Source organism: Pungitius pungitius, chromosome 12 (genome assembly GCF_949316345.1).
Source record: "Pungitius pungitius chromosome 12, fPunPun2.1, whole genome shotgun sequence".
Lineage (NCBI taxonomy): Eukaryota > Metazoa > Chordata > Actinopteri > Perciformes > Gasterosteidae > Pungitius > Pungitius pungitius.
Window position 1 is genome coordinate 7,002,159 of NC_084911.1, and position 114,056 is coordinate 7,116,214.

At 43.1% G+C, this 114,056-nt stretch overlaps 5 protein-coding genes and 1 gene segment (V, D, J or C); 3 read left to right on the plus strand and 3 right to left on the minus strand.

Annotated features, from left to right (window-relative positions):
* Positions 1-4,026: 4,026 nt before the first annotated feature.
* LOC119221094 (protein tweety homolog 2-like) lies at positions 4,027-25,457 on the plus strand. Its single transcript, XM_037477530.2, has 14 exons — positions 4,027-4,416; positions 7,439-7,611; positions 10,345-10,456; positions 13,506-13,726; positions 16,294-16,389; positions 17,647-17,719; positions 19,698-19,767; positions 19,879-19,934; positions 21,102-21,194; positions 21,283-21,375; positions 21,950-22,092; positions 22,226-22,411; positions 22,501-22,579; positions 23,776-25,457. Exons 1-14 carry the CDS (start codon positions 4,288-4,290, stop codon positions 23,854-23,856), a joined length of 1,605 nt encoding a protein of 534 aa, XP_037333427.2. The 5' UTR covers positions 4,027-4,287; the 3' UTR covers positions 23,857-25,457.
* A 264-nt stretch (positions 25,458-25,721) lies between these two features.
* LOC119220443 (charged multivesicular body protein 6-like) lies at positions 25,722-29,733 on the plus strand. The gene is made up of 8 exons (XM_037476482.2): positions 25,722-26,016; positions 26,405-26,514; positions 26,791-26,878; positions 27,119-27,205; positions 27,530-27,595; positions 27,950-28,030; positions 28,573-28,648; positions 28,766-29,733. The coding sequence occupies exons 1-8, from the start codon at positions 25,951-25,953 to the stop codon at positions 28,813-28,815; spliced, it is 624 nt and encodes a 207-aa protein (XP_037332379.1). The 5' UTR covers positions 25,722-25,950; the 3' UTR covers positions 28,816-29,733.
* A 697-nt stretch (positions 29,734-30,430) lies between these two features.
* On the plus strand, positions 30,431-71,674 carry baiap2a (BAR/IMD domain containing adaptor protein 2a). 8 transcript variants are annotated; one of them, XM_062566177.1, is made up of 16 exons: positions 30,431-30,657; positions 41,932-42,007; positions 44,348-44,434; positions 52,341-52,358; positions 52,556-52,617; positions 53,617-53,688; positions 55,914-56,051; positions 60,958-61,110; positions 63,823-64,065; positions 64,183-64,408; positions 64,694-64,895; positions 65,009-65,077; positions 65,181-65,334; positions 65,554-65,591; positions 69,683-69,725; positions 70,238-71,674. In XM_062566177.1, exons 1-15 carry the CDS (start codon positions 30,586-30,588, stop codon positions 69,708-69,710), a joined length of 1,638 nt encoding a protein of 545 aa, XP_062422161.1. In that variant the 5' UTR covers positions 30,431-30,585; the 3' UTR covers positions 69,711-69,725; positions 70,238-71,674. The 8 variants fall into 8 exon arrangements, with proteins under 8 accessions (XP_062422161.1, XP_062422158.1, XP_062422156.1 ...); XM_062566174.1 differs by lacking the exon at positions 69,683-69,725; XM_062566172.1 differs by lacking the exons at positions 69,683-69,725; positions 70,238-71,674 and adding an exon at positions 67,397-67,771.
* A 93-nt stretch (positions 71,675-71,767) lies between these two features.
* aatka (apoptosis-associated tyrosine kinase a) lies at positions 71,768-96,326 on the minus strand. Of its 5 annotated transcripts, none has more exons than XM_062566170.1 (15): positions 96,061-96,326; positions 95,686-95,799; positions 86,264-86,397; positions 82,882-83,023; positions 80,189-80,268; positions 79,679-79,797; positions 79,444-79,531; positions 79,214-79,347; positions 78,678-78,762; positions 78,458-78,579; positions 78,068-78,217; positions 74,056-77,431; positions 73,789-73,957; positions 73,479-73,682; positions 71,768-73,080 (listed from the first exon to the last, which is right to left on the minus strand). In XM_062566170.1, the coding sequence occupies exons 2-15, from the start codon at positions 95,765-95,767 to the stop codon at positions 73,052-73,054; spliced, it is 4,914 nt and encodes a 1,637-aa protein (XP_062422154.1). In that variant the 5' UTR covers positions 95,768-95,799; positions 96,061-96,326; the 3' UTR covers positions 71,768-73,051. The 5 variants fall into 5 exon arrangements, with proteins under 5 accessions (XP_062422154.1, XP_062422153.1, XP_037332820.2 ...); XM_062566169.1 differs by having other exon boundaries at positions 96,057-96,326; XM_037476923.2 differs by having other exon boundaries at positions 95,908-96,326.
* Positions 96,327-100,016: 3,690 nt separating this feature from the next.
* On the minus strand, positions 100,017-103,604 carry LOC119220903 (immunoglobulin lambda-1 light chain-like). Its single transcript, XM_062566314.1, has 4 exons — positions 103,523-103,604; positions 103,107-103,430; positions 101,270-101,299; positions 100,017-100,541 (listed from the first exon to the last, which is right to left on the minus strand). Exons 1-4 carry the CDS (start codon positions 103,560-103,562, stop codon positions 100,213-100,215), a joined length of 723 nt encoding a protein of 240 aa, XP_062422298.1. The 5' UTR covers positions 103,563-103,604; the 3' UTR covers positions 100,017-100,212.
* Positions 101,284-102,179, minus strand: LOC134133025 (probable non-functional immunoglobulin kappa variable 6D-41). The segment is given in 2 exon segments: positions 101,284-101,920; positions 102,003-102,179. Coding segments are annotated over 2 exon segments (390 nt in total).
* Positions 103,605-114,056: the final 10,452 nt, after the last annotated feature.

Consider the following 114,056-nt stretch of genomic DNA (forward strand, 5'->3'; position numbering starts at 1 on the left):
GTCAAGCAGAGACACATCAGCTATGCAGAAGATAATTATGAACTTAAGCATATTAAACCCACCAAATGTGTAGCCTGGAGCAGGGAGAAATTAAATATTGTGTAGCATTGATAAGCAGCAGATGATCATTAGTTTATTACAAGGTTACGCGTTTCATATAGTGTGGAAGGTTTCTGTGCCTGGGGGGGTGAGAGTTTGTTGTCGGGCTGTTCATATTCCTCTACTTTAGAGGGTGACTTCTCCTTTTCCTTATAGCTTCTTGGTCTGTTTCCAGTTCATGGACCCAGTATCCATACACAGCTTTTGCAATTATCACCTTTAGCAACCATTTGGAATGATTGGATTTGCTACGAGGGCAAAAAAAAAAAAAAATAGACTAAGGCTGTATCATATGGTTGACTTTGCACAGCTGTGAATCTGTAATTGGATAACTTGCATGCTAGCAATTGTGCCAATACCAATTTATTTAGTTCCCCTCACAAAAATCCTTATTGCATGTAAGTGCTCAGGACAGCAGCACTGGGCAGCTGAATGAATGAATTCATCATGACATAGAACCTTGTTGTTTCACATGCAGCGGCTCTGATTGCCGAGATTCTCATTTCAAATGACTAACCGCGCAGAGTTTGGAAAAAGCAAGCCGAGTAGTCAACGCGTGGGGCGATATCTCTGGGGACCGAGCTGAATGCTTTGAACTGTAAAGGTTTCATTGGGGCCCCGAGCATATGCACACAACAGAGTTTTACCACAGTGAAAAACAAACGGCAGACAAAGGTCTGAGGCAGTCGTCTTGTCAGAAATAAATGAACTGTTCGGTTAATTATAAAGTTTATGTGTTGTCCACAGACTGGCAAAGAACAGCTTGCAGCACAAAGGTGTAACACTACTTCTAAAGAAGATACTTGCTTGCTCTTTTAACAACTTTTTCTAACATGTTGAGGGCAGAGATGTTTTACAATGGTTGAAATTCAGCTCTAGTAGAGCACCTTTATGCAGAGTGCTTACTGAGCCTTTCGTAACGAGGAAGCTCTTTAGGAAAACAAATTATTCTTAATTTTCTGCACAGACCAAGGCAGATTGTAACGTTATTCCCTTTGCTTTTATTTGTTTATTTTCAGGTCTCCCGTGCTGCTTTGACTTTTTTTTCTTTTTTCTCTCCACCCAATCATTGATAAAAATAAATGAAACATGGTCGGCGACTTTTGATTCATTTACCAAAGCAATCCTCTGAATGAAACATTACCTAAATAGATAAATAATTTCCCCCGATCATAACATGCGGCTGCAGCATGGGAAGGACACCGTCTGTTTCAAAGTGGCAATATCCTTTGAATGGCTGCATTGATATTACATTTTAATGCAATCCCAGGAGCCACACAGCCGCCCAGTTTGATTGGATAATGTCCGACCGTTTGAGCTCTCTGGCATAAATCTTCATTCCTATGTATAAATCACTCAAAATAGAGCAGGGGTGTTTGAGTCACAAATCCCAAAAAAGCAATAACCATGGGAGGAGGAAAAGTACAATGCAACACATTTCCACAGGCTAGCTGGGCAGTGACTGTCATGGCGTGGAAGGAGCCCACCAGTAAAGGCTCTAGACGACGATGCTCTTGTAAAAAACACTTTTAAATGAACCAATCATCCCTGTAATTGTTATGGAGACAGTCAATCACGAGGTAAATCCAGCGCTTGTCGAGGACACTTAAGCACATGATGATGAGGCAGAAGCAACAACTGCAGTTTATAGCATTGACTGTGAAGACTGTTGTTTTTTTTTTCTCTCTTTTTTTTTCTCCATTAAAATCTGCCAAACCACTGCACACATTCAAGAAGTGTCCGTGTCAAGGCATCTCTTACATTTCTTATTCAACACATTATGAAAGCTGGTTTAATGGAATGTCCACTTTTCTGTAATTCCAGTCAGAGGCGTGACATTATTCTCGAGGCGGTTGCGAGGCAGCTCTGGGTGAAATTTGGCTTCCCACAGAAATCAAGGTCAGAGTGTCACCTGCTCCCGAAGGAATGGTTTGGCTCTCAATTTAATATTCTGCGAGTTTATTTATTTTTGCCTTCTGTAAAACATTCCAACAGAGGTGTTGGCGCACTACTGACCTTGAGACCCGTCACTCCCTGTATCATCCATCTTCACTGCCCGCTTTGAGGTTACTCCACTTCAAAGTCCTCTTTGATACACCTTTTCTGTAGCATCAACGCTCAAACTGCTGACCCCAGAGATTTTCTTCATGAGCTTAGTGGATCTGATCTATACATCAGAGTTCGTTATCATTTAGATCTCACTTTGTGGGCAGCGTCATGCAAACAAGTTCTGTCCAACGATGGGTGGAGACGCCCGACCGGAGACGCCACTGGACAGTGAACAACTAGAAGGTCTCTGCATTGCAGAAGAGTGCTGGGCTGCCACCTAATGGTCCGGCCTCATTGTCTGTCTGTGAATAAATAGCGCATGAACATTTTAGCCGGTTCCCACTCGCTGGAGGCTTTCACCCAAAGCCCTTTAATCCACCGCAACTGCGCACATTCCTGTGCAATCCTTTACCAAAACCCTGAAGTTTGACAGAATATTTTGAACATGGGTTTGATTGGACTCAGAATTGGACTCAGGATTTTATTTTGATATGACAAAAATGTATTAAGAAATAAGCCTGAAGTATAGGGTTTTGGGCTTAACGAGGTACACCCTTGTGATGCAGCAATGTGATTCATGGGTCTGACAGTTTTTGGTCTGCAACCGAGATAACAAGAATAAATGAACAGCAGGGAGAAGGTGCTTGATACACCCGGCTTGAATTAAAGAGACACAGACAGAGGTGCTTGTATTCATGCCATTCCCTTTTTTCACGTTGTTCCCCCCGCAGTGATTGGCACCGCAATCCCCCGAGAGTTCCCCCGACACCATATCCAACTGTTTGTGAAGGCAGAGCAGAGTCAAGAATTCATATTCATTCAGTGTCTTTCAAGCATCACCCACTCAGAGTATTCAGACTCAGGGCACACTCTCTTGGTGCTCTGGCCGTGGAGGTGCATCAAAGAATCCAAATAACTGCAGCGGGAGCCAGTGCTTGAAAACGCTCCGTGTCTTCCTTGGGGCAAAAATGTAAATTACATTCTCTTCTCTTGTTCCTACCATTGGAAGCTTTTCTGCAAATGGACTGTCATTATATGTTAACATACAGTCAATCTCTTGTATATCAACGCAATATTCTAAATCGCAATGTGGCCCATTCAATTTGGATATGCTGAAGCCACTTCTAGAGGTATCAGACACTTTCTTCTTCTCATCGAAGAAACAGGAAAATAAAGAGAATTGCCACGTCAGCCACAGGCAGACGTCATCACACAAAAGTCCTGATTACCAATACATAACTTTCGATTCTCCATCACCCAGTCTGTTGTAACACAAAACACTCGCCCATGCGACTCACTGCTCTTTCATGGATACGTTTTTTACAAATGTTTTCACAAAAAGCGTTGCTATCCAGTACCAGTCAGGAGCCAGCATATGAGTTGGAATGTGTTTCTGGCACAAATTAAGGTCATGCACATTTAATGCAGTTAGTTTGACGAGTCTCATACACTGTTCAGCTTTAGGGAAGAAAAGCACCTGGCTATCTATAAAAGCATGGTTGGCCAACATACTGAACCAATGTGTGCATCCCCTCATCAGCGTGATCACACTGTTAACCTCAGTGTGCCTCATTGTCCACAAGAGGTCAGACATTAACAGCAGAAGTCACAAACAGTGTTACCCAACCCCACTGCCTCCTAATGCATTTTTTACACTGTAACCAGCATTTTAATTTTCCACAGGGAGAAGTTGGCGCAGGCCATTGATATCCAAACGCAGTCCGTCTAATCCCTGTTTGTTCATGTCTTCATTTCATTCCTTCACTTGTCATAGTTTTGTTAAGCACGCCGTGGCCGGGCCTACATGGCTGCCAAGGGTTTGTCCCGCCTTCTTCGGAGGAGGCAGGTTCATCGCGTCACTCCATCCCGTGCCGCGGAAACACGTGTTTGACCCGCACTTTAGTAGTTGCGGGACTGAAGAACAGTTCTGAAGAACCATGGGGACCGGAGCGAGGAGTAGTGACAGTCTGTGCGGGTATGCAGGTGTAATGGCAAAGGAAGAACTTGCTCTATAATGCTCTGTGGTGATTATATCCTATGATAAAGTCGCGTTTATTTTTTATTTTTTTTCTACAAAACCTGGGAATATTTGGTAGTTAAAGTCTCGAGAGAAAGCGTGGGCTGTCTTTTCAAGCAAGAATGGCCAATGCAAGACTTGATTACGTTGCTCCGTGGTGGACATACTGGCTGCACAATTTCCCCCACTTCAATTTCTCTTTCCAGTCGGTCGACAACAATTTCAAGCCGGAGGAGACGAGCTATCAGCAGGTTGGTAAATGCACTTGCGCGTAAAGGCGCACGTAGTTCCAAAAGAATCCCATCAGAGAAATCACAGCCCTTGTGGATCACTGAAAGTGGCAAACAACATGTTTAGATCTAGATTCCAACACAAAGTCGTTTTAGACAAACTGTGTTGAACTGTTTATTTTCTTGTTTTTTGTCGCATCACCGTAGCGCCCCCACATGCATATTGTGGTTCTCTCATGACGACACGTGACCTGTATTAACTGGAGTGTATCATATGTGTACGCGAGTTTGCACACTTTGCATATGGAGACGCAACTAATCCTGTTTTTTAACTAAAGACTCTCTACTACTTTTAAACACAGCTCTGACATGTATAATAGCCCAACTATTTGATCTACTATACTACTGTATTGATACACACTGGATGACTGTCAACACTACAAACAACCAGCTCTCTGTCAGAGAGAGATGTGTTCTGGTCTTTCCCTCAATCTTTTCCTTGGTTGTTTTATTTTATGCAATATATTTTTCACTGTCTAAAAATATTATTTTGAAAATTAAGTATTGCCATTTCCCCTACATTTACGTACATTTACGGCTGTTTGAGACAATCATGTTTAGCAATGGGGGACTGACCGTGTACTGCAGGATCAGAGTCATTATAGATAAAAAGCATTTTGCCTTTTCATGCTCATTTGTTGCCATTGTTTCCCATCTGCAGTCAATCCCTTCATTATCAGTATCCTTCAAGGACTTTATTTTCTTTACTTCTTGTCTGTTTGACTCCGTGTATATATATATATATATATATGTATATATATATATATGAAGTGCCTGCCTGTATAATTGGATCCACATATATATACTATATGTACATATATGAGTATGTTTGTTCATGTTTGTTGACAGATAATGCTGTTTCCAAATCAAATGTAAAAATTTGACGAGGTTAATATTACATACGGATTCCATTTCCAACTTGGAGCAACTCGCGACAGCCATTGCTGTCTGGTCTTTACAACAAAACATACAACCAAGAAGTATGAATTATTTGTTTGTGTGTGTCCGAGTCGAACACTACTTCGCTCCCTTCATTTGCCAAGGAGCCGTTACCAGGGATCTCTGGCATTCCTCCTGTGATGTGCCTCACTTTTTCCTGTGCCAAGGTCCACGTGGGTCATTGGATCCCAGCGGTGTCCCGCGGACACGGCCAGTAACGCAAGTCGGCGAGGAGTGAGGAGTGCCACGTGTCGCGCTGTTGGCGGTCAATAGGGCTCGCCGAGCCCCTCGAGCCTGCAGAGAAAAATTGATCCTCTTCGTTTCGACATGCTCATCTGCTGTCTTTTGAGAGAAGCAGTGGAGGGAAGCAAACTGTTTAATGAAATTAGACAGGCATGCATGCTTAATGCTTCTTTATACAAACATCCTTTTGGGAAGAGAAAAGATCAATGGCTCGGTGGTCAATTATCGCAGACACTGTAGTTGTTTTCCATCGTCCTCCCTCACAGGCATCCTTTCACTCGTTGTGGCATTGCAGCTTGCGGATATTGAAGTGCCTGCCTGTATAATTGAAAAACAATGGGGTGGAAAATTAGAGAAGAGAGTGGAACTAGCATAATAAAGGGCCTGAAAATGATTTATAGTGACAGAAAATCTAACCAGGGGTTGAAACCACTGTATATTTTACACACTCGGCTCATCAAAGATGTCCCCAAAATCCAATGATTGTTGAATTATTATATAGCTTTGGCAAGAATGTCAGTTAAAGATGCGCCTTGTCGGTGTTGACCTACTTCCTTTAAAACGCAATCAATCGTAGGTCATTGGCTCAACTGATTTCTTTTCCTGTGCACTTTTCTTTTTTAGGCCGTCATTTTTCTTGGTTTGTAAAGCAATGCTCATCACACCCCGGCGATATAGTATTTATTAATGTATGCTTGTTCACTCACACTGAGCACTGTTTTTGTAAATCTCAGGGCAAATACGCCTCAGCACGACATAACTGGAAGCAGAATTTGAATAATGAAGGACTATGCGAAGGAAATGCAAAATAATATCATTTAAATTCAGCCACAGTGTCAATGTAATTTATGTGGAATAATTAGTCACAGACATCGTACTCAAGGAAGAGCAGTGCCTATAACAGGACCACACTTTCTGAACTTGCGGCCTCAACAACCGGCGGAAAAGCTATTATACGTAAAAGCAATTTCATGCCTTTCTCTTCTCTTTTCACTAACTAAGAGCTCCAATGTTGTCAATTTGAGTCAACTAAATGTAAGTCCCCCTGGTGATGATCTCTTCCAGTCCAGTTGAGACTTTTAGTTTCCAGAATGTCAGCCAAAACAAAAAAACAATGTTTTGCAGCAGGCAGATGTAAAGTCAAACATATCAATTGGTCCTTTTAGATGCCATATGCGTTGAGAAATAAGCTACTGACAGTTATGTATTATTCTGTATCTCTCATGTATGTAACCGCTTTACACAGAGAATGATCCCTGGGGATTCATAATGAAATATTCAATGTTTCATGCACATATGCAGTATTTCCAGCTTCTCTCCATCGTTCAGGCTGCGACTATTTTCTGCGCTCAGAAATCACAAGACCGAATGAAAGCCAGCGTGTCACATGATTCTCCCCTCCCACGGCCTCGGATAACTTCTTTTTCCCTCATAGCTATTAACATTCCCTGTTAGTTTTTTTTTCCACCCCAAGAGCTTAGACTTCTGTGTTTCTGTTTCTGTCCCCCTTTGCAGCAGCCAGCACTGATGACGACCCCCTTTGAATGAGGTAGCTTCACGCTAACCTCAACCACACCGTTACCCATGATACTAGCAGGGTTGTCTTCACTCACGGGGGGGGAGGGGAGGGGAGGGGTCAACCTTTTCGGGTGGCGGGCTCACGCGGCCTGACCTCACAAGAACAGCTCCCTGACTCTTAAGAGATATTTTTGGATTGTAACCTGCTAAAAAGTTCTCAGCCTCAACCTCCACTGATGGAACGTGTTGCCCTCCCTTCTCTCTTCGCCTTCCCCCCCCGTAGTCTCTGATGTTTCTGGCGTGTGCGGCTGCCATGGGCCTGGGTCTGAGCCTGCTGGTCGTGGCCGTGTGCCTGGTCTGCGCGTGTTGCGGCCGCAGAGACGTAGACGAAGACACCAAAAGGCCCGCGACCTGCTGTCTCACCTGGTCCGCCGTGGTCACAGGTCTCATCATCTGGTGAGTCCCGGGGGGGTTCACATGTCAAAACAGCACACATTTCACTCTATTTGATTCCATACAAAGTTGTTGTTGGTAGAGTTCTGATGTACCTGCTTGTAAGCCAAGTACAAATAAGCAGAGTTCTGGCAGGCATCGTGAGCAGGGCCCCTCATCAGCTGACGACTGCTAAATCCCTCAGCTGACTGTTCAGCTGACCTCCCCCCCGCTAAAACCTCGTCTGCTCAGTGCTTGTTCCTCCAAATGCTCTTCTAAACCTTTACGATGCGGCCTGATCTTCTACGAGATGATCGTGTACTTTGTCCGATGTCGAAACATCTGATATTTTCACGTGCATCTTGTAAGGGATCCTCCAAAAACCTTCTTGCTAACCGACAAGATTGTAGTTTTTGATATTACACTTTGATAATAATCCCTCCAGGTGACAGTCTCCCTAACAAGTCACCAAAAAAAGCTGGAGTGGGTGTGCGTACTCGTGCGCTCCAACTTGTGACATTTATGTGTCGGACCTTAACTTTGTTAAAATTCTGTGTGGATGCCGAGCCGCTACAGCACACAAGAGCTTTTGTGTCGTTAAGTGACTGAGCGTGATGCTGTTTAGCAAAGAGGCTCGGGTCTGTGCTCTCTGAGGAAACTTGTTCCAAGGGACATTAGTAGCAGTTCTTCATCTCGACAATTCATATGTTTTATCATTTACGGATGCAGCATCGGATTCATATACTTTTTCCAGCTTTTATTCTCCATGATACTACAAAAAGAATCGCCCCACACACTTTAAGAGCTGCTGCACCTCTGTTCCTGACCATGGGGGAATGAATGGGGACAAATTGAGGTTAACAATAGCATGCAAATCTAATATTCTAAAAATCCTCTCTGTCTGTGTCGTTTTCTGTTTACCCCAGTTTCAATTTATTATAGCAGCAATTCACTGGTCTCCACTGAATCAAAGCATTTATCTGTTATTACTTGTTCATCCAGCTGGCCGGCTTGTTCTGCTCCCAACATGTTTGGAATACTAACGTGCAATTGTCCAGTCATCACACAGTCTGTGAAGTGGTCCATCCTTGCAGGAACAAAGGCACTGGATATCCTGGAGTGCACATAAGCTCTAGTGCTAGTGCTTATTGTGTTGCTCTCCTTTTGCAGCTGCACACAGCCCCAAACCGAGCCCCAATACTGATATATGATATATAATAAACGCATCATTTCCTGTGTCATTACCGTGTTGTTAGTGGGTCTTTCTTATGGCTGACGTGTCATTAGGTTCGCTGCAGGCTCGATGAAGAGCTCATTGTTCAGCTTGACACAGAACAAAAATGTCTTTAATAAAGAGGTCTTTAACCAACTGAATAATGCAATTTTTTTTAAACCACAAAAGTGCATTTTTGCTTATAAAGAATAATCTAATTGTATATACTTTTTGCTCAGACTTTTTTGTGCAGAGAAAAAGCCTAATGGCTCCAATCATAACCTGAGGGAATGAGTTTTAAAGAAGATACACATTCACGGCTATTCATTATGCTTATGGAGACATGGTGCTAATGGACACAAGAAAAACACACATCGATGCACATAAGCACTCTTACTGACTCATCAAACACATCCTGACAGGATGTATTCAATGCTAAAAAAAAACATTTCTATGAACTTGCTTCATTATCTTGGTCTGACTGTGGAGGATGATCTCATCAACAGGATGTGTGTCTACCTCACTACTGGCAACCGTATGTGTGGTTTTGCAGCATTTTGAAAGCAAACTAGACATAAACTTTGTTTCTTTTTTATTGTGTTTGTCCGTACGTGTGGTATCACAAAAGAAACAATTCTCCTCTGACTTCCTTTTATCTAAAGTTTGATTGATGAGCTCTTTCCTCCCGCTGAGGAAAATGCCCCTAAATGCAGTTGAAAGCGTTACTAACCTCAGACCTTTGTGTTGGATGACCTTACCGCAGTAAAGCATGATGAAATTTTGTCATCGCTCATGTCACTGGGGACTGCCGGCATAGGGGCACACTGACTCAGGGGGTTAGGGCGTTAATCTTCCACATAACACAGGCTGCGGAAATCTCAGCCTGCAGGACAGTGGAAAAATATGGACCTTGCGTATTACACTCTGATACCTTTAGCCATGAATGGGATAACAAGTTACTGCTGAAAGTAAACCGTTTGATTTTTTCTTAGCTCAGAATGTATGTGTGTGTAATAAAAAAGTGAAAAAAGTAGCAAAGGACATAGTTTGTTCTAAATGTTAGAAGAGAAAGTCAAATAGCATGCTTTAATAAACGAATGTTCAATAAAAGTCCAATGGCATGAAGAAGATAATGGAAAAACAATATTGAGGCCATAGTGGGTTTACTTGTTCAAAAGACCTGGAGTTTGATTGCCGTAGTCTGTGTCGATGAGTCTTTGGGCAGCTATAGCTTGTGCACTCTGCATACAGAGCGTCTGAGCGTTAGTTAGTGGAACTTTGCATGGAAGCCCCGGCCAACGCGAGGATGCTATGTATTTTTGGATGGCTCTTTTGTTGCTATAAAAGTGCATATTCCATGATACATATCTCCACTAAAGCATCGATGTTCCCCTTTTGGGAGTTGTGAATAACTTGGATCCGTCTAACTTGTCCTCTAATAACTGCATGGGTTATTATATCAAGAGGTTCAATGCTAAAAAAAAACTGAGAATGAATTATCTTTCCTTTTCTCATTAAATTTGAATTTCTCCTATTCCCCCTAGTTCGGCTGTGGGAGTGGGGTTCTATGGTAACAGTGAGACCAACGACGGGGTGTACCGGCTGACCTACTCGCTCTACAATGCTGATCACACATTGAGCGGCATCAACGACATGGTGAGAGAAGCATGCCACTCATATCAGATGTTGTCATTGAAGTGGACGTGTGTCAGTGTTGAAAATGTGTCGTTTGTCTGTGACTGCGAATTATCCCGTGATCTGTTTATTTGGGCTTTTTTTTTGTTTCCAATGAAATCACAATTTTATTCTAAAAAAGGGATTCACAGACACCAGAACCCCTCCTCAACTATTGGGGTGTCAAACTGTCTCAAAGCTAGCTCCTCACTGTGGGGGGGGGGGTCTGCATCCGCTTTTTGCCACAGTCAAGGAATTGAGGTGACTGCTGCCTCGGGATTTGGAAATATGGGATTCTTGCTATGCAACTGCTGACCTGCATTTTGGGGGGCTTAGAGGGTAGGAGGGATAGGGAAGAGGAAGGAGAGTAAGGGGAGTCAGAGCGAGGCCCTGCCAGAAGCAATAATCTCATAGAGGAAGAAGAGGATTAACTGCATCTGCACAACATTAATGGATGTAAAGCCTCTCCTCTTTGCATCTCTCAGTAGTATTATCTATACTGTGTGTGAGTGCTTATCATCAACTTAAAGGCCTCATACACACACATATTGTTTTAATGTATCGACCCAAACAGCTGTGTGTGCACTCTTTATATTGGGTTTTCTTTAGATTGAAATGTAATTTTTTGTAGCTCACCCATTGATTTGTGTGATGTGACAATTTGTGACAATTTGGGTGATGATGGACAACAGGGATCATTCTAAAATCTACTCGGCAGTTTATTATTGCAGTTTATTATTATTATTAAGTTGAATCAGGTACGTATACAATATACCTCCTTAAAGCACTTCCAGTGGTTTTGTGCTTAGCAGTATGACAAATAATCTGGAAAAGGGCTTTAGTTTGCAGGACAATACTTTCTTTGTGCTGTAGGAGGAAAATGGGATTCAGCTCTGAGGATTTCACTTCATTGCTGCTGACTTTTTCTGCAGTACCTTAGTATTGATTTGATACTGTAGCATGATGCGCACCAGGGCAGCATGAGAAACACATATGTTCCCGAGGGAAACAAAGGCTTTCTCACTTGCAGGATCATAGCCGGATGTAATGTACTCCACTTACAGAGCTGATGAGCTGGCCGGCTGTCGGTTCGATAAAACCAAAGCTGCTTTATTCCGTGCTTAGTCTTGTGATTAGTTGAGAGAGTTATTTCTTCACTGATATTTATTGGTCCGCAAAATCCTTTGTTGGCTTAGTTTGTTCAAAATGTAAAAAAATTCTCAAAACAGTACTTTTGTCACCCAAGTATTTTTTAATTGCGAGGCTCCTGGGAGGTTAGTGATTTACACTGGAAGCTGTTTGGCGCTTCTGATAGCTTATTGAGGCTCTTCTTGTCACACATTATGCACTCTAACACACTGCGAGGGCCACATTTTGGAAAAATTTGTTTCGGAGGGACTGTCTCTCACTATTGAAGTTTTTTGTTTGTTTGTTTGTTTGCAAGCGTCCTTTAATTAGCGCTTCATTTCCTGTGTTCCGCTGCCCAGAAACGTCAAAATATCTGCTCATTCAATTTGAGACCGGTTACAGTTTTTTATTCAGCTCTTCCTCTTTGAAAACAAAAACTGTCAAGTGATTCCTACTTTCTTCACTATACATCAGTTGCTCTGAATGCCTCTATTCACTATTAACTAAGCTTGACTTGAACTGTTTTGATTATACACACACACACACACACACTACTGTGAGTGTGCATTTATATCACGTTTTATTGTCACAGTTAATACAGTAAATCTCAGATGCATTAAATCGCTCGAGGCAGAGCGATTCGGTGGCATGGGAATTGGCACTCAGAGTGCTGCTGCTGTGAGCCCTAAATCAGTGAGTTTCATTTAACAGGCATGTCCAATATGGAGCAGCCTCCTTTTGACCAGCTTTCAGTAAAAGTGAGCTTCAATCCATTTTCGGAGAAGACGGGACGGTCCAGATTAGGGAAATGTAGATCACCCGAAGCAGCTAGCCGATGGATCCCATTTCTTACACTCAGGCATACAGGCCTGCGGATAAGATTCGGGGCATTGTGGCAGGAGCTGTGAGGGATGATGAACATGGAGGTGGGGACTGAGAGCAGTTTACTGGCAATCACGTATCACCCCTGGGAGTTGGCGAGTGGAGGATGGGCCTGTTTCTCTGGCTCGTCTCCACTTGGACACTCTTTGTTGCTTGCAAATCATTATCATTCTCGACTCCCTAGAATTTAATCAAGTGTTTGAAATGTTACAGTGTCAGGGAGACTGACAGGTATACGTTTTTTTTTTTTATTTTCATCTTCATCGTGGTAGGCTCCCGTAGCGTGGGAATTAGTTCTTAGAGTTCTTGCTTGTGTTATTAAAAAAGTACTTGGTGTATTAGAGAAAAGGTGAAAGATAAACAAAGCCAGTGTGCCTATATCCTACACTGTTTTCCTGATATTATCTTCCTGCAAGCTACATACTCATGTTTTCAAAAATATTAAATTCATATCTATAACGTAAGATTTAATTGCTTTGTGTTTTGCAGTGGATTCCACCTTTAAATGCACTTTTGTAAAAAAAAATCGGTGTGCGACTAAGTGGGTCTTGTGTCTATAGCGGAGGAACTATTTCCCCCTGTCGGCATCGGGCTCAAATTGACCTGTTTCTTACTCCAATGAGCAGAGCAGGCATTCATTGCGCACACATTGTTTTTGGTTCAAACAGAAAAGTCGAATGTGTTTACCCTTCTCCGCCTTTCCATTCTGACAAATCAAAGAGCCCTGTGATAAGTAGTCCCCCAGTTATTGTTATCAGTATTCCGCTCTAACACTGTTTACCTGAATGGAACACACGGTTTAGAAGAAAAGTTAATATTTCCCTCAAGGGAGTGCTCTTTTAGGGTTATTTCCCCTTTCTCTATATTTCCAATCTTCTTTTTATTAATATATGTGTTTATGAATGCATTCTGTGTTGTGTTTTTCTTTCTGACTCCGCTTCACCTGCCTCTCTCTGATCTTCTGTTACTACGATTTTCCTCTCATTTCTTCCTGTTCTCTCATCTTTGTTTTACTCTCTAGGTCTCAGGGTCTCTGGGTAATGCTCAAACCGTGCTCAAAACGCACCTGGACCGCCTGGATGAAATATTTTCGACGAGGCCCGACTACGTCCAAGCTCTTCGCTTCATGACGCTGATGGTCAACAACGTAATCCGTGAGATGACCACCCTGCCGGATATAAACAAAGCCAACGTTGATTTGTCAGCCATCGCCGACCAGACAGCCTCCATTGAGTATTACAGGTCGGTGAAGCCTGCGGTGATCGTCGCCGTCTAATGCAGTTTGTTATTGGCTGAACTAAACATGCCCGTCAGAATGGGACTATAAGTGATCCGCGCCAGACAGCAGATGGGACTTTATTGATCTTCCCTTTGAAACACAGACCGGGAAAAGCTATTTTCTCTTTACTGCTAAATACATGAAAGGAGAAATTGAGTTTATTGCCCAATGTGCAGTTTGGGATGAAATGCTTATGTTTTAACAGAATGTTGTGCATGGCAGAGTGGCTATTACACCACAAATGATCTCCTTACCCGCAGACAACTGCTCACCTTGATTGCAATTATTACTGTCATGTGGTTTTCTCTTTAGAACTTTCTTTTCAAGGCATTGAGACATTTTAAAAGACAAAAAAAAAAAAAATCGACAACAAAGTAGTCCAAATTAATAAAATATCCAGCATTCATTTAGCAGACTGATGGTAATTTATGAGACTCCAACGGCTGCTGCTCCAAACTGTGAGTGAAATGTTACAGCATTGGTGGCTTGTTTTATTCCTCGGCACGTAAAACTTAATAGTGTTGTTATGCTGTGAAGTCTCACATTTGCAACCTGTTCATTTGCAGCACCGTAGGAGTGTTTTGGACTGAATTGGAATGGGAGTCTCACGGGAGAAAGATTTAGGATAGTGTGGTGCTTCTGCAAAAGCATTTGTTCAATGTACGTTATAGACACAGGACTTATTTGGACGCGTGTGAGCGAACCTGAAGTTGATTTCTATCTAATCGCATTCATCCCTTAACTGCTGTCCTTCCCAGTGGGGTAGAGATTGAGTAGAACTAAATTGCAGTGTAAAGCAGTCCTTCTGAAACACACTACACACTGAAGTGCTACTTCTTCAACCTCGTTTAACCTTGATTTATTTGATTCAACTTATGTTGAGTCATATTTGTCACCACGCTTTATTGCTAAAGTGAGATCTGCATTCTACAGTACACACAGATGAATTTGAACCCATGCCCTCTCTCTCTTACTTATGTTACTGTGTGCAGCACACTGAAGTGCTTTGTCTCATTTGAATGAGGTTCATCTCCTTGTGTCCATGGACAGTGTCGCTTACATAGCCCCATGTTATATATGAGCAGTATTAGACAACCTCCACTGCAGCTACACATGTTTTGTGTATTTTTGCTTGGTATCAATGCATGTGTCAATGACTTTAGTTACCTACATTTTTTAGATTACATACGGAATGTGAGGGACTTCGACACTTATCGTAGTTTAAAAAATGCAAAGAGGGAATGGTCGAAAAGATTGTTAAAAAATACTATCTAAGAAAGCAGATGACTCTGGATTTATGACCTCAAGACTAGTCGCCTCGTAAACCTGTATTTAGCGTGTGTTTACATTAGACTAAGTAGACAAAAGACTAAAAACCTCTGCATTACTCTGCAGTCAAGGTTTTATTCACATGGTAAAATGAACTATAAAGCCCAATTTCAACCAGGAAATAAGACTTTATTTGATTTGTAATCAAAGTATTTAACTATTACAATTCCACAAAAAATAGTATTTCTAGTAGCCATATTTTCTTTGCTACGCATCAATGCAGCTTTAGTGGTAGCAATTGCCTCTTTGACATGTCAAATTCAGATGTTCTGCAGTTCTGCAGACATATTTATGTTGCATGCATATTCCCATATGTGTGTATGTTCTATCCTGTCATGACAGCAGATCTTCTCTTGGACAACAGTAGCTACTTTGTGCATTACGACACAAATCTCACGGGCTTTGATTGAATTTCATGCAGCAATTGAGCTACGCTTCTTCGGCTGGGCTTTATTGATGAACCACAAATCTCTGGACCATCCCGGTGTTACTCGAATAAAGGGAAGAAGTGGGACCATTCTCCAATACCACACCCTCCCTTCCCTATTCTGTTTCTGTATTCCTCCCCGTCCCTGAGCGCAGTCAAACTGCAGTTTTGTTTACGCAGATAATACGACCCGCCGCCTCTTTTAGTGATTATCCCCGACCGCGTTCCCTCCTCGGCGCGCGGCCTGTTTTCAACGTCTACTAGTGAACTTCTAGATCTCTTCACATAGCTCGACGGAATCCATACTCTCAAGTGACCTTGGCGCACAGATTTACCACAATGCTTCGCAGCCGTTGAAGTCTTCTTAATTCCCCCCTCCCTTCGACGTCAGTGTAATTTACTCGGTCATTGCTAAAAGATTCATAGCGCCAAGCGGGGCTCGTGGAGCTGAGAATGAGTCACGAGCATTCCCACGTGTTTGGTTGGTCAGAGGAACCAAACACGTGGTCAAGGCTGTGAAGGACATTTGCAGAGCTTGAAAAATTAATGCACATGGATTTGTGGTGTTGAATTATTTAGCCAACAGGCGGAAAATGTACCTGGAACAGATGGGCTCTAAGTAGGAGACAAGAATGCTGATGTACAGCACACAGATCTCACACTTTCGGTCCCGAAACATATGTTGGGCCAGCACTTCCGAGGCCTGTTTGTAGAATCACTTCAAGGGAAAGCGATCGTATCGATCTGTTGTGCTAATGCCTGCATGTCTCGTAGATGGCTGACATATCTGCTGCTGCTCATCCTGGATCTGGTCATATGCTTGGCCCTGTGCTTGGGGATGGCCAAGCAGTCTCGATGGCTGCTCTTCACGTAGGTACCCCCCCCCCCCCCCCCCTCCCCAGTGTGAATGTGTACGTATTTATTTGACAGTGAGGCCTCTCTTGCGGCCCATCATTGTTCACTTTGTCCTCTGCCTGGATCACAGACCGCCGGTCGGCCTCTCTGGCTCCTCCACGTCGGCCCCTCCATTGAGAGCCCCGGCGTTGGCAATACATCTTTAAATAGCACAGATAATAGCAAGAGCGTACCCGTCTTCTCGGCGAGTTTCATTTCATTTCCACGAGGCAAATCTGTGAAGATTCACGCTCCATCAAACCGACTGATCGGTTTTGCTAAATGTAAATTCCATATTTCATATCAAAATTGATCGAAAACCACAGTAGTTTCTCCTGTTAACAATAGAAAAGTAAGAAATGGAAAGATTAGGAATTGGAATGTCTTTTTTTTTTAAATAAAATTGCAACCATTCATTTAAATCAATGTCTCACAAGCATACGGACAGTCGGTCCTCCAATTCCATTTGCCCAATTTAGTGCAGCCTACGTGTGGGTGTTAGCAGATGATGCCCGGGATCCGTCTTCACATCTCTCTCTGCTGGACCTGGCTAATGCCTATTGATCGCACAAGCAGGATGAGTCCGCTCGCTCAACTGATTGTTAAGTGCTCTCAGGCTACTTTATGGGTGCTTTCAAGAAGGTCTGAGAAGTGAGTTGAGAACATGAAGCCCTCTGTAAGCTTTTCACATCCATCAGGGTGCCATTCTTTCTCTTTTTCCTGGTTTATCCCCCTAAAATAACATTGCTTTTTCTTGTTTTTGACAGTGATCACGAAGAAATTGTGGTTAATAGCGGGGAGTTTTTATTTAATTTAATAAAACCAAGACCGCCAAGGCAGCCAAATAAGACGCTGCTACTGGAATCCAACAGAACAGAAATGACCAAAGGCAGAAATCAAAAGGCCCCTGACTTCAATCAGTATTATCATGTTGCTCCCATCACACATATCTGAACAGAATTCAGCTTTCTTTAGAGCTAAAGAGTCATTTCTGGATGGAGTCATGAGTTAATTTACCTTCATATCACCCTCGTAATAAAAAATAATTCCCCCCCTCTCGTCTGGTCCACAGTGTGCCAGTTAAAGTACGATTGGATGTCTGTCTTCAGGCATAAAGGAGACGCGGAAAAGAATAAATCAAATTACCTGTGAAAAAGAGCGGAACGTCATTGTTACAAAGACCAGCTTGATTCATCATTCATCTTTCTCTCGCGTGTGTGTGTTTTCCTCCAGGATCATGGCGTTTGGATTGCTGTCTATGATCCTGAGCTGGGCCTCGCTGGGAGCTGGCACTGCTACAGCTGTGGTAAGAAGACGCTGTGTATTTCTTTTGAATATTAACTGACTTGCTTCTCCCGTATTTATTGATTCAGGATTTACATTTGTGTTGGTGTAAGGCGGTGGTTCTTGTATTCAGCTTCCTCTTGCACATCTTTCCTGTATCTGTTTGTTTAGTCAACAGTGGGTACGTTTCTAGGGTCAGTCATGCAGTGAAGCGGATTACAAGTCCCAAGCGTTTCAGGTTTATCAAACCCTTAGCCCTAACGCTGTAAATAAAGCTGTTTCTCCCATTAATTGCTTGTCCTGCTTTCTTGAGAATCTCTTCTTTTGTTTGTTGTGCTCAGCTTCATCCGTCTGCCGGTCCTCCTTATGCCTGACAGATTGCTCTGTCTTACATCTGGGCTTAGTGTGTTTAATGAGCTCATATTAGGGGCACTGTCTGGGGAGTACAAAGAGTAACCCCTTACTTCCAGCGTTCCTCCATTCCCACTGTCTCCTCCCCTCTCCCCTTATTCTCTCTGTGGATTATCCCCTAGGAATTTACATCTGGACAGCTGTTTAAGTGAGGCAAGGGGAGGCGAGAATGAAGCTGAAGAGGGGTTGATAGCTGGTTTTAACCTCAGATTAAATACACAGGCGTAAAATACAGACTCTCCGTGAATGCAGAGCATCTCTGCAGGTGTAAAACCCAATTACAAATATTTTAGAACAGCTGTGGCCGTGGCTTCGTTCGGCAGGTTATAGAAGGGCATGAACGCATATTTAAACCAATTGAGCCCAGATTTTCTCCAGAATGCATAACTTTTTCAGACCGTTGTCAAAACTAAAGTCAGCTATCAGGACTTTGGGAGCTGAGGTAAACTTTGTTGGAAGAATACCTGCCTTATAAATGGGTAAAGTCCTTCACACAGAAGCGGTTTATAAAAGACCACAGTTTTCAGTCAAATCATTTGCATATAGGACTGTATGAAAAAGTACTTCTTGCACCTGCACGTCTTTACTCCAACAAATGCACGGTGCCAAAATATTATGTCTTGAAAGGAAGGTAGATCGTGGCGGTGGTGGCCTAGAAAATGCTCATAAATTCATACATATTTGATGAGACGAAGCATAAACAAAACGTCCCTGCTTGTATAATGAGATAGTGATGACAGGTAACATCCTAAAAGTACAGTTTTTGTTGAGAATAAATGCCATGTGAACGAGGTCCAGTGTGGAGATGTTGCAAATCCTAAATGGGGTTACAATGAGTCTACATGGAATTCCAAGGTTATTTGGACCTATTATGAGGTGTGTCTTGCTATACAGTTGTTTTTCCGTGCGTGTTTTTCAGTTGCAGCCTTGGTTTTCATAGACCATTTGCTTTGTAAAGGCCTTTTTAGCTGTACTTTAAAACGAGAGACTGAACAACAATACTTTTAATTAGTCCTTACATGAAATACAGTGGACTTAGGAATTAAATTAAAAGTAAAAGGAATTAAGCATCGACGTTTCATTCTGCGTCAAAGCAGATTTCCTGCAACAGCAGCCTGTTATTTTCCCCAACTATCAACCATGCATGTCTATGAGAAAATATCATCAGTCTTTTTTGTTTGCATGTTCTAGGGAGGAATTGCAGAGAGACCGTGTGACCTCCTAATTATGAATGCACGTCTTTTAGCAGATCTTCATGCATGTTTTTAAGAGCATGAAGGTATGTGGTAGATTTCATCCAAGGTCATCACAGAACTAATGCGCTACATGGTCTACAAGCATGAGGCCAGTCCCTACATACCACACATTCTTCTCCGCGTTCCAGTTTAAAGCGTGCACGTGTGGCGATACCTTCGTTTCACAGGCTTCGTCTCTGCCCAATTAAATGGTGGCAAATAAAAGGATTTACAATAACTGACCAGTGCAAACCCGGTTTCCAGCACAATAAATTGGATCTAGCATCGTAGCTCGTCTTTGTTTTTGGTCTATACCTCGCAATATTACATGATGATGTTGTTGTTTTCCTACAGGGCACCAGTGACTTCTGTGTGTCTCCAGACAAGTTTATTGTTAACCAAACCAAGGATTTCCTAAGTGCAGGTGATTCATCTCAACAAACAGAATTACACCGGCACCACCTCTCTGTCATTGAATCTTAAGACACAGTGATAATCTCTGTCTCCCTGTCTCCCTGTTTCTCTCACCCTCCAGATGTTGCCCACTATTATTTGTTCTGCAGCCCGAATCTACCAAACCCTTTCCAGCAGGTATTGACAAAATGCTCTCAGCTGTCTGCTTACACATTCATTTTACACACGCATTTCTATTTTTAGTTTTTTCCTTGTTAGATGGGCATGATCATCATCAGGCCCTAATCGCATAAGCTCTGAAAAATGAACACCCCCCCACTACTAATTTAATTACCGAAAGTGATAAACTTTGATCAAAGAATTTTCCTTTTTCTTAATCCGTTCTCCAAAGATTAGCTGTATCTTTTCCCTGTTGGTAATCTCTGCCTTGGGGTACTCTCACAAGACACGTTTCTGAGTTATTTATTCGATTTACTGTATATCGTTCATCCAACCACTGTTCAGAGCCGTCTTAAAAAACCTTAGGAAGGAGAATGAGGAATTCATCTCATTTATTTCTGTGCCAGTCCATCACTCCTTAACTTGGGTTTTGTCTTAAAGAAAGATTTAAGACAAAACCCATTTTTAGGATACTTTTTTTAATTATATCATATTGTTTGATAACATTGCCTTTAATCATTAATGTAAAACTATAGTTGTCTTTCATTGTATTTTTTAACCAGAAATGATTTATGATTTACACAGAAATTTTGGAGCTGTGTTGGCAGTGAAATATCATTTTGTAAGAGGTGTACAAGATGAGGGTTTCAAATCCATGGATCAGGACGACACGGTCGCCTCACCTGTCACTCAACCCGGTGTAATGTCATGGGGCACGCGGAGAGTGAATGAGAACAGACAAACAACAAGGGTTGCTTTTTTTTGGAGTAATGCTCCACTCTACGATATTTAATTTAGAATCTGCATGCTTTGTTATAATCACAGTGTAGGGATTAAAATGATGCCTGTTAAGTGGGGAAAGATAATCTTCTCCTACGATGGCCTACTTGATATAAATATTGCTCTTTTGTTGTTGTTTTGTTGTGTGTGTGTGAGATTGAGTTTGGGGGGGAGGGGTGCGGTGACTGGTGGGTGAGACGGTTGGTGGCTAATCTGGGTCCTATCTGTCTGGAAAGAAATGTGTCCTAAGCGCATTAGAAATCCTCTTTTAACACCAATTTGTAGACATTCTGCAACCAAACAATGCCTTTACTTAATATAATCCTCTCTTTGTTTGTGGTGTGGCCGTCTGTGCATGTGATGTCTGTGGGCCATTATGTTGTTTTTTTTGTTTGTTTTTTTCAGTCTTTCACAATCTGTCAGCGTTCTCTGACCACCATGCAAATCCAGATCCAGGGCTTGCTGCAGTTGTCTGTGCCCGTCTTTCCCACTGCTGAGGTGGGTGGCCCGGCCTGACGGTCTGTTCGACCACGTCACAGAAAATGTGTAACATTCCCTCATCTCGTTTACGCTTCTTTTCATGCAGAGAGACCTTTTGGGGATCCAGCGACTGCTGAACTCTACCGAGTTCAGTCTGCATCAGCTTACAGCCTTGCTGGACTGCCGCGGGCTACACAAGGTGAGGTCAGACTCCTACCAGGACACTTACTAATAGGCCGTTTAGTAGCATAGCTCAAAGCCATTAGAGGAGCAAACCAGACTGATTTTTAAACATAGGCCGACCTGTTTTTAGTGTCAGCGCACTCTGCATCTGCTACCGCGGCTCTACTCACCAACCCCAATCTTTCCCACTTTAAAGTTAACATTTACAGCTTCCTGATTGTGTAAGAGTGTTTTCTGTGAAGGAAGTAGGACACCTCGGTGCCTAAAAGGTGTGCAAGTTGTCCACATGCATTCCAGTAAAATATGCTCTTTGCATTCAAATTTAGAATGCTCTAATAGACTTAGAGATAACAACACACTCCAAGAAGCAAACGTCGAGGGTGTTCATAGAGCTTGTTAGTCAAAACAAGTGTAGAGTGTATTTGTTATCCGCGTGTCATCAGAGTAACATAAGTGTCTCACTATAGAAAAACACTGCGTTGTGTCTCTGCCTTTAAAGTGCATTTCACGTTATCTGAGAAAGGCTGTTTTTTTATCGGCTACTCTTTGAAAAAAAAACTGTCTGCACCACATGTTTTCCATTCTTCTAGGACTACCTGGATGCCCTAATGGGTGTGTGCTACGATGGGGTGGAAGGGCTCCTCTACCTCTCTCTCTTTTCCCTGCTGGCTGCCTGCACACTCTCCGCAATGCTGTGCGTGATTTTTAGAGTATGGACGCTAATGGACAGCAGGTCAGAACCACGGGACCCCCTTATCCCATTACCCGCTGCAGACAATGCAAATAGTGTTAACGCCTGCACTCTCTGTTTCTGTGTGTGTGCGTGTGTGGGTGTGGGTGTGTCGTGTGTGTCCCGTTCCATCCAGAGACAAAGTGTTTGATGACATAGATGAGGAGGATCCATTCAACCCCGAAGCTCGGCGGATGTCCTACAACCCCAGGCGGTCCAACATCCACAGTTTTTGTAGTTTCACCAGCAGCCTCGGCAGCCAGGCCAGCCTGCATCCACCTCCACAATCCGCCTCTAATGTCATGCCACCCCCTGAATACATGTGAGATCAATACAGGATGACGATGAATGACTATTTGTCTGTTTCATGTCTTACATTACTTGACTTTTCTATTTTCCTCTCCGTCACAGGAATCAGTCCATGCTTTTTGGAGGGAGTCCTCGCTATGAGAATGTGCCGCTGATAGGGAAAGGATCCCCACCTCCCTCGGTGCGTTGGCCCTACGAGGCGCTAGTGTCCCTAGTGTGATGACGATGAGGACACCGCTGACCTCAGCGCGGCTGCAAGCATGCAAAAAAAACCCCGCCATGAACACAACAACGCATGTGCACTGTAAAGAACATTACACGTTCAACAGTTAGTGAGGGGAGTTTGCAAGTGATGGAGGACTGCTCTCTGCTGGCCGGATACTGAAGTGCTTACACTTCTAGCTCAGCGCCATCTCTGTATGCAGACATACACTCTCACCACTAACCTCTGAGCATGTGTTCATGTTTGATTCACCACTGCCTTGGATTGCATTTCCTAATATTACAAAGTGATGGTTTGCTAAGGCTAATGCATACATTATATATGGGTGGAATAACCATGTTTTTTTGGTGAGTAAAGGCAGTGCAGGCACCTAGTTTTATTGTTAGAACTCACAGTCTAGAAGCTTGCAGCGTGCCTCCAGAGATGATGCTAGACTTTCTGTTTGGGTGGAGCATACCAAAAACCCTTATGATGAAAAGTGAGAGCAAGAATGTGGAATGGGCCATTCATTTCATTTTAGTGTGCCATTTTAAGACACATTTTCAATTATTCCTTTATTCCTTTTTTTGTTTTTTGTTGTAAAATACGTTTCTATGTTTTTTTTTTGTGTGTCAGCTGCATTTTTCTCATGCTTTTATTTAGACTCGTTCTTAAAACTTAAAACTATTGACCACTGTTTTTTGTATCTAACCCTTTTACTGTTTCATTTTTCATTCAGACATTTAAAAACCGTAAGTTTTTATCCTTGCTTAACTTCTTACCTGCTTTTTATTATTTCATTTTCATTCCACTACTCAAAACGCATTGTGGGCTTACCTGTGTGGTCATGCCTGCTCTGCAGAATGTTTTAACCTAAAACCCCAACGCCGTCTTAACGCCCCCGTACAGTATCTAGGGTGTGTGACCATTGACGTTGCGGTATTGTTTTACCCACCCCCCCATTAATTCCCTCTGTCCACTCTTCACCTGCTTTTTAAGCTCCCCTGCTGAATTAAAGTGACAGATTCCACACAACCTGTAAATTAAAGAGCAGCTCATATCAAAAAGACAACCAAACGTGGACCAGTTTACACTATTTGTCTATTTTGATTATAAAATGATGTTGTTTGAAGGCAGATGTTTTCAATTTTGTTTTTCAATCATTTCTCTTGCAGTACTCGCCCAGTATGAGGACCACCTATCTATCTATGACTGAGGCGCAGATCAGACACTTTGGGACTGACTTCCAGGTGTAGCCTGCTACCTACTGAATCCTTTTTAGAGAGGCACTTTCTGAGACTCTGGGTTCTTACCGAGGAGGTTGTCTTCACAGCAAAATCTCGTTTACAGGATCTGCAGCCCGCTGTCCCAATCTGAGACACGAAAGCCGACATGAGAGAGATTCCGATGAAATGCTCTGCATATAGTTTTGAACTGAGATTTCCCTAAAAAGTCATCTCAAGACTGTTTATGATGTTTGGAAATACTGTCCTCCGATGTAAGAATATCTTGTGGGCCAAATCAAGAACATCCAAGAAGATTGTTTCTAACATTTTGTTTGCTTCTTCCTGTTGTCCTGTGTCCAGCATGGATATGATCATTGACACCAACATTATTTTAATATGAAATGGGATGACTGAATATGACCCCTGGACCTTCGGTCGTGTCATTTAGACTTTTAAAAACCACTTACTCGCTGACAGTAAATTCATTTTCTTATTGGCCTTTATCTAGTCTTTAATGGTGGTACCTTATTTGAAATGAAACACCACTATTTCAACCTGTCAAAACCATAATAACAAATGAAAACCATTCTAAATGTTGTTTCGTCGTGAAGCCAAAGTTATTATTTGCCATCAATTTACATGTTTTCTTTCTCATTGGGCTGTATCTCATGTATCACCTGCTGATCAGCTACCAATGAAATGGTTGCTGAAGGGTTTATTATGATGTCGCTATATTCACAGACCCCCAGCAGTTGCTTTTGGCTAAATTACCCTGGATTAATTGACCACAACATAATGGGATTTGATTGACTACCAGACATGCAACACCTGCAAATTTTGTAAATGTTTAACTTTTTCTCAAATATCCATATGCTCAGTACTTTGTGAATGACAAATTGTTCTCTTCAGTGTACAAGAAATCTCTATGCCTATCTCTGTGTCGGGTAATACATCAAACTAAATTCATGTTGACCATAAATTATGTATTTAATTGTATAATACCATGTCTCCTCTCACAACTTCTGAATAATATTAGCAAAGACTGAATAATAGCAACGCTGACTTGACATCAGGCTAAATATCATTGTCCTATGGGAAGTTGATCTACTTGAGGTCTTGGAAAAAACAAGATTTTCAACGTGTAACCCTACAGCACCAAACACATTATATTATTTTTTTGTACATTCAAATAACCTTTTCCCAGAAATGTTCATATTTTACAAATGTGGATTAAAGCAAAGGACCTCTAGAGAAAATGGAAAATAATTGCTGATGTTTGAATATGCTAATGAGGCATTTACTCATCAAATGTGTTTTGTTTGCATACATCATTCCCAGAAGAGAAAGTGTTCATTGGATGCAGCCAGGTTAAACATTCTGTGTTTCATTTTGTTGACATAAACGTTGAACGTTTTTACACAGAGAATTTTGAAGTTAACTTTTAACAGAAAAAGTCCACCATGATTTGTATGACCCTGTTGTATAGAACAGACTATGAATGGTATTAACCAGCTTCCCTGTAAAAATATGCAGTATATCGATGGGAAATAAAGCAACCGGTTTGTTGTAAGGAATCGCTTCCTGCTCATTTATTGTGGATTTAAATTACAACGAGACAAATTATTGTACAATAAACAACTAAATGTGCACGTTTGATGATTTATTTCCATTGGTCCAGTTAAACCGGATAAAATCTAACAATTTCACCAGTGCATGAACAACAAAACAAACAGTTCGCCCGGGGTGACGTCATTGTGACGTGTTGCTGTCCGAGGTGCTGACCTGCAACCCCGCCGGGTTTTCCATCGTACCTGACCCTTAACGTAATGCTGCTATATGTGATGCTACGTGCTGGTAATGTTAAATAACACGTGTTATATGGCTGCTCCATTAGAATAAGGACAAACAGCAATGTTAGTCAGAGTTCCAGATACTATAATCGGTCTCGTAATTGTCCTGCCTCTCCTGCCGTAGGAATCGCGGACACACCGTTGACATGGTGGTAATGCTAGTCGGTTGCCCTGCTAGCCGTCTTTGACTGTTTATTATCAAGGTAGAACGGGCGATAATATGTAATTATTTGTCCGTTGATGAAGGAGGATGTGGAGGGGATGTGGCTGAATAATGGGCAACGTCTTCGGGAGAAGAAGTCAACCCACGCGTGTAACGGAACAAGACAAAGCGGTTTTGGTAAGCTGAAATCGGTCCTAGCAGCAGCAGCTTAGTCCCGTTAGGTGACCACAGCGCCGTGGCTGCTAGGCAACACGGATGAATGTTAGCCGACATGCTAACGAGATTTGTGTAGCGCTGAGTGGAAATGATAACTACTGTACATCACCATAGTAAAAACAAAACACGTTATTACTTTAAATAGCAGATATGTGGTAATCCAGTTATATGCATATAGTGTTTGTATTCATTTTGACTAGGTTCATGCTGGTTGTTGATATAAAGACTATAAATCCTGAGTTTCGCTACTCAGGGTGAATAAAGCTGTCTAACGTTGTTTAGGATACAGGCCATTTTGTATATTAATTACTTAAAAGTGCATCTGACTTTGTGTTCTGCTTTTTCCCAGCAAATGAAGCAGCAGAGAGATAAGCTGAAGCAGTACCAGAAGAGGATCACCCTGCAACTGGAGAAAGAGAGACTTCTGGCAAAGCAGTTGCTTCAAGATGGAAAGAAAGAGTGAGCAGACAAAAGAGGAGTAGTCAGATGTCCTTATCGTTTAAACGTATTTTACCATGTTAGTCAGAAACATGTAATGGCATCAGCATCATTGTAGGTTTGGATTTAAAAACAACACTGCCTTCATTACATGCAGAACTTTCCACAGGCACAATAGAAATCTCCTGCGGTGCAGATCTCACCATGTTTGCAATGTTTTGCATACATGGTCTATGGCTATCCTAGAAAAAATGATCTTCACTGTTTTATGTTTTTTGTTTTTATCTATTTGTGCAGAAAAGCACTGCTACTTCTTAAGAAAAAACGATATCAGGATCAGCTGCTAGACAAGACTCAACATCAGATATCAAATCTAGAGCAGATGGTAAGTTTTGTGCGTTTAAAAAAATCAATCTTCCAAAGTCTGTCTACTCATGTTCTGCTTTCGGATTTTCTGCAAGTTGCCACCTGAGCTGGAAAATGTGCAGAGAATTAGTAATTACTATTAGCATTAGTAATAAGCTTGTTCTTTACAGTATGTAGCTGTGTATATATATTTTCTGTACTCTATGTCTGTCTGTATTCCTGCATCTTTCATGTTTTACATGCTAATATTTGTCAAAAGGTCCAAGACATTGAGTTCATGCAAATTGAGATGGAAGTCATCGAGGGACTTAAGGTTGGAAATCATTGTCTGAAGACTATGCACGAGGTAGATATCCTGTCTTTTGAGTTTAAAAACATGCTTTTTATTACTTCAATAATGTAACTTTATTCAAAGTGATCCTTTGGCAAAGGACTGAGCAGTGGCAAAAACCTGTGATTTGGGTTAGCATAGCTGGTGGACATTCTTTGAAGATTATGGGATTAAAAAGCAAAGCCTTGACTACAGTACTATTTCTGCACCACATCCTTGGATACAGTGTACAGATTTTGCCCTGGAAATTCACAAGACGGCTGGAATGTGAGGAAAACACTTTTCATCCAAAAAATCTTTCTTCTCTGAAAAGTGCTTCCTTTTTCTTGTTTGTGACAGATCATGCGTATTGAAGACGTGGAGAGAATCCTGGATGAGACCCAAGAATCAATTGAATATCAAAGGGTAATAAATATCTGCTTGGTGTCACAAATGTCAAATTGCACTCAAGGTTGAACAAAAAACATAACTCAAGAATGCATGTGCAAATTAGGACGTTTTAATGCCAATGTCTAATTGAAAAGAATACTGAAGTGATGGCATTTTGGGATGACCTTCATATAAACTGCAACATCACTCGCTGGCCGAGGCATTCAACTGCATTGATTCTAGTTGATTCAATTTGAATAATGCTAGTATTGTATTAGAGCAGTTACTTTAATATCTTGTTACAATATCTCTAACTAATATAATATGGATGCAGACCCCTCAGCTGTCAGTCACAGTGCTGTCAGCTAACCCATTCTTTTACTCCTGCAGCAAATAGATGAAATTCTGGCTGGAGCCCTGACGGAGGAGGACCAGGAGGCTGTTTTAGCAGAGCTGGAAGCTATCATTCAGGTGGGTGTTGCGCTGCATGTTGTTACCCACCGAGAAAGTTTGGTGACCGGTGTGTGATCTTTTTCTCTCTTGAGACTCATTGTTACACACAGTGTGTAACTATGAGCAGTTCTGTTGTTAAATCGGTGGTTTAATCCAAGTGAGGATTTCATACCCAAATTGCATGCTGGTAGTTTGATCAGATTTGTACATTATCTGTCTCTCGGGAAGAAGGAATGCGTGTAGTAAAGTTAGAGGCCCAAAAATCATAATGTGTATGTAATTGAAACCGTTGTTGTTATGAATTTGGTTAATAGCTAATATTTTAAACCTCATCAGATTTTTCCTCTTTTGTAATCTAATCTAATCTGCTTTCGGTATTCACAAATGTCACTTCAAATAGAACATGACAGAGTATCTTGCTTAGTTGCATCCAGGACATTAAGGGATGCCTTTAGTAAAGGATTCAGATTCCTGAAACTTGCATCTGCAAAATATGACATTTTGGTTGGTCAATGTGACCTTTATTAATTCAATGTTTTTTGGTCCCACTCCTCTAACAGGGAGACGATGTAGAACTTCCAGAAGTACCTACTGAGCCAATACCAGAGGTACCAGAGGCAGCTAAAGCAGAACCAGGTACAATTGTTTTTCTTGTTTGTTGTATCATGAAGCATTCCTCATACACCTGTTTTATTTATACAGCAATTGATGCCAGATTGATCTTATTTGCTTTACTTTGATCATCCTTTCTAGAGAGGAGTGAAGCAAAGGACACGCCACACAGAGAGATGTTAACAGCCTAGAACAGAGTCAAGTTGCGGTTGGGAGCAGGTTTTCTTTGTACCGGTGGGCACTCTGTTGATTCCACTCTTTCATCCTCAATTGTTAATAGATAAAGGTGGGACCTGCACTCATCAGTGCTCCCCTGAAGTATCTACATAAAGGATTTGTATTAGCAAAGCAATGTCACATTGTATTGTTTGGTTATGGTGAAACACAACGAATGGACACATTTTTAGATGCTTTACACATTCATTTTAGTTGTTTTCCATATTAAATTGAGCTTTGGTCACAATATTTTTTCCTTTGCCTTGATATGTTGTGTATCATGCTTTCTCCAGAAGGTGGCACTCCTTGTTAGTTTCCTTTCGACTCAACAGTTTAAAAAGTAGGTGTGTGTGTGTGTGTGTGTGTGTCTGTGCTTGTGTTCATTAACATCCCATCAGTAGTGTGCGTGGTTTTCGGCACAAAGTAGAAAGCCCATGTTGACGGTACGTGGGAAGATGTTTGACAAGAAAGCCAGTATAGTATTTACAATCCCACACCAAGTTGGCACTTAGACTCTAATTGGCATGTACAATGAAACTAACGCAAAGTATCCGCTGTGAGGAAAATATCACCTACGGTAGCAGGGAAAACAGTCAAAGTATGACTCACTTTGACTTTGCAGTGCAGTTGTATACATGAAGTTATCTTTTGTAAACATACAGGAGAGACGCTTCATGGGGACCACTGCCGTTTTGTAGGTTGCTCAGAGGACAGCAACACTGTGCACAAAGGCTTTAAAGGGACGAGGCAGCCAAAAACAAATGACACCATACTGATGTAAATTCTAGTTCTGTCTTTTATGTCTCCTTTTTTTGGGGCTGGGTTGGTTTGATTAGGAGCAGCCACTCTTTGTCAGTTTAATGTGTGAGGGTTTTTCTCTGAGGATAACTTGAAAAGGTCTCTCCTAATGTGTTAAATAACCTCGTATCTGGTTTGCCCTGTGGGCTAAATGTAATGGAATAAACAACATTTTAGAGATCTGTGTATTTCAAGCGCATTATAACAATATAAAAATATATTTTAAATCGATAGGTAATTACTTAAACTTTTGTTTTATAGAATTGTATTTCAATATTCTAATTTGGAAGCAAATTATTTACCTCTGAATATTATCGAGTGGTGGAGCTCAATTGGTATAAAAATATGGGGGCGTGTACCAAACGTGAACTTCGTAAAATGGTGCATTCTGATGCTGTTGGAAATATTGTCATTATGGTGTAAACGAGATGTACGTATGTTCTAGATCCCTCGTGGAATACACTTGCATGTCATACAACTCATTTAAAATATTTAATGCAAGGTTTAAAAAAAATCAGATCACAATGCGATTTATACATTCTTGTCAAATTTAGCAACCAATTTTATGACATTCCTGAAAATCTTACACTAGGAGAACGTCTTGGTATTGCTGCATTTTACATGACATTGTGTAAAATGTAACTTTTTCCTATATTTTTGACTTTTTATTTCTGTACGCTTCGTCTGCGCAACAGAGCAGCGGAAAATACGACGCAGTTGCATGGACCGTGAAGGCAGCAGCGGGCTGTCAGCTGAGGGGAGAGAAGGTGTGTTTAGTTGGAGTGAGCTTTCGGGAGCGCAGTACCATCTCCCTCTCACGGGCACGTTGCCTTTCCTATTGTTTGGTCAAACTCGTGTGTTATTCAGTCAGCCCCCCCCCCCCCCGGCCCCCTCCTCACACCTCCCTTTTTTTTACGCGGATACACGTTTGAAGGAAAGAACCGTTTATGGTCCTGGATGAAGATATGACGATGTCTCGCACCGACGAGGTTCACAGAATGACGGAAAATGTCTATAAGGTAAGATTCAACTACTGAGTAAAGTTTTAAGGTCCACATGTTAATACGATTCCAGCTGGCACACACCCTTTTAACTCCAGAATTATTCCGATCTATTTATTTACCGTGACAGACTCATTCAGAGCCTTGTCGGTTGTTTAAACCATAATCTCTCTAGGGAGAGGCCCCGTAGCTCATAAATGTATTTGTCTTGACTTGTTTTTCACCCCCCACGCATTTTTTTTTAAACCAGGTGTGATAATTAAGGCCATACCCCCCCCCCCCCCCCCCACCCCCTCGGCTAAAAAGGCCACCATGCTTAAAACAATCCAACATAGTCGTTCATTCATTCTTTTCCTAAATGCTGACCTATTGTGTCCCTATAATCCAGCTAGCGTTACAGCTCTGATTATAGGCCATTAGTACAATCCCAGTGGGTTTCTATAGCCAAGCCCTCGTGCCGAAATGGGGACATTGCATTCCAGAAGGCAGTTTTTGACGGGCGGAGAAGGTTGGGCTGATTTGTTGCAACAAGTAAACATTGGCCCGATGGGAGTTTCAACGTTCAAACCTGTTCTGCCTAGAAACCAGCGTGAACTCATTATACAACAGTAGACCTCAACAACTGGAAAGCAGATTCCCAGCAGAGAAATGGTGTGAAGAAGTAATGGCATCGATTGATTGACCGGAGCAGTTTTTTTATCCTACAAGATCCACAAATGATTCCCTTTGCATTGACATCAAATAAAACAAGCAAATCCTCTAATGTGGATATGTGTAATTATCTTGATGCATGAACGTTGAACTGAGCGTGGAAATGGTTGCTGATAAACTGTTTTTGAGAAACCTCCGATCCATTAATTGACTATTTGCTTCAGCAAAAGCTTCCCTGTATAATTCCAAGTCCATGTTCATGCTTCAGCGTTTAGGTTACGAGGTTCTCCGCACCTCAGTGTCCTGTGATCATGTCTGATTTTTGGAGTTTCCATTTAAACTCACTGATGGTGGCGAAGTCTCTTTTTTTTCAATATATTCTTATTCACACCCTAACGCATCAAATGGTACCATGCCCCAATCCAGCTGAGCTGACAGAAGGCCAAGGGTGGGTAGAGGGTAGCTGTTGGTCCCACTGGGAACCTACTTACACCAGTAAGGAGGTCGGATGAGCCGAGAGCTTCTTTTAGAGCCAACAAGGGAAGCAAATGTTTCAGGGGTCTAATTCGGTCCTGAATTGCTCACACAACCTACAGTTTGTCATTTTGCATCACTGTGGATCGTGTGCCTCGCTCTGTCGGGTTTTTATCCAAGTATTTAAACCTCCTAATGAGGGCTAATCAACGTTGACACGCGCTGTAGGTGTCTAGATCCCGGAACCCTCTGGCAGGAGGGGGGGGGGGGGGAGGTTAGAGGGGGGTGGAGACTAGATATTGTTGCTCATTCAAGCACATGCCGAGCAGTGGGGCTCTTTTTCTTGGGGGGGGGGGAGCACCCTGTCAGGGTCCTGACAGCCACGGACGCTGACAGGCGGCACAGTAAATGCCGACCTTCCCTCCACACTGGGGATCTGAACCCGTGGCACAAGCCGTGAATCTATCAATGCTTTGTTGGCTTTCCTCACCAATTCATTCACTCATTCATTCTAAAAGCAAGTTCACGCAGTGTGTAGATTTTACCCAAATAACAAATGTTTTAACACTTCTTAACGTGTACGCTTAATATTGATGCCCTCCACACCCCTCCGCCCAAAGTTATGTTGCAGTGTTATACAGTTGCAAAGGGGCGGTACATTTCCGCAAGGTCTCCGGAAACTTTCCATGGGAAGTTAAGCTCAGGAATTTTCGTAAATATTGCCCTCTTTTTTTTTTTTTTTGCCAACTTTTTTTTGAAGAGGCAATAAGAGGAAATTTGAGATGAGACTTTGCAAGCCGAGCTCAGCCAGTTGGGAACATTGTCCGACAGAAACACAAACAGCAAACATTCTATTACCAAGCATATTAAATACTGATTGGTCAACTTTTACTACCACGGTTGGTTTTAGGCTAGCTGTTTACAGCAGTGAGAGTAGGATGTGTGTATGTCCACATTAAACTACCTCGATTACTTATGGCTGTTGGGGCAGCAAGAGATGTGGCGACTTATCATAAATAAAAGTAGCTACTGCAAATTAAAGGTAATTCAAAACTATATTTGAAACATGTGTTGAATGCAGGACACGCTGTGTTTCTTTTCAAAGGATGCAGCTTCCTCTCAACCCGACATTGACGTGGACCTAAGAATAAGAATACAGGGGAAAGCACTAAAATCAGAGGCTTCAGAAGTTGATTCGTTTTACATTTAGAAGTGGACTTTTTTTGGTGATGATTATTCAATATTCATGTTTTTATTGATCAATGAAAGAAGAATAAAGTTCTACTTACAAATGGATTATGTGAACCATGTCATTTAAAAAAATGTTATTAGAAATGTTTGCATATCTGCTTAGGACAAAAGAAAATGTTCTCTTGTATATGTCAAGGTAATTGCAGTTCAATTATCCCAACATTACTAGTTAAAGTTTCCAACTTTGAATATTCCGGGAATTTTGAATATTCCGGGAATTTTGAAACCCTATCTTTGACCATTCGTGGCTTTTAATATTTGTAATGCATTTTGCTGATTGAATGCAGTGATGCTCAAACACAGAGAGCTGTGCACCTCCAGCTGTTGGATAAACTCTTACCAGCCCGTTGGCTTTGGGGCTGGACAAAACACGACTTCCTCGTCCTCTTATACCACCGATTTCACTCCACGCTATGAGTTTGAAAGGCCCAGAGGACAGTAATTGGGGTTGTGTGATTCGCATGCATACAGACCTCTCCTCGGGGGGGGAAGAGACCTGAAAACCTACGGCAGCTGTTAAGTCACTCCAGCCAGCAGCTGGGCAGATACTGAGTAATCGCAGAGGAGGAGAGGTGGGGTGGGGGTGGGGTAGCAGCACCGCTGTGACTCATGGTAGCCCAGTGAGTGTGTGTGTGTGTTTTTTTAACAGGCTGGGACTGTATGCATGCTGAGGTTGAGACTGGAGATCTAGCATCTCCCTGCAAGTGTTGTTCCTCAAGGCCAGAGGCCCTCCCTGTTCTGTTTTGTGTGAGTTGACTTTATGGCGATCAACAGGGGAGTCAACCCTGTGAAAGCCAGCAATCCAAGAGTGATCGCCTGTGACTCACTACAATTCTCCTCCCTCACGTTGATTGTTCCCGACGTGGCGAATGGCATCTCGTCATTCCCGCGCTGACGGGGTGAGACCGATACTTAAGACTGACACTCTGTGCTTGCGGCTATGTGTGCGTGTGTGTGTGTGTGTGTGCGCGCGCCCCACAGCCAAGATAAGAATGGGACTGTGGGTTTAGCCGGTCTATATGAAACCTTTATCACAGCATGATTTTAACCCTCAAGTTGGCACGGAAGCGAGCCGATTGAATGAACCCCATAGCTTGATTACTTTTTACCCGTAGTTTATTCTCTTTGTCACGGCAGTTTTGTGTGTGTTGCAGGTTTTGAACACACCCTGGCAGGTAAGGGAATAGAAGGGTGCGTCTCATCTCCTGTAGCCCTCAGGAGAACACTCATTTTCCCATGCAGCGGCACTCCCTGAATGTCAACACAGCCTGGAAAACAGTGGTTGCCATCTTTTTAAATTGCTGACATGCGCAAGGCAAAATAGTAGTTTGGCGCGAAACGGGTAAAGCGTCATACTTAAAACTCTGTTTTTAGGATCATCGTTGTGTCATGGGTTTGCTCCCTGCGCACTAGGCTGCTTGATTAAACACCCCAGAGCAGAACCCAAGGTTTTCTACCTACAAGACACGCCGTTGTACAGTCGGTTCCTCGACGCGTTCAAACATTGTTGTGGCATTCGCTGCACCGGATTGAATGATATTCTGATCATGGTCAGAGGACTAACGGTTCCACCACAATCTCATGAGGCAGATCCGAACAGGTGGTCTCTTAGCAACAACGTGCCATTATTCTTGTGTGCTTCTGTCCTATCATTGTGCTAAAAGACTTGCCGTAAGTGAAGGGGCTGGCGAAGGTGAGTAAGAGGGAGGAAGAGCAGAGCATTTTGTTTCAGAGATAAAGGAGAGATGTTGAAGCTCTTGTAATTGGTGGGAAATGCTTAGTAAAAGGCCCGTAAGGGGTTCGGTTTAAAGCAGCCGTGTCTGCTGTATATATGGTGCCATGTGCTCTTGTATTAAGAAGCTATCTCAAAGCACTGAAGATGATGCTATCCATCGCGTTACCTCTTTTTTTTTTCTTCTCGCAGTATATCACATCAGGCACCACTTCCCTTTTTATAATATGCAATTTAATGGAGTTTTAAATGACTCCACCTCCTGAACATCTGCCTCCAGAATATAGTGTTTCAACAAGTTTATGCCTGCTGCTACCCTGAGAAGATTGCATTATGCACCGCAGGAGATACCCGAACATTCATTGCCAGTGGAACACCGGATTTATTCACTGTGCCTTTGACTGCGATGCAGAGAAAGGACTATTGCTCCACACACCCACCTTCTCCTCGCGTCCGGGGGTGGATGGTTTAGAGACATTCTCTCTTTTCTCTCAGTCATCACCACTTCCTCAAGGACTGAGACTGGAGATGTTCAGTGCTGAATCCAAGGCTGCACTGCATCGACGGGAAAAAGCGCTTCACAGCCGTTACTGACGGAACCGGTTCATTAAAAGACAATACAATGTTGAGAACATGAGAACCTCAGGGAGCCTTCTGTTAATCTGCCGATAGACCGAAATATTACTTCTCCATTACAAAAAAACAAGTTTAAATTTAAATTTATCTTTGCTTTATAGAGTGCATTAAAATGCTCATCGTGGCAGTAGAAGGGGAGGCTGAGATGAAGAGAAAGAAACCTAGATGGAGAGATTCCAGTTCCTTGTTGAAATAGGCCTCTAATTACTGTGGATGGTTGAGCTGTAATTATACAGACGAAAAGAGACGCGCTGAACATATCAGTAAGTGCTCTGGCAGTGGACAAATGCCTTACGTGCATGGGTCATGCGCTATAGTTGACATGCTTGTGGCTAGTGTGAAATGTATGTCATGTCTCTGCGGCGGAAGCTACTGCTTTCAGCCTCTGTCCACCGGGCGACCACGGCGTCTCTGTTCTGTGAGACCTTTTGTACACAAAGCAAGCTGGGCCTTTACCCACAATGAAACCTTCCCATTGGAATGTGAAGTGACCAATTCAACAGACGCTCATTGTTACTGCATTCCCTGCATTGCTTCTTATATTTGTTAAGATTATGAGCATCTCCTATTTTGATAATGTCCTTGTGTTTCCCTCTGGCACACTTAATCAGGGAACAGCACCAGATACACAGTGTCCTTTCCATATTGGGCCATAACAGCCCTCCTGTAAGCCCTGAAACTGCCATGCAAAGTATGAACCTGAGGATATCCTCTTCGTCTAACCGGAGAAACAAAAACCTCTGGGCCTCTGAGTTTCTCACAGTTCATTAGAAGAACATTGTTTTTAGGGCTTTCAGAGTAATGCATTCACCTCCTCCACCAAAATGAATAAGTGTTTGGCTGGTCAAAGAACAAAAGCTAGCAAATACGTCTGGGTCTCGGTTGCTGTGGTAACTAGTGCCTGTGTTGGGTTAGGGGATTGGCTGAACCTGGGCTCAGTAGAGAGATGGCGGGGGGTGGGGGGGGGCACTCTGGCTTCAGATGACAGCAAAGCAAACAAACACGGTAAATAGTTGCTCTGGCGAGCAAATGATTTGTTGTGCACTGGCAGGAAGCCCTGCGAGGTCAAAGGTTGGGCCAGCGCAAAGAACCACCTGACGTGGTTTTTGACTTCTCCACCTAATAGAGAGGCCTTTTGGGGTCATTATGCATCGTGTCTGAAATAATCTGGAATGTTTGTGAAAAACATCAAACCAAGGTTTCATTTATTATGAAGGCGGGGGTCAATCTGACTGAGCATTTTACTGCAACATGACTAAGCAGTGATGCGTTGTCCTACATGACGTGTTACAGTGGACACTTTTTATTTAAAGATGATTGAAAATGCATGGTCAGAGATAAATCCTTCACATGCTCCCAGCCAAGCTCTGTTCTGACAACATGACAGGATGGACGGGACCTCTTTTTACTGTTTAACATGTTCACATTTTCAAATACAATTAGGCTGATCGAAGTAGCATAGCAACACAGTTGCAAACTTAAACTAAGTGGGGTTCTTGAATACTTTTCTCTGTTCTCATCAAGCTTCTGCCGGGTCACGGGTGATGTATCCCATTATTGGATAATTGCTCGTCAGCTTAACGTTGCTTACTCGAGCCGGGCAACAAGATCACAAGGGGTCGGCTTTTTATTTTTACTCTCAAAAGTCCAGAAAAATCCGTCTTTGTTACTTCTTCAAGTTGGAAGAGACACAACTTTCAATCAGATCATTGTTTTTAACGTAAGAATCTTGCTGGAGTTTTTGCAGCATCCACAAACAAAGCCTCGCTTGGCACTTGGTGAAGTTAGAAGAACGCGAGTTTGTGTTTGACAAGACTGATGTGCAATAATGTACTCTGCATTCGTCAACAAAAGAACACAAGAGCTGCTGTTAAACAGCACAGTTTTCTGCCGGCCCACAAAGAAGTTGAAAAGTTAGCCCTCCTCAATACATCTGGGAAGGGACACGCATATTTCTGTGGTATTGTTGGACGTCATTCTGAAAGCACATGGTGTGACTCCTGCAGTATTCGTAAGGCTTTAGCTATGCAGGAAGGACAAAGGTCTTCTTGCTCTCTATTCAACATCGTGTACCTTCAACACAAACATAATGATGTCACGGTCTGAGTTTTTTCTCTAACAAGAAGTTTAGGTTAAAAAGTTGACCCCCCCCCCCCCTTTTCTTTTAGCGGTACCAAGGGGAGATCGGACAGGAGACAAATAAAACCAATAAATTGTCAGTCTTCCGGTACAATATGATTTGTTTGGAATGCAACCACTTACAAGCGGCTGTTGTCTCTGTAATAACAGCAGGAGGAACATTTTTTTTTTTCATTTCATTTCATTGAATTATTTTCTACTGATGCTGGATGTGCAAGTATTATCTTACAAATTACCCAAACATGCCACAAATTGGTTTCTTCATCAATAAAGTTAATCGTCTGGATCATAGCATGTATACGAAGTGATAGGTATACCTCATTGTTTGAGAACAGTTTTCAGTACATAACAAACGGTTTTCAACACAGCGACCTGACTATTCTCTCTTGGTCATCGATACGGTTACCCTGCAGCTAATTGAGACCCATCATCCACCCTCACCGGCTACTTGTTAGGACGGTGCACATACACGCCTGTCATTGAGTCCATCCTCTGCTCCTCCATCACCGTCTGGTACGCTGCAGCCAGAGCCAAGGAAGAGGACAAGGGCAGGCTGCAGAGCATCGTTTGCTCTGCAGAGAGGGTGATCGGCTGCAATCTGCCTCAAGACTCGTTTGCCTCCAGGACTCTGAGGCGGGCAAGAAGGCGTAAGGCCGCCCCCCTTTCACCCCGAACGCGTACTTTTCGAGTCCAGTCCATCTGGCAGGAGGCTGCGGTCCATCAGGACCAAGACCTCTTGCCACAGAAACAGCTTCTTGCCGTCATCAGTTGGTCTCTTGATCCAAGTCCAGGTCCACCATTGACCCAATACTCCATCCCAGAAACATTTTGCACAGTGGTTTATCTTGCCATGGAAACATGCATATATATACATACGTGTTTTAACATATTAATCTTATCTGTTTGTATTGTTTTAATTTTTTTCTTTATCTTATTTCATTCTGATATTGCACCGTTTCAAAAGTAAAATTCCTTGATATGTAACATGTGGCAATAAATAGCCTCGGATTCTGAAAGAAAACACTTTTGGGGGGTTCTCATAAATACTTAGATTCCTCTGGATTACATCGTTAGGCCTGACTGCCTGTCAACACACGACGGGCCCCTGCGGTTAGTAGGTGGCGGCGGTGCATAGCTGATCCAGGGCACTTTCAGGTCGCTGTCTGTTTGCCGTGTTGAAGACGGGCTGAGGAGGAAACGGCGAGGGGAAGGCGTGAAGGAACAGATGATGATGGCGTCCTGGTTTCTGATTGCGTGTGATTTTTTTTCTTTCTTTCCCCTGATTCTGATCTGGTGTTGCTTTGAAATCACCCCCCTTGTGCATGTTGTTACTGCGTTTGTGTGACAGAATAAGCAGATATGGATGAATATTCCATAGTTTGGCCTTGTTTGCTTCTTCCACACAGAGGCGAAATTCATATTTAACATTTATCTTCTGTTGTTTGCCGTCTTTAAGCTTGTGCTCAATTTTCTTCCTGCTCACCTCACAGCACAAATTGGTGTCAAACTGATTTCATTAATCATGTAGGAGACAATTCTCTGCCCTCATTTTAATTGTCTGTGTTGTAATTTTTGGCCCTAGTGCTGATAATGAATTAATTCAGCCCTTGTGTTGCCAGTTTTTATTTCATTACTTCTCCAAGTGGAAGATGATACGGCTGAGTGTTTCAATGGGAAGGGATGAAAATTATATTATATTACGTTTTCTCGTTCGATTTGAAATATTCCATCCTCGCCATTTTCTATCGCTCTCTCTCACTGTCACACAACGACAAGTGCCTCCTGGCCCCATTTCCCAATTAACCACCTCAATTAGGGTAACAATGTAGTACAAGAGAACTGGGATGACAAATTTAGCCACAATGGGAAGATGCTGAAGAAGGCCCTGCCTCACTGTATTTAATTTTTTTGTCTTCACTTTCTCTTAGCTGGATGTGATTTGTCTTTATATCCGTGGCTAATTTTCTAATGCTGTGTGTGTGTGTGTGTGTGTGTGTGTGTGTGTGTGCGCGTGTGCGCGCAAAAGGTGGCCAGGCTGGTTTCCTCTTCCTTCGTCCTCCTCAGTGGGAGAGTGTGCCGTAATGATGCTGCACAGGGCTTTGCTTTGTTATGTAACCCTCCCACAAGTTTGAAACACCACCACTCTTTATTATAAAGCCTTGTGTTTGTGTAGGTGTTTGCACGAGTGTGCGCCGATTTCGAGAATGATGTGTGTGTGTGTAATTAGCACACTCTTCACGTGACCTTTTATCGTCACTTACGAGATGTGCTCCACATCAGAATGAGGCTGAGTGAAGAATTATTTGGGGATTAACATTTCTTTTTTGCGGGATGTTTCCGTCTTTTATCTTCCCAGAGGCAGCGAGATACCTTTTTTAACTGTGTGTGTGTGTCGAAGAACGGGATTCTCCCCCAATTATGTCTCTATTCTTCTAGTATATTAGACTAACAAAGCCAGATGTTAAATACAGGGAGCTGATTTAAGTAGTAGTTGCTATTAGAGCAGCTTATGAAGCTTGTTCCACCGTCGCTTGGTGGTAACTGGGGGATGAGTTTATGCAAAATAACGGGATGACACTGTGGCCTTTTGTATATAAAAAAGAAAAAATGTAATCCGCTATGTATTCAGGAGTTCGTCATTTTAAGACTGCAGATTTTTTTTAGGACATTTTTTCCTTCAGGAACAAAGAAGTTTCTTTCAAGAATCCCACGGTGGTGAGAGCAGCTGAGCCGGTGCACCAGCCGTCGACTCCATTTTGCCTGAGGCCTAGAGCCATTTAACAGGAGGGAGTTTGAAAGGCAGCTAAAGCAATCCATATCCATGGGAACCTGAAGTGCACCCATCTTTTTGCGTAGGTTAGGTTACTTTTTTTTTTTATAAAGGAAGATACCAAACTTTTTGGGGGGATTTTAATGTTAAAACTAAAACAAGCTGCCGACACAGCACATTTGAGAGTTAATTTGAGTCTAAGCTGTTGTTTGTATTGTCCCAATCTTGTCAGTGTTAAATCAACACTCAACGAAGTGTTAACAATTTAACTCTGAATAAGTGTCAAAAATAAATCTGCTCAGTGTTGAATACGACGTCATTTAGCTGATGCTTTTATGCAGTGTGATTTCAACTCTGCACTTCAACACTTTTGCCCAACACTGGAAAATTAACTCAAAGAGTTTTGCTGTGTAAGACTTGGTAGACAACATTTTTGATCAGGTAAATTGTGCCAACAATTGCGGGATTAACGCTGAAAATAGCGTTCAGAAGAGAAAATCACGCATGATCAGCAAAAGTTAACCAATTTATTTAATACAGTTTATAATAGATAACAGCTGTTATTGGTGGTAAGGTTTTTTTTTTTTTTTCTTCATTGCAATCAAGTCCACTTTTGGCTGGACCAAAGCACAGTTATGCAGAGGCGTTGTAAAATAGTTACTGTTGGTAACAACAGTATCAGTGGTTTGTGTGTGACTCATTTGTATTTCTACTGTAGGTGGGTCGTTCTGCACTTGAGCCTCTTGAACATAAACTCCTGACTCGATACGGACCACAGCGAGCGAGTAGATAATTGAATCTTCCCCTGCAGTTTTGATGGCTTGTGTGAGGACTGCTGCTCCAGCAATATTGTGGTTGTCTCTCTGTCCCCTGGCTGTTCCTGAAAGGCTGACAGGGGACTGGCTAATTGGAGGAAGCCCTGGAGGAGGCTCAGGAGGAGGAGGAGGAGGAGGAGGAAGGAGAGATGGAGAAAGTGATGATGGTGGGAAGATGCCAGGCATCATGCATTCTCTGCAAATGCACCAACTCTGCCCTCGTTTTCGTATGCTGCCCTACAGTAAAGGGTTACTGGTGCCATGACAAATAAAATCTGCTTGGTTTAATGGCAATAAAAAATGTATATAAAATGTTGTATAATCTGACTTGCACTAGGTGCTCAGTCATTGTAGCCTTCAGTCTAGAATACGCACCGCTCTGTTCTCTAGCAACCACAATGACCCTCTGTGTCATCTCATGCCGCAAGGTAACAACATGCATCACAGTCACGTTTTAGTCTACGAGCATCCATCCCACTCCTCCGCCACCATCATCAACCCCCAGCCGCTACCGTCTCATCCCACCTGGACTTTCTCACTGTAAGAGGTTAGGACGTGGGTGGAGGAAGCCGTTCCCGCCCTCGTCAACATTCAAGATAACCACTTAGTGTGTCCAGAGATTCTGCCGGCTGCTGTGTGCTCCGTGCAGGGCGGATGCTGTGTAGCCGAGGGAGGTTTGTGGATGTCAGAGAGAGCAAGAGCGAGGCAGGCAGTGCGATAGTGAATGAGAGGACACAAAGGTGCGAGGCTTCCTTCTCTGCCCTTGACCCCGCTGTGTTAAGTGAGACCTCTACCGCCCATTCATCTCTTGTTTTCTCTTTCAGACCATCATGGAGCAGTTCAATCCCTGCTTGCGGAACTTCGTTGCCATGGGGAAGAACTACGAGAAGGCCCTTGCCAGTAAGTCCTTTTTTTTTTCTTCTTTTTTTCGTCTTTCTCATTTATTTTCTCCATGCTCAGTGTCTCGCTGCAGGTTTGGGCAGATGGCCAAGCTAGCGGTCTCTCTGTCCCTTTCTCACATATCTATCTACCCTTCTGTGTTTGTGTATTCTGACAAATACAAGAGGCCTCTAATCGGATGCAGAAGTGCGGGTATCTCACGTTCAGTAATCAAATTCACAAAATAAATTGGGTCTGTTTGTCGCTCGTAACGCTTAGCACGACGCTTCGCGCCTTTTTGGGATTCGTAATTTCTCTGGCTTTGTAACAAAGTCCCAACACTTTTCCCCAAAATGTCCTTCAACCTCAACAAGGGTCTGAACTCCCTCAGTCCAACTAATCCAGCAATTTGTGCGTGCCCATCCTTCTTTCGCCTGACACACACTGTTACTAATCCCAGTCCTTGGTATAGGTAGACAGACTGGCTGAGCCAGTAAAGACACACTTTGCAGAATTGGCTCAACCCGAGGGACTAAGAGGCTCTGTTTTGCGGGGGCAGGGGGATGGGAGGGCACACTTCAACCCATATGGTGCAATCACTGAAATTATTCAGCACAATAAATGCCAAAAGGGCTCAACGGGTAGGCTTGTTGGATCTGGATATGGAGACGTTCCAGGTTTTCTAACAGCAGTGAGTCGCTAGTTCTAACAGTGTTTGGTAAGTGTAAAAGCAACAGATGCATACAACTGAGTGGCTCCAAACTGCCGAAACGCAGCCTGGAAGTGGATTTACCACTCCTGCCAACAGCATGGTGAGGACGATGCAAGTCCGGAAAATGAATAATGTCCTCATTTAAGGATGCGCTTCGTCCACCAGCTCGCTAGAGTGAAGTGTGAATGATGGATCCCCCACCAAGTGCCTGTCTGCCTCGCAATCAGGGAACCAGTAATCCTCTCCGCCTGTCTCTGTGCGCGCCTCGCAACCCATTTCATTAGACCGGAGTAGAGTATCCGTACATATCCAGCTTATCTACTCAGGCGCCCTTCAGCTACACAGACCCCTGGACGCGCACTCTTGCCCACTTGTTGCAGCGGCATTGGGCAAGAAGAAAGTCTGCTGCTTGGAGGATCTCTATTGAAAAATCTGCTGCAACTCTCACAATCCTGTTCTCCCAACCCACTGCTCACCGCACACACACACACACACACACACACACACACACACTCTCATGGAACGCTTTTCACATTGAGGCAAGCGGCAGGGTCTGTATGGCACAATGGAGAGAAATCAGTCGTGATGCTCTGGAGGCTCTGCTCTCGGCGCCAAGGTGTTCCCCCGGCGAGGAGAGAAAGGAGGAGCCGCACGGCGCCTTCTGCCGTTGACTCAGCTGTAATTAGGATTAGCATTAACATGCGTGCCTCAGCCCAGGAGCCGAGCTTGCGAGGGTTCCAGCTTGTGAGACTTCATCCATCGCAGCGCGGCATTCGTCTGCTAGAATTAGCCTGCCACTGCCGGGCTATTGTTACAAATGTGTCTCTCACCTGGCAGCTGTCTGCAGCCACAGGGCCCATCTGTCACCTGGACCGCGGTTGAATTCACCTCTAAAACCAGCGTCCATTATTCACAGACGATGGGCCCGTTGGCAGACGAAAGTCACCAAGGTGCAGTGTGACCCGTTTAATGGAAGGCACAGCGGCAGCTGGAATAATAGGAACTAGAGTGGGTATTGATCTGGACAAGCAGGAGTACTCTTGATCTTTATTTAGACAGCGGGAAGAAGATAGAGGAGATATGGCTGCTTGATTAGGTTAAATGTATCCTCACTGATTGTTTTTGGGAATCCTGAACATAAAGAGCAAAGGTCAAGAATCGTGTGTGTGTTATCAAGGCAATTACTACTTTTTTTGGGTGGTGTTCCAGTGCACTGTTATGTATAGGGTGAATATACTTACTGCCAAAAAAAGCCCTCAAAACATTAAAATGATTTTACTGCACTAAGCTGCTGACATATTGTTATGCTGGTGTGGTTTCTCCAATCAAGCACAGATTATCATTCAGAAAATAATTTCCTCTCTGCAATCAAGCGTGCAGATTGTCAACAAGATGATGTTGCGTAATCAGTGCTGCTCATCCTTCCGCTGGTGACAAGCTGGGATTCGCTATTTCAAAGAACATCCGAGGAGAACCAGCGGTAGAAGGAACGAGTGTTTAAGGCCAGATTGCTGACAAGTTTATTTACTCAAAGCTAAGATCTATTACAGCTGGTCTTTTCCCCGCGGAAGAGACACTGCACTGTTACTCCTAACTTCGACTTTTAACTCACACTGCCTTTTCTTTTTTTTTTTTTGCTTTGTCTTTAGATGTGACATTTGCCGCCAAAGGATACTTTGATGCTCTGGTTAGAATGGGTGAACTGGCCAGTGAAAGTCAAGGATCCAAAGATTTAGGTAAGTTCACCTGATGACCTGTTGACGGTTTCACAGACACACACACAGACACACACACACACACCAGCTCTCTGTGTGGAATAAAATGACTGGGGAAGGTAATTTGCATTCAATATTATTTTGTGTTTTTGAGTGATAAAGGTGTTTTGTTGTTTGATTCGTTGTACCATGAGTGGGCTGGTAGCTGAACATTTATTTACAACAGCATAAAGAGTTTTTTTTGGAAAGTTGTGAAATGTCTGATTAGTAGTTTGTATTGATTGTCTGAAAAAATGTATCCGTAAAGATGTTTGACGCCTTTTTATGAGCGTGTGTGTGTCATATCAATTAGGTGTGTGTGTGTGTGTGTGTGTTATAGTTAGAAAGATAGAGGTCCCTCTCCTCTCCCAGTGACTTGTTTCCTTGGTGATCGCCGTCTCCAGCCCGTGGGAAATCTGCTCCTGTTTGAAGAGATTGCCTTTGCAGAGATTTGGCTCTTGACTGCTTGATCTGCGCGTAAGTTGCGGTTGATTCGACGGACTCTTTGTTCCAGTCGAGCGGAGATCTAGTTTGGCTTCCCTTCAGCCCAGGCAACAGGGACGGACATGAAAGTGCCAAAGGGATGTTTTATTCAGTAAGCGTCCCTCTATCTCTGTATATCTGCGAGGTTTTCCATTGATACGGCAGCGGTGTCTTTGTGTGGAGCTCAGCCTCTCTCACGGTAGCGGGGTCCTCCAAGCCATACATCGTTGGCTGAACTTGTCGAAATGGAGAACAACGTAGAGCTGATGTTATCTCTTCCCTTCTCACTGAAAGGGATCATCATTAGAAAAAAAAAAAAAATAGGTCAGAAACTGTCAGATCTGTGTTGACCCTCCTGTGTGCGTTCGTCGACTCGCCTTCACTGTCTGAAATTGCGCATATGTGTGCGCGTCAAATTGCTCACCTCATTCGTCACATGTTTAGAAGCCCCTGTCTAGAGGAAGAGCTCGTCAATGTAGAAAGATTCGTCCTTGCATCCGGACCTTTTTGTTCTGTGTCCTTCGACTGAGATAATGGCGTTTGTTGTTCTTTGTCGGTGTCCCTCTGCACAATGCGCCCGACTCCCTACCGCGTGTTCCCCAGGGAGGAATCGGTGTGGTTTTAGCTTCCGGCCACCTGCTATCGTGTCCTGAGGTCGCCGTCGGTGCTTTGACCTCCTGTCAGACCGCGTGCAGGAACGAGTCCCGAAACTCGTGGTTTCCTGTTTGACCGGTACTAGAGCGCAGAAATAGCTGCAGATTGGAGCTGGAGGTTAGCCAAACAAAAGACAACTTCTGACAGTGACGAAGACGTCAATGATGACTCGATTCAAGGGTTATCTAAATTAAATGTAATATCGCCCCAAACTTTTCTTTCACATGTTGCAATGTAAAGTGCTTTAATTGCTTGTTTTCCCTAGAGTGAAGTTGTCTTTGTAGCTAATTTCACCTGTTTGTAATGTGTGTATTCATTCATGACTTGTTGAAATTACACCAGCAGAATATTAGGTCTTGGAAAGAAGTAAAATATTCAGGGTTTCTAAGGCATGATATTTGTTGCTTGTTGTTTTAATTTGAACAACACTTCCATCATCTAGATTTAAATGGTTTTCCCCTGTAATTGATGAACAGGCACGAGTGGGAACTCCGGCTTTAAAGTACCCAGTTGGGTATCTGATGTGAAGATCTTCCACATTGATGACAGTCACATGATCGTTGTGCATAATGCTAACGTTGGTTTGAATACTTATCACCTCATTGTCATAAGCTCATTGTTTCCGAAAAATATACGAAATCCTTGCTTTTTTTCCTATAGCCTGTTTGATCACGCTCATTTCTTCATATTCATGCAAGAGTTTAAACTCTTGTTACACAAGCCTGTTAATTTCAATAGAAGCTCAGTAGGAGATGGCCTGCAAATGGTCCCACCTACACACCTAAGAGTCAGCAGCCGCTCCCCGTCTCTCCCTCCCGCCGTCCCTCTCTTCCCTATACAACAAGGATTTAAATACCTTGTGAAATAATGCCCGCTGTTAGTGTTTTTATTATCAACAGTTTACATGTACTCAACTTGAATCCTACTTTGTTCCTTCAGAAGACAGGATGTTCCCACAGGAAACCCCCCCCCCCCCCCCCCCATGTGTGTTTGTGTTCTTTATGTGCATGCTATTATACTTAGGTGGTTGTACGCATTTTCTGTTCATCTCTTGTCATTTATGGGTGTTTATACAGTGCAAGTGCTCTTTTAATCCACTTGTGTATATCTCTGCCCAAAGAGTCTCTCTCTATGTCTCGCTCTTTCCTCCTCCTCCACCTCCCACACACTCCCGCCCACATACCCTCCGCTGGTTGGGCTAATCATCGCCTGTCACTTTTGCCATGCACACACATGCGCTTACACATGCACACACCTGCTCTCGCTCCCTCCCTTTCCCTTCTCTCCCTCTGTCATTCTCCTCCTCCTTTTAACCCTCTTCGTGAGGACGGAGAAAGCACTTAATACCTCAGTGACATCTCTGCCTCCCTGGGAAAGGCAGTAAAATATATTTACGACTGTCTTCTACGACCAGCACTGCTTCACTGTGTTTATATTCCTGAACTAAGACGCTTGTTATTTTCCACCCCCCCCCGATAGCTGAATTGTCCTAAAATACCTAGTTTTTTGGTTTATGGTCATTCCAAGAGCTCTTTTATCTTTGTTGAAATCCAACCAGTCAAGTCACCGTCTGACTCAAAAGGAGTTTGAAAATTGTACATTTGTTCTTTCTCGGCTAAAATGTACTAACTCAGAAAAAAAACTCTTATCTTCCATCACATTTTCCACTTAACTCATAAGATTTCTCTCTTGTTTGCTCAATTTGTGTTAGCAAATACAGTACCGGGAGTCTAGTTATCCGTTGCGTGCCATGCTACCTCATATGTTGACACTACGTTTCAGGTCCACCTCCCACTGGAGTAGAAGATGCGTACTGCGACGTTGTAAGGGGGACGTATCATGAAAAACTCACTCTTTCAGTTCCAATACACATAAGTGCTGCCAACAAGCAATTCAGATTTCCATTTTCCTGTGTCACTTGGAGGCTTTTTTAGAATGAACCACCCGTAAGGACGGGTTCATTCCAATTGAATGTGTTTTATTTGCTGCACTGACAGAATACCAAAGAGATTATGTTCCATGTTCTGAAGGAAATGGGGTTTCTGTTTACTACTCTCTAGCATAGTCGGCCTATTGTTTTAACTTTCCCGAAAGAAGTAATGGATGAGATCTGCTGATTCTAGTAAATGTCTGTCAAACATGCATGTATTGAATTTTTATGATGCTTTCCCTCATCATCCAATACTCTGGTTAACAATTAAAACTCCCTGGCGGGCCCTTTTGAATGATTGGTGTGCTTTGAGAAATCGGGAAAGGAATGTGAAGTGCTTACAGTTCAGCCTCTGAGCCAGAGGAAACCAAATACCTCTCTCCCCTCTTATCAACTGCGATAGCCTTGCTAATTGCCACGTTTTTAATAACACACACACACACACACACGTATGACTCAGCACAAAGACGTGTCTTTTGGGAAATTACATGCATTGGAGAAAGGAATGGGGTTACACGGTTGACGCTGGGGAGAGGGCCCACAATGCAACCAGCCCTTCCCTCCCTTTAGTTATTAATGAAGAAAATAGTAGGATCACACAGGCGGCAAACCAATGCATCGTATTTCTTCTAAGTTAATATATCAAGGACATATGCTTTTGGATTTGTTCTGCAAAAGGGGAGACGCCTCAAAGAGCAGAGGTTAGCGGTGGCGGGTGACGCGTTAATTCTGACATAATTTGAATAAGCACCCACTAGTACAAATACTATTTGCACACTGTGTCCCTCCATGGCTCTTCATTATTACCCATCTCCTCCACCTGCACCTGTCCCTGTTTAAATGAGAGCAGAGGAGCTCTTTTCTTAGCCCTGTCCCAACATCCCAGGGGTCCCTGCCTTCTCCTGCTCTATTTCTGAGATACGCACTGCATGATGGGAAACCAGTTGCCCCCACGCTCTCCATCTACATTCATTCACATTGCCCTTCATTTGTTCATGGAAGGAATATGTGGATGCAGTTGTGATGAATATGGATAAACTCTCTGTTTCCTTTACACATTGATTTACCCTGCGGTAGACACTTAGTGTGCACTGGTTACACTGGCGTGCAACACCATAAAGCACCACGGTGTGTGCCATGTCACGGCCCTGAGTGCGGCCACACTTTGACTGTTTTTGTTACGTGTGCAAACTCGTATCTTTTTATTTCTGTCAGGATTTTTGCAGGGTGTCCTTAAATGTTTGTCATTTTTAATTATATCAGACACATACAGTACATGCATCGAAGTGTGTCTGGACCGGAACTAGAGCAATGGCAGGTAGAGGCAGCAGCAATTATTTTTGAAAATTTTTTTCAATGCTGCAATTTTAGTGAGTTAGAATAACATGGCAACCATTGTTTGTCCTCACTAGTGTAGTCGGGCTGTGTTCAGAGTCCTTTTATAACCTATTTCTGTCTGAAATCCACATACAGGTAGATGCACGACTGTTCTTCCGGCTCTGCTACAGTGGTATTGTGAAAGTTTTAAAACGAGTTCAAGGACTTTTTTCTCTACCATCTTTCTGTTCTGTTTAAACCATCTTCCCTTTACATTTAATATTTAATTTTGAGAGGACTTTGTCACAGAGTAACTGCTCATGATTTTAAATCTGCAACATTTTGCGACTGACTGATTTTAGCCTTCTCATTTTTGCCTCCTTTCACGCTGTACGGTTCACCTGAGATTGTCAAATCAAAGCAGACATTAAGCTCTTAAGATATCTTGCGTGGTTTAGGCTGAGGGGAAGAACACCTTATAAAGAGGCCAATATTTTGACACTGTTAAGCAGATGGTTTGGATTTGCCACATAAAGTCTTAGCCAGACAATGCACAACAACCTACTTCAGACCTTACTAAAATGTATGCAGACTACTTGAAAAAGCCCACTTCTCTCTGACCAGTCTTGACACGTGTGCCGATTAAGCTTTTATTATGGCCTAAATGCATGGCACCATTGCTGGACAAACTTGGATTGGGTTAGTAGGTTGAACAGCTGTGACGGCGACGCTTCCAATTTTAGTTGTAAACTGTTTATCTGTGTTGTCTCTTGTAACGACCCAAGCATTATGCTGCTTCCATGACAACCCGTAGTGAATCTGACTTGACCTTCACCAGTGATTCAGTTCCTCTCCACCACCTCCAAGCTCTCCCTGCCTCCATCTCTGTCTTGTTCTCTCTCTTCAACGTTTACGACTTGCATTTATTTTTCCGATCCCCACTTTGTCTTTTTTCTGTGTTTTTTTTGTACCCATGTCTTTGTATCATGCTTCTGTTAGAGAAGACGCCCATAGATCTAAACAAGCTGATCCTACGCCTGTTCATACGCACCCAGGCCAATGCTTCACTCTGTGACTCAGTAGTTTAAGCTATTGAGCATGTGGCTGCTTGTCGCAGAGCTGCAGGTGCAGATAAACCCAAGCTCACCTCCCCACAGAGCAACTATTGTTCCCTCTCAGCCAGGGACACGGGCCGAGGTCAAGGCAAACGGGGAAATAACGACCAGAAATGTGGAGCTTACTGGCTGGTTTCTGTGGTTGTGTTTCTTGTGCTGAATTGTTATGTCTCTGCAGCGTTTACCCGTTTTTTCACGAGCTTTTGACCTGCCTGTCATGCTGCTCCTAGCTGGTATGCGGATATCCTTGTTACCTCGGGCAGCTGAGCTTGTACACTTAGTCTTGAGGGGTTTTGTTATGCCTGCCAGACGCTTTATGCACCAAAACAATAATGTTGCACAGTACACCCACATTTTTCCACATTATGCCTCTTTATTGGTTCCTCATTGATTTATCTGCTGTTAACTTCCCTTGGTGGTTGCAGTCCAACTGTCTGTGTTGTTATGTGGTATGATATCAAAGTTGCCATGGTAACTGTTTGCATCTCCAAAGTGTTGGTACATTTTTTTTTTTTCTTCTTCAATGCTGTGGCAGCAAACCCAGTAATGAAACTGCAGATGACAAGAGAGCTCTCACAGATTCATTCATTTTTTTTTTTTTTACCTTTCTGGCAACACGCTGTCCTGCCAGTTTACTTGATGCGTGCGTGCGTTCTCAATGGAGAGAGCAAGTCCGACACGGAGAGAGACCCACGGCCTGCGGCACAGCGTTTGCTGCTCATTTGTTAATTGATCAAGCCAGTTGAGTCGGCCAACAGAATGCCAGGGTCTCCTAAGCCTGACGATCAGGGATGAGTGTCTGTAAGCGGCTTAGCCGACCTGCTGGGAACTGACGGGACGCTTTTCTTCTCCGCTCCTGTGAGGTCTGAAAATCGGCAGGTTTCACTGTGGGCAGGAGGCCCGGCTCACTTGGGTGTGCACGAGTGGTGGGGACGGTGCTTGCAGTTAATTAAGAGTTCCCTCTTGTAAACGCCATTCATTAGTAAAACGTCAGGGACATGTTTCTGCATGAACAGGTAAACAAGATGGTTGAAATAGTATTGGACTTGGAATAGTAGGTCATTAGTTATACAGGAGTTAAATCCCTGGTCACGATTGTGCAGAATGTTTAAAGATTTCAACATATCTCCTAAATTGAAGTCATCCTTTTTTAGCATTAGGGGCAACAAGGCACACCTGTAATAAAACCCATTCCTATTCACCTGTTAGCAGACGCAAGTGTTAACCAATCAGCTGCATCGCTTCCTTCATTGTAGTGTACATTCTTTAAAAACACAAGCTGATATTATATTCCAAGTACACACAGCATGTTGTAAACGATGTATTTAATGTGTATGTACCAACCACTGCCAACTTGACAACATAAATGAAGATGAGCTGTAAATCCTTTTATGCAGAACTTGGATCACGTGTTGAGTTCTTCTGTCCCTCCACAGTCCAACGCTTCGACCTGCTTCCCTGTCTGTCTGTAGCTATTTGCATTCTACGTGCTGTCTGTTGAGATGGAGACGACTCCAAAGCCCTTTGGTGAAGACCAACGTTTTTACTGAAACCTCTTCAGCACGAGTTCTGGTTTTCCTTATGAAGCTTTTTATTTTCAGTTTAGATGTACTCGTTCAGGTCCGCTTACAAAGCAGCGTGAGAGACGATGATGAACAAGTATTTTAACGCAGTTCCGTCTTGTCTTTTGATAGTTTTTGCCAAAATGTGCTCGAGCCAGCAGTATTGATATTTTTGTAGCACACCATTTACTGAATTAATTTATAGATAATGGCAGATGTTTCTTTAATAGATTTAACCTAGAACTAGTGGTAGCTGATGCCACAAGTTTTATTTTTATATATATATAAATAATCCATATGTAATCTGTCAGAGCTAAAGCTAAGGGGCTTTGGACCTGTTGGTCATGGAAATGTATGTTTCTCATTTTTCTGTACATGCAGATCTCACTCCGTCTTTCCACCAGGTCTCTAGATGTATCTGTCTTTTGCTCAATTTAGCTCTTCCTTCCTTTTCCTGACAATGCACTGCATATTCAGAAGTGGCAGCCTGTAGGTATATGAAAATAAAACCCTCTCACTAGCTGCATGACCCACCTTATCTCTTCCCTTCTGTTCATTTTGTTGTGTGGAGACCTTAACCTTTCTTTGAGGTGTTTTTATTTCATTTTTTTTAGTATGAAATGACAATGCCTGATAAGATCAACCAAAGAAAGAGGGGCAAATGTTTAAACTCCACAAGACATCAGCACTTAAACGCTTTAACAACCAGAATTTAATTTTAAGCATTTTGTCCCCCCCCCCCCTTCACCCCACACACATTTTTTGTACTTGTCACTCGTTATCGTTTCACTTGCTTTAAAACTCCACCATGTTCTCTGTTGTCCCAGTAACAAGTCACGTGTCCTGTATGTTTGAGTATCTCGTATTGCTGCATGAGCTTTGCACGCTGGCGTCTCTGTATCTCTCTCTCTCTCTCTCGCTTTTTCTGGTCTCCTCCTTTCTCCCCCTTCAGCTTCCCTCCTCTCTCCTCTCTGCTTTAGGAATGGTTGTGCTGTTGAGTGTTGTTCACGTGTTCGCTGTCTCCCCCTTTCTCTCTGTGCAGGGGATGTGCTGTTCCAGATGGCTGAGGTCCACAGACAGATCCAAGTGCAGCTAGAGGAGATGGTTGGTATTCTAAGCTCAAAGGGCTTGTAGCCGCGCGGCTCAACGCAAGCTCTGGCCGTGCAAAAGGTCTCATGATGTTGTAATGATAGTTCTCAGACCACTTTGGGCAGTACATGGATACGGGTTAATTAAATGGACATAAACTGGTATTGAATGAACATGCGTGCAGAGTTCATATCAATCCAGGCTGCTAATACATAAGACGGCCTAAGTGGAGGGATTTAATTAAGCAGTTCGGCATTCCTGGTAATACGCGTGTGTGGTGAGTTTTCCATCGCTAGTCAATATTACGTTAATTAGTTGGTGTTCCGTATAGAAGTCGAGCAAGCTGCTCTTTTATGTCTAGCTGTGCCTGTACTGACCCCATACGCATGTAATCCTCCCTCCTCTCAGACCTCATTCTGCCAAAAAGCTTCCACACACACACACACACACACACTTACACACACACACTTAAGTGAATTAGCTAATTCAAAAGATTAAACTCCCCAAATCTGATCTTGTTTTCATTCTAGGGCATCCAGTTCTGTTCATTAAGCTGCATAAAGTAAAATGTAGGACGGATCATAAACTGTGGAAACCAGACTTTTCGTTCGGTTCAGCCGAAGATCTCTGAGTTGGAAATATGTAAATGTGAACTTTTGTGCAATCATTAGTTGGTAAAGACTAATGAGCAACGATTGAACATGTATTGTGACGTGTTTGCCGGTTCTTCAGGCAGGTCAGTTTACAATCTACTAACTAAATACGGTGTCCGACAGCACTGAATCCGTGACAGTGATTTGCAAACTGAGTGAGGCTTCACAAGCAGGGCCTCTGTTGATTTATTCAGTGACTGAGTAAATGAAGATAACACATGTATTTGTTTATTGCATAAAACTTAATGTGGATAACTTTGACCTCGATATCCACATACAGGTCGGGCTCCGTAATTAATTTTGTCACTTCATTTCATTAAGCTAATTTCTTTTGCCCCCCCCCCCCTCCTCCTCCCTCCAGTTGAAATCCTTCCACAACGAGCTGCTCTCTGAGCTGGAGAAGAAGGTGGACCTGGATTCGCGTTATCTGACTGTGAGTATCTGATTGGCTCAAGCAGCCTCAATCAAATACGTGCCCTCCGTATTGCACTACATAACATCTTTTACTGCTTTATGTTGTGTTACCTCAAATGATCCCGATTCAACCAAACCAACAGCAGAGATGGAGGTGTGTTTTAGCATCAGGAAGGATTCCAGTCGGTCTCTGTGCCAATTAGAAAATGTTTTTTTTTTTTAAAGAGATGATTTGAAAAAAAGATTCATGTCTGCTCACCCGTCAAGTGGAGGCTGATTACAATAAGCCCCTCCTGAGTGTGTGTGTGTGTGTGTGTGTGTGTGTGTGTGTGTGCGTGTGCGTGTGTGTGTGCGCGTGCGTGTGCGCACGCGCACGGGGGAGCTGGTCTGCATGAGATATCTTTAGAATGAGTGGGTTGCAGCCTGAGTGTAAAGCAGCACTGCTGCGTTGTTTTGGGGGATGGGACATTGTTCGCCATTATTGTATTGTACGATTGGAACGAGCACGTTACTTGCTGCTTACATGCACCGACTCACTTACGCACAGCTAGAAAATTAAATGGGGGGGGGGAAAAAGGCTTGTTTGTAGGCTTTTGGCCTTGTGACTTAAGGAGGTTCATTTTGAGTTCAAATTGTTCTTGATCCATCATTTCATTTTACTGCGATATATCCTCAGGCTGTCTTGGTACAAATCTGCCAAATTATTTTCTGCAGTTTAGTTATATGGAAAAAGATATGAAAACTATTCATGTTTTTTTTTTAAATTAGTTCAGATGCATCAATTACTTTGGACATTCCTATAGTGACATATGAGGTTCTAACATCATTAATCCTAATGAATATTGCCGAATGAATAAGGCTGATAAAAGCAGCCATTTTGCTTCAGACTTTGTGAATTAATCATCTAAAATTTTGACTTCAAAAGACATGGGGGGGAGGGGGGGGCGCACTGTTTTCCAAGGCTTGAAGTGTGTGTTCGTGCGTACGCTGTTCCCAGCGGTGAATCTCTCTTTGTTCTTCCTCTCTCTTTTTCTTGTTAAGACTTGTCGATGCCTTACGCAGGATTTTACAACACTGAGGTCAGAATTTGGGCATTCAGTCGACATAAAATAGAGAAGAAGAAAAAACGCCCATAGATTACCAATGAAGGGGGATTCCTTCTGGCAGATGGGCTGCAAAAGGCAAGGGTCAGATTCTTAAGGTTTACCGAAGTTCATCTGCCGTCCACCGTGATTCTAATCACACTGATAATCCGTCCGCAGTAGCAGCCAGCGGTGGAGAGTTGTGGGAACTGGGGCTTCAAACAAAAGTCAACAAGCTTTTGATTTGTCAATTAGAAGGAAAATCCCGGCTCAAATGAGGCACATGCTATTGAGGTATTATCTTGTTTACCCAATTGTGTCTTCCCAGCCATCATTAAACTGTGTAATCTATGCAGGGGGAGGGGGGCAGAGGGGGGGGGATTCCACTGGGAAGCTCAGGCCTCGGGGAGTTAGAGGTATGAATAGCAAAGCAACCCATTTTGGTTGTAAGCTCAAAGACCAGGACAGACTGAGAGGATCTTTCATGTTTATTTGATTTCAAAGATAACACCAGGGCAAATGCATTTTCGGCTCAGACCCACACAGCTAATTCCACCCACTGCCTGTGTCAAACTGCTAGTCATCCAGTGACAACAACGGCTTCTTTTTAGCTTCCTTTTCAGCCAAAAGATACCTGAAGCGTCCTTAGGTCCTCGGGTGTCCTGCGGTACGCAAATGCGGGTGTCGAACCCTCGTGCACGAGCTCTCCTCCGCCAGTGATGCCTCGTACAGAAACCACATAAGCCTTGTCACACCAGCCACGGTTACTATAGCAACAGAGCTGGTTCAGCTTGGAAAGAAAGTTGTTATTCTCAATAAATAAATAATTATACAAGCAAATAAAATTAAAAAAAAAAAACTGGTTGTAAAAGGACTAGGCCAAATCATGCAGGAGGTTTGTCTTTGCGTGCTGCCTCTGATTTATTTTAATCTTCTCCTCTCTTAGAAAATAGACTTGTGCTGGAGACGGGTAATCTCCTGCAGTGGACATTTTTTTAAGAGACACAATCAAGAGCTTTGAGGTTTTCAAATCGCACTGGGAAAACAAAATAACAGCAAGCATGGCCGTGCTAAACACGTTGTGAACTAGCCCGTTTGATTTGTGGTCCTGATTTTGTGTTGACGCTCTGCCCCCCCCCCCCCCCCCCCCACCACCACATAGGCTGCTCTGAAGAAATACCAGGTGGAGCACAAGAGCAAAGGGGAAAGTCTGGAGAAGTGCCAGGCGGAGCTGAAGAAGCTGCGCAGGAAGAGCCAAGGCAGCAAGAACCCCTCCAAGTACGGAGAGAAGGAAATGCAGGTGAGCCCGAGGAGTAAACAACTAGGATGAAGGGCTCTCGCCAATGAGACGCTTTTCTTTGTGTACGCCGGCTTTTTAAGTCGATCCGTCTTGTTCAGTTTGGAGTGGGTTCGTGTCCCCGCTGTACTTTTAGCAGTTTGTGTGCATGTGGGTGACTGTTGGATTGGGTTTGTGCAAAGTCTTGGTGCAGAATTCCAACATTATGGTTCATGAAGTAAGAAGAATTCACAAAACGGCAAGGATGGGGGAGGAGGCAGTGGCGAACGAGGTGTCCTGAGTGGGAAGGCAAACAGTGGAGGTTTGATTATGAATTTTCTGCCCTTGCCAATTTGTTGCACATCCGTACGCATACAGCAGAGAAACGGATACAAATGCTAGATATGCAACTTAAATCAACGACTTAAATCAACGCGAGTTAAAGCACAGACTGCATACGCACCACAAAAGTAGACCTCAGATGATTTAGCTCAAGCAGACGTTTCAAGATGCAAGCTTAGAGCAGAGCTCTATTTACTAAGATGTTTAATCTCTTTGGTTTTGTAACATTGTAAATGAGGAACGTGTAGCTCTGTGTTATTACTTATTGTACAGCGTTCTTCCGTGAATTCAAATTGTCTATTTTATCCCTGTGTTTTGTTTGAAAAGAGTCAATGGGGACACTGAAGACAGTCATGTGAAACATATTCGGTAAAGGTGTTTAGGTGACGTGAAACTCGCGCTTCCTTGTGTAACTGCTACAGTGCGTATGGATAAAAGGCTCAAACATTTCTATAAAAATCACTTTTCGCAACAATGCTTGTTTTTAGCATTACCTGGCCGATCATCACAACTTGGAAAAATGGATACACACCAAACTGAAGCAGTCGCAAAATCCGTTGACTTAACACAGCGTAATTTGTTTTGGGTGTCATCATTTGAGTAATTATTTCTAAAGGATAAGCAACAACGAACCGAGCAGCTCCGGTCAAATTCATTTTGATGAGTTGAAATGAACCCTGTGTGTGAGACATGATTTAATTAATCGTCCGTCTCATTTAGTTTTCCATCACTTGAGCGCCTATTTGACAGGGGAGGTAATGTCCTTTGTCCACATAGACACGCACATACCATCTCTGTAAGGGACCCAATTATAGGGCTTTACTGCGTGGTTGTTTAAATGTCATATGTGGTTTAAGTCCTGTAACCCAATTTAACGGGGGTAAAAAAAAAAAAAGTATCCTGCAGCAGGAGAATGGAAATAAAGGGACACCAGTTCCTTTCTTAAAGAAGCTGGAGGTCTGACTGCCTGAAGGGGTGGAAACATAAATCTCCCAAACAGGTCGGGACTTGCAGCGTAATACCTCTCGCTGGGATGCGTGGCCACCCAAGATGGATCCTGATCAATAGCTGGACTAAAATCAGGACTCTACAAACGCCCATGCTGAAAATGTTTCAATGACAAAATAGGTTATTTGTTGGTTGATGTGACCGCTGTGTCACCATGAGTTTGTTCCACTGGGGTCGGGAATCCGACGAGATTTTGTGTCAAAGCGTGCAGCAGTCCAGTTCCACGGGGATGTAGAAGGTGCAGCAAGCCAGTAAATTTAGCCGCACGGAGAACCAACAGAAGGGCACGTTTTTTACATTTAACTTACTGCCTCATGTGTTGCATACCAGGGCTTCTGTAAAAATTGAAATAATAAAGTTTTAGACTACAGCTTTGCATTTCTTTTAGAGCCTTAGTGTTTAAACTTTCAAATTAAACATAATAATGCTAATTTCAAATTGAATAAATAAGGCCACAAGGACATATTGTGTGCAATGTTTAAAATCCTAACCGTTTGACATTTGACAGAGATCAAAGGTTCACAAAAACAGTGAGGATTTGTCGGCGGGTGCCCTGGTGCCATCTTCCGCTGCCACTGGTGCGTACTGTATGATACTTTATCTGTCCACCGATCCAAGTAGATGCAGACTGGACTGAGCGCAGTACTCTAACCGGGTCCATGACTGATCAATTGTGCCCATCTGCAAAGAGGAGCAAGATCATCAGGCTCTGGACTCATAACGTCAGCAGAAGAAAAAAGAAAGAAAATGAATCTCCTTTATTCATTTTCAGTCCGCTCCCTTCCAATGATCATATCGCTGCTGAAGGCGTGTGTGAGAGAACTCGATTTTGCCAGAGTCCCCCGGGGGGAGGAAGACACACACACACACACACACTGAAGGAGAGAGAGAGACTTGCACTCCTTTTTAAGACCCTTCACAATTGTATCCACCTAGAAAGGCTTACATGGAGACCAATGGTGGGTCATTTCAAGCGATATGAGGCCGCGGAGACGGTACAAGTAAATGTCGGCAAGGCAAGATCAACATTTTGCCCTCTTCCGCCACATCTTTGTTATCCTAGCGGATGAGAAGCACACAAGTCTCCTTTTCATTGCTCCTCTCCTTTCATTTAGAAAAGTAATGTAGTTCCGAGCGCCGTCTCATTGGTTTCACCCTCCCCCGTACTCGTCGCCGTTGTCTTCCCCCAAATCTCGGTCAGTCTCTTTGTCCGTCTCTCCTGCTCCCCGGTCTTCAGACACTTCCACCGGGCCATCTTATCAACGGGTAAAGCCCCCGCCGAAATGCTAATCAGCTCGTTCAGTAGTCGAGTGGAGTGGACCAAAGTAGAAGAAGCAAGGGGGGTTCCATCTAGATGAATGTTAATAAAAGCTCAGACGGAGTTCGGGATTTAGAATGAGAGCGTTTCCAGATGTTCATAAGCTCTGGGTTTCTTCAGGTCGGAGACATGGATTCACATGTCTGGAGTAAAAAGGGTGCTGTTTACGTGGAGGAACGGTGGATAAGCACTGACAGGCCCTGCTGTTTTAAAGTGGGCACTGTAGGTGTAGGTGTTTTCTGTTGTGCGCCCTGGAGTGTAACAACACAACTCTTGTGAATACTGAATGAGTGCTGATGAGGACGGAAATGAAGAGCCAACCCAAGCAGCTCTCGGGTGTGCAGGAAAACGTGCTTTTGAATCGCGGAAGCAAAGAAAATGAGCATCAAAGGTGTTTACTTCATGCATTGTCTGAATGCTTCACTTTGTGAAGGGTGTGAAACCCTCCCCTGTCAGTGATTTGTAACAGCTAGAAGCTGTATTATTCATTCAGTGCAGTAGAGTGCACATGCCCTATTTTGCCCTAAATACGTCAGGGCAAGCAACGCGATCTTTTGCATAATAATTGCATGGAAGAAACTGCAATGAAGTGTTGCAGGTTCGATTTGCTAAACAAGTCATTCCAGCTATGAGGTAACCCGATGCGTAGTGGCTGGTGTCTGCCTGGGCCTTTCCCACAGTAGCCGTTGTCTTTGGTTGCTTTGGTGACCTTTTTGAATCGGGAAATAGGGCCATGTGGATTTGACAAGACCTTCTGCTTTTATTTTCAACGCAACACACTGCCTGTGAAGAACTAAAGCGACTAACTAAACCAGTTTTTTTTGCATTTAATTTGAGCAAAAGGTGAACACAAAGAACAGAATAAGGTCAGGCTGTTCTCAGGAGGAGAGCGTTTTCGTTATCCTTTCATCCCTTGCTTGATTTGACAACTTGTCCCTGTGGATTTGTGTAAGGGTTCGGGTGGATTTCTAGCGTTGCTTGCGCCAAAAAAAAAGCCCTTCCTAAAAATGTAAGCATAATTTACGCACCTAAAATTTTCCCCAATGAAGTAACTTGTTGCTTTTGGCAGTGGGGAAGTAGTGTGCTCTGGTGGTCGCTAAATGAGCTACATCTACACCGTGGGGTGGCGTCTTGTGTGCAACGACTCCAATTTAACAGACTTCATTAGTCTTTTTTTTTATTTTTCATCTTTGAGATTTAATTTAAAACGTTTCTCAATTCTAGTGCTTTAAAAATACTTAGCCTGACAAACTATGACCATTCTTCTGTCTTGCCGCTAAGAGGGAAAGGTAATATCCACAGACCTTGAGAAAGTTTATCCATTTCCTTATATGAAAGTTATTGGACGACACGGCAGCTTGATTTCTGTACCAAAATGTCGTGTACCTGTTTCCAGTTGTGTACGAATACCTTTTGTCATATCAAACTTCAGCCTGTGTCCCAAAGCAAAGGAAGTACATGTCAAATCATTACAAACAAAATTAGGTTCGGTTTACATTGGTTTGTACCCGTAGGAAGATTTGCTTTGCAATAGAGAGTGAGGCAATAATCTCAACAGACATTACAATCAAGACAGACAACAAGATAAACCCAAGGCCTCTCTTCACTCAGCACATGTTACAGGATTAATGGCAACCTTCAAGTGCCACTTCCTCCTCAAAATAAAACACTTGTAGCTTCTCCTCGTCGACGCTGCTCATTTTCTGCGTGTTCCATGGTTTATTTTATAGAGCTTATGTTAAAAACGACAGGTCTCCCTCCTTTTCTATCTTTAGTTACTCACACTTGGTATTGGTGGGATGGTATTATTTGTTGTTGATCTCCCCCCCCCCCCCCCCCCACGCTGCAGGGTCATAAGTGCATCGCCTCAGTGGCACTCGGGAGGGAATATTGACCCCGAGTAAGTTACCGAGTAAGGTCAGGTCCTTGCACAACTATTGCACTTAAACCCAAATTGCTCCAGTGGAGCTCTGTGATGATTGTCGGTGAAGGACTGACCTGGATTGAAGAGCTCTGAGGGTGGATGGGTGTAATTGCGTGAATGTGAAAAAGCATTTTATTGAAAATAAGAGCACTAGCTTCTGTGACCCCCCCCCCCTTCCTTGCCAGACCTTCTGTCTGTTTGGCGTAATGCAGTGAAGGAACACCAGAAACCATAATTCACCGTCTCTGATGCAAAACCTAATAAAGATACTTTTTACATATTCTAAATCCCGTGCTCATGTGTCATTGTGTGTCCCCTCCCCCCCCCCCCACACCCAGTTTGTGGAGACCATCAGCAGTAAGCAGACGGAGCTGGACACCTTCATCGCCGAGGGATACAAGACGGCCCTTTCAGAGGAGCGTCGCAGGTACTGCTTCCTGGTGGACCGCCAGTGTGCCGTGGCCAAGAACAGCAGCGCCTACCATGGAAAGGTGAGCTTCCATCGGCTGACTGTATCGCCTCTGCTTTTACAAGGATGGAAAGACCCGGAGGGGCACAAACGCTGTTGAATTACAATAGACAATAATGCATTTCAGTTGGGGTTAGGCTTTAAGCGATTTGGTTTCAAATCGCACGTCTTTATTTTTATTTTTTACATCCATGTCTAAATAAGCAAAACATCGAGTTAGATATTGAGATTAAGAGTTTTGATTGAAATTCTCCAATCTGCATCAGCAGGACTGCGAGAGTGTGTTTTGATCACAATTGATGAGCAAACAACCCCTTAGTATCATCCGATTTAAACATTGCAGCAAATGTGGGAAACGTCCCATTTGAAGAGCAAACATGCTCCTAGGCATTGTTCCCAGTAATTATGAGGGCTTTAACCTGTTAGTATTGTGGTCCTGAGAACGCAACGCAACGCACATTCACAACACAAGCAAGTTACCTTTTGAGGACACATGTAAAGCATTTTAAAAAAACAAGATAATCTCAACTGGAACTGGTTCCAGAGGCAACTAAAAAGTGATGCACATGACCGTGTGTTTGGCGTATAGGAAGTTATCAACGTGCGTCAACTGTTCTGGGATTTACCCCCCGCTGTAAAATGTAAATTTCTGAAATTTGCAATCTGTGGATTCAGAATTTTTTGCAAATATCTGCTGTTAAAAAATGCAGCATGTGTTGGCAAATCGCTGAGCAAGTAGCTTCATTTGTTTGTGTTGTGTCTATTTGCATGTGTTTTTCTTTTTTTTTCTTTCCTTTTTCCTGTTTCTCTCGATATTATTGTAGTTTTCAGTTCTTTTGATCGTCCACTAAACACATTTTCCTCCAAGAAGGACTACATTACATGTTATTTAGCTGACGCTTTTACCCAAAGCAACTTGCATTGCTTGGCTTACATTTTGCCTGGGGAGCAATTAGGGGTTAGGTGTCTTGCTCGGGGACACTTGGACACATGGGGCAGACGGGATTCAATCCGTCAACCTTGCGGCTCCCAGCATATCCCACTATTCCATGCGCCACCATTGCCGCCGCGTTAAGTGCACAGCCTGTTGCCTCCATTTATTAAACTGAATTTGTTGTGTTGATTCTAGCAAGCTCCCCCCCCCCTCTCCTTTACTCCCCTCCTTTAACCGAGAGGACAGGAGATATATAATTCAAAGTCGCATTACCTTTGACCGCTCACAGGGGCCTCTTGATTTTTAAAAATGTATTAAGACTGTAGACCATCCCCAGCTGACCAGCATATCTGAAACTGTAATCCATCAATGCACCTCCGAGTGGCCGGCCAACGTGTCGTGTAGAGAGGCGCCGGGCGTGTTTGGTTCATGCGAGACGGCATCAACGCAGAGAAAAACGGACTGGTTTCAAAAGAGGTGCAAACACTTTCTCACCCGTTTTGTTCACAGCAGTCCGTGGAGGATTGTATTCCACCCGCTTGTTGTTTTCCCCGACGCTGCTGACATTTAAAGCAAAGAACCTTTTCTAGATCCAAACGGACCTGTATCACACACTCGAAGGCAACGCCGCGGTGTTAAGGATTTAGTTTGTTATGCTGATTGTGTGTCTGCGTGGATGAATGTATGCGTATCCAGTATCCAAGAATTTGATATTCTTGGATAATGAAGTAGATCAGTCTCCTGGGATTACTGGTGGGTGTCAACAAGCAGCCTGAAGTGTGTGTGTGTGTGTGTGTGCGTGTGTTGCTGATTATTTTTCAACATGGAGTCTAGCTATTAATCAGGATGGGGTTGTGCGTGGGAAGACTTCAGAACCCTCTCCCTGAGAGCTACGGAGAGACACAACTCTGTGTTTGTTTGTGTAGGTGTGCGTGTCCATGCGTGTTTTACAGTTCTGAAGAGTTTTAAACGAATGTGTGGATTTGTGTCCTCCGTTTCGATGGATGCGGATAGAACGTCTGTGTCCACAGGCTGTGAGCTGCTACAGTTAGCGGCGTGGTTGTGTGCTCGTCTGTCCCGCAGCATCACCCACGCAGCACATTACCATGTGCAAAGGGCGGTGGTCAAGGGCACGGAACGAGGAAAAACCTTTTGAGAAATCCGAATATATTTTTCAGAGTGATTATTACTATAGCAGGTGTGGCTGAGCATTGAAACGTACCATCTTCCACGCCGGCGTCTTCCCTCCACTTGTCACACTCCTGTGAGCCCAATATAGCTGACTAGGAAATTTCTCCAAACGTCCCATGGGATAAACTGACATAACAATGAATAATTGTGACTTCCCAACCAATGTATTTGGCCCTTGGGACTAAATATGAAAAAAATGTCTGATCAAATTAAAAAAGAAAATCATCAAATTCCATGTTACTGTTTTTCTTCTATTCCATGACTGTTTTGGACATTCAATGACATCTTATATATTTTTTTGCAATACAATATAACGTTTTTATGTGCTGTTTATGTGTTGTTACAGTGCTGAGTCATGCACACAACATTAAACAGGTTTAAAGTATTACTTACAAGGCTACAATTTAAATGGTTACTTGACTACATGAGCCGTGTTGTTATTCTCTGTATACGGCTGAATAATACATCAATATTTAATATTGCCGCCGCAAAAGGACTGTGTGACGGAGCTATCTCCTTTCCTTTCGTAAAGGATGGTCCAGAATTCAAACGGCTCTCATCGCGGCGGCCGTTTTATATCATTTTTCAATATCTGCTTCCTTCTTCCAGGGTAAAGACCTTCTGACTCAGAAGATCCCAGTTTGGCAGCAGGCGTGCTCGGACCCCAACAAGCTGCCGGAGAGGGCCGTGCTCCTGGCCCAGCAGATGGGCTCAGCTGCCCTCGGCGGCACAAGCCCCCTGCACACCTCCAAATCCAACCTGGTCATCTCGGACCCTATCCCTGGAGCCCAGCCTCTTCCTGTGCCCCCAGAGCTGGCTGTTTTCATGGGCAGTGGCCTGGGACACCCAGCGGTGAGTTACGGGAGTTAAAAAAAAAAAAAACAGAACTCTAAGCCCGAGCAAATACATTTTTAGGAAGTTCATTTCACAATTGTGCTTATTGATCCGTCTAACTTCTGTTCATTTTAGAGGCTGATAGGCCCCGATGGTATTTCCATGGTAAATGGAACAACAGGAGCCCATGGGGAGGAGTATTGGACAGAGGGCGGGACCATATCCTTGCCCCAAGTCAGGCCTTCGTCCCCTCAGGCGCAGGGTCAGTCCCAGCCTCAGCCACAGAGACAGGTCAGCGACGTCTACTCCAACACCCTTCCTGTCCGCAGGCCCGCGCCCGCCAAGAACAAGAACCCCGTGGGTAAGATATCCAAACGCTGCTAAAATTCAATGAGCACCATTAGCGCCGCAGCAAGACAACGAGCAGCCGAGTATTTGACTGAGCAACACGCCCATTCCAATCATTTTACCTGAAGGTACGCTGAGGAGTATTTAAACATCTCATGAATCCCAAATCGTTTAAATCCTAATGAGATTATTACCTTCCATCGTTGAATATGTTAAAGTACCATGGTGGCCATTGGGATGAGAACCGCTGCTCTTAAGTGTCTTCACTGACTGAGGTCTCCACCTTCAACCATTACAGGAGAGACACGAACCCTTCCCAGGTCCAGTTCCATGGCAGCGGGCCTAGAAAAGAACGGGCGCGCTCGTGTCCAAGCCATCTTCTCCCATGCTGCAGGTGACAACGGCACCCTGCTCAGCTTCTCCGAGGGGGATGTGATCACCCTGCTGGTGCCCGAGGCCCGCGACGGCTGGCACTATGGGGAGAACGAGAAGAACAAGATGTAAGTGACCCGTGCTCGTTTGTTCCACTTCCACACTGGGAGATTGGAGATCTCACGTGTTGGTACAGTTAATGTGGAGTACGTAGGATTAACCAAGTGCACACGTTCCTCAGGCGTGGCTGGTTCCCATTCTCCTACACGCGTGTGCTGCCTGAAAGCGACAGCGAGAAGCTCAAAGTGAAGTATGGAGCATTTTTTTTTTTTTTCATGAACTGTCTATTTTAAGGAGCCCCGAATGAACCCAAGTCTGAGGCCTTTTTTGTGTTTTCTTGCCCTCCACCCCAGTCTAAACCATGGGAAAAGTAGCAGCACGGGGAATTTGTTGGAGAGTGATGCATCCGTGCCCACACCTGACTACGGACTGACTGCCCGACTGCTGGCTCAGAGCCTAGCACAGACCCGCCCGCGGCCCTACAGCATGGCAGGCTTTGGCACACAGGTAGGTGCAATTTAGCGTGTTTAGTAGCCGTTAGCAACGGGCAAACACTTCTTTCTATTGCTCACTCGTATTCGTAGCCCTCATCTGGTGTAGTCTTGAAGCTTTGCATGAATCAATGAGAGATCCTGCAGCGGCAACTTTTGCTGGGTTTCTGCTGCCGTCTAGTGTTTGTGTGCGAGCACAGCAGCTGAAGTGTTTTTTGTTTTTTGTTTTTTTCAGCCTGCTATTGAGGATTATGACGCCCGCTTTGCCACAAGGTAAGTGCCTGTTCTGCCCTGTCTTCTAAGTTTTGACTAATGAGTGCTGCTGCCATCTGAATTTTTTTACTTGGATAGTTTGGAAGTAGTTACTTATTAGCGAGAGACACAAGGAACAAACGCCTCAGCTGATTGGCGTTTCACCTAAATTATTTCATGCTGGAATATTCGAGAGACCGCAAGGCAACTGCTCAATATAAGCGGTGCCCAAATTCGATGCTACTTACGCGTTCTAATTGGCTATAGAGTATGCTTTGTAGTGGACAAAATGTGGTAAATGCTTCCATACATTGTTCTCGAGTCACTGGGATTTCTAAAAAGTACCTGCTATTTTTTTTTCAGTGTGTAAGTGTTGTAAACCATTGTCACATAATACAATGACCAGTTGCAAAACATGATGGAATAGTAGGTAGTAGTGAGATCAGCAGTCTTTATGAACTACTTTTCTTCTCGGACTGACAGACTAGAACCCAAATATACAGTATATGATTATTTACTTCACAAATAATTATTATTTAGGCCTAGTAGATTTTTTGCTTGGTAGGAAATGAATGAATAATATAATTGGGTCCAAGCAAATATATTTTGCAGTAACAGTAAAACACTGACCTCATGAGATGTATGATATTTGTTACTGTGTCTTTTTTTGTCTTTTGTCCATTTAAAAAGAAAAATAGCTCTTTAGAGTAATGAATGCAGTCTAGCGGGTTCAGAGTCTCGAGTTTATAGTCAGAGCACTCTTCCTGGCGCAGTATATTTACACTGCAATCAGTTCTCAGTCCTCACATCCTTGCTGACTCAGAAGGGTTGTGAGAGTTCAGGCTCAGAAATGATGCCGTGTTTCTGTCCAATCAGAGAGTGCATATTTGTGTGTGTGTGTGTGTGTGTGTGTGTGTGTGTGTGTGTGTGTGTGTGTGAGGAGTGGTCTCTGGTATTGGTGTTTGGTGGAGTACGTGTTGTGACAGTAGACATCATGCTGACCTCATCTCAGTCATCACTGCTTGTCAATCTGGGTTTTTTTTTTTGGGTACTGGTGTCGAGCTGTTTCACATACTCCTGTCTGCTGTGAATGTGATATTTCTGTATCCGTATGTTGAGACAACACTGTGCTGCAGGGTGTATTCACCCCAACAGACTCATCTAACGCCACACCCCGCCAGCTGAGGAGATGGCTTGATTTTCTCATCAACCTTCGCCTTTTCGAGTTTGTTTACATTTCTAGTGACCGACGGGTAACCACTAAAAGCCCTTAATATGGGCGGTAATATCAAACTGGCAAACGTATTTGTATTTTTAAAGAAATGTTGATGAGGGAATTGGAAGTCCGATCTTCCCGATCGCGGCAGGTGTGTTTGGAGGTGTAGGTGGGGCATCGCGTGTTTCACGACCCCATCTACACTTCTCAAAAAAAAAAATCAAAAAAAAAATCTAGTCTGCCTCCTTGTGCCTGTCTTGTCTTTCTCCATTTCTCTCTGAGTGTGTCCGACCTGGCAAGCTTCCTTCTCTCTTTGTTCCACAGTGACAGTCCTGATGGCAAATTGATTTCGACTGTGTGAGAACAGACATAAAGACAGACACAGACAGCTGCGGATAGCACAGGGGCCTCTTCCTCCCCACCCTCCCCTCCTCTTAGCCTCCCTCCTGTCCACTTATGTCCACCTCTCCTCTGCCTCCACACACACCCCTTCTCCGAGTGGAAGAGGCCAGTTTCATCCCTCCTTTCTGTCCTCTCTTCCTCCTCGGGTGCCTCCTTTCCCACATCCGTCCATCCCGGGTGCTGCTGCCGGTGGTGTCGATGTGGACAGTAGCGGTTGGTGGGTGGAAGATTGCGTTGAGCGAGAGAGCCAGAGCGGGGCCTACCTGCTCGGCATGCAGCGATACGGACTCTGAATGCTCTTATCTCTGATCACAGTCCACCATCACGGACTGATCTCTCCAGAGACCGCCTTGGCTACCGCTTGTCTTTCACGCATGTACATGGTTCTGTCATTTTGTCAAACTAAAAGGACATGTTCATGTACTTGAAAAGACTTGAATGTCGTTGTACCCAAAGCCACTGGCTGAGCGGCCTCTTTAAGCACACGTGGGCCCAGTATTATTGAGTTCCCACCAAACACACATATGCTAAAAAAAATTGATTTAAAAAAAAAAAAAAGCTTTGTCTAAAGTAAGGCTGTGCAGCAGATGACTGTTTCTGTTCCAAGAGATCCTGTAGGTCGCGTCGTGCTTCCTTGTGTCAGTGCTAGACTTGAATTTCCGTCCAGAAGGTGTATGTCATATTTGCCTTGCTTTGCTTTTTTTTCCCTTTTTTTCTAGTGAACACGTACTTTGCAATGAAGCAAATTTTCAAATCCAGCTTCTAAAATGTGCAATATATATATATATATATATATATATATATATATATATATATATATATATATATATATATATATATATATATATATATATATATATATATATATATATATCTACAAATATAGAATATTTTCCTTCGGTCAACCAAATTACACTGTATTACTATCATTGCAAAACGAGTTTTAATATAAATGAACAATTAAATTTTCCACTCTCATCCCCGACTTACTGCCATATTTGTTCATAATAATTAGCTATTGCTATCAAATTTGAAGGGTCTTCTATTGAATATTCTCAATAGCAGCTGTGATTTAGTTTTTAGTTTAAATGACAACCACAGCTTCTGCAGCTCTGAGTGTTATTTATGATTGTATTCCCTGAGTGGCTATGTAGTTTTTTGGTCCTTTTTTTTCTTTTCTTTTTCTTATTGTCCTTGTAAAAAAAAAAAAAAAAAAGACAAAAACTTAATATTTCCAGAAAACAATGAGAAATTCCTGATTAGTTGAAGTGTTTATCTTATGCATGCTGTGGAGGGAAACCAGAAAATGTGATACTAAAATTGACTTTGAATGTATGGTGACTTTTTACAAAGGTATTCTAAATAAAACATATCTCTATATATTAATAAACAGTCTTGTTTGACGAGAAATCTTTTGACGCAGTCAGTGATGAAGACACTTTTTGTTCAGTTCTTTTTCTTTATTTTTAACTTGTTTTAAAATAATGGCTCTTAACTTATTGTATTTTTGTCCCTGATAAATGTTAATAAAAAGTAAGTAAGTATAAAAAGTGAAAAACAGCAAATGTTCATCTAAAAATAAAGTGCCAGAACATGTTGGCTTTTTTCTTTTCACAATTTGCTTGACAAATAACAATTTTCAACTTATTGGCCATTTATTTTAACTTTTTGATCGACCATTAATATTAATGTTGATCTGATTAGGAATATTTTTGCTTATTTTTGCTTTGAATATTTTTTACTGTCTTTTTTTTGTCCCTCTTTGTTTGCTGTCGCTTACTCGACTTCTAAAAAAACCCAAAGCTTTTTAAAGTAATGAATTGCAGTCCAGGGAACTTTTTTTTTTTTTTCCTTCTCTTGTTTAAAAGTTCTCTTAACTGTTTTTCTTTTTTTCCCCACTGAAATGTTTAATTCATTCAAAGTCCGAATCATCTCCGGCCTGGGCTGTGTTTCAGCCATGCGGTCTCATCCTTGCTCCTCCCCCGTAACCCCCATTGTGTCCGTGGTGCTCTTTGTTAAAAAAAACGTATTGGACAGAGAGTCTTCCAGGTTGTGTGGTGGTCTTGTGTGTACAGTATGTGTTGTTGTGAGTAGCTCTGCTTGCCCGATTATCTTCTTCTTTCATGTCGTACTTTAGCTTGTGTTTGAACTGTATTTGGTCGCCGGGCAAATAATGTGCACATTTTGAGCCGACACACCTGCCCGCTGATTGCATTGCATCGCATTTGCAGCTAAATGTATCTCCATTACGTTGAGCTGCTGACACAATTCCCTCACGTGGTTTAGGGATTTTAAAAGGAGCATGCGGGGTATGGCACGTTGCGCATGAAGTGTGTACTTCAGTTTTACATCCTTCATTGCGTTTACAGTTATTATCGACCCACGGTATGTTCATATTGCACCACACTAACCAGCCGTGTTGTTTACGAAATGTGACCCATGCATGATCTGAGCAAAGAGCCATTCAAACCCAAAGGTTCTCTTTACCTTCCAGTTTGGGTCCAGAATTGTCCCGCTTCTGAGGGAACAGGACCTGCGTAAGTCACGAGCCTCCATCGCCTCTCAGCCAATCCCTTTACCACTTCTCTCTGTTACCACCTGGTTCTCTCTCTCTCTCTCTCTCTCTCTCTCTCTGCTCTCATTGGCTGTCGGGCTGCAGTAGGACGCTGGCCAATTACTGTTCTTTTCTGTCCTTTGGCCTCCGTGGATGTGACTGCATTTGGTTCTGTCCGTCCAGCAGGCTCTGGGTTGTAAAAGAACTACACGCGTGTTTTTTATGTGTGTTCATCACAAGAGAAGAGTAACCCTGCATGCAGACCTATAGTGAGCTGTTTTTTATTCCGTTTCCTCTCATATCTTACCTGGGCTTTCTCATTACATGCTTGCTCCCACTCAAAGTAGATACTGTAACCATTGGCTCAACTACTATTTTAAGAAACAACGCTATGGGAAGGCAGATTTCTTTGGGTGCAGTTACTTGGCCATGTATCTCTCTAAAGCTAATGTTAAATCCTAACTGTCCTCCTCTCACCCCCTCCTCTTCCCACAGTGACCGCTCCATGGAGGTTTACCTCCGGCCCACCTTCGCTGATGACCGATATGCTCCCATCTTCTACTAGAGGCCTGCTGCCCCTTTTTGTCCACTGACGGGCCCTTTTGGAGAAAATTGCCACTATTGACATATTTCAGTTGTATGATGTCATCTTAAGAGGGCCCTGTAGTGTGTTACACTACTAAGAATTAAGTTAATTGGTTGTGGAAATTCACTCTTGACAGTTTCTGGTTAATGCTCGTGATATTTTTGCAAATGCCTCCATAAACATTCAATATTGTGACCTGAGCATCCAACTGCATTCAGGTGTGAATGTACATCCTATTAGTTATAGTTATAGTTGGATTACACTACTTATGGAAAACGTATGGCTAGTAGGTTTTTATTAGTTATGCAGTCACATTATAATGGGATTTATTTTGTTCAACACTATACACTGTACATTTTATTTGAGGATTATTTTCATTAGAGCAGTGAAGGAAAGCATAGATGGTTTTAATGCGACTTGAGGGTGAATAAGATTGTCGACAACAGTTCAGTGCATCACTGTAATATGCACAGTATGGTTAATGGATACGGCAACAAATGGCTAGAACTGGTTGGTAAGTGAGTAAACTAGGATTCATGCATTGTAAAATGATATAACAGTGATATATTTACTAGTCGTGATACAGTATACCCAGAATTTCAATGTGGGAGCTGTGCCTTCTATTTTCTTTTCTTTTTTTTGTATCTATGCTTCATGCAGCAATGACCCAATCATGTCAACTGGTTTGAGGGCTTGTGCTTTTTTTCTTTCTTTCTTTAATAAGAGGAATTATTTCCATTTTTGTTTTGCTTGTAATGTCAGGATTTATTTTTGCTTAGAAAGATCTTGCACGGTGCAATTACACTGAAATACAAGAATATTTTTGCTATTCTTTTCTTAAATTCCACTAATGTCTAAGCTGCCAGATATTAAAGTGATCGAATACAGTGCATACCTAATAGCTCTTTAAAGAAAATATATATTTAGCATTAAGGGAGTGGTAGCTTTTGGTACAGTATTATTATAACTTTTGATTGTTCATTCTCAGTATTATACACTCATCTGGGAGAAAAACTTTGATCCAAGTCCTTTATCGAGAGTACAAAATGTGGGGATGAAATGGAGCTGTATGCAATTATAAGAAATCCTCTGCATTTAATCAAGTCCCATCATAAAAACTCAATTTTCCATGGATGAGTCCCTAACACTGAGTCATATGATCAGGCTTTTATTACACAAGGGCATCAAGTTTGAAATCATTTTTTTTCTTTTATTTTTTTTTTACTTTTATATAGCTTTCATTGTCCATTTCTCACTTTTGTCCCTGTTTGTATTATATCTGTGCTGTACAGAAAGTGCATCTAAATTATCCTGTCCAAAATAAATCAAGATGGGCAGAAACTTCATACTTTTATGTGTTGTGTTTTCAATGTGGTCTTGTTTTGTACAACATTGTACCTCTTCAACATCAATCAAGATATCCGTATGTACAGTCACACCAAGGGAAAAAAAGTATTTGGATTTATTTGTTTGGGACAGCACAATAGCAATGAGTGATGAGGAAATGGAAACATCAAGGATGTTACTACCGATGGACAGAGCAACCCACCTCACCGTCTCCAAAGGTGTCTGCCTCTTTAGCCAATAGGCCTCGTAATGTCCCTGCCAAATTTTAGACCATCATCCTGGATTGCATCTTTTTCAAATCGTACAAAAATACTAGCAACGTTTTCTCTTGCAGTAATTAAAAGGCAAGGTGAGAGGAAATTGAATTGGCACTTTGAGCTACAGCCGGATAGAGAAGGGAAGGGAGCCGACAAAACAGCAGTAGTAATTCAGGTCAAGCTACCTGCTACATGTTGATAAAACATTCATACATTGTGTGAGGTCTTTTTTTTTTTTTTTTTACACCTCCAAATCTGAGCAATCTGCAAAAGTCTAATAGAATACACCATGTATGACACTATGGACAATACGTAGATGCAGAACATAGGCATGGTTTACATTCAACATAAATGGCATATTTGCATGACACCGCTCAGTAGTGTTGAAACGCCTCTCTCTTTGGGGTCACGATTGCAGATGAAACGTCACATAGACAAAGTGACTATGCCACAAATAAAGTGAAACTGTAGCTGGCACTGAGGACAAAAATAAAGAAACTCACATGTTTAGATATTTTCATTCTAGGATTGGGGAGGGGCAACGGAGCCACAACTTGTACAATGAAAGACCCATTTTGGCTATACAAAGTGCTTCAGACAGATATGTTCTCTTTAGACACATACTGAAGGTTATCATTAACCAGAGTGAGTGTTGTTGATAATTAATTGTGTGACAACTTCATTTCCTTCATCCTATTCCCACAAACGTAGCATCGCAAATACACCATCGATATGATTTCAATTAAGGGACTAAATAAGTTCCAGCACATCTATCTCCAAACACCATCACCACCACCACCACCCACAGCTGTGAAAAAGTCTGGTTTTGCGTTTGGAAATCAACGATAGATTCTTATCCAACAATTCTCAGGCATTGTTATTTGTGTCCACTGGCTCGGTTCTCTCACTCAGATTAACCGCACCAGCAGCTGTCACTTTAAGCCTCGAAACAAAACAAGAAAAAAGTGCAATTAATTGAGGGTTTTCTCAACCGGTCACAAGGGCCGGATGCTCCAAATGTTGATAAAAAATAAAACTCTGTAAAACATTTAAATATATTATATGTTGCTTTATTGAGAAGGACCTGGAATCGTCCTCATCCAGTCATCGTGGGGGCGGTCAGTCTTTAGGGCTATCTCCTCTGTTACCTGTTGGAAATCATAGACATTATATACTATGACTAAAGATATACTTTAATATTATAATATGACATAAAATTATGACTTGATCCATGAAAAGAAATATTAGTAGTATGCCACAAAAATAATGTCAAAGATACTCGTTTTTGATTGTAAATTAGAATTCAAAGGATCATTTTTTTGACAAAATGAACTATTACTTTTTCTATGACGACATTCTATGCTATGGCAATTTATCTTGGCATTTTGAGGAAATGACACTCTTGACTACTTTTTTTTATGCAATTTCTGCACATATCATGAAGTGCATACATGTATGCTGCAAATATTACTATAATAAATGAGTGTAAACTTAAAAGAGGATTTCAACATTATACAACCGTCCCTAACTAACAGATAATACAGACCTGTTGCTGAGCCAACATGGTGGTCGGAGACATGTGTGATAGAGAATCGTGACACCATAAAACGGTTAAGTGCTACGGCTGCAGGTTTTGGAGCCTCAGGAAGGGTGGAGCAGGATGTGCAGGAGGGTGGCGCCTCTGGGACGGCGTCAGGTGAAGGCGGACGGGGCTCTAGCAAGAGTTCATCTTTCCATTCATAACCCCCATCTGAATGCACACAGACAAGTCGGAATTGCAGGGAGATTGTAAGACCCCCTACTGAACTACCGAACTAGGACAACTGTGCAGCATTTTGGGTCCTTGACAGACTCACCCGTCTCTGAGTTGTTCCCATCTTTTTCTTCAGGAGCACAGAGCGGTTCACAGGAACGAATTTCCAGTTCAGGGTCAGGCTGCAGCTGGTTGTCAGTGTTTTTTTCCTGTCCATTGGACTCTGTTCCAGCGGAGAAGGCGAAATCAGCCAGCTCTCCGGTGGGACTCTCCTTGAAGACATGAATGCACATACCCACAAAATGAAGTCGCCTTAAAACAAAACAATACACGTTAAACAACTTTGACCTATTAATGTGTCACACTGTACCTGGTCAAAAAGAAACACGGTGACATCATCAAAAAAGGACACCGCTTTTTTATTCCCCTCCAACTCATCACAGAAGGACTGGGTGAGCAATGTGGGCATCTTCAGGAGACTGCGCAGGTGTCTGGCCCTGCTGCTGTCGCTTATCACCACTGGCACTGGGGTCAAATCGTCCTCACTCTCCTCACTCTCTTCATCTTGGATGTTGTAAGTCCTCAACTCTTCATCGGACTCGCTGTCATCCGAATCGTCTTCATCCTCTGCCTCTTCCAGTGGCGCTCTCACATCACCTCCGCACAGCTCCAACAATGACGAGGAAGAGGACAGGTTGACAGGGCCACTGGAATCCACACATAAGCTGTCCTGTGAGTCACATTCCCCTGCGTCTATGTCCTCAAAGTCTTCCTCGTTTATTCTCACACCCTCATTTCTGTCCTTCGTCTCCTCAATGACGTGATTGAACTCGGGCGGCTCTTCCTCTGTGGATCCATCAGCACTATCAGTTTTGTTGGAAGCCTCTTCTCTGTAGTCAGACATGGTAGAGTCAGAATGCAAAGACTGAACAGGAGAATGATCTTCTGCTCTCCTGTTCCCCTGATCGTGGTTCCCTGAAGCCTCCTGGGCAGTGGAAGAAGCCCCAGACCCAATGGAGGAGTTAAGCTCTGAGTAAAGTTCCTCTCCTGAGTGCTCCGTGTCAAACCCAAGGTCATCGTTTGCAGGGCCAGGCTCTTTAGTCAGGCAGCCACCCATCTGTGGAGGAAATGGTGATAGCATGGACAAGCCAGGGGTTGGGAGGGGATGGTTGGAGTCACGGTCAGGATCTAAGTGATTCACCAAAAGAAAACTTTCACTAACATGTTTCTGGTTTAATTGCCTTTTCACCATATGGTCTACTTTGATAGACCTGAATTTATCTGCAGGGAAGTCACAGATACTTGGACCTGAAAGGAACCCACTGCCTTTCTCTTGAGGGCTCCTCTCATTTTCAGCATCATAGTCTGAGAAATAGGCTGAATCCCTGCATGCGTTCTTGTCATTCAGGCTCTTTATCTGTAGCTTGGACGTGCTTGACGAAGTGCAGACCCTTTGTCCCAAACCCACCTGGAGGACTAGTTCTGGCTCTCCACCCAGCCTAAGGCTCCTCTCGTCACCCGGAGGATCTCCAAGCTCTTTGAAGAAAAACTCTGGAGACTCATTATTTTCTGTGTCATAGCCGCTGTCCAGGGATTTGGGTAGGACCGGGTTGTTGAACGCATCGGGGCTGAAGGCCTGATTCGAAGGGCTTGCCATGGACGAGGACCGGTTAAGGGTGTCTACACAGTGAGGAGTTCCCTCTGGGTGCTTTAGTGGGCTAAGCTCTTCTTCGTCTATGTCAGCATAGTCCAGATTGAAGTCGGCAAAGATCCCTGACGCGATATCTGTGATGTCATCATCATCATCCTCACTAAAGTCACCAAGCTCTACCAAGCTAATGCTGGAATTTCTGATGCCAATCCCACCATCCAATATTCTGATGCTTTCTGGTGTGTCTGAAAGGTTCAGCCTTTTGTCTCCAATACCAATGGGGATTCCTGTTGTAAATCCCTCCCACAAGTTAACTTGCTGCTTGTCTGATAGGGCTCCCGTCTGACCAGTCTGAGCCTCCTTGAAAGAGGACGGAGACTTTATATAACTTGCCTCGGGTATCATTTTGGGCTCAGAGTACAGTCTTTCTCCCTGCTTTTGATATTGTCCGTCCAAATTTCCACCCTGCGCAGTTCTGACATTAATACTTGAGCTGGTAAGAGTAAACATACTTCTTAAATGTTCTGTGGTTGAATCATTTTCTGATTGAGTGGTAGCTTCCTCTTTTTCTTTGTGACATAAGTGCATGTATGAGCCTAATTTGCTGGGCTTGCTGGCGGCGTTACAACCAGAGTCTCCTCTTTCTGTCTCCGAGGTGTCACAAAACCTGGAGCCGTGGAAGGTTCTGGTGGTGGCCTTGGTTAAAGACCATAATTCGGTTGTGTTAGAGTGAGCAGCATATTGGAGTTGTAGATAGCCATCATGCCCGCTGCCTGTCTGCCGGCTGTCAAAACTCAGGCTATTATTGTTTGCTGAATGGTTTGAGGTCCAGTTAGTGGCCTCTCCTTCCGAGAAAAGGTCATCCTCAATGTCGTCGCCTCTCTGTTGGCCCACCAGCAGGCCGTCATCGGTCCCGACGTCAATGCTAATGTGGTTAACAATGGGTAAAGTTTTTCCCAGGGGACCCATCATATTATGGAAGCTTTCATTAACTGCGCTGCGGCCTGTGCCGGCTTCAAGGTAGGGATCACAGAACCCTAAACTTGGGCTGCTTACGGCTTGTGACAAACTACGCGGATTATCCAAACGCTCAACCGGATGGACAAGGTTTGATTTGGAAGCGGGCGATGCATCCAGTTCAGACGGACAGGATTGGCGGGCCTTGTGCGCTGATGACCGTTCACAGTAGATTGTGTTTTCTTGACTGGATGAGAAGCAGCTGTGCGAGTGGCCTAGCTTCACAGGGCTGGTGCTGGATGACTGCCTCAGCAGTGGCTCCATACTTAGTTGCACAGTGGGGCTTGAATCGGAGTCATAGGCAGTAGATTTGTTGTTGTCAATTGACCAGTAACCGCTGGGCTGTGCCATGGATTGACCATTTAGACTCTCAGAGGACAGTCGGCTGCAGCTGGCCTTTAACTCCGGGCTGCAGTCCACCTCACTGTCGTCCAGGTTAATGTTACAATCCATTGGTTCCTCTATGCGAATGTAATACTCACTGCTGACCGAGGGGCTGTGGGCACTCAACACTGGGACCACACCAGGGTGTTCCGGTTCAAAATAGGATGGGGATGTACCTGATGTCAGGCCGTCAGACTGGCAACCCCCTGAGGTGCTTCCTTTACTTGAATAATAGATATCCTGGTAATATGGGTTCCCCTGACCCAGTGCCCCGCTGGTGGAGGAGGAGCAGTAAGGCTGCTCGGCTCGGCCCTGCTCCCATTTGTACTCAAAGTTGAGACCATGGCTTGTCTCTGTGACGGTCAGCAAATCATCCCCCGTGTCGGAGTGTAAGCCGTCGGAGAAGTGCTCCAGGAGGGGGAAGGAGGACGAGGCAGAGGAGGCCAGCTCCACTGTCTGAATTTGGTCTGGACTGGGGATGTCGGCCGAGGCGGGCGTAGGGGTCAGGACCAGGGCCGTGGCTGTGTGGGAAGTGCTGCTGAACAGGTTGGGTCTCAAGGTGTTCCAACGTTGTTCAAAGTCTTCCTCAGCCTCACTCGAGCCTTTGGCACACAAGTATGTGACCAGAAGGTGGACTTCCTCGCTGCTAGGTCTCAGCTCTGGCTGCAGCCAGCAGAACTGCATCACCTCATACCTGGACAGACACCAGGGGCAAAAGAGACTACATGTTACACATGTAATGCTGGCTTAACCGTTTCTTAAACTGCACACCAGTCAGTTAGAACATCTTACACATATCTGTACTGTTTCACATAAGGAGAGAAATAGGCAAAAGTTTAAAAAAAAATCGATCCCGGTAATCCGATCAAGGCAATATTAAAGCTAGTTTTGACGTCAACACTTTCTAGCAACACATTGTACTTTGTCAAGACGTATAGAATGCACGCAGGAGGTGCAGTGCAGATGCTGACATGTTAAAAGGTCACTTTCCTCCTTGGAGCCTCCTGCGTGGAGAGTATTTCAACACTTTTGAGAAGAAATAAATTAGAAGAACATTTGGCCGGCTTCCCAGGTAAAGATGAATGAGGAGATTTTTCTCAGGTCGATGCCAAGGGGGATCGTAAAGAATAGGGTATCTATCGTCTGCCATCGCTTGCAAAAGAGAAATATTGCTATAGTGTTGCACGACTAAAAGCAAAACCAATTTACAAAACATGACACAAGGACTTGTTTAATAGATATTGTTCAGCAAGATATATAACAGTTAGCCTATACAAGAGTAAGTAGCATATTCCCCCCCCGAGTGTGTGGTTATGAAACTATGTCTCACCAGCGCTCAGCCAGAGGGAATTGGATCAGGGGTTTGGGAAGTTTGAGCTGCTGTTCCTTCACAGCGTATGTCAGCACCTGTCTGTCAGAGTAGTGTCTGTACGGCTGGTTTCCCAGCTCGAACAGCTCCCACACAGTCACCCCCAATGACCTGCAACAACCAACGAAAGAAATACGAAAATTATGGGAAAATGTAAGCTCAGCATCCAAAATGACTTTCTAGCAATGACATGCATTTATTCAAACAGAGAGCATTTCATTCAAATATATCTATACAGAAAAATAAATAAATCTTCGTCAAACGATTTCTATTTCATGAAAAAATGAAAGTGAAAAAAGTGAAAAAGGTTTGCTGGTGTTATCTCATCTTTTCACGCTTTGAATATCTCACCATATGTTGCTGGATTTTGTTTGATCAACAACCAGCAGGTTTCCATGGACTTCGTCTATGAGCTCAGGTGCAATCCAGCGCAGGGGCACCCACATCTGGTCTTGTGTTACATAGTAGTCATCCTGTAAAATGACAATGGCAAAAATACACATGTTGAAGTACTGATGCAAAAGTAAAAAGCACTCAGTGAAAATGACAATATAGAAAAAAACATTCTGACCTTGTATCGGCTCTGAGAAAGACCATAGTCTCCGATCTTAACTGACATTTCGGAAGTTAGCAGGCAGTTTCGCAAGGCCAAGTCACTGTCGAAAACAAAAGAAGCTGTAAAACTATAATTTGACTTTTTAGTCCTCTTTGGTTTTGTCTGCGAGCATCACAATGGTTTAAAGCTGGAACAAGTTGTTGATGAATAATTTCATCATCTCACAGCATCATGGTTATCCTACTAGCATCGAGTTCTGTGCCGTCGCAAGTGACTACAGAAAGTTACTTTGTTTAATCTCACCTCCTGCACACACAGTGGGCTCTTTCGACTGGTTGCTATGGGAACCACCACACAGCTGAGAGAGATCGATAGGGCTCGCCCCCCGCAACAAAATCACTGATGCTGGAGTTTTTGACAATTACTCAGGCAGCACCAGGATGTTGTTGCAGGGAAAGACCAGCAGGTGATGCACAGCGCATTAGGGTTCCTTTTCAGTTCATTAAGGCATTAAGATTCAAGTGAATGCAGGTAAATAGCGCTAAACTGACCTGTGTATGAAGTTGTATTTGTGGAGTTGCACAAGCCCTGAGGCAATGTCACAGGCCATTCGTTGAAGGATCAAAGGGTCGGGCATCTCTGAGTCAGCCACCTGACAGCTGCGCATATAGCTCTTCAGATCACCCTGGGAGGAGAAAGGAAATGAGGTTGGAAGCTGCTCTGACCATTTACTAATAGTCAAGAAGAAAATAACGAATTTCTTCATTATTGTGTGTCCCACCATGGGGCAAAACTCCATGACCAGCAGATAAGGAGTGACCTCTGAGCACTGTGCCAGGCACTGCAGGAGGGCCGAGTGCTGGAGGGTTCTGGTGGAGGAGACAGGATTTGAGAAGGTGAACAAAGACCGTACACATGGAAAGAAATCATTATTTGGAGTTGTTTCATTGTTACTTTGTGCTACCCATGACCTAATGGGCTGTGCTGAGGGATCACTGGTGTTTTAGGGAACTGACCGGTATGGCTGAGCCTCCTCGAGGAACTGCATCTGATCCTGGACACTGGCACTGGCTTTCAGCTCCTTTACAATCACCTGGGTGGTGCTGAGGCCAGCGTTGACCTCACCCAGCAGAACCTGGGGAGCATACAGAAGTACTTTACTACAGACTGTGATTCATGAGACTACATCACTACGGAGATGCAAAGTTGAAAAAATAAATAAATACAAATATTTGTTCATGAATGTAACTAGTGTAACATCAGAATATGCTGTAGACTAAATAGTGAGAAATTCACTGTGACTGTGAAAGTCAACTCCTCTCCTTAAGTGCCAACGATTAGCTGTGCTAGAATGAGATCATCCTCATCACATTATCATTGCATTCTTTACACAGTAGAAAGCACATTGGAGTAGTTAATAGTACAGGCACAGTAAAGAAGCATTTGAAAGCAAGTACAAATGAGCACAGACACAAAAACACTGTGTGATTTTGTGTGTTTTAGGAACAAAACAAATCATGTTTCACCTTGCCAAACCAGCCATGTCCAATTTCCTTTAGATAGAGTAGACTATGGCGCCCAAGGTCTGATGATTTCAGCAGTTGGACTGGAAAGTAACAATAAGAAAGACATAAGATTAGTTAGAAAGAATTAGACTAGAATTATTTGGAAAGAAGAAAACAAAGGTTTTCAATGAAAAGTCAAAAATTTCAAAAAAGTAGAAGATCACAGTGAAAATAACACTAGTTCTTCTCAGCCCAAAAAATACATCAATAACACAATGCATGAACTGAAGGAGTTGCAAATAAACCCAACTTTCCAGCTACGTTCAATAAGTACCTGCAAGAACAGGGGAACTTTAAGCCAGCGTGGCGATGGCCGAGCCCGGGAGCAGCGAGCCGCTCTGAGCGCCGCCACCAGGGATTGAGTCCCAGGCGGGAAGGAAGCACTGGTTCCCGAATGTGTGAGAACCGAGAGCCAGGGGCCCCCGGCCCCCCGACCTCAGGCGCGGTCCCGCTGTGCGCGTGTGCACAAGAGCTTCGGCAGGATTTAACCCTCGGAGCCCTCGCACAGCTGAACAAGCCTCTCCCAGGCCGCACCGAACTCATCCTCCAACTGGGGCGCACAAAAGCACACATACCGCACCGTCCTCGTCCACCGCTCTCCTGCTGTCGCGCAAACACCCAAATCCCGGATTCCCATATAGGCTACATTTTAAAAAGGGCGGAAAGCTGAGCAAGACGAGACGCTCAACGGCATGGAGCGAGTGGACCGATGTGCAGGCGGTGAAGGATCTCTGCTCCAGGTGCTGAGATTTTCATGCATTTTCGCGCCCCGACGTGACCGTCACGCATGTTGGTAGTGTGCCGACTGACGCGCCAGCTCTGGTCGCAGCTTCAAGACACCCGGGCGGTGACATAAGGCCCACATAATGCCCCACTGTCGCCCAGGACAGCAGCATTCCACAGACAAACAGGACACAAACACGGCTTTGTCGATTTGCAGAAAAGACCTCTGTCACAGACACTCACCACCCCTATCTTTAAGCCTCCTCCCCCCCCCCCCCCCTCTTAGGTCTTGGTGCATGCCACCACCCTTCCCCTGTCCCTCCTCATTCTGTCACAGGCAGCTCACTGTATTCCACCCATAATGCCAGTCCTCCACTGGCGCGTTCCATGGACGTCCAAGCCCGGCCATATGCCCACCCACTGCCCGGTCGGCCTAAATCAGGGTCATTGTTTGGCTCTTCTCCTGGTACCCAGTGGACCAAACACAGCCAACACTCATGTGCAGGCCAACACAAAGCCCCTTTTCTCCACTGGAACGCTGGGCAGATGTTGTCATGGTAATAACAGACCTACACGTCTAAAGCCCCCCCTTCCTCTCCGAGCCTCCACCCCTTGTCCCTGACAGAGGGAACTAAAAAAGTGGTACTATTACAAATGTGGAATGAGCGAGCATGAGCGTGCATTCCAGTCCCACTCTGTGGCATTTCCGGAGAAGACGGTGGGGTCCAGTGAGGCTGTGGGATCGGCGGGCGAACGGAATGGTACACACACACACACACACGCACACACACACACACGCACTCAACTGCTTCACACACTCACTCTGATGCATCGACTCTCTGTAGTGGGTTTGAATGAAAAGCAGGCCTGTCAGATCAATGGCAAACGTTGTACTGTGTGTTCATAGATGCATTAGTGATACAGAACACGGCATTCATGGTAAATGTATAAACTATACCACTAGTGTTTCTGCTCAATATGTAATCGTGAGGCGTTTCATTTAGTCTGTGTGTGTCAGTGCGGGGGAGGATACCATTTGACATGTGCATAATGGGATATGTATGGAGGAGCCTGCTTAGTCTTTGACATTTATTGTAGACAAATCTCGACAAATTTGTAATTTCCTTTAAAAAATATTGCAATGTGCTTCAAAAACTTTACTTTCCTATTAAAAAGTATGTCTTTATAAAGAAAAGGGGCAATGGCTAATATACTTTTGTATCTTGCATTGCCATCTATCCATTCCTCGCCCTGCAACACCTGGTCCAATCACACAGCGGTAGATATGGAGGATGGGGGGGAAGGCCAGGGATTGGCTGCGAGTCTGAGGCTTCCTTGCCCTATCAGTGCCGGAGCTCTCATCCTGGGATGTTTGAGGCGCGACATACCTCCATTCTGGCTGAGCAGAGTGCAGCGCAGACACCCAGTGAGTCATGCAGGGAGAGGCACTCGGGACATGGCTTACGCACAGAATCACACACACTGTACACACATGCACGTTTTCACAGACTGGTATGGATTCAGAATAAAACCCACAGTCTGTGACGCTGCTTATAGGAGGCTCTTGGATGTAGAAATTGAACACACCAACGTGATATGAACGTGTGTAGGAAGTGCTGCAGTCGGATTATGAAAAGATTCATTTGAATGTGGAGTTAGGGTTAGGGTTAGGGTGTTTATTTACAAATTTGCATAGAACCACACAAATAATGGTTTTGAGAGAGAGAGAGGGTAAGAAAGCAGCAACATAAAATGAAAACGGCCTTTGGAATAGAGCCAGAAAGTCGTGAAATAACTCATTTCTGCTGTGCTCCTGAGAGGTAAAAACCAAAACCAGAGAGCAAAACCAAAACTTTAAAGAAAGGTTGTGTAAAGTCCGAGCAGTACAACTTGGAGGTGTTGTGTAATGATGGCACTGTGTGGCGTCTTACTGGATCTGCCAGGCTGTTTGGAGACGGGCAGGGAGACCTCAGTGAGGGGAAGGATGTAGACCTCGGGGCCATTCTGGGAGGAAGGCGAGGCCAGAGCGGAGAGATCTGCCTGGTACTCCTCTCCCTCGGTGTTTTCAAACTCCTGGTGCAAAGAGACATGATGGAATTAGTCATCCACTCACAGCCATCCTACCACGGAGAGAGTGGGAGACAATGGCTCGACTGTGAGGGCATTCAGATGCATTGAGGCACGCCCACTGAGTTATATACATAAGTCATGTACGTTGTGGGGTGTATTGTGTGGGTCAGGACAAAGACGCTGTGGGGAGGAACACGCCAATGTGTGTGTGTGTGTGTGCATACACAAAGACTTTCTTTCTTCCTCATACACTCACAAAACAAGGGCCCTAACATAAAAAAAAAAAAATACTGAAACGGTTGTCAAAGATTAACTTTTAGAATAAAGTAACCAAACTGAAACAAAATCATTTCACATAGTTTCTAGTTCCCGTGATTGTTTGTATGGAGTAAAGAGTACATTTAGGAAATAAATTCCACCCCTGAGGACTTCTTGTTCTCGAAGGGGCGTTTTAGTTTGGTTCAGTGGAAACACCATTGTTTGTGATTGCTTGAAGCTTCACGATTCAAACCATGCATCTGCCCAGATTACATTACATTACATCAAGTTTTATTTTACCCCAAGTTCATGGTTTCCTTTATGAACTATAAACAAACTATTCTCTTTTAACTGCAGATTGATGTCCCCACTAGAATGGACGAGTATGAGACCGATAGTGTAAAACAGTGAGAATCCCTATTTCCATCCGTGTAATCGACACCGTATCCCACATCCTGTGTTCATCCGTCTGAACCCCACTGCACTTCTTTCGGCTGCCGCTCCTTGTTGACAGTCTACCGCAGTGTCCTTCCTCTCTAATTGTAGTAGTGCGTCCCTATAGAAACCCCTATGCATCAAAAGTGCTGACATACCAGGAAGGGGACATATTTCATACCGTGCAAATACCCGATAGAGAAAACGCTTTCATTGTCCCTCCTTTCGCTCATCCAAATGTAGCTTCAAAACCTGACTTCACTGCGCCAAGTGGCCATTAAATACTGCTGTCAACACATAAACAATCTTCCGACTGTGTATGCCAGAAATAACCTTTAGGTCAGCAAAAAAACAATCAAAAACCCGATTGAGTAATTGAGTCGAACCTGTGCAGCGGTTAAAAGGATTTCCTTTTATAAATCATGTTTCAGGTCATAGCAAAGTCTCTTGAATGAGAATCTTCCTTCTTTTCATGTTATCAGGTCCTTCAGCCAAAGAACCCCTTGAGGATGACTTGGATGTGTCCTTCCTCACAAAGCAATAACCCACAACAATTCAAGTCAATCTTGTTTAGGATTTCTAAGACTAAACCATATCGGGGCAAAACGGGTAACAATAGTGCTTTGCTCACAAGCACTGAGCGATTCAAATGACCATCTATCTGCTGGTTAATGAACCGTAAAAGGCCTATATCCCACCTGCAGCCTAGAAAGATCTAGAAAAGGAGAAAATTGTGAGGAGAAAACTGGAGGAAATAAAAAAAAGGAAAAGAGCAGGACAGAAGGTTCCAAGATTGACTAACATTAAATATTTGATCGGCTCATTGTGTGGGTCTGTGTCTGTTTACAGGTGTGCGTGTGTATGTACTATTGCATGTACAAGATGTGTGTCAAGAGAACCATCTGCCGCTCGCCTCACAGCGGAGTATGAAAGCGAGCACCTGGCTGTGAGTCAGCCTTGCATCGCTCCCGGGGGGGGGCCTTCAGTTTAGAAAGCACTTAATACACGGCCTGAAACGACGCGCTCCAGTAAGAGCACCGTGATGGAGTGCAATAATGGAGCTTTTTGGACAGCGCGTCCCACATGAATGCACACCTTACGAGTGAGCTGTTGAGAAATGTGCCAAAGAGAAGGGGACCATTATGTGTTATTTGCTGCCAGACTAAATGAGAAAGATGATGATTTAATAGTTTGTCTAAACTGACATTATGATGCACAATGTGCACAAATACAAGAGCAGTTTTTAACTAAAGTCACAATGCGTCGTGTAGTATATTAGCATACATTTTAGCACATTTTAAATTCAATTTGACAGATGATTTAACGTTTTTTTCTACTAACAGACCATTTCTTTTTTGTTGATAATAATCTTTTCATTCTCCACCGCACGTATTATTCATGGTATCAATGACCTGTGACCTACATCTCGTTAAAGCTGCATGGAGTTCAATGAATAGTATTAATCTACTCTTTTGAACTTTTCAACTTATGCATAAAACATGTGCCTGCTTACTTACTTACTAATTTAGAAATGGCTTAGCAAATATCCCATTATGCAAAAATAATGTTTAAAAACTACTGTAAATCACATAATAAAGTCGTAGTCAGCAATATACTGTATAGTCATGCGATGAATTAGCTGACACTATGGTGAATTCAAAATGAAAAATTACTTGTGTAAATGAAATAATGTCAAATCAGAGCTCTAATTGAATTCTCTCCACCTAAGACATTTTTTTGCACGATTAAAAAGTGTTTCGATTCCAGTGCCATAATAGGAGTTAATGAGGTAACTTGTGAAGCAGTCAGTACAGCAAGGGTCTCTCCCTCCTCTCCCGCTCTGCATGCCCCCCCTGCCCGTGCCAGTCTCGGTTAGGCCTCAGCCTCGCCGATGTTTGACACACCGTGGCTGAGTCATGCCGGCAGCTGAAGGCGAGACAGAGATTGGATAGCGGTACTTTCCTGGTCCGAGCCACTCGCACGGAGAGAGCCATCAGTCCGCAAGCGAAAGACACCGTCAACAAATGCAGGGCAAGGAGTTGTATCGATCATGATCCTGCCGTCTCCCGAGAATCCGATGTAACATCGAGCAATAGCACGGTACCAGGTGATTTTTTTCTGTACTTGTTAGGTCATTTGTAAATTGGCACTCACAGCGCACACTTGCTCTTGTTTTTTTCAGGAAAGTGTCACTGATTAAACTAATGACGGTTCTGATCTCCATTAGCAGTGAGTCAGCGCGCAGACCCCAAGGAACCTGAAGTCAAGGCGGCCGGGAAGGAATTCAGACATCGTTGATTTAATTAAACCTGCGCATTTCCTACTGTGACAAGTCAAGATGTCGTTGCGTAAAAGACCTAATGAGTAGTCGATTGACAGAAAACAATTCAAACGGGCACCAAATATAGGAGTGGATTATTCTGTGATTTGATGTTTGTTAGTGCTGGTATTACATTGATTCATTCCTGTGTATGTAAACCCCTAATTAGGATTTCCTCTAATCGAGTTGGTGCTCTCATTTCCTCCAGCAGGGGGCATCGGTGAGCTCACCTTGAAGCCGACGTCTCCTTTCTTGCAACACAGGCAGGCCAGCATGAGGAAGATAAAGGTGAAGAGTCCAGAAAAGGAGACAGCTACCACTGCCAGTGATGAAGGCCATGACAGCTCGCTCAGCGGAGCGCCATCTGCCACAGATAAACAGGATAAAGCCAGTGTTAACAGCGCTGCAGCTGTACAGAGATCTCACACATGAAATTCAAATAGCGAACGTGACAGAGGTGGTTGGTACACAAAGATCAAAGATTGTGGCTGTTTAATTTGAAGTTGGCGAAAGAAGCATGTGACTCGTAATCGGCATTCTCTTCTGCTGCTGGAATACGTGACTGAATAGAAATCGGGTTCCTGTAGCGTAATTGCTGTGGTTACAATGCAGTCTGAGTCATTGAGGCAAAGAGCTTCATTCCACCCACACACAACACAATGGCTTCTTCTGGATACTAATTTAATAAAGCAGTGGCACAGGAGGTGTGGTGGCTCATTCTGTCTCAGTGTAAACAACCACTAAATGAAAACTCTTACTGTGAATCTATAAGCTGCTTTTTGTTTTCTGAAAAGCTCGGGCAAAATCAAAAGACAACCCAGAATTCACTGAATTCACTTAAAACTGTTTTCCAGAGCAGTGCACAAAATGCTACGAAATCCCAGGACACAAAGATAATAAGTTATGTTTGTGTGCACAGGGGAAGCCAGCCACGGTTTACAAGAAGTGTTTTTTGTGGGTAAACACATGCTTATGATTTAACAGATCATTACATCTTTGTCATCCCAACAACAAATGGTAAAGGGACTGAATGGCGTATCGAACGGTTATCCTATAACGTAACTAAAACCACTGCCACCATTAGCAGTCAACTGGGAGCACCAGCACAGCTCCAATGTTGCCTCCTTAGGGCCCTTGTATTGTTCAAAAGTGCTGCCTAAGCATAAAAACTCACACAATTCCCTTCAATAACACCTGCAGAATTATAACCCAGACTTTCAAACATTGACAAAATGGCTGTTGACTCAGGTGACTGTGACATAATCAAGGTTATTTTCTCAAACTTCAGACAGCACAAACTTCAGAGAGACATTGCACAACTGCAGCGTTCTTTGCATTCCCAAAGTGAGGCTGACGCATATCATCAGGTATCATTTTTTTTAGTGGTCAAACATTCATGGCAAACTGCTTTCTCTTTTTATTGACATCAAATCCATTATTTCTTATTTTCCCCATGTGGTTCGGAGAAACCTCATCTATGCATGAGTACTTATTTAACGTTTTTTCTTCAGAACACTTTGTAAAAAACAGATTCAGAAATATTCCAAATCCCCAAATCCTTGTAACCACTAAACTTAACTATCCAACTTACATCAGGATTCCCTTTATTTCTCCAACCTTGTGAGGACCACCCAAGCATGTCACTCCTGTGCCCATTGAGTCCTCTAAGAGTTGTGTGTGCTTTTCCAGACTCAGAAGTACTGACCCATTTGGCTGTTGGGAACACGCTGTTCCAGACCTGACAGCTCCTGTGGCCCAAACAGTACTGCTCCAACCACAGCTTGACCCTGAGGTCACGGTCACAATGCCTACCCTTGCACGCACACACACAACACACACACACACACAAACATTGGTAGGACATGTAAACAGACACGCAGGTTCCTACTTGAAGCCTGGGTTATGACCAACACCACATGTGGGCTTGGGCACGGCCCCACCAACCCATCACCATGGTTACCTTGCAGACAAAAACATACTAGTTGATTGCCATTGACTTTGCACTAAACCTTGTCCCCGCTTTTCTTCCCCACCTCTGGAAGATATATTCCTGTAATATGCTCTGACAGCTTGTGATAGTGTCTGAAGGGGAAACAAAGGAGAAGCTAACCAAAGCACTGCCCTTCTTCTGGATCCCCCACACACCAACAACACAAAGCCTGTGTGTGGTGACAGGACATTGTGTGCAGGCTGATTGGGGGAAAAAGGAATGGACATTCACACTTAAGAATCAAAACCAAATATCATTAAAATACTTCTTCTCTACTATACAGCTAAATTTCAAACAACATTCAGCACTTTAGATACAACTATTGAGGCCTTAGATGTATCTGCAAAAGCATTTCAAGCAGTATGCTGCACACGAGTAACCTTCAGGGCAGTGATGAACCTTTGGATGGGTGGATGTGGCGAAAGAGGTTTGAGTAGAGAGAAAGCACACAGATGGCGCCGGAAGCATTGAGGACACGTGGTGATTAAGAAGGAGTGGTGACTGACGACGTAAGCCACACGTACGCGTGTTAGGTCGGCTGTCGGGATGTCAAAGCCAACACATACTGTAGTCACTGTGAGATTAGAACAGAAACAGATCCATTGATCAAGTTCCTGTGACTCCATTTAGAAAATGTCTTTTCAACCCTCACATGGGTATTAAATATCAACACAAACAGCTGAGACAAGGTGTTGTGCCTGTAATCTGACTTCAGGCCACTGCTACGTTGAATACAACAAGAAGGCCTGTTCACGTGCGTACATGGCTGAGAGAAGTCTTCATGGCAGAAGATGGTTCCGTAGTTTGACAATGGAGGAACAGATGGAAAACCAAATAAAAACCCAATAATCCTTATTATTTTATCACTGTGATTTGGCAGCTGGCTCTTAAACAAAGTATGTTTTGCATGTAGTTTAACCACGATAAACATTTCAGGAGCACGGACAGTATGAAGCACTTATATCTGGTCTCAAAGTGGCTTTGTTCAGCTGTGTTCAGGACCAGAGGAATATGAGCCAATGTCCCGGACCACCTCCCAAATTTAGGCCAACGATGAGAAGGACAGAGAAGAAGAGAGGTGTATGTGTAAGGAAGATGATTTAATGAAATAGGAGAGCATTGCTTTTTATTTTTCAATATGGCAAAATGTGTTGTTTTTTTTAGACTAAAGACTAAATGCAATTTTTGGAACATGTTCTAGCTGTTTCCCACTTTGCTCCCCCTGTTTGTGCTGTCAGATTGCGGCAACACAATGGAATGCTCTGCCAAGTAGACGGATGCACATCTCAAGTCGCCAGCTGCAGAAGAGATTAGCGCGCCCTTCACAGCGCAAGAGCTGAAAATGTTTCCAAACATTCGTTTAAACAACAAATGGCGTCTCCTGCTGAAATACCACACACACACCAACAGAAAGTGGTACAGTGAGAAAGAAATAAAATAGTAAAATGTCATTGAGTGTCAAGTCGAGGGAGAGGGATAGAAAGAGAGCGTACGTAATGAAGTTAGGGTTACGTGTTGATCGTCAGCCATTTTAAAAGGTCATCAACAGGATCAGGTTGCATATTTGATTTGTTACAGTCAAAAACTGAGGATTTCCAAGTAATTATTACAACTGTAAAGGTATGATTAAGCGTTGATACTGGTAATGGGTATCGGCCAATACTCAAATGTAAGACCTTTTACTTGGTCTAATAAAAGTGGCAACAATGCATCCGTAGTTTATGCATGTATGTACGAGATGATAATGTAGCATGTTAAGCACAGTCACTAAGCTTTTCATGGTAGATCATAAATAAAGCATGCACCAGCGGACTAGGGCTTTCTGTTGCTGCAAAGCCGAAGCGGGCGGCTGATGCAACTGAGTGTAAAGTCTGCAGATGCTGGGATATGTACCACCTAGTGTACACGATAGTGCTCATCGTGTATTTAAATAATCTGTTTCGAATGAACACGTGTAGGAGAGCTAGAGTGGACGAACCAAGCAACGAAGGCTGCGGGGAGGGAGGAAGGAGGGAGTCATATAAAAAAGGCCTCCCCCAGGGCCCGGCCATGTGTTTCAAATGAACATACAGGCGTAAGAATATGAACCCACACAGAAAACTCAGTCAAGGTGCTTAACTGGGCCGCCTAGCGCAACTTTGGAGTTTCCGTGGTAACTGTGAGCAACGGGTTTGCTGTTTCTGCTGCTGATAGCAACGAGCCAGAGTCCATAAAGAGGAGCTTGAACATACCACGGATAATATTGTATGCTTTGACACAGAAGTGCAGAACAGAAGTGAACCTCTCTGAGGGTTATAGTATATAGTTTAAGTACAGTTGCTATGCATTCATGAATGTTTTTTGACCATGAAACTAAGTACTGACAGTGGTGCAGGGTGGGCAGTGACCCAAACTACACACCACTGCAATCAAATCGCCTTGAAAAGGAGTGAGGGGGAGACAAAGAATGGGGGAAAGTAGAGGGGGAGATATACAGCTCCGACTGAGGTTGGTATTCAGTAGATGGATACAAATAGATGTATATGTTATGCAGCTATTGTGTTATGTAAAAGTCTCAATTTGATTTGTTTGCAGTGGCCACAGACCAAGCTTTGTACCTGTTATGGAAACATGACCAAAACGTACACTACAAAAAGACTGTGGGAAGTTTTAGTACGTAAAGGTATGCAGCACGAGGGGAGCTGATGCCCTTATTTACCCATTTATTGCTCTTCAACCTCCCCTCAATGCTTCCAAATCGATAAATATAACGCACAGAAAGAGAGGGGACGCATCCGGACATCTCGCTGAGCGTGCGTTATATCCGGACAGGGGCTGCAGGGGCAAACAGGCCCCATCTGCCCCGCACCACGGGGCGTCCAACAAAAACACCAGCAAAACCAACGTAGGCGGAAGGGTGGGGAAGTGCACGGATACAGCAGGAGGAGAGGAGACAGGAGAGAGTGGTGACCTTTAGGTTTAGATTTACAGGTCGTCAGAGGGCGGCAGGAGCACAGCCGAAGCATTTACAAACAGTACGTAAAAACCAGCAGACACACACATGCTGAATCCCTCAGTGATGATATTTGACTGGAAGCAGCTGGATGAGAGCTTAGAATAATAAAAAAACAAGGAAAACCATTGACTTACTGCTGAATAAGAGATCCTGTACATAAGCTAAGCTACACCACCGCTCTTGTGCATGCGTAATTACAATGCATGAGGACAATCGTTAAGGATCAATTGTTCGCTCATCTTTGGGGTCTCGATGTGACTTGAGCACCTTTTTTTAAAGACGTTCTACATGCATCAGCGTCTGGGGATGCACACTGTCTACAGTTAGTGCCCTTTTTGCTCTACTGGAAGAGCTAATGGGGCCTCGTGGGAGGTGAGCCACGCCGGCACCCAAGCCTCTCTTGCAGGATTTGGCGAAATGAATTGGGTCAGTGAGAGGCAAAGAAGATGCTTGCGAGAAAGGAGATGACGGATCGCTAAAGCAGAGTTGTTAAATGGGTGAAAAGTGCATCGCAAGAAGCCTTGGACTGTGATGAGGGATGGCTGGACATCCAGAGGAGGGGAGGAGGAAGCACACGTGTCGACACATATGTCTCCAGCAAAAAGGGAACAGCATGACACGCTGGATGCCAGAGTCCTCCGTCCTCCATCCATTTACTTCCTATCCGGTGTTCTCTAGTCAACCTCTTTGCAGATGGCAGAGGGATGCGCTGGCCCTGCAGGGAGCCATGATGACTGCCATTAAGTGGGAATGAGAGCGCAGGAGAACCGACGCGGATCAGCATTACAGGCCTGTCCTGTCCGTCCCCCTGGCACACCGCTGGAGAGAAGGGGGGGGGGAGGGGTCTGAATATCATCTCTGTCTCTGATGGACACACAGATTGACTTACTACACGACATTGTAATATGTAACATCAATAATTCATTTTTGAGACACAATAGATGGATGTCATGGATCATTTTGCAGAGGGGGGTGTTGGGTCAAAATGTCTGAAGCTGGTTGATTATTTTGCAGCACAAAAGGAATCAAAGAGAAAATAGGACAAAAGCTGCTTAGGCTGGAAAACACATTGCTCGATGAAGGAGGGGAACTTGACTGAAAATGGAAGAATACTCTTTTCACCAATGAGGAAATACAGTTTACAGGAAATAGAAGAGGAGGACCAGCTCTGATGATGCCGGAGATGGCTGTAGTATCTCTTTTTAAATAGTCCTCACAATTAATTTAACACTGAAAGACAAATGCCACATCTTTAAAATACCAGATTTACAACTTGAAATAGACATTCATGAATCATCAGAGGGTTTACTTCCATACGCCGGCTAAGACAAAAAAAGTCCTAATGAGGGACTTGTAAATACTGTATCTGTCCACAGTTTTAAATGATTTTTAACAAACGCCTGTCTTAACCACAGATACATATTTCTACATTTGTCATAGAGAAAAACTAACCAAAGCTGGAATGTAAATTATGCACAGTTCTTGGAGGCCAATGAGTTAAATCACTGGCTATCAATGGTAAAAGAAAGTCAAACTTGTGATCAATATTGACTTATTGGAAACCCCAAGTACCTAAAGACCTTGTAGCCACAAGCAATCCAACCTGTACGTAGTGTCATCTGTGAGTAGTGCATCTGCACATGGACGTGACCCAGCTCTGCACACTCCGTCAAGGAGACATTGTACACCGTGTGTGTTTTGCCTTTGGCTGTTAAACACAAATTAGGTGAATGTGAAAACCATGAGCAGACTTAAGGATAAGCCCTCGGGAATGACATTTCAGCCCCAAATCTCATCATGCACACAAAAGGCACTGTGTGTATATATTTGTGTGGGGATGTGTGAGCCTCTGCCTGTGTGAAGGAAAACAAACATACCTGAGCAAAACTGGTTTGCGTGAGAAATGCTGGCTGACATGCCCTCCTTTTTCCTCCCAGAGTCTTCCGTCTTAGTGTTGCTATTGTTAAGCACACGCTCCCACCGTGACACACATGCACCAAACAAAAAGGTCTCCAAACGTTTTATTATTATCAGTATACTTAGGGCCGAATTAAATACTGCATGAAACCCATTAAGCATCCAATTTGCACACACAGACACACACACACACAGCCTTAAACAAGTATGACACTAAGTAAACCAACAACCCCCCTCAACATGACACAGAGAGAAACATCCTGTAGACGGTGCCCCGTAACTGCTTATATCCACTTCATTCTGTTTTTAGTTTCCCCAGAGCCGTAGTTATGTAACGCAAGTGCTTGAATACACACGCAGGGATGAATAATCAAATATTCAGCCGTGGCTGCCTTGTACTGACCCAGTCAGTGGGAGGGGCTCCGAGTGCAAGTCGATACGCCATTTTTAGCATCTCTCCTCTCTCTCGTACCACCTTAGCTTTAGCCCGCAAACGTGTTACCACGTGTGTCGGTGAGCACGTGCACAGCTTTCCCGCACGTGGAATGTGCCTTGGGCATCGTGACACCAGACATTATGCTTCAAGCGCGTTAGTGACACCACGACACCGTCGGTGATGTGGTGTCCCTGGCCACCACTGCCACCTCCAGGCCCCAGAGGAGACTGCTGATAGACAATCCCTAACAGTTGATGCATTCTCAGGTCATAGGCGTATCGGTGCTGCCTTGCGGGTCAGTTTGCATGTCAATCCTGGCCACCAAGCTACCACACGCACACTCTTGTCTTCTCCTGATGGCAGCGCTCTCCGAGGTGCTGAAGCAGTAGTACCACTGCTGCTACACCTGCCCCACAAAAAACAAGTCCCAGCATGTTGGGCCCGATCCAGTCAGGAGGTCTTGATGGTTTGCATAACGCCATGTGAAGATCACTATGTTTTTACTGGGCCGAGGAACGAAGTGCAGCTAGAGCGATGCTACAGTTAGAATGCTGGATTTTTCAGCCAACACATTTAGGTGGACGAGCAGATTGAGCGCCGTGTGTCCCTCGTCTTTCAGGGACTCCAGCGTTTCCCCCGCCTCACACGCCTCCTCCATCGCCTAGGCAACATTGATTCTCACTGCAATTACTAGGAAGGGACAGGACCGTTAGTGAGGTGGCGCTCTAATGAGAAGTGTGGAACATTATGACAGGAGGGTGGTGGGCCAGACTACATACAAGCTACATGTACATGCCCACTCATGCACCAGCCTCCTCTTAAAACTAACCGATCCCAATGCATGGGCTGATTCCACCTGCACGTCTCACTGAGGACATTCATTCAGCTTCTGAAGAGACACGATACGTGTGTTTAACTGCACATCTCCTCCAGGAAGAAAACAGCGAGACAATTCAATTTGAAGGTGCCCCCGAAGAGCCACAGTTAGCATGCGTGTTACCAGTAACTCCGCTGGGAACCATTTATCTGGTTTCAAATTAAAAGCCTGCACTTCACTGGTGGGTTAGTATCATATTTCACTTCACTGCACAGGACCGGGGACAGCCTGCTCAGCACCCACTACGCATTCCACAGCCAGCAGTGCTTCTGTCATGGTTTTTCAAATACCTAAACACAAAACCAATCGCTGTTTCTCCTTGCAGAGCAGAGTATTATTGAGACCAGGTCAGTTGTTTTTTAAGAACAAATCCTTCATTCTCCACTTCCTCCATCAGATCAATGTATACCTATATCAGGGCTGTGGTGACGACTTATTGATCTGCTTCCTTGTTGTCTTGGACCCAAAAACGCTTGAAAACCTTTTCTCTTATTACTTGTCTTGCTATGGAGCTTTACAAAATGTAACGTCATGCTCGTTGTTAGTCTTATTTGTTTCCATTACGTCTTGCACAGAAACTTCCTAAATGCACTTTAAATAGAAGCTCCTTTTTGTGTCACAATCAGGGGGGAAGGGGGGGGGGAGCAGGAGAGATGCAAATAATGAGAACTTGAGTCATGAGAAGATAGATATGGGCATAGTTGGATAAAGAGGGATCCTTGTGAGTGCGCGGTTGGGGAAGGGAGGACAGATAAGAGCATGGAACTTGAGAGCTCTCGGACTCACCCTCATTTGTATGCCTGGCACACTGCGCTCAGTTCAGGGACTTTGTCAGTCCTGTTTACACCGGGACACAGCTATTTAATCTGCTCTAATTCACCTCCTCACGCAGGACAGCCATGACTTCCTGCTCGGTGGTCCCACAGCACTGCGACAGCAGCAGCTGGGTCCTCCTTCCCCATCACCCTGGCATGCCGGAGGACGATTTAACGCTGCATCCACACGGGCACCAAAGAACCGCAACCTCGAGCAGGACGGCCACACACCTGCATTAGCAGGTCACCGCTGTAACGTTGTACACGGTGGCCATGCAGCACACACTCTGCTGCATGGACGTATTGTTTAGGACCGGGCAGAATGTACGCAGACAACCTTATTAAACCCTCGTGTAACCAAGTTGTAAAGGAATCATTGAATGTAAATATTAATGGTGTTGAGGCTCAATGTAAGGATGATGATGATGTTATGGCAATGATGCAGCTGCTTGTGACTAAAATACTATATATAGCACTAAGACAGTGTGTGTGTGGCCTTGCAATAAACACCAGATTCTGAGATCATTCAGCTTGATCATGAAGAGGCACAGATCACCAGGAGAAGTCTGCAGCAAATGGATAAACACCCTCATTTAAGGCCAATTATTAGATTGACTCTTACCTGTATCAAAGTGGGAGCTGAAGGCAAAACTGGGATTGAAAAATGCCGAAGACATGACAATCACATGTAGGGCAAAGACCATCCTCCTCGATGCGTTGCAGAAGCAGCAAACGTCTAAGCACACACACACAAAAAGGTCAATAATAAATTCCTGTCTCTGCTTCAGAGATTCGAGTGACCTGTAGTAGCAGCGGTGATGCGCAGCATTTTATTCTATCGCACCTCACAGAGAGCACCCTAAAAATCCCGCTCCGGCTTCAAGCTTGAAGAGATTTGCAGACAGATGTTGGCATTCATTTCACATCTGTTTGCTTGACAACATCCTACCGTCTCATTTGTCTGTTATCATGCACGAGGTAAGAGTAGCCTACCTACTCGGTCACTCGTTAATCACACCAATTCTTCACAATGCAAAATCTTAACGGCTCCATAAATTTGACGATTTCCAATTAGTGTTCCTTCCAGAATAAAGCTCTGGTTGTCCCTTGTCCCGCGCTACATGTCAAATGCCATTTTTAGGGGGGAGAAGCTTGTCCCTTTATAAAAAAGATGCCTCGGTCAGCGATGCGCATTTGGGATTCAGCTTCGGTCCAGAAAGAATGAACGACATCTTGCACCAGTGTCAAGCAACACAGAGTGAACGAGCATTTAATCTGTCACAGCCTTCAAAATAAAACTGAATTTACGTACAAGTAGGCTGTTTGGCTTTTATTTTGAAGAAAAAAAGTATCTAGAGCCACTGCCTTTTCTGTCCAAATGATGCATCGCTGCATTTCTAGAGGAATCCTGATAGAGAGCGTGCGCGCGTGCCTGTTGTGTGTTTACTGTGCATTGCTTGTGCTTTAATATAAATCGGGGGCACTGGGACGGCATTATATCCCCCATCATAACATCCAAACCGGTTAGTTGGATGAAACATTCCCGGTGTCAACTGCGTTAAAGAAGTAGATGGTGGTCAGGTGACTAGCAGGGAGACAGGTAAGGAAGGGCGGCCTGCGCAGGCGTCACGTAAAAAAATAGGCAGTTTACTGCGACGTTAATTGCTGATTTTACTGTGGCCCTGTCACGGTTTGGGTTCATGTCTTGTTTTATTCTGTAGATTCATGTCTCTTGTGTCCCTGGGTTAACTTCACTTCCTGCCTTGTCCTGTCTTCCCCTGTGATTGTCTGCCGTGTCGATGATTGTTTCCACCTGTGTCCAATCACCTGCACCTCCCCTGTGTATTTAAGCCCTCTGAGTATCTTGTCGCGTCATTGCATGTTGCCCGTGTTGCGTTGTGTCCCCATGCCATGTAGTTATTGTAGCTGCTGTCATTCCAGGTCCAGGTCCAGGTCCAGGTCCAGGTCCAGGTCCAGGTCCAGGTCCAGGTCCCTGTCTTGTCTTTGTTGTTTTTCCCCTTCTCGCCTTGAACTTTTGGATTTTGAGTTTACATTTTTTACAATTAAGTCCCTCCTCGCCCTCGTACCCCCAAGTTTTGACAGGTCCAATGTTATGTATCCCCCTCAATCATGCTGATTCTGTTTCTTGTTGCCCTGATTAAATTGACTTCAGCAACTCGGAGATTAGATATTGGAGAATATATGTATGCATTCTTTAAATATTAATAATTATTGTTTTTAAATATTGTGATCACACAAATACAATCAAATTAAGGATTACATCTGCTGCATAACATCAGAACCATTTGAATTGCTCCTCATCCTCCCTCCGGAGGTAATGTGTTGTTACTGCTGTTTGACAGTAGAGAGCAGCACTGGATCGCTGTTGGAAAGGGAACCGTTACTGATTTGAATGACTTTAAAAAAGGAAACAAACACTGAAAATAGCAACACTAGATTTGAGTGGAAGTCACGGCTCATTTTTGAACTCTCTTTCTAATCTTCAGGATGCACCTGCAGGCCTCCTGTCTTTATTTAACCTCATGCAAATAAAGAGGTTAAGTCTCAGTTCTCTGTAATCCTGCACATGACTGGAAACACTAATGTATGATATGTGTTTTGTACATGTGTTTGCAAGGCGACTCTTACAACATGTTTCCTCTAAACCACTACACAATTAGATGTATGAAATGAATTGAACTAATTGGAACTGTATAGCTACAAAAATGCAGGTAATATTTTTAGATTACACTTTTTTGCAGAGGTGTTTAGAGAAATAACCTGCACTGATAATAATGCTGACGGCACATTTGTCAGGAACCATGCAGACTGAAGCTAAGCTCCTCCCCCTGTCAGTCACTCCCAGCTTCAGTGTTGTATTAAATGTGCCCCCCAGCACCTCCTCTCCTCATCCTCCAAAGCCTCTAATGTGGCAGCAGTCAGGTCTCTTTCCAAGTCACAAGGCCATTCTCATCACACACTGACACCATGCTGGGGACCCTCTGCACTCTCATCACTGCTCTCACATGTGAGGAGGCTGACTTCCTGCAGCTTGGACTTCATGTTGGACTCATCAGTGTGTGTGTTTCTCTTGACTCCATGTCGTCTTGTTGTTTCCAGGTGTGAGTGGTGTGACGCTGGTGACACAGAAGCCTGTTGTAGCCGTGATGAGAGGACAGACAGTCTCCATAGACTGTAACCTCGGGACTGTTACTGGAAGCGGTGCTCGCTGGTATAAACAGATTCCAGGAGGAGTTCCTCAGTTTGTAATACATGCGTTTCACAGATGGAGAGATACAAAACACGGCACTGGTTTCTCATCTCCAAAGTTCACATCTACTCATCAGTCAACTTCAGATTATCGTTTGACCATAAAGGACATCGAGGAGGGAGACTCAGCCGTCTATCACTGTCAAACTTGGGACGTCTCTGTTGAAGAGGGCGTATCACGGTGATTCACACTGTGACAAAAACCTCTTCACTGAGTACTTCTGCTTTTTGAGACTCACTCATTTTGAGTGAAGCCATCAGTCAATGTCTCTTACTTATATTGCTTTTTATCAAACTTCTAACCTAATTTTTCCACACAAATTCTCAAATCTTACATTGTGGCAAATTAATTTAAACATGTAAAAGAAGATAAGGTCACATGTGGATTTAAATTACTTAAACACAAGTCATGATAGATCACACTGTGCTGAAAATAACAGTTAACATTATATATTAATGTCTCGTAAAGTAAACACTGTACCAGCTTATGATCAGCTGATCACCATGAGTCCCTCAGGGTTCAGTTCTTGGACCACAATTATCCAAATGTTGGAGTTGGAGTCATCCTTAATGACAATAACGATGCTTATAACGTTTATACAGATTACACTTGAGTGAAGCCATCAGTCAATTTCTGTATCTTACCAGATATTTTCAAATTTCTAAATCCATTTTTTGAATTTCTACACAAAATTTAAAATTCTTAATAATAGTTATTCATAATATATTTAATATTTATACATGCAATATAAGAATAGTTTTTGAATTTGATGCAAGAAACACATACAGGTAAATCCTATCATTTATTATTGATTTAAAAAGGTGTTTAATCTCCTCCCTCTCTTCTCTTCTCAGTGTCTTTATGAGCTCCATCGTCTCTTCTCCAATTAAACTTCTCAGCTTTCGTCTTTGTTGTTTTAAGACACATTTATTTTTTTAAAGTATGTTTTTTCTTAGTTACTCCGTCATCCCCACACGTTGACGTTAGTTGCAGGTGCCACAAAAGTCAAATGAAATTTTTATATATACTTACTTACTAGGCCAGATGTTTTTAATTATTTCCTACAGATACCAATATTTCAAAATCAATATGTGATGTTTATTTATGTTAAATGAAATCCTCAATATGAAAATGTCTGGCTGCAGCACAAACAAGATGATTCGATTTATCTTTCCTGCTAGTGCTTTTTAAACATTTTAGAAATGATAAACGTCTGATGTTCGTTTGTGGAAAACACTTTAGCTTTACTGTAAACTTGATATTTAACAATAAAAGTGTGTATTTCAAAACAATTAAAGAATTCTTCTTCAAAAAAATCCACTGACTAAAATGTCATTATAGTATGTCATACCTCACGTTAACTGATATATTTTAAGGATGAGATCATGAAGTTTAGTTTAGGTCAAAGAATAATTAGTGTAAGGAGAGGAGACAGATGCGTTCTGGGAAGTTAGAGAGGGATGAATAGAGAGGTAAATGACTGACAGAGGATGACAACTTGGTTTCAAGACTGCAAGCAGATTAACCAGCAATAAAACTAGTTTTTCTTAATTTACTTTTACAGAGTAGAACCAAGTTTGGACAAAACGTTCTTAATAAAGCTACAACTTGAGTAATTGAGACAAAAGGTTATCTACAAATCTGCTTTTTCTTGAACTGTCAGTGATGAAGAGCCAAGAAATGTATTGTTTTACAAAATGCTTTTTATTCAAAACCTTTTACTACATTTTGCGTCTGCAAAGCGGATACAACACCTCTACCTAAGCGTCAACAACATGTGTTACAAGCGTGGAGACACATGTTGTAACATGTAACGCTTGTGATGAACAAACAGCACAAAGAGGGAAGAAGCAGATGTTAAATGGTCCTTGTGCTCCTCTACTGTTGTTCAGTGAGGCAGTCAGACTTCTTGATGCTTTTCTGTGCAGTCTGGGAGCCCAAAGACACTTTACATGTGTAAACCTTATCCATGTTCCAGTCTGACGCCTGGATGGCCAGATAGCTGCTGATGTGGAAAGTGTGATCAGGTTGCTTAACAGCGGTGCTGGTAGAGATCCCAGTGACCACTGGACTCCCTCCAGACATCCAGGTCACATCTGCAAAAGGCCCAGACTGACTGGACAGACAGACCAAAGAGGCTTTGTTGGACTGCAGCTCAGCACTGGACGGAGGAAAGACAGTGAGGACGGGAGCAGGGAGGCTGGAGCCTGAGATACACAAAAGGCTTTCTTTAGATGAAGGGAAGTGGAGTTATTAATACAAATCATGGCGGCAAAAGACATCTGTTAGTAAGTTGAGAAGATAATCAGCACTAAACTAATGAAGCATTTCACACAAACAAGCATTGAGAAACCATCAGTTTAAAACAAAGTATATTATTCACAATCTAGATAATACAACAACTGTTCTATGTTGTTCATGTTCAATACAATTGTACTTTGTGTTACAAAAGGCTGTCATTTATAATATAATCTCGTTTGTTGCTGTGAGAATACAGTCAAACAGAACTGACTTTCGAATTGTATCTTACTATCAAAGCAAAACTACATTTTAAAAACCAAGAAATTAAGCAATGGTGTTAAAACTAACAAATGAAGGAAAATTAAAGACGTGCCTTTCATTTTAAGAGATAAGTAGTTTATCAACACAAGCTCTGTACTTTAACGTTGATAATTTAGTATACTGTAAAGTATACAATTTTAAATGTTAGTTTTCAATAAACAGCAGAATTTAATATGTTAAAACTTGTTGAAACAGTACAATTGTCTGCTAAAAAACAGCTTGGTTTCAAAGTAGATGAACCAAAGTCCAAAATGTTAAATATCTTGAAAAAAAAACAATATGTAAAATACTAACATATTACATGATTCTCTGTCAAAATGAAGTAGGAACCAAAGAATCCCTTTAGTCTTAAGAAGAGATTTAAAGTACTTACTTGTCACCATCAGCTTGGTTCCTTGTCCGAATACCACAGTGATTCAGTTGGTACACATGGCTGTACAAAAACCTCTCGACTCGCTCTAATGACGGAGTGGAACTGAAAGATCCTGTTGACACCAACTTTCATTGTCAACATCTCACTAACTTCATCACTTTGATTTGCTCCACACTGAATTGTCTCTTTAGAAGAATTGATTTGTTGTCCTTCAATGTTTTGAAGCAGTTTCCCTTGTTTGATGTGTCTGATTTAGCTGAGAATCAATAAATCTTCAGTAGGTCTCTGACGGAGGTTTTTGTCACAGTGTGAACCACTGTGATACAGCTTCACTAGCAGAGTCATCCCATGTCTGACAGTAATACTGAGCAGAGTCTCCTGTCTCTGAAAGCTTTATGATGAACTCGTATTCTATGTCTGAAGAGGATTTAGAGTTGAACCGTTCTAATGAGAATCCTGATCCAAAGTAGAGAGAACTGGCCCCATGGTAAAATCTGAGAACATACTGAGGAGCTTCACCAGGAACCTGTTTATACCATGACACATAATTTCCATCATATCTCTGAATGTTGCAGTTGAGGACAACCTGTTGTCCTGGAGGAACTGTGTGGACAGCAGGCGTCTGAGTCAGCACTATCGCTGCATCAACATCTGCCAGCACACAGAGAAAAGTCAGGGGAAAGGTTTCTGCATGAAAACATGGAGCATGAAATGAAGGAGAAGGATATCTTACATGTGAGAGCAGTGACCAGAGTGCAGAGGATCCCCAGCATGTTGTCAGTGTGCTGTAAACGTTCCTTACAGTCCAGCTGAGAGGTGAGCAGGGCGGGAGTGTGAGGAGAAGAAACACTGAGGCTTATAAAGACAGTGAGGAGGAGCTTAAACACTTGATTCACTTGTTACACACAAATAGACATCGAGTGTGAGTCACATCAAACACTTTGATTCTGTTGATCAAAAAGTTTATGTTGTTTTACAAGTCTGCTAATGTCATTTGAGTATTTTATCCAGTTATTGAATCACTTCATTAAATCTTTGTGTTTCGAATCAGTCGGTTCATAGTTCTGTGTTGATGTGACTCTTCAGGTTGTGAATAACTGAACTAAACACTTTTTTCCATACTTTTACATACAATGAGATGTCTAATTATTGTCTGTTGTTGTAGGTTATGAAACTAATTCAATTATTGTGTTGATGTGGCCGCTGAAGTTTGATGAAGTCGATTGAAACAACAAGATTTCTAACGTGAGTGAAGGTTATTGTCATTTGTTTGTCCTCGTTGGACAAACAAATGACAATATACAATGATTTCAATTTGTTTTTTTTATTGAAGAACATATAATTTTACCAAGACATGTAGTTTTTCTTTGAAAGAAAAGAAATGAAATCTGTATAAAAGTTATGAACATCTTTATTGTCATGAAGGATGACTCCAACCTGAACATTTGGATAATTGAATAACTGAACCCTGAAGGACTCATGGTGATCAGCTAAGATCATAAACTGGTACAGTGTTCACTTTGATTTTCATGTGTCACCTTAGTAAGAGTTATTGATTATTGACATTTGATAGTCATTATAGGACAGTGTGATAAATCATGACCTTGTGTTTAAGTCATTTGCACTACAACATGGCATACTATGAATAACTACCACTAATTATCAATTGGGAGTTTGTATCACAATTTAATGAATGGATTTTGTAGCAAATTACTATCAAAATAGCTTACAGAAAATATTGTCTGATGGACTCACTCATGTTCAGTTCACTGTATCAGAGTCTCAAAAAGCAGAAGTACTCAGTGAAGAGGTTTTTGTCACAGTGTAAATCACTGTGATACCCACTCTTTTACTGAGTCGTCCCATGTTGCACAGTGATAGACGGCTGAGTCTCTGTCCTCGATGTCCTTTATGGTCAAACGATAATCTGAAGTTGACTGATGAGTAGATGTGAACTTTGGAGATGAGAAACCAGTGCCATATCTTGGAGAGCTCCACCCGTGATAGGAATTTAATAAAAACTGAGGAACTCCTCCTGGAATCTGTTTATACCAGCGAGCTCCATCAGTAACAGTCCCGAGGTTACAGTCTATGGAGACTGTCTGTCCTCTCATCACGGCTACAACAGGCTTCTGTGTCACCAGCGTCACACCACTCACACCTGGAAACAACAAGACGACATGGAGTCAAGAGAAACACACACACTGATGAGTCCAACATGAAGTCCAAGCTGCAGGAAGTCAGCCTCCTCACATGTGAGAGCAGTGATGAGAGTGCAGAGGGTCCCCAGCATGGTGTCAGTGTGTGATGAGAATGGCCTTGTGACTTGGAAAGAGACCTGACTGCTGCCACATTAGAGGCTTTGGAGGATGAGGAGAGGAGGTGCTGGGGGGCACATTTAATACAACACTGAAGCTGGGAGTGGCTCACAGGGGGAGGAGCTTAGCTTCAGTCTGCATGGTTTCTGACAAATGTGCCGTCAGCATTATTATCAGTGCACGTTATTTCTCTAAACACATCTGCAAAAAAGTGTAATCTAGAAATATTACCTGCATTTTTGTAGCTATACAGTTCCAATTAGTTCAATTCATTTCATACATCTAATTGTGTAGTAGTTTAGAGGAAACATGTTGTAAGAGTCGCCTTGCAAAAGATGGCTTTTCTCACATGTACAAAACACATATCATACATCAGTGCTTCCAGTCATGTGCAGGATTACAGAGAACTGAGACTTAACCTCTTCATTTACATAAAGGTTAAATAAAGACAGGAGGCCTGCAGGTGCATCCTGAAGATTAGAATGAGAGTTCAAAAAATGAGCGGTAACTTCCACTGAAATCTAGTGTTACTGTTCTCTTTTTCAAGTGTGCGTTTCCTTTTTTTAAGCGATGTAAATCAGTAACAGTTCCCTTTGTGTCTTTTCATCAGCGATCCAGTGCTGCTCTCTAATGTGCATTCTAAAGAGTAACAACACCTGACCTCCTGAACACCTGAAAGTAAAAAATATATATATGTTTCATCCAAGGAATGTGTATGTACTTGAGAAATCTTATTCAATTTTCTGAATCGATCATTTAAATTCTTAAATAAATATATTCCTAGTGGCAGTAGTATTTTGGAAATGCAAATATTTTACTTTAAAGCTTGAGAGAAAATTGGTGCTTCTCAATCTTAGAAGACTTTTTCTGATCTTTTGCAAACAAACAGCAGAGGGCCAACATGAGTCTTAATGTGAGGGGACACAATAAGGAGGATGAGGAGCAAATTAAGGTCATAATGTTATGCAGCTGATGACTTTGACTGCATTAGTATGATCACAATACCTGTCTAAAGAATGCCAACATTTATTCTCCATTATCTCAGATCTGTATGCTCTGTATTTCATTCAAATAAATACTCTCATATCTCAAGATATGCATCATTGGGATGGAAAAAGACAGAGATCCAGATCATTTTTAAAATTGAGGGTGTTTTTTAATGTCTAAAAATCCTTTTTTTCCATGTCTTTATCGCCTCACTGCACTCATTCCACCATGGAACTAACTTTCTTTATCATTTCTTCTTTCTTTATCATTGTCTGATTGGCAGCTCCAATTATTGCTTCTCTCCCATTTCCCTTTAATATTTTTATATCCTGTTTCCTACATCTTTAACCCTTGATTTCCTAATTTCTCTAAATTTATCCCACTGATTCTAATTTACCGACCTTTCTGCTGATCCTTCTGATCCCTCCCTACTTCCACCTCATACTCTACAGAAAATAGGGTAATGATCACTTCCAACAACAGACTGCTTCCATACCACCCACCCACAAATACCTGCCAATGACCGTGACGCCATTGTCAGCTCTAAACTTGACTCATTACCTGCTGTGACGTCATGAGAGGGTTGGTCATCACCGGGAGGTACATCCCCACCCGGTGGTTGCAGCAGGGACTACACGCCATCAGGGCAGCTTGGGAGGTAAACTACAAATCCCACAGTCAGCAAGGCAGTCGGGGGTTGCTTCCCAGGTGGAAGGATGACACTGATTGCCCGGAGGAGAGCTGGTGTGTTTGAAGAGCAGAAAAAGGACCGAGTCAGGAGAAGAAAGGGAGAGGTTGACGTCACGTTACAGAGGAGGAACGAGGATTTAAACTAAGAGATACATGTTCATTATTGTAGCTACGTTTTTTGTCTGATTTAAGTTTTTTTTTATGAATACAAGACTTTAAGTTTTTTAATCATTGGTTTTTGTCTTTATGTTTTTGCACCCACGCCTCACCTCATGATGCCAACCTCTCATTACGCTGCGTCATTTAGGCAAACCAGTCCCAACGAGTCAATCACATCCTCCACTATCAATCCATTCCAATCAATCAGTTCCTCTCCTCAGAGTGTACTATGTGCATTAAAATCACCACACCAAATGACCCTTCTTCTGTCTAATCCCTTTATTGGAGTAGAGAGGGAGCACTGGGAACCGCAAGTGTCTCTGAGAAAGACACACAGCCCCCAGCTGCTTCCCAGGTTATACAATATCTGACCCTTTGGATGAAAGCTAAATGACATGTAATGTAATTGCCTCTAATGCTTCTAATTCCAATCGTAGGTACTGATTGTAGAGATTCACCACAACTAAACTCCCCCCCTCTTTAAAACGCATCAACAACTACATTTTCTAGATGTTTTCCCGATAAGACATTCCATGCCTAAGAAAGGTCGCACATCCTCCTCCATTACCCCCTTCTCTGTTCCTTCGAATGCACACACATGAATCGCAAAGTCCAAGTTTGGATTAAGCAACGTCTCTTCAACACATTGGATGGATTATATTCTACACCATTCAGAAATCCTGTCAATTCTTGTCCATTTGCTAACAGACTTGTTGCATTCCACTGCAGAATAAACATCATGGCTAATCCTTGTTTCTTTGTTTACAATTCCTGTTTCATAAGCTCTTCCTGCACAGCCATCCCAGTTATCCTATGAATATTTACATATCTTGATGCACTCTTTACATTTATATCTTTTAGATCTCCTTTTTGCTTTGTAATGTGCAGTCAACTACTTTTGCCATGAGATACACAAAGCTCTCTTTATATACTGTCACTATAATCCCATCTCCCTTTTGACTCTTCATCACATGTTGTTCATTTGGCCCTTGAGTCGGTTGCTTCCTTGATACTCCTTGATAGGGAGCACTCCTAAAGGCCTTCTTTGACTCTGTCGTGGCATCTGCCATTTTTTATAGAGTGGTCTGATGGTGCAGCAGTGTTACGTCCTGTTGTTTGGGGGTGAGGCACCACGTGCCTAGGGGGGCATCAAAGACTCTGGGACGTGATCAAAATCATCACAGTAGGCTACTAGTATAAATAACAAACTAATGGTAGTGAAAATGTTTAATATAGTTCTTATTGGATAGCAGAATGGTCTCTTTTATACAGATAGTAAAGTAAATTCTACTGTGCAGTTTGTACTTATGTATGGTTATTTGCACTTTAAAATTTGCACTTCATTATTATTATTTGTACTTATGTATATTATTTACTGAAGAAATGTGCACATTATTACTTACACGGTTATATACTTGAATACTTTCTGCGTTTACAATTTTCAGTTCTAAATCAGTTTTTTTAGTAACTGTGGTGGTATTTGGTATTCATAATTTTATCTTTTAAATCATTTATTTCTTTTCATGTTTGTTTATGTAAATTATTTGTGTTTAGAAGTTATTTGGGGAATAAAGAGAACCTAACTAAGACATTCTAAATGGTTGTTATTCTTTTGGCGGTGTTAGTGGTTGGTTGGTTCGTTGGTTGGGGGGGGCACCACCAAGCATTTGTGCTTAGGGCATCCAAATGGCTAGCGCCGGCCCTGGTTACTGTGGTAATTTTAACATGATTAGTTGGGATAGTTTTATTGAGGAGTGAATGGTCACAAGATCATGAATGGTGTAGAAAAGACCAACTTCAAATGTCCAAACAATGTTTTCATCATCGCCTCTTCATGAAAAGACACTTTTAAACCACAAGGTGGCAGCTTAAACTCATAAACTTCATTTTATTGGCACTTTAATCCCACTGCTCTTTGTTTAAATAATTGCTGGACATCATAATGGCTGTATAGTCTACATTTATGATTTAACACAATATTTATACACTGTAGAACATTGTATGCAACTTGTTTGTATTTAATTTTTTTACCCAAATTAGTATTTGGACGAATTACTTTAAAAACGGGATCATACAACAAGCACTGATAGCTTCATTATACAAGGAAACCAACCATAATGACAAATTGACAAATTAAAAAATGTTGGACCATGTTGATGAACTGTACTAAATGTGGAATAACTCAGTTGCAATTAAATGTTTGAATATTAAATAAAATGAGCAAACGAAACTTGAGGTTTCATGCTCTATCAGTGAAGCATCACCTCTTTACTCCCCCCTTCTTTCCCAGGATGCACCTGCAGGCCTCCTCTTCTTATTCATAGCTCCATGTAAATGAGGAGGTCAAGTCTCAGCACTCTGTGTAATGAGAGGTAATTTACTTTTAACAAGGTTTGTTAATAAAAATTAACCTCTTATAGTTCATAGACTGTACTGTGTGCAGAGCTAAATACTATATGTAGTTATACTAGTGACACACTAAAAATATACACATTTTAATGCTTGCCATTAATTTCAATCAATAGAGACAGGACAGGGCCAAACTGTAGGAGGTAGGGGACACTGAACCAGAATGGTGCATGTTAAAAACTTCCATTGCTGAAGCTGCGGCAGTGAGTTGTGGCCTCAAGGTCTTAGGTGCATCAAGGGGTGACAACCAAGGCAAAGAAGGAGGCCTTCCGGGCTATGATATCCGGTGGGTCTCCGGAGGCAGTTTACCAACAGGCTCGAAGGGCAGCAGCCTCTGCCGTGATGGAGGCAAAGCAGCGAGTGTGGGAGGAGTTCGGGGTAACTATGGAGAAGGACTTTCGGTCGGCACTAAAGTGCTTCTGGAAGACCATCCGGCACCTCAGAAGGGGGAAACAGGGAACCATTCAAGCTGTGTACAGTAAGGATGGGACCCTGTTGACCGCGACTGAGGAGGTTATCGGGCGGTGGAAGGAACACTTTGAGGAACTACTACGCCCTCTTTGGTAGAGGCAGAGGAGGGATTTTCATCAATTTGCCTGGTGGAGGTCACTAAGGTAGTCAAACAACTCCGCAGTGGCAAAGCCCTGGGGATTGATGAGATTCATCCAGAGATGCTAAAAGCAATGGGTGTTGAAGGGTTGTCTTGGATGTCACGCCTCTTCAACATTGCATGGAAGTCTGAGACAGTCCCAAAAGAGTGACAGACCGGGGTGGTGGTACCTCTCTTCAAAAAGGGGGACCAGAGAGTGTGTGCCAATTACAGGGGTATCACACTACTTCTATGCTCATCCATTCTACATGTGTTTTGTGGATCTGGAGAAGGCGTATGACCAGGTCCCCCCCGGAGAAAATGTAGGAGATGCTGCAGGAGTATGGGGTGAGGGGGTTCTTACTTGGGGCCATCCAATCCCTGTACGCCCAAAGCGAGAGCTGTGTTCGGGTGTTCGGCAGTAAGTCGGAGTCGTTTCCGGTGGGGGTTGGCCTTCGCCAGGGCTGCGCCTTATCGCCAATCTTGTTTGTGTTTCATGGACAGGATATCGAGGCGTAGTCGGGGAAGGAGGGTCTACAGTACGGGGGGCGGCGGATTTTATCGCTGCTTTTTGCAGGCGATGTGGTCCTGATTGCATCCTTGGTCTGCAGCCTCCAACTCTCTGGAAGTTTTTGCTCTTCTTTTTACCGGGCCTTTCTTGTTTGCTCTTTTTTTGCATGTGTTTCCTGCGCAGACCGTCCTGCCTGGGGGACTACATGTTCTTTTGTCCAAGATCGCGCCGCTTCGATGAACTAGTACACAGGTTCAATATGTAGCTAATATATAGCTTAATAGTTTGTGGCTCTACAAATCGCTCTCTCCTCAGTGGCTCTTGTTGCCTAGCAACCTCTTGCGCTTGACATTGATATATATTTCTTTTTCGAGCTGAGAGATAAACAAGTTCCGGTCATTTTAAATTAAACTAAAATCCATTGCCTCTGTACTTTTAGCTCAAAGTAATATTGGTGGATGAGTGAGCATCAATGAGTTTGCCACAATCAGACGTTATTGTTTCTGACTCCCTCGTTAGCGTCATTGAGCCTCTCAGCTTTCTGTTACCCATCAAAGAGAACAAGAACAAAATGATCTTGCATGTCCTGTCTGAACAAACTCGTGGCAGCTTTTCTTATAAACATACATATCAAAACCTTTTCTCAACTCTCTATGACACATACACAATTAAAATACATTTTTGAAAGTGCTAACAGTGGTTATTAGTGCAGTCTTGACCTGAACTCTGAAGACTGTCTTTGTACAAACATCCCTCTTATCCTCTTACATTCACAACATTCATCTTAAAGACTTGTGATTACTTACTTAATGCACTGGTGAACACGCAGGAATACAGAAAATAATAAACACACACAGAAGTGTCTAATCTGCTTTAGCCATCATAATGTGTCTAACGGGATAGCTTTATTTTGAGAGCTTGTCCTTTTATGGATAGTTTGTTTGGGTCTAGTTCCATTATTATTTTCTGCAGAACTTCAAAAGTATACTTGAGCTCTGGAGGGTAGCTCAAGTTGAGAGCATACACAAGCGCAAGCAACATTGACACTGCAAAGGGTACATTTCCCAACTCGCTCAGCCCTTCCACCCCCTCCAGAATGACTCCGACTTCATCTGGGTCATCACTGGGCTCCGCTCCTTCTTTTCGAATCACATGGATTGCAAAGACTGTCTCCGCCATAGCTGTTTGACTGCTTTCAATATTCTGTGACAAAACAGTTAACAAAAGCAATCATTTTTCACTTATGTGCATTACATGCCATTTTTATTGCACTATTTTACTGTATAAACAGCTATCAATAACTTCATTCACATTAGGGCTTTCAAAGAATATTCTATATTCAAATATATATTCAAATAGTTGAAAACAACACTAAGAAGTTAAGTTGGGCCAACTTAATCGTATTTGATCTTACCCAAGTAAAGATAAAGGTAAATGAACATACCGTGTATTCCTTCACCAGCTTCTCTGGATCTTCGTTCAAGTAAACACGTAGACCTTTGAGGACGCATTCTCGTCTGACGTCAATGCTAGAAGTCTAAGTATGCAGATAAAATAACATTAGGAACACCATCTAAATCAACCATCTTATTAATCACAATGAGTAACCATGCAATATCAGTGTGTAAATTAGTATGTGAACCCTTGGGATCCAGGAGTGTTAGCAACAAGTGCAGACGACCAATAAAGGCAACAAGTAAGTAAACAAAATACAAAAGTTCTACGAGTAGAATAGCCTCTCTTTAACTTTTCCATTGTCATTATACCTGGGTTATGGGTACCATGATGCTCTTGATCTTTCTCCCTTGAACTCCACTTTTCTTGGCATACACCTGGATCAGGTTTTCAGAGTACAGATCCAGCTGGGAGAAGAACTTTGACTGCAAATTGATTGTTGTGATTCTCTTGAATTCCAGGAGACTTGTAGTGGGATGGTGTAGTCAGTGAGGTTGATCCAAGACACACTTTGGGGGATAGCAGACACAGGACACTTTTGCAGTCAGAAATTGCTGCAATAAAGTCAGATAGAACAATCAATTAATATTCATGGAGGTTAAGGCCTCCTAAGTCAGTGACGTGCGAAAAACTCCCGGTTGTTGTGACGCATCAGACCAGTGTGTGCGCGGGGGCCGGGTGGCCAGAGCGGAGCCAGCCCATTGACAGTACCCCAATGACAGTACTGTACTTTGAAATGTGGAATTAAAATGGAAATGGAAATTTGTCTGGTTTGATCAATCATTATTCTAGATAAACTGCATGCTATAAATTTTTATATGTATAAATATATATACAGATCGCTCCAAAATAGCGTTCGCCTCCGGCGGGGCGCGGAGAAGCCGCCTTCGCTATAACTGCGGCGGAACGGCGGCTGGCCGTCCGGGAAAAGAAGCGGTTGCCGCTGGCGGTGCGCCGGCAAACGTGTTTGCGATTACGCTATACTGTCGCTTCTACTGCCTCTGGAGAACCGCCGATGGTCCGCCGACTCATTGCTATCTATCTATCTATGAGAGTCGGTAAAACGGCCTGCTATATTTGTCGCGCGCAGCTATTGGCCATGTTCCAAACTAATGTTAGCTACCGACATTGCACTTCAGAATGTATATTAATCAACTCAGCATGTACCTAACCATATGCTCATGTAATAAACCAAATTAAAGCTGCAAGCAGCGATTAACGTGAAGAGAGCTTTGCTTAATTAATTAATTTAGTAAGATACGCTTCTCCTCCAGGACAATATATATTGGTAAATTCAAATTGAATCAGTTAAGCCACTTGTCGATTATCTTTGGCCCACATTATCAAATCAATTTACTATTAGAGCTGGCCCGCCGGTATATCTCACGCATCACCATAATACTACAAATCCCACAATGCACTCTCCGTGTTTTTCGCAGGCCCGCGAATGCGCGCCTCACAGTTTCTTTTACATACAGCTTGTGTCAACTTTTGTTGTGTACCTTATTGTCCCTTTTACCGTAAAAAACCATACCAACAACTTTTTACTCCGTTATTTTTTTTTTGTGGTTTTTCCCAGAAAATGAAAATACGAAATATAGCCGCTAAACCGGAAGTAGGTTGATTTTCACAGTGAGAATCGACGCAACCGTCTGTAATGACAGCGGGTTACCAGGGTAACAAGAGGAGAAAAGTCCATTAACGGATATAAATAAATAATCCTGGTCCGACGGGATGTGTTAACAGCAGTAGTTGACTACACTCGCTGCCCTTGGCTCAGATTTTTATTGTCCACGTATTGTTTTGCTTCAGTGAGCAGAGCAGAGACAGTTTTAGGAGGTCGCAGAGTAAACGGTCCGCCACTGGAGTGTATACGTCCTGACAGAAGCGAACCGTGGGGCGCCAGCACCCCCCCACCCCCCTGGCAGCGCCACCCCCCGTCAGCCGTCAGCGTCAATCGGTAGTGGCCCGCGTTCGATCAAAGTTGGCAGTATCCGGCCCAACCTAAAATGAGTTTGACACCCCTGAGTTAAGCCATGTAAAGCAGCACAGACCGTCCTGCCTGCGTGACTACATGTTCTTTTGTCCAAGATCACGCCGCTTCCCAAGATCGCGCCGCTTTGATGAACTGGTACACAGGTTCACAATGTAGCTTAATATGTAGCTTATTAGTGTGTGGCTCCACAAATCGCTCTGTCCTCAGTCGCTCACGTTTCACTAGCAAACTCTTGCGCGTGACATTGATATATATATATATATATCAAAAAATGTCCCCATAGGGAGCAATTACGGGGCCACTAGAGAGCAGAAAAATTCTGATATTCTTGACGTTGCGCAATTAGGGGATGAAAAAAAGTGCTCTACAGCGCCCCCGTAAAAACCCCAAAAGTGCTCCCTATTGGGAAGTTTTTTCCACTTTTACCAATTGACTTGAACCTTTGCACACAGGTGCTCTTGGATGTGCTCTACAAAAAAGTCAATCATGGTTTGCAAATGTGCCTACCGTTTTATGTCCGCCATTTTGAATTTTGTGAAAAACACGTTTTTGCGAACTCCTCCCAGACACTTTCCGATTTTTACAAAACCTATACTAAAATGATCATTGGCTCAATGTCATCTAAAGTTTTTGAAAGCTTGTTGATATCTCATTGGGTTTTTAATTGATCAAGTTGTAGGGGGTGTGGCCTAAAAAGGAAAGACCAATAACTTTAAAAGTAAAAGGCCCGTCTTCACCAAATCTTAAGATTGCTGCCAGATTCTGATTAAATAAATGTTTGTTAAGTATCTATCAATCACAGATGGAGATAAAAAATATGTGGATTGAGCATTGACCATTGAGCATATGGTCCACTGGTGAAAGTAAGAGTTATGACAATAAACACAACCGTAAAACAACATTGTGACTCAGCGCTTTCTCTCACTCTCTCTTTCCGATACACACACTCACGTAGACAGACAGAGGTGCTGCACAAAAGCTGTTGTGAGACTGAAGAACCTGCTTTACAAGTTTGGAGATATAATCCGGCTGACCCCCCAACAAACATTCTGTCCTATAAGCTTTTGACCCCTTTTAGCAAGATGTAAAATATGAAAAATGTTTGCCAACATAGGAATAACATTTCAAACTACAGTTTTTTTCTATTGAATAATAATATTGGTATAATGAAATCTAATATTCGATTCGCCCAAATTATATATAGAGGAGCAGAATACAGTAACTTTTAGGAAAACATGATAAAACGAACATGCAGTTTGTTTTATCTGCATCTGTCAGAAACAGACATTAATAGTGTGGTTGAAAGGAATCTGTCAGAAAGCCATGAAGTGTCATCATGTGATTTATTTACCAGAAAGTTAGAATTTTTAAGCTGGATGGATGAGCTCTTTCACCAGGATGTCTTTGGAGGTTTTAACAAAAGTCAAAGGTTTAACACAATACATAATCTCCAGACAAAAATACCATCTCGCTTCATCTGCACATGATGCCGTATTTCCCCTCTTTGCATGCTTTCATGTGGGCACCAAAGCCTTGAGAAGTTCTGCTATCTTCATGGAAGAGGGTTGGATTGGGATAGTTTAACATAATTTCCGTTTGACAGAAGACCTTTGTGATTTGGGCTTGGTTGGGTCTTTTGGCATTTGTGAGGGTCAGGATGAGCCGTATGCATG

Coding starts and splice junctions, on each gene's coding strand:
- aatka (XM_062566170.1), bottom strand. CDS start 95,767: ATGGTCTTTGCCCTACATGTGATTGTCATGTCTTCGGCATTTTTCAAT. Junction 83,024..86,263: donor AAGGAGACGTCGGCTTCAAG/GTGAGCTCACCG, acceptor TCTTTGCACCAG/GAGTTTGAAAACACCGAGGG. Junction 79,532..79,678: donor GAGGAGGCTCAGCCATACCG/GTCAGTTCCCTA, acceptor CTCCTCCACCAG/AACCCTCCAGCACTCGGCCC.
- LOC119221094 (XM_037477530.2), top strand. CDS start 4,288: ATGGCCAATGCAAGACTTGATTACGTTGCTCCGTGGTGGACATACTGG. Junction 7,612..10,344: donor GTCACAGGTCTCATCATCTG/GTGAGTCCCGGG, acceptor TATTCCCCCTAG/TTCGGCTGTGGGAGTGGGGT. Junction 21,195..21,282: donor CCGTCTTTCCCACTGCTGAG/GTGGGTGGCCCG, acceptor CTTTTCATGCAG/AGAGACCTTTTGGGGATCCA.
- LOC119220903 (XM_062566314.1), bottom strand. CDS start 103,562: ATGCTGGGGACCCTCTGCACTCTCATCACTGCTCTCACAT. Junction 101,300..103,106: donor CTCAGTAAAAGAGTGGGTAT/CACAGTGATTTA, acceptor TCACTGTGGTAT/TCGGACAAGGAACCAAGCTG. Junction 100,542..101,269: donor AACCAAGCTGATGGTGACAA/GTAAGTACTTTA, acceptor TGTGTATCTCAG/GCTCCAGCCTCCCTGCTCCC.
- LOC119220443 (XM_037476482.2), top strand. CDS start 25,951: ATGGGCAACGTCTTCGGGAGAAGAAGTCAACCCACGCGTGTAACGGAA. Junction 26,017..26,404: donor AACAAGACAAAGCGGTTTTG/GTAAGCTGAAAT, acceptor GCTTTTTCCCAG/CAAATGAAGCAGCAGAGAGA. Junction 26,879..27,118: donor TATCAAATCTAGAGCAGATG/GTAAGTTTTGTG, acceptor ATTTGTCAAAAG/GTCCAAGACATTGAGTTCAT.
- baiap2a (XM_062566172.1), top strand. CDS start 30,586: ATGGTCCTGGATGAAGATATGACGATGTCTCGCACCGACGAGGTTCAC. Junction 56,052..60,957: donor ACGGAGAGAAGGAAATGCAG/GTGAGCCCGAGG, acceptor CCCCACACCCAG/TTTGTGGAGACCATCAGCAG. Junction 64,896..65,008: donor GAGAACGAGAAGAACAAGAT/GTAAGTGACCCG, acceptor CACGTTCCTCAG/GCGTGGCTGGTTCCCATTCT.